The sequence below is a fragment of the Juglans regia genome, chromosome 6, assembly GCF_001411555.2.
Source record: "Juglans regia cultivar Chandler chromosome 6, Walnut 2.0, whole genome shotgun sequence".
In the NCBI taxonomy this organism is placed as follows: Eukaryota; Viridiplantae; Streptophyta; class Magnoliopsida; order Fagales; family Juglandaceae; genus Juglans; species Juglans regia.
The window spans coordinates 28,352,863-28,497,041 of record NC_049906.1 but is presented as its reverse complement, the minus strand read 5'-3'; the positions used below and the strand labels follow the sequence as shown (position 1 = coordinate 28,497,041).

At 36.4% G+C, this 144,179-nt stretch overlaps 9 protein-coding genes across 12 annotated transcripts; 3 read left to right on the top strand and 6 right to left on the bottom strand.

Moving 5' to 3' along the window:
- Positions 1–3,730: 3,730 nt before the first annotated feature.
- LOC109010520 (oleosin-like) lies at positions 3,731–4,535 on the bottom strand. Its single transcript, XM_018991380.2, has one exon. The coding sequence runs from the start codon at positions 4,413–4,415 to the stop codon at positions 3,945–3,947; it is 471 nt and encodes a 156-aa protein (XP_018846925.1). The 5' UTR covers positions 4,416–4,535; the 3' UTR covers positions 3,731–3,944.
- Positions 4,536–6,792: 2,257 nt separating this feature from the next.
- LOC109010519 (protein CHUP1, chloroplastic-like) lies at positions 6,793–9,527 on the bottom strand. The gene is made up of 4 exons (XM_018991379.2): positions 9,242–9,527; positions 9,042–9,118; positions 8,277–8,942; positions 6,793–7,861 (listed from the first exon to the last, which is right to left on the bottom strand). Exons 1-4 carry the CDS (start codon positions 9,348–9,350, stop codon positions 6,926–6,928), a joined length of 1,788 nt encoding a protein of 595 aa, XP_018846924.1. The 5' UTR covers positions 9,351–9,527; the 3' UTR covers positions 6,793–6,925.
- A 9,351-nt stretch (positions 9,528–18,878) lies between these two features.
- LOC109010518 (translation initiation factor eIF-2B subunit delta-like) lies at positions 18,879–37,510 on the top strand. Its single transcript, XM_018991378.2, has 7 exons — positions 18,879–19,645; positions 25,855–25,989; positions 28,987–29,372; positions 35,488–36,232; positions 36,413–36,509; positions 36,600–36,654; positions 37,125–37,510. Exons 1-7 carry the CDS (start codon positions 19,138–19,140, stop codon positions 37,185–37,187), a joined length of 1,989 nt encoding a protein of 662 aa, XP_018846923.1. The 5' UTR covers positions 18,879–19,137; the 3' UTR covers positions 37,188–37,510.
- A 1,012-nt stretch (positions 37,511–38,522) lies between these two features.
- Positions 38,523–48,207, bottom strand: LOC109010516 (zinc finger BED domain-containing protein DAYSLEEPER). 3 transcript variants are annotated; one of them, XM_018991370.2, is made up of 6 exons: positions 47,713–48,207; positions 47,537–47,613; positions 47,375–47,446; positions 45,998–46,219; positions 41,024–41,898; positions 38,523–39,789 (listed from the first exon to the last, which is right to left on the bottom strand). In XM_018991370.2, exons 3-6 carry the CDS (start codon positions 47,412–47,414, stop codon positions 38,875–38,877), a joined length of 2,052 nt encoding a protein of 683 aa, XP_018846915.2. In that variant the 5' UTR covers positions 47,415–47,446; positions 47,537–47,613; positions 47,713–48,207; the 3' UTR covers positions 38,523–38,874. The 3 variants fall into 3 exon arrangements, with proteins under 3 accessions (XP_018846915.2, XP_018846917.2, XP_035547185.1); XM_018991372.2 differs by having other exon boundaries at positions 47,752–48,207; XM_035691292.1 differs by having other exon boundaries at positions 47,955–48,207.
- Positions 48,208–58,044: 9,837 nt separating this feature from the next.
- LOC109010517 lies at positions 58,045–60,932 on the bottom strand. Its single transcript, XM_018991375.2, has 4 exons — positions 60,568–60,932; positions 60,329–60,462; positions 59,127–59,312; positions 58,045–58,143 (listed from the first exon to the last, which is right to left on the bottom strand). The coding sequence occupies exons 1-4, from the start codon at positions 60,811–60,813 to the stop codon at positions 58,047–58,049; spliced, it is 663 nt and encodes a 220-aa protein (XP_018846920.1). The 5' UTR covers positions 60,814–60,932; the 3' UTR covers positions 58,045–58,046.
- Positions 60,933–73,728: 12,796 nt separating this feature from the next.
- Positions 73,729–77,036, top strand: LOC109005592 (single-stranded DNA-binding protein, mitochondrial). The gene is made up of 4 exons (XM_018984603.2): positions 73,729–74,058; positions 74,163–74,389; positions 75,481–75,581; positions 76,608–77,036. The coding sequence occupies exons 1-4, from the start codon at positions 73,792–73,794 to the stop codon at positions 76,685–76,687; spliced, it is 675 nt and encodes a 224-aa protein (XP_018840148.2). The 5' UTR covers positions 73,729–73,791; the 3' UTR covers positions 76,688–77,036.
- Positions 77,037–94,233: 17,197 nt separating this feature from the next.
- Positions 94,234–101,565, bottom strand: LOC109005593. 2 transcript variants are annotated; one of them, XM_018984604.2, is made up of 7 exons: positions 101,348–101,565; positions 100,807–101,002; positions 99,108–99,231; positions 98,657–98,997; positions 96,834–98,028; positions 95,337–95,530; positions 94,234–94,613 (listed from the first exon to the last, which is right to left on the bottom strand). In XM_018984604.2, the coding sequence occupies exons 1-7, from the start codon at positions 101,428–101,430 to the stop codon at positions 94,530–94,532; spliced, it is 2,217 nt and encodes a 738-aa protein (XP_018840149.2). In that variant the 5' UTR covers positions 101,431–101,565; the 3' UTR covers positions 94,234–94,529. The 2 variants fall into 2 exon arrangements, with proteins under 2 accessions (XP_018840149.2, XP_018840150.2); XM_018984605.2 differs by having other exon boundaries at positions 100,807–101,006; positions 101,348–101,552.
- Positions 101,566–114,860: 13,295 nt separating this feature from the next.
- Positions 114,861–115,831, top strand: LOC109003316 (early nodulin-like protein 1). The gene is made up of 2 exons (XM_018981408.2): positions 114,861–115,143; positions 115,437–115,831. Exons 1-2 carry the CDS (start codon positions 114,942–114,944, stop codon positions 115,799–115,801), a joined length of 567 nt encoding a protein of 188 aa, XP_018836953.1. The 5' UTR covers positions 114,861–114,941; the 3' UTR covers positions 115,802–115,831.
- Positions 115,832–117,704: 1,873 nt separating this feature from the next.
- On the bottom strand, positions 117,705–126,743 carry LOC109003315 (DEAD-box ATP-dependent RNA helicase 27-like). The gene is made up of 12 exons (XM_018981407.2): positions 126,155–126,743; positions 125,186–125,371; positions 124,255–124,440; positions 122,548–122,631; positions 122,182–122,223; positions 121,891–121,962; positions 121,159–121,458; positions 120,574–120,612; positions 120,389–120,493; positions 120,024–120,092; positions 119,816–119,941; positions 117,705–118,289 (listed from the first exon to the last, which is right to left on the bottom strand). Exons 1-12 carry the CDS (start codon positions 126,503–126,505, stop codon positions 118,107–118,109), a joined length of 1,743 nt encoding a protein of 580 aa, XP_018836952.2. The 5' UTR covers positions 126,506–126,743; the 3' UTR covers positions 117,705–118,106.
- Between the last annotated feature and the right edge of the window lie 17,436 nt (positions 126,744–144,179).

The following is a 144,179-nucleotide window of genomic DNA, read 5'->3' as shown; positions in this document are numbered from 1 at the left end:
TGCACAAGTACTTGGAGTAGGAAAGGTTGGGCTCAAACTAACGTTTGAAAATATCATTCATGAAGAGAAGTGTTTTACCTGACAGAGGCCAGAGGAGAAAACTAATTAATATATCTTTACATAGTGGGGCAAACTACACATTTTTATTTCAATCTAATAAAGTTAATGTGACTAAATATGGATAATTTATAGGAAAAGATTAGTGAGTGATAGTTTGTTTGTAATAAGTATTCTGAATAATGTAATAAACCCCTAGGGGTTGGCTCAATTAGTAAAGGTCTTGGTCTTGGTAGTATGCTCCCTTCAGGTTCAAGATTTGAATCCTCTTGAGTGCAAACAATTTTTAGGGGTCATTAGACTATGGAAAACTTCATCTTGAATTACTTGATGTGCACTTGCAAAAATCTCTTTGTCGAGAGCTTGTGCGCCCCTAAAATTAGTCAAGACTTTGCTCTCAGACATCCGATACCAATAAAAAAAATAATGTAGTATATCAATTTAGTTCTAATAATAAATTTGTATTTTCTACATGTTCATCTTTAATATGACATGCTAGATTAAGCAATGTTAGTTATCTTAATATTAAAAGAATGATGAATGTAAAGATATTCATAAGTTTTTAGTTGATTTGGATGAAAAATGTTAGATATGTGTTCAATCAAAACATCTTAGTAAAGCATTTAAAGATATTGTAAGAAATTCGTCACTACTTGAATTAATTCATAGTGAAGGTTGCTATTTAAATAGTGTCTCTTCTATAAGTGGTAATAAATACTTCATTACTCTTATAGATGATATATCCAAATTCTATTATGTTTACTTTATAAAAACAAAATATGAACCTTTTAATAAACTTCCCATCTATTAAACTGAAATTGAAAATCAATTGGAGAGAAAGATTAAGATTATCATGTTTGATAGAGGAAGTGAGTACTCTTCTAATCAATTAGGTCAATATTGTGAGAAAAATAGTATTATACATGAGGAAATATGCCCCTTCATATTCTACTTGATCTAATGGTATTGCTGAGAGGAGTAAAATTTTAGTAGATACAGTCAAATGCATGCTCTATAATTTTATTCAAGGGATTTGAGAAGACCTTGTATGACCTTTAAATGGGTAGAATGCCTAACATTAATTTCTTTAAAGTTTTGGGTGGTCTTGCCAAGGTTAATATTCAAAAAATTAAGAAAATGAAATTAGGTCCCAACACAGTAGATGCGGCAATATTCATTGGGTATGCTAGACATAAGGTAGAGTAACTTAAGAATTTATTGTTAGAAATTCCACTAGTTAATAACTCAATGCTTGTTAATTTTGTTGTTTGTAACAATCAGATTGTGATAAGTTTTGTAATAATAAACACTATTCATAAAAGAAGAGATTTGAATATCAAGCGTTCTACTATTAGATACCCAATAAAGAATTCATATTTGAATTTAGAATATGTAAAATCAAAAGATAACCTTGCAAATCCTTTAGCGAATGGATTGGTAAATCAAAGGTTATACGTAAATCAAGGAGATGAGACTGAAGCTCATTAATTAGAACACCAGCAGCGGAAACCCAACCTTCCTTATTAGAGATCCCAAGAAGAAGGTGCAATGGAAGAATAAATTATTTGAGTGACTGGATAACATTATACAATATTACTTGGTCCATCCCTAGGGTGAAATTGAATTGCATGTACCCTATGAGGACTCGCCTGTGAGTGTGAGTGTGGGGCCGTAGTCTATAATAATTGGATTATTCACTAGAATGAATTAAAGATACAATATATGACCTTTATGCACCATCTTGATAAGAACCTGATATATGTCGTACAATGTGACTTATGTAAAGAATCCTGACTAAAAAGATTATAGTTCAAGATGTGGTTTGCCATGGATCCTTTAGATGAAAACATATTAACACTACGTTCAAAACTGCTAACTACCTCTATTGATGCATAGTATTAAGCCCAAACTTTATTTTATTTTTTCTGTTGATGCACAACATCTTAGAGTTATATTGGTTGAACCCAATGGTTCAATGGTTGGACGTCCCTAGGACGTGTGTTGGTCCCTAGCTCAAGTCTCCTGTTTTCCTATTAGCTTGGGATAAAAGCCTTTAACTGCCGGCCTAGTTCGAGCGATTGTATGTGTTACGAATTGAAAATTTATAATTTTTTCATAAGTGTCACTTCATTAAAAAATTTTTTTTTTCTCAGAAGTGGCCCCTACCCTAAATTTATTAAAGAATACTCCCTTATGGTGGAAAAAAACCTCATAACAAATCTCAAGCACCTAAGTTTACTTAGGAGTGGTTTGGATTCAGAGATGATTTGTGAATAGTAAAATAATGTTAAATTCTTTATTATATTTTATATAAAAATTTAAAAAAAATATTTTGAAATTTGAAAAAATTGAATTGTTTATTATATTTTATGTAGGAATTTAAGAAAATTGTAATGATGAGATGAAATGAGTTGAAGTAGGTTGAGATGAGTTACGAATACAAACGAGACCTAATTAAACAATAACGCCCAAAACCAAGGTGTTATACAACCAAACAGAAACAGATGCTAAAATAAATAGACCAAGCTCTCAAAAAAAATCTCAAAAAGACCTCTAAACAAATAAAGCTCATTCCTCTCTAATATAAGGCATACCCAAACTATCCATACGAATCAAACCTCACAAACGGCTTTGTAAAACTTCCGAACCATCAAACTCTAAGGCTTCGTTTGGTTCTTCAAATACTCTTAATTCATCTCAACTCATCATTACAATTTTTTCAAATTTCAACACAAAATATAATAAACAATTTAACTTTTTCAAATCCCAAAATAATAATAATATTAAAAAATAATATTCTAACAATATTTTATCATCTCAACTCAACTCAACTCAACTCAACTCACTTCAACATCCAAACACAACCTAAATTAATTCCATGAGAACCTTCTTTCGCCAAAAAAATCCGCTACCATATTTACTTATAAATAAGGAACCTCATGTGAGGAGTTGTACCCTTTGGTGCATTAGAAACATTTTAAATGTGTTATCTGTGAATTGAAAAGTCACAAGATAGGAACCTTAATTGCTAGGCTATCAAATGTTGATTAGAAACCTTTTATATGTGTTACCTGTGAAAATGTATCATGAAGTGAGAAGTTTGTAACTTTTCACAAGTGTCACTCAATTGTTTATAAATAAGGGACCATGTGCACTAAAAAGGAGATACAAATGAAGGATCACATGCATCGAAAACGAGATACAAATAAGGAACCCCATGCATCGAAAATGAGATTAAACATTGAATTCTCTAAGGGTTTCTTTCTAAACTTTGTTGTCCTATTTTTATTTGAGTTTAGATTATTTCTTCCATGCATTGCATCGCAAGGTATCATCCTCATTGCTAAGTCCTTGTTCGATGACGAATCGAACCTCAACAAGGCACAACATTTCTATATACGTCCTCGTACGTACTAAGGCATGCATGCTCCTTGGCACGGCATTCAGATTTCTGTCCCCATCCGAGGACAAGCTCTCTCCCAACTTCATTAATTGCTGCTCATCAACCAAACCCAGGAAGAAAACACTTTATCCTAAGACTATATAACTGTGTTTATTAATAAATAGTTCTTGTCACGCTCATGATCATGCGGACTTCACAAATCATGAGGCTCCCTTGCTAGCTACATTTTTCCAAAGAGCAGCAGATCTGAACCGTTCAATCTCCTCGTACAAGAATCAAAATTTTTCCAACCAAAGTAACAGAAAGCAAAATATTCAAACAAAATGCCCAGCAAGAAATTTCACTTTTTTAAGAAAACAACACAGACAAAAAAAAAGGAAGAAAGAAAATTCCAGACATGTAAAAAGAGAAAACCCGGGTTAACCCAAGAGTGACCCTATCGGGTCCTGTCTAGCTACATATTCAACCCGGTCCTCTCAGAATCTCAGGCCCCCGGAGCCGCATCCTTGGCATACCCACCGTACTGGCTAGCATAGTCCTTGACATGACTGGCCGTGTCATAGATCCGGCTCCTCGCGTAGTCGAACCTGTCCGAACCGGGTGGGTTCAACCCACGGAAGTATCGGTACATCCACGACAAGGCGGCGACGACGGCCACGCCGAAGCCGCACAGGGACAAGAACCCGGCGATGCAGAAGAAGAGGACGGTGCCGATGGGGAGCCATATGGGGCTGGAGATAAGGATCAGCGGGGCAAAGAAGATGAAACCGAGGGCAGTGACGGTGACGGTGAGACCAGTGAAGATGAGCAAGACGGAGCCGGAGATGAGAAGGGTCAAGAATCCGATGAGCTGGGTGGAGTTTGGCGCATGGTCTTGGAGTTTTCGAAGGAATGTGGAGTTGGGTATTGGGGCTCCTCCCTGGGTTTGGGCTGAGCTGGGCTGACGATCGGCCATGGTTAATTTTGAGAACTGGAGCTGAATCAAGGTGTCTCTTTTAGAGAGAGCAGAGAGATGGAGGTGGTAAAGAAGGGAAGGGGAGGGGGAGGGGAGGGAAGACAGGTGTGTGGAGGGTTCTGTGTGAGTAGACATGCGCGGGCACACGTGGAGAGGAATGGGATTCTGTTGGGACTGGGTAGGACCGACCTTTTCTTTTGCCGTTTTCTAAGATCAAAGGTGGAAACTTTAATCCGTATCTCATGTCCCCTAATTTCGATTTGTTGAAGTTTGAATATCTAAATTTTGACATCTATTTTGTAACGAGTAATATTTTTTTTTATATAAATTATAGATTTACGTTTTTTTTTTAAATAGAATATGCAAGATTTATATATTTTAAAATTATAAATATCATTTCTCTTTTGTAATTTACCCTAGTTTAATTGTTGACAAAAAAGATTGAAATGATATTTATGCTTAATTTAAATAATGAGATAAATGAGATGATCTGTAAATAGTAATGAAATAGTTTGAGTTGAACTGTCTTATGAGGTTTTGGGAAATGAATGAAAAAAAATTAAATAAAAATATTATAAAATTAAAATATTGTTAGAATATAATTTTTTAATATAATTTTTATTTTTAAATTTGAAAACAAATTGAATTATTTTTTATATTTTATTTAAAAGTTTAAAAAAGTCGTAATGATTATATAATAATTAGATAAAAAAATTAAAGATTTTAAATTAAAAAGTGTTTATAATTATAGTTTTTATGGTTTTATTTAATGAGAAGTTTTATATACTATACTCATATCGTATTATGATGAGGTGATATTGTCTATTAATTTTTTATTTATAAAAATTAAGAATTATTCAAGAGGATAAGAGTATCATATATTTATATAGGGAGATAAAAGTAAAGTAAAAGATTACCCTTAATTTAATTGCTATCTCACGTCTATGAATTTGATTGTTTAGATTTGTTTACTAAAAGTTGATTGGAAATTAAAAATGGGCAAATATATAATTTACAAACGGAAGCATTTATCTCAAACAGTAAATTTTAGATCTTTCCTGAATTATTTTTCGATTTCCTTTGCTCCAAATAATTCCTTCCCAATGGTGGAGCGCACTATGAGAGTAAGATCCATATAATACAACGTCTGAATTAAGAATATAATATAAATAATTAAATCTATTTTTTATTATTAATTTAAAATTTTAAGATAAGTGATATTTTCACATAATATCAAAGTAAAAATTCTAAATTCGAATCTTGACTTTATATTTTATTCTATTTAATTAAATATTTCACGTATCACGCTCACACGTGAATGTAAGTATTAAGAATATAATACAATTAATCAAATATACATCTTTCAACCAGTTTATATTTTTGAAACAAATTGTTATTTCACAGAGCTCATTACAAAAGGAGGTAAAAACCATATAAGAAAGGATAGATCATAGGGGACATGCCAACATAGATCTCATATTTAGCGTCTAAAAACATACCACTGACATGAATGATAAGGGGAAGATGAATTTTATGCATCAGCTATTATTCACTTTCATACTTCATACTTATAGTTTTTTTTGTTCATAAGGTGTGGAGGTAATTTTTATAGGGTGTAAAAAGTAGGATAATAAATAGTAACTGATGATAAGAATTTTTCTAAAGAAAATGATAACTCGTAATTGGGTTTATCAAGCCCCAATATGAATAACTTGGCATTCGTCAAGCCTTCAAGTGCCTTGAGAAGGGGAGGGGGAATGCCTACATGGATGTCCCTCCTTAGGGCATTAGTATTGATCTATACATATGCATTTACAAAGTCATATTTGCATAATATGATCTTAAAATCTTTCACATTGGCTTATGCATATCTAAATATTTAGCTACTTATGAACAGTGCTTATCCAAATTTGGATAACCACTATTCATCCTATAAATTATATTTTAATAATTATTTCTCTCTCCCCTAACTCTCTCTTTTACAATCCTTTCATTTTCTCTCTCCTTCAACAACACAACAAACCTTCACTTGCACATTCATTTTATTATTATAATATAATATATATTTTTTTCATTTTATTATATTTTTAATATAATATATAAAAAAAATTATATTTTTTATTATTGCATTTGTATTATTAATGTCAAATGTATGTAGTGGATGCTAATTGTAAAATATATATAAAAAATTGATTTTAGCAAAAAATTAATAATAATAAAATAATATTTTATTATTATTTTGTCTCAAATATACATAAGTCAATGTGGAAATTTTGCTTGAATGACAAAGTGGACATACAAAAGAGGTGATTTTGCATATGCATATGCATAAACCAATGTTAATGCTCTAATTACACTACATGTACCCAACTTTAAAAATACGAAAGGTGCAAAAATTCTATTATATGAATCTGTGAAATTCAATTGAACATAAAAAGTTTAAGCTTAGTAAATCCTTGCAGAAAGATGTAAGAAATAACCAAGCAACATGAAGACAGAGAGGAGAGCAGCTACAAGTTGCAGCAGATGGGTCTTAACCCGGTTATCACTAGGAAGATTCTCACTTTGAACATTCTTGAATGCAGCAGCTCGTCTCCATGAGCAATTTCAGTCCTGTTTCCTTCATGTGTATTGATGCTATTCTTAATGCATTCCCCAGCTGGACTGCTTGAATGGTCATCCATCATAGTTGCTAATGTTGCAGATGAAGATTCATGTTTCTCACCCTCAAATCTACTCCTCAAAACATAGTTTTTCTTTCCATCCGACATCTCTTCATTTGACTTTGGCATGTCTAGATATGTTGAATACTCCATTGATTTAACAGAATCATTAAACGAAACTGGCCTTATGCGCTGAAAAGTCAGTGTTTCCTCAGATTTGTTGGAGTCTTGCAGTTCTTGTTTCTTGGATAAGGTGATGACTGAACCGTCACCTGTTTTCCTTAGCATTGGTTGCTTTGATGGAACCATTGACATGAAAAATCTGTGAATTAGGCCACTCCTGCTCAAAGAATCCCCTCTAGAGGGCCGATCATCCTTGCTTCTCCCCCACCTCTTCATGCTCAAAATTACACCAAGTCTCTTAGCAGTGCTTCTTTGGCTACTTGATGAGCTATCATATGTAGTACTGCTGTAAATTTCGTCACTCTCAGCAGAGGTGTCGGAGGAAATGCTGTCAAATCTGGGATCTGACATTAATGACTTAGTTTTCTCATGAGATTTTTGGCTTGAAGCCTTGCTCGAATCACATTTCGAGGTCTCAATTGATTGGTTTTGATGATTTTGGATTTCAAACCTTAAGCATGTGTGGATCCAGCGTTGGTACACAAGTTCTTCGACCATGTTGAATCTGTTCTTCTGCAATCTTTCAACTTGATCCTGAAGTTCTTCATTGGCATGTTTTAAACTACTTAATTCCTCTTTGGCCTTGGCCATCATTTTATCCTGCAACATAAAAGCATTTAGTATTTCTATGGAGATTTCCCAAAGCTTGAGCGATTTCAAATCTTCTGGGATGAATGGCTTTATAGGAATCCATATTATGGTGGGGAGCAATGTTTGGCTTGAAATCAAGCATAATTCACTGTATTCATTTGTTCTATAATTTGAGTCGAGATAGAGGTTAAGCAGCACCTTTCATTATGAAAAACATACAAAGAATATATAATTCTAATAATTTATTGAAATTCAGATAATTTAAGTGGCACTAAAAAACTTACAAACTTAAACATTGATGCATTGAGTTGTATTCATCGTTCTTTTAAATAATTATCTCTTCATCATTCCCTGCTGTAGTATTAAATGATTAGAAAATTATTTGCTATTTTTTACTTACTAAGAAATTAAGTTTTTTTTATACCTCTGTCATGTTGGAAAGAGCTGCGATTCTGGCTTTAGCAACAATCAACTTAATTGCCAATTCCCTCTTTTCTAACTCAAGCTCTTTGTTCATCCTCTTTATTTCTGCAACTTCCAGCCCAACATTTTCAACAGCTTCGAGCTTTTTCTCGACCATGGTATCTCTAAACGAGATATCATCATTCTTAAAGTTGGAAACTTGTTCTTGGAGCACCATCAATCGCCCCATTACCTGGCTTCCTTTGGCTTCTATCTTCTCTTGCATTCCCTTTAACATCTTCTTTGCCATTTCAAGTTGCTTCTCTGCTATGAAACCCTCTTTGATTTGTTCATGAAGCTTCTTTCTCTCAACCTGCAATGATTTAATGGTGATCTTAAGCATGTCAATCTCCGTGGTTTTGTCCTCTAATTGCCTTCGCAAATGCTCAATGGATAATTGCTGTTCTTTCAGACCATACAATTCAAGCTGTTTCCCTTCAATGGTCACTTTCCTCTGCTCCATTTCCTTCACCAAACTCTGTACAAGCCCCATCTCAGTCACATTGCTCAAATCCTTGTCATGTATCAAAAACTCAAATTCTTCAGACCCTTTTTTCCCAGCTAAACTTGGTTTCAAGTTTTGTTGCCCTCTAATTTTGGTCATTGTATTCTCTTCCTCTTCTTCATCCTGCAATATGTAAAAACTGTAAATTTCTAAAAATTCTTTGTGAACTTTTAACATATTACGCGCGCGCGCGCATGCATGTTTGAGAGAGAGAGAGAGTACAAAAAGCATCGGGTTTTTGAGATTTTCTTCCTCCTTCTCTTGGATCTGTTGCTGCTGGAGATCTGATTCATGGGTTTCTGGGTTCATGAAAGCACCACCAAAATGAGGCACTATTTGTGAAACTGATATTAATAGTACAAAAGCACAAGTAAAACTGTAAAAGCGATTTTCACAGTTGACAAACAGAACTTTAGAAGCACCTGACAGTCTAATTACAGTGTTCTGCTTCCAGGAAGATCCTACGTTTCTCTGTGAAAATGAAAAGGCAGCAACTGAAGCTACAACAAGGCAGCTTACTCTGATTATCATGTAGTAGTTGTTCAGTACAGGTCAGAACAGCTTAGTTCCCCAACTGGGAAATGTCCCAAGAAAAATTCATTACTTTCCTTCTGTGTTTTCACCATCACAATCTTCTTATCAATGTATGTATCGCACAGTTCAGTAGCTCATCACCAAGTAGTGGCTGTTCTTTTATCCGGACAGTGATATTTAATTGCCATTGGAAGAACATGATAGAAAATCCGCACCATAACGACCTTTCACAATGAAAGCAGACAAAGAAGAAAGTTCAGGGACATTTGTATAAAGCCAAAGGACTTGAAAGGGACTTTGTATTTTATATTGCATTTTGGATGCAAAATAGTATGATAATTTTGTTACGAGAAATGTTAAAAAATAACTCATAAATTGACATATTTTGATGTGGTGCGTTAAATTATAAAGTGATTTTTGTTATAAAATAGATCTAACATATAATCATATAAAATCTTATCAGATTGTGAGTTTATTTTTATGATATTTTTTTGTGTTTGTAGTATTTCTTTTTTCTTATTAGATCAAATAAGTCGGTGTATAAAAAATATCATTTATTGTGAAATCTATTATAGTTATATAAAAGTTAAAATAATAATTATTTTCTTATATCAGTTAATATGAAAAACTTCCACATTAATAACATGTCGGTGGCATTGATTTGTAAATAGATTTTTTTATTTATTTATTATAATTTAAGAACAATGTGATGATTATATTTGTATGTCAAATATCCATGCTGGGGAAGGGGTTTGATTAGCAAGTGGACGCCATTACAAGCAAGATAAATCCAAATTCCATAGGGAAGGAATGTATCTCAATCACATTAATGTTGGTGGCCCATGAGACTGATTTTTAAGATATTTTAAGTCAATGATCATACAAACGTGTGTGATATTTATATATTCATGAAAAATAAAGAATGTAATATGATATTGTATTCTCTTGTTTTTTTAATCTCTAGAGAAATGATATTTGCAGTCGTGGAGTGTGCATGCAAGTACTACAATTTTTTTTAAAAAAAAAAAAGTAAATACATGACCCACAGGAAAAAGCTAATTTTAAAATAATGAAGCTCACTCTTTTTCAAAACGATTGCGAGGCGCTTACACACTCCACGACTATATGTAGCATTACTCGATAGTATGATATTGAAAAAGAAACAAATTTGTTAGATACTATAGATTTTGTTAATAAGTATTTTATTTTTATAAGTTTTAATGACTATAATTTTATGGAAAAATGTTAGATACAATAATATTTTGCAAATTACAGTTTGAATATTTGAATTTCACAACTCAATACATATATGCCAATAATCATACTCCTTAGTATCTGAGGGAAAAAAAAAATCATACTCCTTGGAAGTAGAAGTTGTGGATGGGCTGTAACAATCCTGTAAATTAGGACTTTCTTGGTAAAGTTTATTTTTACTTGTTGTTCTTCATTGAATTATTTAGAAGATTCTTTGTGATTTGATGGAATCATTACCAAATAAAATGAAATATGGTAGAAGAGCGGTGCTACTCTGCCGCTCAGAGTGCACTGCTCCATGTTACCACTAGTTCAAACTGTTCTGTTTATTTTCCTTCAATTTTTTTATTTATATTTTTTTTATCATTTTAAAACATTTTTAAAAAATATAAAAAAATATCAATACACTTATAGTCACTTTCTTAACTATTAAGTAAAGAAAAAAATAAAACAAAATTAAAATACATAAGGTGTCAAAATGAGGAGACAAATGAAGTGGGCAAAGTAGCATTTTTATTTCTATAAATGCCAAAGGTACAACCCATGAATAAGGTTCACATCCCGAAGCCCTTCCTCCCATATGCTCACTGTCCCAAAGCCCTTGAACATTGTCGGGACGGATCGAGGATCCCTCCCTCCCTCAGCTGCTCACCGTTAACTGCAAGGCCAACCAACTATTATTTTCAATTTCCTCTTTGGTTTTTTTTTTTTAATTGAGAAAGGTTAGCAGCTAGCTGGTCAGGTGACTTTCGTTATTTTACACCTATCAATAATCACAAGACACATAGGGATTCTAACAAAAATAAGAATAGAATTGCATGTAGTGAATCTACATTAATTTCATGATCTCCTCCCCTTACCTGATCACTGTTCTCCCTCTCTCTCCTCCTCCCCCCACCCCTCGTTGAGTAGGCTCAAGCCTTTCTCTCCCTACTCTATCTCTCTCTCATTCGAACGTTTGCATCGAAGCACCCATTTCTCACTCAGTTGCTCTCCCCTTAAAAAAAAGTTAGATCCATAATGATCTGTGCTTTCTCATGTTATGGTTTTGGTGAGATCTTTATGGCCATGGCTTTGGATACTTATATCAGCATAGATATTGTTGAGGCCATTTTCTTAATTCTCTTGTGGGTGCTATGCCCCTTGAGGTTTGTTGTTCACGTTACGGTGTTTTACTTATTTTTACAAACAACCATTTCTGAGTTACAATTTTAATAGGGAGTGAGAGAGAGAGAGAGGAAAAAGGGAGAGGAGAGAGGAGAGCTCGAGGAGAAGGAAAATTCGAATAAAACTTTGGGTAGCGCTCCCAGCCGATCGGGTAGGTTATTTGCTTTTACACCAGCCAATCAGCAGCTACCACATAGGGGTCTCAGGAAAATCCTATTTACACCTGCATACAAGTTATTTCTCTCCCTCTCCCTTCCCCCCACCCACGTCCTAGTTTCTTTCTCCCGTCTCTCTTTCTATCTCTCTCTCTCTCTCTCTCTTGAACTTTTTCTCCAAACCTCTCTGCATTTTTACTTGTAAGCATTAACTTATCGTGAAGAACTGTTTTGTGGTTAAGAAACCAGAATAAGCAGAGGTTTTAGTAAAATAGATGGGTTCATTCAGTTCTATATTTAGCCTTTCTAATGTCAAAACCAGTTTTATTGTTAAAAAAATTCTTTTCTTTCCTTTTTTTTCAACCAATTTGCCATTGGAATCTATTGTATCAGACGCCACATCTCTCTTTGGGAAAATGATATTCTTCCATAATATAGGACCAGATCTTTGCGTGGATCCAATTTGATCATGCTGTATGACAGTTCATTAACTGAATCACCAGTAAATTAAAAAGAGAAAGGAACATGTTTGTGTTCGTCATCTCATTAATCGGTACATACGAAATTGCAATGAAGAAAGAAGCCTGCATGACAAATTCTTGCTGGTGGAGGCAAGGTCACCTTGGGCAGAGATGGGAAAATCAAACTAGAAAACCCAGAAAACCAGAAAACCTACGACAATGAGAAAATCAAACGATTGCCAAACCATAAATTGCTAACTCATAAATCAAACCCACAACTGTTAACCCATAAATCAAACCCTAAAATCTAAAAGAAAATGGCATGTGAAAAAATTGAAAATTTACCCACGACAGTGAGAAGATCTTCACTGCAATCGGTGCTGCGTGCAAGGGAGATGGTGGGAAGGGAAAAGACGCTGCAATCGGTGAAGTTAGAGGCATAAGGATTGTAATGCCCCATCCCCGTGGGTCCGGAGAGTTAGATCTTGTCACCTAAAATCATCTCCAATAACACATTTAAAATAACACAAGGTCTCCATAAAATATTAACTTATTCATTCAACACAAATATCCATATTCCTCCATAAGGTCACAAAAGAAGTACCTCAATAACATACATAAAATTTCCACAAAAACTTAGAAATCTCCATGACTCAAAATACCAAAGCAATATAAAATATCAACACTACCAAAAAGACTCTCCAAATAGTCCTTGTACCCTAAGGCACTAATCTTCTACGATCATCAAAACTTGCTAGTACTCCATATTCCTGACTTCCAGCTGATGCATCAAAATTATCTGAAAAATAATTGTAGAGATAAATGGTGAGTTATTATTAGCTCAGTAAGCAGAAAACATATATTAGTATATAAACATGAACATTTACTGAGTTCAGAACGTAAAACAAAATATTTTTATTTTAGGAATAGAGAATCAGAACATGTTATCAAAAATACTAGAGCGAAAGTTCAGAAATATTCTTATTCAAAATTTCCTTTGGCATAGCATAACTGAAACATCATATCAGAATAAAATTTCATGTTTAACCCCTGTGGTAGGGTTGTGCAAACCTCGGTGGCCAACTGAGCTGAAACAGAATGTGAATCTTCCCCTTATTATTCTCGGAGTCCCGAGTGTGCACACAGGAAATACTAAGCAGAAAACTACTTTGTTTCCAAAGTGAGTGCACCATAACAGAAAAGTTGGTACCAACCCGAACAGAGGCCACAGTTTTACACCCGTGGTAAGGTCAAAACGAAACAGAAACAGAAATAGAAGTTTCAGAAATCATATCACATCATATCCGAATACAGAACATTTTCATAACATAACATATTTTCCAAAATCGATCTTAAATCATTTTATTTTATGCAAAGTCTAGTATAGGAATCTCACTTACCTGAACTTCTTAACTTTTCATAAATTTTCCTAAATAATGCCGAACAACTAAAGATTGTCACCTATAAAATAGTCACAAAATTATCGTAAATTTTCGATCAAACACGTATATCGATATTTAAACTTGAAATGATAAAAATTAACCTATTTTAATTCCTCAATACCCAAAAATTCTCATAATTCTAAAATACCATAATTTTCCAAATACATCAATATCGACTTAATTTATATTACGTTAATTTCATCATTATCCTAAAATACTAACTTAACAATATAAGCCCACAACATTGTTGAACGAAAGTTGCTTGTCACCTATAAGATTGCGACGTAATTTTTATAAATATCCGAATTTACACATTTTTCAATACTTAAACCTGAAAGCTATGTAACCTCTTTTTTAAAAAAATCTAAATTTCTCGAAACCTTAAAATATTATAAATTCTCAAATATCTCGATATTCACTTAAATAATAAAAAAAATCTCTGACTAGTTAAGCTCTAACTTATTTATTATCGGAATCTAACTATAAAAATTAATACTAAATAATATAATTATAAACCATAATTATTTTATGTTAAACCACTTTTAAGACCAATTTAAAAATGAGTCGAAGTACATTTAAAAATAATAGAGTTCTTCAATAATGAGACCCAAGCCCATCGATAGTAAAAACAATATCAAGTCCACTGAAATATTCCTAAAAACAATTGATAGTTTTATAACTGGAGGGGCAAAAAAATGTAAAAATGCTTAAAAGGCATGAACTGCTTTACGAGTAAACAATAACTAAAGGACTGGAAGGCATTTTCGTAAAATACTTCCAAGATCATGACTAAAGCTAACCAAAGGTTATCACTACATCTACTTGTTTCTGGAGAATAAGAAAAACCAGAGAATGGCATTGGGAGAAAATATTTTTACTAAGAGAGAGCGAGAGGCAAAATGGTGGCTGACCCGACGGCGGCACACTTAGAAAGAGAAAGAGATGAGCGAGAGAGAGAGAATGGAGAGAGAGAGAGAGTGATCACGGCGTGAGGAAGGAGGTGTTACCAAGAGGAGAGAGAGCAGTGGCTTGAAGCGATGGCCGTTGTTGGGAACCCTAAGAGAGATTTGGGGAAGTAAGACAGAATTGAAGAGAGAATCGAGATTTCAATTGAGAAGTGAGGTGAAGACGTGTTAGAATTCGGAACGGCATCGTGCAGGAGTTGATGAAGTGCAACATTTAAGCTGGATGAAGTGCACCGTTCCATCAAAGCTTGGAAGAGGGTCGTAGTGTGTCTTAGTGATCAGACGCTGCGTTTTGGTGAAATATCCGAACGGTGTGTTTTGATTACTGTTATCTCAATATTGAGTCTGTGTGGTGAGTATAGCAAAGTTAGAGTTTCTTATGCAACAAAATGTGGAAAATGTGCTGCGTATATGAGGGAAAAGGTAAGAAGGGGATATCATCTTGAATGTACTAGAATTCTGGTTTGAATTTGGAGGAAGGGCTACCTCGAACTAGCCCAGCATGATTACATGTTTCTTTCACAGAATTTCTATCAAACATCCACTCTACCATTTTCATATTGTTCTTCATTTGTGAGCTTGCTTATTTCTTCTACCTGATTACAACCAACACAAATTCCTCATCATTGAAAAGGGTCTTAATGGTCGTGCAGTACGATGGCGACGTGAAGGTGGGAGCTGGCGGTGTGGTGTAAGGTTGAGGTTTAAGGCAGTGATCCGAGGGTTTCTGTTCTGCGAGGGAGGTCTCGGCACGTTGGGTGGTGGTGCAGTGTAGTGCTATGGTGGTTGAGCAGTGGGTTATGGTGCAAAAGATTTTGTGGAGGAGCTTAGCAAGGAGACCCCGATTTCGCGTGGCGGTGGTTAGCGGCAATGGAAAAATCTCAAACTCACCTAGAGAGGTGATTGCATGCGGAGGAGACATGTGTTGGACGTATGTGAAGGGCTTGGCTTTGGTGAGGTTAACTTAAGGTGGTGCGTGGGTTGCTAGGGTTTATGGGGGAAAAATTTAAAGTGTAGTCTGTTTTCATTTGAGCTGAGTAGCGATGTGAATAATTTGTTTCACAAAAAGAAAAATCCAGGCGGTGGAAAGCTTGCTGCCGTGCTTGCTTCTCGGACACATGGGGACGTGCATGCTGAGTGTTGTGGTGGCCTCGTAGTGCTTAATGGAAATTTACGTAGAAGGTACGGAGTGATTTACGTCCATGGGTCAATATATATATATATATATATATATATATATATTGAAATTGGACACGTTAATGGGCTTGGACTTGATAAATAACTTGGGTCAAAATTCTCATGTCCAAAATAAATCTCTCGTCCAACAATATCTTCGACATTTAGAAAAAAATTTATTGGGCCAAGTTCTAATTATTCCGGCCCCTTGGTCTGCGAATTAGAAATTGGGCCTTTGACCAATCATTGAGCCCAATGAAATTCATATTCAGCCAAAATAAATTTTGGGCTCGTAACATACTCTGAAATTATTCGTTTAAATCTCAAATAAGCTTTTCATACACAAACCCAAAAATATTTACAAAGCAGACTCGGGTTGAGCCCGGGTGTTACAAGGACTCGCTTGAAGAATTTGTGGGAAGGAGGGAGGGGGAAGGAAGGAAGGGGGAAAATAATTCGGGGGAGAGAGGAAGGGAAAAAAGAATGGTCCGCGTGCAGGTGCATATGTGTCTTTCCCACACTTCTATGTGGCGAATTTGTATTGGCTGGTGTAAAAACAAATAATCCACCCGATCGGCCTTAAGTATTTTCCAAAAACTTTCCTCAACGCACACCGTAAGTCACATAAGTCTCTACGTGTTAAAATGTTATTGGAGGGTGTAAAATAGGAAATGACACCCCGACCGGTTTGAACCCTTTCTCTTTTTAATTTCTTTTTATAAATGAGTAATGGTAGATACAATTATAAGATGTGCAAATCGCATGCACTCGCTTTAAAAAATGGGATCTATCACTAAAAAAAATAATTTTTCATGTAAATCTCAAATTTATCCACTTTTATCATAGTGAATGCATGGAATTTGCACATCTTAAAATTGCAAATATAGTTTATCTTAAATTTATATTTTAATTATGTGGGAGTGAATTTATTCACTTATAAAACTGCTGATATAACAATTTTTTTTCAAAGATGTAAAATAAATTTTATACCACATCCTGTTTTAAAATTAATTCTTTTACTAAGGGCTAGTTTGATTACACAAAACTAAACCATCTTATTTCATTTCGTCTCATATAATTATTATAACTTTTTTAAACTCCCACACAAAATATAAATAATTTAACTTTTTTAAATTTCAAAACAAAAATTATATTATAATAATATTTTATTCAACTTTTAATAAAATATCTCATCTAAATTGTGCAATCAAATGATGCCTAAGACCACAATACATATTGAAGTGGCCAATCTAAGGTTCCATTCATAAACTTTTCATCAAATAAAAATGAGATTATGTATAAAACATTGAAATATTCTATTTTCTGTGTGGAGAGTGTCAAATTCATTTGGATCAGATGATACAAGTTATGGTCTCCAAATTGGAAAATTAGATCGAGCCCTCCACTTCTGTCTATAAAAAAAAAAGTCTATATGTAGAGCATATCTAGTAAAATATTTATATGATATAATTTGATTTAGAGCACACCTAGATGATGTGTTATACACATCGACTGAGAATAGTGTAAGGGGATTTTCCCCACCCCACAAAGTCCATTGGGTCTCGGCCCAATACCCAGCTCAAGGGCAACCTGGAAAAGCATCTACCATGGAAATGGGTTAAGTAATTAATAAGACAGATCAGTCTGACATTCCGCAGTTGCGGTCAGAGCCCAAAGATTTGCACAGAGCACAGCGGGAAATGTGGAAGGCCCTCGATCCATCGACATCAAACCATCTACAGCTTGCGAGGGACAAATGCAAGACCAGGAAACTATGTCGCATTAATGACGCCATTATCGAGCTACACGCTATATTTATGATGTCGTCGTTAAGTTACGTCACATTAAATAGTTCTGACATCAGAACCAACAGAGGAGGCACAAATTCTTTGGAGACAAAGACGATTTTCACCTCCCCCAACCCACGGTATAAATAGCAAGTTCTAGGTACGAGAAAACTCTCTGATTCCTAGACTCTTTTACTTATTTATAAATTTCGAAAAATACTTATTAATTTTGATATTGGAGACTCTTCGGCCCTAAGACCGCTCTCTTCTAATTGCATTCTTTCTTAGTTTTTACAAGCCCATTTTAAAAGATTCAAATTGTCAGAATCTAACTCAAATATATTCGAAACAAGACGTTAATAAATAGAATAACTCGTAGAATATCTCATATTTCTACAAAATATTTTCTATCATCTAAGGTGTAAACTAGTTGGAAGGCAATCATTACAATATCAAAAATATCATTGCTCTAACTAATATTTTTTAAAAAATAATATTTAAAGTGTGAAGTACGTAATTATTACATAATTAAAAAAAAAACATAAAAACATAAAGTTATATCAACTGCAGGACACGATAATTATTTTAATAACAAAAACTTCTGATTCAATTATGTTAGATATAAATTTTTAACATGAAAGTTTGGTACTGTCTTTTTAAAGAACAGTAGATTCTATCATAAAATATATGTTAGTTATTATTTACTTAGTTTGGATGAAAAGAAATATTTTATTAAAAATTTAATAAAATTTGATTATGATATAATTTTTTTATATAATTTTTATTTTAAAATTTAAAAAAATGAATTATTTATTATATTTTATATAAAAATTTAAAAAAATTATAATAATTATATGAGATGATATGAGATAGTTTAATTTTGTACAATTAAACCATCCCTTATAATTTTTTATAATAAGATTTATAATTTTATTAAAATAATTGCAGAAAATTTGTATGTCTTAAATCTGCCCAAATCATTTTTATTAGATGAAATCTCACAAAAATTAAAGAAAAAAAAAAAACTAAAAAAATAATTAAGTGAAAGTCGAAATTGATTGTCCAATCACATCCCACCGTAAACCCATCAAGAGTACTCTTCAGGTGACGTAAACATTCCCGCACCCAAAAACTTGACAAAATACAGAAGAAGAAGAAAAGGCTCGATCATTGAAATTTGATAAAGCTTCAAAGTTCAAACCCCTTTCTCACTACGCAACTTCCCAAAACCCTCACGAATATGGAACCCTAAACCTCATTTTTTCTTCCATTTTGATCCTGCTTTATGGCCTTAAATCCTTGTTCTCACCACCACATTAATCAATTGATTCGAACTTCTTCACTGCCAAACTCCTACCGATTGACTACCTTGCTGCCATGGACGCGCGTCGCGCCTCACGCGCCGTCATCGACCCTAAAGTCCGCCATGTCGGGTTCTTCGCCCCCGGCGCCAACCCCCTACCGGCCCGAGCCCAGAACAATCCGCCCTGCTCGAGTTCACCGCCTCTCGCCGAATCCCCCGCCGGCAATTCCCTCTCCCCGGTCATGATTCCCCTGCCACGTCACCCTTCCGACCGTACTCCAGCTGTGCCTGTCCCGGAGACCGGTTTGCGGCGCCAGGGTAACGACCACGTGCCGGTCGGGAGCTATAACCCGTTGGAATCTCTGCTGGGATCGTCTCCTGTCCCTTCTTCGCCTTCGGCTCGAATCGGGATGGCGGATGGAGAATTTTCCGAGGAGTCAGATGGGTGGTACAGGCTGAACGATTCGCGTAAGTACGCTTCGAATCTTCCCGATACCACTCCGGATAAAGCTCCTGATAATTCGGCGAGTACTTCTGCCCCGCCTGGGTTGGAAAAATCGAAAAAGTCTGCCAAAGTGCCAGGTAAATTGTAATTTTAAAATTTTTATGTTACGTGCTTGTGTGTGTGGGATGTTTGATTGTATTTGTTTGAATTGAGATTTTGTATAATTGAATTGGGGTTGAAACCAGATGGTGTAATTTGGATTTGGAATGCTAGGAAAAAAAATAACAACTGAGACATCGGGGTAGTAAGGCAGTACAGGATGATATCTCCTAAGTGTTATTTGGGACCAAGAGGTTTTCCGACAAGCCCACTTTGATTTTGTTGCTCAGTATATAATGCCCGTCTGTAAAGTATTAGGGACCACCAAGTCTTTCTAGCATGTTTGTGAAATAATTAATTTGACTTGTTAAGTTTATTTATTAAAAGAAAAAAAAAAATTGACTTGTAAAGTTTTAACCATTGGCTTAAAGCTATTTTTTGCTGCTGGTTGTTTGGAGTGCCTGGTTTGATAACTTACTCATGCCCGTAGAAGTAACATTTGATTGGGGTGTTTCAAATGGTATTAGAGATCAGGCTTCCTCTCTCCGAAAAATTTTCTCTCCGTACACTTGAACATTTTTCTTCTTCGCGCTGCGTCCTGTAACGTTTCTCCTCATTGATGGTGCTATGATAACTGGATTTTGAGTTATTGTGGTGGTCAAGATGGGTTTTCCTGTAGAGGTGGTGATTAAATCCAAATGTTTCATTTTGTCAAAGGCTGGGGGTGGACTGTTGCGAGTCACCGAGAGAAACTGGAAGACAGAACATGCAGTTCTGCTAGGTCCATCTTCAATGCAGTGGCTTGGGAAGGTGTTAAGAGGAGTGCAAGAGAGGAGGAAGAAAGGAGGTGTATTCAGCAACTAGAGAAGGGTATTGTATTTTTATTGCTTAGCGTTGCTCAAATTGCAGAGGGAGATATCTTGAGGTTGCTGAGTATAACCAGGGGGAGGAGGAATGTCTTATGCATTCTAGAAGGTGAGAATGGGTGGGGGTGGAGGAAGATGTGAGAGGTGCTGTTAGAGCCGAGAAAGGAGGTTCCTAGTGGAGGTCAGTCGAGTTTTGTCAAGGGGGCGATGAGACACCAGACACGGTCGTACAAGGAGGCGCTCTTTATGACGATGCCGAATGTGGTGAGGAAAGGTGATGGTGGTGCGAGGGGCTCTGTCGGGGGACATGGGCGTCGCGAAGCTCTGTCGAAGCTGTACGGTGCGTTGAGCCACTCCCATGGTAGAAGTCCTGCGGCATGTCAGGAGGCATGGGAGGTCCGTAGGATGCTGTTGGAGGTGTAGGGGCAATTACGGCTTCTGTAGAAGGATATGGCTGAAATCCTTGATGTTGTCGGTCTGTTTAAGGTAAGGGATGAAAAGGGGGACTTAAAAGGAAAACAGAAGGGAACGGATGATGGGCCTAGGAAAGCTCAGAGTGAGGCCCAACAGAAAGTTAATATTGGTAAGGGATGGGCTGTATGGTGTAGGATGAGCGGGCCTACTCGGACTAAGGCCAGGCAGAAGGGGTCGACGGATTCGTGCCCTTGTGATGGGGCTGGGCCATCTAAGCCCAGGGCCCATTGTAATGGGCCTGGGATTGGGGCGAGCTCTTCTCAACCCATGGCAGTTTCACGCTGCATTGAGAGCCCTAGCCCAGTGTGTCACGCCTAGTTACACAGTCTCGGCTTCGTGATGGATAGCTTGCCGTCGGCGGAGGATCAGGTGGAGGTTGCACAGACGTTGTCGATGATGTTCTATTGGTGTACTGTGCACAAAAGGTGTTGGTGGAGTTTGGATCGCGTTTCTCTCCCCCGAAGGATGCTCAGACGTCGCCGATGATTGGAGGAGACACGGTTTTGGCCCCAGCGAACCTGTCTGTCAATCTGTATGAGGATTACTAGTTGGCTGAGGAGGATGAAGATTCGGTCGACCTTATGCATTCGGTGGAGGATGAATTTTTTCTCCTTGAGGCTTGTGATCAGGTGGGCTTGGATGAGTTTTCGGTGGGTGAAGAGTTTCAGAATTTTCAGATTAATAGGAGGTCCATTAAACTACTGTTTTCCAAACCAAGCCTCAGATTGGATTATAAATAAGGTGAAAGAGATCCAACATTATGTGGGGATTGATTTTGAGGAGTATGAAGAGCAGTTCATAGTATTGTTAACTGCTATGGAAGCTGGACATCAACAAAAAAGGAAGGGGGACTCGAAGAAAATTCGGGAGCTTAAAAAATTGGCGTGGCCGATGAATTCGGAGGGGTGCTCTAGTAGGACTAGGGTAAAAGGGAAGGGACTAGCTGTTCCCAAATGAAGCCTAAGATTATGTCTTGGAATGTGCGTGGGCTTAACGAGGTATATAAGTGCCACCGGGTTCGGCATTTGCTTCGTGAGTGGTAAGCGGACATTGTTTGTTTATAGGAGACGAAGTTGAAGATGATAAATAGGAAGATTGTGCGAAGTTTATGGAGCGGTATTCATGTGGATTGGATATACTTGGCCTCTATAGGGGCATCGGGAGGAATTGTGGTGATGTGGGATAGGCGGGTGGTGGAGAAAGTGGAGGAATATATAAGGAGATATATGATAGCGTGCTCTTTTAAAAGTGTGTCCGACGATTTCTTATGAGCTTTTGCAGGTGTGTATGGACCAAATTTAGACGTTGATAGAAGATTATTGTGAGATGAACTAGAAGGGAAACATAGTTGGTGGGATCTTCCTTGGTGTATTGGGAGTGATTTCAATGTTATGAGATTCCAAAGTGAAAGCTTCGGAAGAAGAAGATTGAGGCCTGCAAGCGTGGAGTTCTCAGAGTGTATCTTTGACTTGAATTTGATAGACCTTCCTCTCGCAGGGGGCCCAACCACATGGTCAAATAACCAGACCTAGTCTCGCTTGGATCGCTTTTTAATTTCACCTGAGTGAGAAAGCCATTTTCCGAAAGTATGGCAAAAGCGTTTGGTATGCTTAAATTCGTAATGCATGGTCAAATAACCAGCCACATGGTCAAATAACCAGACCTAGTCTCGCTTGGATCACTTTTTAATTTCACCTGAGTGAGAAAGCCATTTTTGGGAAGTATGGCAAACGCGTTTGGTACGCTTAAATTCGGATCATTGGCCTGTTTTGTTGGATTGCAGAGGCATTCATAGTGGTAGACGATACTTTAAGTTTGAGAATATGTGGCTGAAATCAGAAGGTTTTGTGGAGAGGGTTAAACAATGGTGAATTTCTTATCAGTTCAATGGTACACCCAGTTTCATTTTTGCGAACAAACTGAAAGCCCTAAAAGGAGACCTGAAGGAGTGGAATAAACAGTCTTTTGGAAACGTAAGGGAGAACAAAAAGATCAAGTGGATGGAAATTCAGAAATTAGAAAGACTCCAAGAAGGGAGGCCACTTACTGAGGAGGAGCAATCACAAAGAACTGTGTTGGTCGCAAATCTTGAGAAGATTATCTTACAAGAAGAAATGTCATGGCGACAAAAGTCAAGAGCACTATGGTTAAGGGAAGGGGATCGGAGTACGAAGTTCTTCCATCGAATTGCAAACTCACATAGAAGAAACAATAACATTGAGGTACTGAAAATTGAGGGGGTGGAGTGTAGAGAAGATGAGGTTATTGAAGATCATGTTGTTGATTTCTTTAAGAAGCTCCTTACTGAGCAGGTGGGGTGGGGGCCTACTCTTGATGGGTTTGTATTTGACACTTTTGAGACGGGGGATGTAGTTAGGATGGAAAGGGCTTTTGAGGAGGAAGATGTGTATGATGTAGTAAGGAATATGGTAAAAGATAAGGCTCTCGGACCTGATGGTTTCTCGATGGGCTTTTTCCAATAATGTGGGGAGGTGATAAAAGAAGATATTTTGAGAGTGTTTTAAGAGTTGTACTCGGTTGGGAAATTTGAGAGAAGTCTTAACACCACTTTCTTGGCATTAATACCTAAAAAGGTGGCGCCTATTGAGATTATGGATTATCGGCCTATTAGCTTAGTGAATGTAGTCTATAAGATTATTTCTAAAGTGCTTGCTAATCGGTTAAGTGTGGTGTTAGGGAAGATTGTAACTAAGCCTCAAAACACATTTGTAAAGGGTAGACAGATTCTTGATGCGGTTCTAATTGCCAATGAATGTCTGGATAGTAGACTGAAGGCTGGGAGTTCAGGGATTATGTGCAAATTAGATATGGAAAAGGCGTATGATCATGTTAACTAGATAGATGTGGTTTCGGGGAGAGGTGGAGGTCCTGGATCAACTGGTGTATTTCCATGGCAAGATTCTCTGTGTTGATCAATGGCAGCCTAGAGGGTTATTTTCTGAGTTCTCGTGGTTTGAGACAAGGGGATCCGTTATCTCCTCTACTTTTTGTTATTGTTATGGAGGCACTAAATAGGATGATCTCGGCTTTGTTGGCTAATGGTTTTGTAAATGGTTTTCAGATTGGATCCTCGAGTAGGGGTATTACTACTATTTCTCATTTGTTGTTTGCAGATGATACGCTTATTATGTGCGAGGCCAATCAAGATCAGTTGAATGCGGTGAAGCCGTTGCTTTTTTGTTTTGAAGTTGTGTCTGGCTTAAAAGTAAACCATGATAAATCCGAGTTGGTACCTATTGGGGGAGTCTAGAATGTCTGAGAGTTGGCTGGGATATTGGGTTGTAAGATAGCGTCTCTTCCTATGACGTACCTGGGACTCCCGTTGGGTATAAATTTGAGGACGTGCTCGATTTGGGATACGGTGATTGAAAAAATAGAGAAGAGACTGACAGGATGGAAGATAATGTATTTGTTGAAAGGGGGCCGGATTACGTTGATCAAATGTACACTTTCTAATCTACCTACCTATTTCTTATCCTTATTCTCTATAACGGCAAGTGTGGCCGGTCGACTTGAGAAGCTACGAAGAGATTTTCTGTGGGGTCGATTAGGAGAAGAATTTAAATTTCATTTAGTCAAGTGGCGGGTTGGATATTAGGAATTTGAGGTTGTTTAATCGGGCGTTACTTGAAAAATAGTTGTGACGTTATATTAAGGAACCTGAAGCCTTATGGAAAGCTGTGATTGAGAACAAATGTGGTGGTTTATGGGAGGGTTGGTGTACTAGAGAAGTTAGAGGTGCCTATGGAGTGGGGCTATGGAAACATATAAGAAGAGGGTGGGAGACCTTTCATCATCATACTCGGTTTCAGTTGGGTACAGAGTCTAGGATCAGATTTTGGAAAGATGCTTGGTGTGGCAACAGTGCTCTTCAAGATTTGTTTCCTATACTTTTCCTGATCGCAAGTGACAAAGATGCTATAGTGGCGTAGGTTATGGGAATCTCGGGTGGGAGTACACACTGGAATATCAATTTCAATCGGGTGGCACAAGATTGGGAGGTGGGGAGTTTTATAGATTTGTATAGTTTGTTGTATTCTTGTCGTCCGAATATCCAGCATGAAGATGGTTTGTGGTGGACTCCTGCAGGGAGAGGGGTATTCACAGTTCATTCCTTTTATAAGGTTCTCACACAAGAACCTGAGATACAGTTCTCTTGGAGAAGGTTTTGGAAGAACAAGGCTCCACCTAAAGCTTCTTTCTTTGTGTGAACAACTTCCTTAGGCAAGATTCTCACTACGGATAATCTGAGAAAGAGGAGGATAATCATTACAGACTGGTACTGCATGTGTAAAAGTGAGGGTGAGTCGGTGAATCATCTACTTTACATTGTGAGGTTGGGTCTCTCTGGCATGAGGTGTTTAAAAGAATGGATCTAGCGTGGGTGATACTAGAAATCGTGGTGGAAATATTGGCGTGCTGGACCTCCATTCGAGGTGTGCAACAGATCAAAGCGGTTTGGAAAATGATTTCGATTTGTATCATGTGGTGCTTGTGGCAGGAACGCAATGAGCGGATATTTGAAGACAAAGAGAGATTTATGGCGGAGCTTAAACTTTTCTTTTTTAGGACTCTTTGTACTTGGGCAATTGCTGTGGATTTTAATGGCATGAACCTTCATGATTTCTTAGTTTCTAATGCGCCTACGTAGATAGGGCATAATGACTTCTATAATTGGCAGTTGTTGCTCATTCTTGAATTAATAATACTTATAAAAAAAAAAGAAATAACATTTGATCAAGTATATCTTATTAGGCTTGGCTTGTATGCTGGTTCGTTCCTGAGATTGTTTAGTATCTGCTCCTTGTTCTTGATTTGTTCAAATGTGTTGATTGTGTGGATCCTTTGAGTTTTGATCCTTTGTTGAATTTGCAACAAAATTGCAGAAAAGAGTGAAAAAGCTGTTGTGCAAGTGCAAAATGAGACGCAATCTAGCTTGAAGCCACTGAAAGCAAAAACAACCAAAGCTGAAAGGCGTGCCATGCAGGAGGCCCAAAGAGCCGCAAAAGCTTTAACAAAAGGTTTGAATTGAGCTTATATTTATGTTATTCCATTGTTGACTATCTACTTGACTTCTTTGACAGTTTGACTGTTTTCTAGATGCTTTATCTTAATAGTTATTTTGTTAGAGAAATGGGTCTGTTTCATTTGAACTTTTTACTTTATTTTAGGGGGTGGGCATCATGCACCCAGACCCACCTTGCCTGCTCCATCTGTCCATCCTGCTAGGGGATGGACAGGCGGCCTTTAGAGTATTTTTACCACAAGCGGGTGGGGGCGGGTGAGGTATGGCTCCCTACATATATATTAAGATATATAATATATCATATATATTAAAGAGAAAACCTAGATATATACTATATTAGATATGATAAAGAAAAAACCTATCTTTCAAAAACAACACTATTATACATATACTTATATAAACATCTAAATCTGACAGACTAAGTTGAGATGGTTTTAAATGAGTTGAATAAAATATTGTTAGAATATTAATTTTGAATATTATTATTATTTTGGGATTTGAAAAAGTTGAATTGTATATTATATTTTGTGGGGGAATTTGAGAAAGTTGTAATGATGAGATGAGATGAGTTGAGATGAGTTTTCAATCCAAACCGGGGCTAAACCTGCATCTCTTCCAAGCTTCTCTCCTCTTTTCTTTTTTTCTGCTCAAGAGATCGACAAGTCTTGGGCCTCTGGTTTGCCAAGTTTGCGAACCCTGGTTGCAAAGACCCATGGGTCTCTTTCATATTTGTTTTTTTTTAATGTTTTGGAAGATTTAGGTCGAATTTTTATGTTTGGCTGATTGTTGATGGTTTTGGTGGAAGTTTTTGGTTGGATCAGAATTTTTTTTTTTGGGCACGGCAATTTTGAATGCATATTGCCCATGCCACCCTATGCGGGCAGGTAGCCACTCTCCCTGCACCATGCCCATGCCATTTTTTGGGCCTGGCTCTGTGCCCAGGGGCGGAACTACTAAGGGGCTGGGCGGGTCTTTTCAAAATTTGATAAAAATAATTTTGAAAGGTGTTTTTTATAAGGTAGACTATCTGAAAATTAGTATCTGGCCCCCCTTAAATTATTATTTTTTAACTTGGCCCCCCAAGCCAGATTTTCTGGTTCTGCCCCTACCTGCGCCCTCACATTCCCCAAACCCCTGCCCATCCTTGCTGGCTAGGCGGGCAAACACTCACCACCTTGTCTTGCTTTTGTTCTATGGAGCTTGGATTCATGGCAAGGTGTTTTCTCCTTGATCGTCTTTAATTTTCATTTATTTTCTTACCATATAATACCTATGATTGAGTATATAAAAGTGGTGAATGAGATCCACATTTCTTGGGAGGGTGAAATTCTTTACCTATATAATGAATTCTCAAGTATTCTTAGATATTTCATTTCCAAACATCACTCAAACACAATATTTTCAATTTCAAATTTTCAACTTTTTCATCTAATCATTACCTAATCATTACAACTTTCCTAAACTTAAAAAATAAAATAAAATAAAATAAAAAATAAATAAATAATTTTTTTTCAAAATTTAAAATAAATATAATATCAAAAAATGATATTTAAAGATTGTAATATCCTAGTTGAGTATACAAATGTGTGGGCTAGAATATCCTAGTAGTTATTAGAATCTCTAGGCCTAGAATCTCAAGAAAACTCATGCCACACCTTGGGCGGGAAGAAGTTCTTAACCTTTATAATAATTCTAAGGAACTTCAGTTATGACTAGTTCTTTTGGAGTGACGGCCCATATATAGTTTGGGTTTTCCGAGGTTGTTACAAATGATATAAGAGCTTATAAAACCTTGGTTGAATATCGGAAAATGGTAAATGGAATCTCATATTGCTTGGGTGGAAGAAGTTCTCGTCTATGATGATTCTAAGGGACTTCAATTGTCACATTGACTAGTCCTTTTGGAGAATAGGCTTAGATGTGGCTTGGGCTTTCATTGGGATGCTACATGTGATCATCTTGTGGAATAATTTAGTTGTCTTTTCTAGATTGCAGTGAGCTGCATTGTATCTTTAAGAATGGCCATTCCTTTGTCATGACCAGGACTGAGCATTCTTAGATTCATGCAATTGCAGATGATATGGTTAATGAATGGAAATTCCATAAAACATTAATCTTTTGAGATATTGTTTTTTCTGCTCAACTTTTCTTGAGGGTAAAACTTCTTAGAAAGGATCTTTCAAATGTTCTTTGGGAATTGAGCTGTCAAACTTAAATTTTTACTAGCATAAACTGTTCGATTATTGCCTGCACTTTCTGTCATAGTTTATGTTATGGTATATATGAAAGTTGGATTCATGCAATTTCAGATGATATGACTAATAAATGGAAATTTCATAAACCACTAAATCTTTCGAGATATATTTGTTTTCTGCTCAACTTTTCTTTGAGGGTAAAATTTCTTAGCAAATATGTGTTTGGGAATGTAGCTGTCAAACTTAAAAATTTTTACTAACATAAACTGTTCTGATTATTGCCCGTACCCTGTCATGGTTTATGCTATGGTATACATGGCAGTTGGACTCATATCCTATCATATCTAGTCCGGATGATGATTTTCTTGGTATATTTGTAATGGGTTATATCAATGTTATGGGTGTAATTGTTAATCATTTATTTATTTAAGATTGCATTAAAATCTTAACCAAATTCAGTAAGTCTTTAGAGTTCATGTAAACAAACCAACATTTGGTTTTAAACTAATGGTTTCTCAGATGCCAGAAGATTTTTCTACTGTTTGCTTTTGATTAAGCTCCTCCTTGGTAGTATATAGTTTTCCTTCTCAAAAAAAAAAAAGCTGTGAGCTTGAGCATGTTTTCGCTTGTGGTTACCGATCTTTTTTTACAGATGGCAGATGCATGTGTGTGTTCATGCACGTTTGCATAAAAAAGTAGCATGAGAAATGCTTACATAAACCATTTCCATACAAAGATACAAAGTGGTATTGTATATACCTATTCATACATGTAAACACATACATTCATGCATGCAGGTGAAAAACATACATACACGCATACAGCAGAGGGTAATAAATCTGCTGCTGTATCTCGGGGGGCAGTTCCGAGTAAACCTTTGAAGCAGCCTTCACTGAAGAAAGATGCTCCTCCAGTCGCGTCTTCAATTGCAGCTTCTGACAAGAAAGGAGGTGATCGTCCACCCGAGAAAGAAAGGAAGAAAGATGTTCCTCCTCCACGTATGCAGTTTGATGATAAGAGCAGAGTAGAGAAGGCTAAAAGACGTGCGGTGTTCAATCAATTGGAAGCTAGAAACAGAGTTGAACTGTTTCGGCATTTGCCTCAGTACGAACATGGAACACAGCTTCCTGATCTGGAGTCAAGATTTTTCCAACTTGATCCAGTTCATCCTGCTGTATACAAGGTACTCCATTTAAGAATTTACTTTTTTTGATACATTAGTGGTTTTTTTCTTTAGGCTTCAAGCCTCTGAATAGAAAATTGGATATTTCTCTTCTTTATCGAACATATAACCTCTCCCTTCACATGTGGAATAGACAGAACATAATATAGACATAGAAATGGCAAATTGAATGGGGTTTTCAAGATAATCTCTAAGGTGTTAGCTAATTGTATGAGTGTGGTGTTGGGAAACATTTTTTCGATTTCGAAAAATGCCTTTGTAAGAGGGAGGCAAATTCTCGACTCGGTTTTAGTTGCTAACGAATATATGGACAGCAGAATTAAGGGCTCGTTTGGATTTAGAGAGTTTCATCTCATAATTACACAACTTTTCCAAATTTCCACACAAAATATAATAAACAATTCAACTTTTTCAAATCACAATTCAGTTTTTTCAAATCCTTTTTTTTTGTAAGTAAATAAATTATATTAATCAAAGAATAGGCAAAGCCTCGTTCAGAACAAAGAATGCCCTAACTACGTAGGAGCAATAGAAACAAGAAAATCATGAAGGTCTAGGCCATTAAAATTAACGGCGCTGGCCCAAATACAAAGAGTTCTAATAAAGAAAGCTTTAAGTTCCTCCATCGATCTCTCTTTGTCCTCGAATGTCTGTTCATTGCACTCCTGCCATAGACACTACATGATGCAAATGAGGATCATCTTCCATACATCCTTTATCTGTTGATTGCCTCTTAAGTCTGTCCAACTGGCCAATACCGCCACTATTGTCTCCGGCATGACCCAACTTAAGTCTAGTCTGTTGAAAACCTCATTCCATAACCCCTGGGGCTACCACAAAATGTAGAAGAAGATGGTCCACAGATTCTCCCCCAATCCTACACATACAACACCAATTTGTGATGATCATCCTCCGTTTCCTCAAATTATCAGTAGTGAGGATCTTATCCAAGGAAGCGGTCCACACAAAAAATGCTGCTTTGGGAGACGCCTTATGTTTCCAAAGCCTTTTCCATGGAAACTAAACATGAGACTCTTGTGTAAGGGACTTGTAAAACAATCGAACCGAGAACAGACCTTTACCTGTAGGTATCCACCATAATAAGGGTAGGTTTGGGGGGTGAGATGAGAATTTTGTGTTTTGTTTTAGTGTTTAAAATATTATGTTTTAGTATTATTATTGTTTTGAGATTTGAAAAAGTTGAATTGTGTATTATATTTTGTATGGAGATTTGAAAAATGTGTAATGATGAGATGAGATGAGATGAGAATTTTGTGTCTCATCCCACCCCTCAAACCTGCCCTAAATCTTCATGTTGGTTTCTCGGTTTTGTTGAGTACAAAAGTCTGAAAAAGGCTTCGAAACTTTTCATTTCCCAGTCTTGTGCCGCCCTACTAAAAATGATGTTCCACTGAATTTGTTCCCCCACTAGCACTATGACTTCCGCCACTGATGCATCTTTGGCACTTGCAACCTTGAAAAGTGAAGGAAATGACTCCTTTAGAGCACAATTACCACACCAAGTATCATACCAGAATTTGATCTTGGCCCCCTCTCCTAGATAGAGCCTTTTGTGGTGAGAAAAGACCTCCCATCCTCTTCTTATATGTTTCCACAACCCCACTCCATATGCCCCTCTCACTTTATTAGTACACCATCTCCCCCATGAGCTACCATATTTGTTCTCAATCTCCAACTTTCATAGAGCTTCTGGTTCTTTATGATATCTCCACAACCATTTCCCGAGTAGAGCCCGATTGAAAATTCTCAAATTTCTAATTCCCTAACCACCAGTAGAGAGAGGACTACATACATTTTCCCACCTGGCTAGATGAAAAATTTGAACTCCTCGCCTATTCCACCCCATAAAAAGTCTTGTTGAAATTTCTCTATATGGAGCGCCACACTTGTTGGGATAGGGAAGAGGGATAAAAAATAGGTCGGTAGATTTGATAATGTACTCTTTTATCAGGGTAATCCTACCACCTTTTGACAGATACATTCTCTTCCATCCTGCTAATCGACGCTCTACTTTCTCAATCACTGTGTCCCATAATACAGCCGCTCTTGAGGCGGCTCCTAACTGAAGCCCAAGGTATGTCATAGGGAGCACGGCTATCTTGCACCCCAGTATACTAGCCAGTTGTCTTATCCTCTAAACACCTCCAATAGGAACCATTTCTGATTTGTCTATCTTCACTTTCAATCCAGAAGCTACTTCAAAGCAAAGTAGGAGTGCCTTCAATACAAGGACCTATTTATAATCTGCCTCACAGAAGAAAAGAGTGTCATCTGCAAACAACAAATGAGATATATTAATAGGTCCTCTACTCAGGGATCCGATTAGGAAACCCGTCACAAACCCATTAGAAACCAGGGCTGAGATCATTCTACTCAATGCCTCCATCACAATAACAAAGAGAAGTGGGGATAGCGGGTCTCCTTGTCTTAGCTCGCAAGTGCTGTTGAAAAATCTAGTTGGGCTTCCATTTATCAGTACTGAGAATTTTACCGTTGATACACATCAACGGATCCTAAAACAAGAATAATTTAAAAAATAATATTCTAACAATATTTTAGTCAACTTTCAACTTCCATCTAAAATCTTCTCATCTCATCTCATCTCACTATCCAAACCAGAGCTAAATCTAATGAATCTGGTATTTGATTAAATTGGACATGGAAAAGTATATGACCATGTTAGTTGGGATTTTCTCTTGTATTTGCTTGGGAGATATGGTTTTGGGGAGAAATGGTGTATGTGGATCAAACACTGCATGTCGACGTCAAGATTTTCCATTTTGGTGAATGGCACTCTGGTTGGGTTTTTTAATAGTTCATGTGGTTTGAGACAAGGAGATCCGCTATCTCCTTTTCTTTTTGTCTTTGTCATGGATGCGTTGAGTAGAGCATTGGAAGTAGTGGTTGAAGGAAGGCACTTGTCAGGTTTTGAGGTGGGAAATGAGGAAAGGAATAGCATTAAATTATCTCATCTTCTTTTTGCCAATGACACATTGATTTTCAGCGAGCCCAACCAAGAACATATTTGATCTTTGAGAGCATTGTTATGTTTTGAAGCTGTCTCGGGCCTAAGGAGTAACTTAAATAAGTCTGAAATTGTTCATGTGGGTGCTGTGGGCAATACTTCAGATTTGGCTAATATTTTAGCGTGTAAGATTGCTTCACTGCCACTGAAGTATCTTGGTCTTCCATTGGGTTATTCTCACAAATCTGTTTTGATATGGAATGGGGTGATTGAGAAGATTGGAAAAAGGTTGGCTGGATGGAAAAAGATATATTTGTCTAAAGGGGGAAGAATTACCTTGATAAAGAGTACATTGTCTAGTCTTCTCACATATTTTCTTTCATTTTTCCCTTTGCCGGCTGGGGTTGCTAGGAGAATTGAGAATATTTATCGTAATTTCTTATGGGGAGGAAAAGGAGAAAGAAGTTTAATTTGGTTAGTTGGAACAAGGTTTGTCAACCAGTTTTTAGTGGAGGATTGGGGGTTAGAAATTTGAGGTTGTTTAATAGAGCACTCCTTAGGAAATGGCTTTGGAGATATCATGAAGAGAGAGATGCTTTATGGAAGAATGTTGTTGTGTTAAATATGGGAGTGGGTGGGGGAATTGGTGTTCTAAAAAAGTTAGAGGAGAGTATCAGGTGAGTTTATGGAAGTTTATTAGGAAAGGCTGGGGGGAGTTTTCTAAACATATTAAATTTAAGGTGGGAGAAGGGAAGATGATTCTTTTTTGGCATGACATTTGGTGTGGGGAATCAGCTCTTAAATCAGATTTTCTATCTCTCCACAGGTTGGCAAGGGATCAAAATGTTGCTCTGGCAGATTATCTTCAATGTACGGATAATTCTATTTTATGGAATGTTGACTTTATTAGAAATCCAAATGACTGGGAAGTTAATGTTGTTTCAGATTTTTTGGGAAGGATTTATAATTCAAAAGTGATGCAGGGAAGAGAGGCTAGGCTATTGTGGACTATTCTGGAAATTCCAGATTTTCAGTTGGTACTTATTATAAGGTGCTTAATTGTCATTCTGGCTATGTATTTCCATGGAAAAGCATTTGGAGGGTGAAGATACCTACTAAGGTGGCGTTCTTTGGTTGGGTGGTTGCTTTAGGGAAAGTATTGACTTCGGATAATCTTAGAAAACGTGGTTTGTGTATAGCCGATTGGTGTGTCATGTGCAAGAAGGATGGAGAATCTGTAAATCATTTGTCTTTACATTGTGAGGTGGCAAACTCTTTGTGGTATGAGGTTATTGGTCGGACAGGTTTATTTTGGGTGATGCCTACGGAAGTAGTGGAGCTTCTTGCATGTTGGCGTGGTTGAGGTGAGGAAAGATGTTGCTGCCAGGTGGAGAATGATACTTTTGTGTTTAATGTGGTGTCTATGGCTGGAAAGAAATGGGAGATGTTTTGAGGACAAGGATCGCTCTTTTGAAGATCTTCGAAACTTTTTCTTTTCTACTTTTAGTTTGTGGGCTAAGATCTTTGTAAGGAATGATGAGAATGTACTGAATCCGTTTCTGTTTTAGTTTTCCTGTTTTCTAGAGTGCAGCAGGTATTTCCTTTGTATATTTCTTGTGTACTTGGGTTATGCCTATTCGTGATAATAAAATTCTTATTAATTATCAAAAAAAAAAAAAAAAGGCAAATTGAAGAACTAGGCGTGGACATGACATTGATGCAGTAAGTCCACACTTGTGCACACGCTGGCACGTGCCTGCATCTTTTTTCAATGTACGGCTGAAATAGATCACAATCTATAGTTATATTCAACGAGAAAATGTGTTAATGAAGCTGTTTCTTAAAGTGTCCCTTTTACCCGAGTTTCAGTTAAGTGCCCGTCATTGTAGCTTTCAGCTAGTGTTTGTCTAAGACCTGTCCATGACAGTCTTTCTTCTTCGTGTGATTGTTTGTGCAAGAGGATGTACATGCTGTGGCCCTTTTCTTCCCTATGGTTTTTCCCTTTGTTGGTAGACTTCCATCTAGATGCAAGGGACTCGCTTCAGTTCAGCTGAACTTTTATTATGCAACTGAATCTGACCCTATTTCAAATAGCCATTGTTTAGCACATCGATTATGATTCAGCAACCTGACCCCATTTGTGTTAATGTTACTGGACATTAATGGTTTTTTAATTCTATTACTTCTGTTAATTATTGATAGCTTTTTAGTTAAAAGTGCATGGAAAAGGAAAATTGATGATTTAAGTCTAATCTTCTCAAGGCCTGTTTCGTTGAGGTTTTTCTCGTAATAATTTTGATTTATTGATTATGATTTTTCCAGAAAAAATAAAACCAATTGGTTTGATTAGTGATAACAAAGAAATAACTTTTATTGTGTAACTTGAACACAATGCCCATAGTTTTGAAGACCGCGAGAGTACTTTACTGAAGCTAATAACCTTTATGATCAAATCACTGTATGAGTGGTCATCTGTCCACAGCAATATGAGCTTTTTTCCCTTTGCAGATTTTCTCAATTCCTGTTTTCATTCCCTTCCTTAACTAAGCGTTCTCCTATGTATATCCTCAGTGTTCTAGGGTTAATTACCAGAGCTTAAAACCTTTATGTTCAAATCATTGTAGTTAGATTTTCAGAATTCCTGTTGCCACTCCCCTCCTTAACTAGGCGATCTCCTATGTATATCCCCGGTGTTCTTGGGTAGCGCCACTTGTGCTCTTAAATAAAATTCAATGACGTAATCTGTGCTCAGCAATACAGATTGTTCTTCCTTTTATAGATTTTCTGAATTCCTGATCCCATGCCCCTCATTAAGTATTGCGTTTTCTAACGCATATCCCTAGTGTAGTGCTGAATTCAATGATGTGATTTTTTTTTAAAAATATTTAGTGTAAAATGTCTTATCCTGTCTTTTTGTTAACCAATCTTTATCAATCTAAACATTCTTGATCTCATCTTCTCTTTTTGTTTTCCATAGTTGTTTTGCAAATTAAAAGAAAATAAAAATAATGTCGATCAGAGTTTTAGATTTAATAACTGTTTGAGGCCATCAGGCCCTTAATTTCTTTCCATTTTACCTGCAGAAAGAGAAATATAGTTTATTACCTACTTCAAATGAATTATTTTCAGGTTGGATTACAGTATTTAGCCAGAGATATATCCGGGGGTAATGCACGTTGCATTGCAATGCTTCAAGCTTTCAAAGAGGCCATTACTGACTACTCCACACCACTACAAAAAACTCTTGCGAGAGATTTAACTGCAAAAATCAGCAGTTATGTGTCATTCTTCATTGAGTGTAGACCACTTTCTATCAGCATGGGAAATGCAATTAGGTTTGTTAAGAGCCGTATAGCAAAGCTACCTCTAACTCTTTCTGAATCAGAAGCAAAAGCTGCACTTTGTTCAGATATCCAGCGATTCATAAATGAAAAAATAATACTTGCGGGGAAGGTCATAGTTGGGCATGCAGTTACAAAGATTAGGGATGGAGATGTGCTTCTCACTTATGGATCATCAAGTGTGGTTGAGATGATTCTGTTATATGCCCATGAGATGGGGAAACAGTTCCGTGTCGTGGTAGTAGACTCACGTCCAAAGCTTGAAGGTCAATCGCTACTTCGTAGGCTGGTGTCAAAGGGCCTGGGTTGTACATATTGTCATATAAATGCCACTTCTTATATTATGCATGAAGTTACAAGAGTTCTTCTGGGGGCTGCCTCTGTATTGTCTAATGGAACTGTATATTCGAGTGTGGGGACTGCATCTGTTGCAATGGTTGCTCATGCTTTCCATGTTCCAGTTTTAGTCTGCTGTGAAGCCTATAAATTTCATGAAAGAGTACAGCTTGATTCTATCTGCTCTAATGAATTAGGTATGTTATCATATATTAGCTGATGTAAATTTTGCCTTTTGTCCTTCGATTCTATTAGGGTTCTAAACTGGATAATTCCTTCCCCCCAACCCCCACGCCCAAAAAAAATCAGAAAGGGAAAAAAAGGAAAAAGAAAACTGTCTCAACAGAACGAAGCTAAGCACACTAAATTTCTTGCAGGTGATCCAGAGGCAATTGCAAAAGTCCCAGGAAGAACTGATGTGAGTTATTTGAATAATTGGGCCAATAAGGGAAATCTGCAACTTCTAAATTTAATGTAAGGTTTATCCCTGAAAGAAAAATATCTCAGTTGTTCCTCAATGTTCATATTTCAATTTACACTCAACTTGCTGTAACACTGTAACAGGTATGATTGTACTCCTCCGGATTATATCTCCATGATTATCACAGATTATGGAATGGTAAGCCGTGTTCTAATAATTTTGATCTTCTAGTTGTAGTCCTCAATTCTTATTTATTGTCATCACTGGAGTTGTTACTTATAACGCAAACCATACAATTGTTGGCACATACAAAGAAATACATTCTAGAGACGAGTTAAAACTATAAGTGGTGAATGCTTTGGTCTTGAAGTATCACTCCCTTCAAGGTCCAAGGTTCAACACCTCATGGGTGCAAACAATCATTTGTGGCCACACCTCCTGGTGAAAAGCCAGCAATTTAACCAGTTCGTGTAAGGAAACTTCCGAGGGTGTGGTGCACGGGACCGGGGTTTACTCTGCAGGGTGGGTCCAAAGGACTGCCTTGGAGAGGTTTCCCGTCACATAACTACATGTCTAGTCATTTAGAGGTAGAATAAGACATTTCTTCTTGTAGCTTGAGATTTTTCTAAGTTTTAGTATTGCTGATTCCCTTCTTGTTCTTATTGTAGATCCCAACCACTAGTGTGCCGGTCATTGTGCGCGAGTATCTTAGAGACCACTTACTCATATAGACAAATTCTGAATGAGGACTTTTGGATCAATCAAGCTATTCATCGACGACTGTGATTGTCCCTAGAAATGATACTTAGTGGTATCTTTTATCATTTGTTACGCCTTACCAATTTTGATGGTATCTGAATTTTGTTTACTAAACACGACTCAGTGAAGAGAGCACGATTTTGCCTCTCCTGAAAGTTCTCCCATATTTTGAATGTTCCCTTGTATATGGTGGCCTATTGGCTTTCAAGTTTTCAGACACAGATGGGGGTAAGGAATTGGTAAAAACTTGTTTCTACAAATATTTCACATGTTAAATGTCTCTTGCTTGGATTTTCATCGGTTTAACATGGAAGGTAGTTTTATTTTCATTGGATTTTTTTTTTTTTCTAAAAAAAAAAAAACTGTCGGAGTAGAAGAAAGTAAAATGCTGCACTTCTCGATGGTAGCTCCCATTGGATTTTTTTTTTAATTTTACTTAATGATTAAGTGTTTTTTTAATAATGTTGTAATTTTTTTAATATTTAAGTGTAAAAAAAAGAAAAAAGATGAACTAGCGGGAGCATCCGTTGGGAGCTACCAGCGGTGGCTGTAGAGCCACCCTAGAAGAAAACTACCTGCCATAGCAGTCTTTAGAATAGTCGAAAAGTTTTTTAAAGGAATAATGCTTCTAATATGTGGTCCACTCTAACTAGGTGTTATTGTACAATAAACAAAGCCTCTAAAGAATTGTTAATATTAGCATATTTGATCTCGAAAAAATTTACTTGAATAATTTGGTTCTCTCTCCTTATGTTATATTAAAGTGGTGGGAAAGTCAAGGACTAGAATCCTTCATATTGTGAGTTAAAGAAACTGTGCCCATGAAGAGTCATATGGCATATGATCCTTTTAACTTCTCTAATTTAACATCTATAATCCATTGATTTTAAAAGTAAAAAGGTATGAGTTGAGAAAATCAAAGATAACGTTTGAAAAAAAAATAAAAATAGACTTTGTTTGGGAATGTGGACAATGAGAGAAAATGTCATGGACGAGCAAAAGCACAACTTCCTAAAATGTAGATTAGGACTCAATCCATGTACGGAAACAAGATTTAAAAGATAAAACACTAATGTCTCTCTTATAAAGAGTAGCTAGGATTTCAATTTGTACATAACACAATCCATGTATAAAGTATGAATAATGCTATATACAGTTGTAGAGTGTGCAAGCGTCATTCAGTCACTTTAAAAAAGAGTAAAATTGACTACTAAAAATTTAATTTTCTTTTTTATATAGATTCCGTATTTATTTATTTTTGCATTTACGAACTCACGATTGCAAGTATTATTTCTCTTTTCATGTTTTTCAGCTCCAAAAAAGGTAGGCTACAATACCAACAAGATTTTGCTTGGCTGCTTCATTACATTACTTGTATGTTCAAATAATCAGATACACTTATAATCTGTTTCCGTCTCTGGTTAGCGTTTTTCAGTTTTACTGTACATCAGTACATAATGTTCACCTAATAAGTACAGGAAAAGCAAAATGCCAATTGCACACCCATTCCCCTCCTGAGATGGGAAGGTAATTACACGTAGCCATCTCAAGATATGACTCTTTTCTTTCTTTATCTTTCTGGGTTAGAGTTCCATCTCTTTATAATGGAAATGGATGGCAAATATCCATAATACACCAAGCAATGCTGTGTCACTGTCATCACTTTTGTTTCTTCTCAGAACCAGCATTACTATTATCTGCTGAAGCAGCAGCTGCCAATTCCATCAACCTCTCATAGTCTATCTCAGTGGACTTGAACTTCAACTTTATTCCACCTTGAGTCCATGACCTGATACAAAGGAGAGCTTGTGCACTATCATGCGGCATGCAAAATCGTTGCTTCTCTATCTCATCGCCTTTGCTGCAAAACAAATCTTCAGGTGCTACGGAAGTTGCCTGCACTGTCAAGAAATCCCGAGCCATAACAGAAAGTCGGGGGTAGCGTGTACTATTAACCTTCCACCACTCCAGAACATCTGTTGGTATTGGAGCTGGGGGCTCTGACAGGTACTGAGTGAGTTCGTCAGTGGCAGTGCTCATGCTTGCCCTTCTTTTCTTTCGAGCAATTTCCTCTGCAAAAGAGACACTCCCACCATCTTCAACCTCTTGGGCACTGTAACCACTAGTCATGGATGGAAAATGGGTGGTAGAATAGTTTCTCATGAAATGAGTTCTTGCTTCCTCAAGATAATTGTCTGAGCTGAGACTTTCGGGAATTAGCTCTCCTTTGATTCGAGGATCAAGAATTGCTGTCATGTATGTAAATATGTTGCAAACCTGGTTATTGTAATTTCTGGCCTTTATAGCCATGTCTTCAGCAGCATTCTTTAGCCAATCCGGGCTGTGACGGGATTCTCTGCAGACAGCTATTGTCTCGGAGATGTGATCCATGAAGAAGAGAACCAGCCCAATTGTGGGCACCTTGTTTGTGCATATGTTGGTTGTGGTTTTGTAGAAAGGTTCTAAATATTGATGCATGATACTGACCACATTCTTCTCTGTGGAGGTCAGCGCCATCCTATTGCCTAGTGTCTCCTCATACTTCCTGATAACAGCATCCATAGACTTACTAGCCTGTTTCATATGTAAAAGCCTAGTTCATCAATAGCCACCACATCGATGCGGGTTTGGTGCACACACAAAGCAACATACAAACATAACACACACGTGAGCTACATTAGGCAGTTGTTTTACCTGGACCAATAGCAAATATCACGAGATACTGTTTTCAAACCCCCAAAAAACAATTTCTCAAAACTTTCTCAATACACACATATTTGAACTCTGACAAAACAAACTTCAACAGCTAAGGGCCAAAATATAATTTTTCTTTTAAAACCATCATGCACAGAAAATGGAGACTGTCTCAATTAAGGGTGGGCGGCAGGGCTCGGCCACCTATCCACCTGCCCTTGCCTAACTGGGACAGGGCCTGAGCTGGGCGCAGGCCTGCCCGGGGTTTCCCCCATCCGGCTGCTTAAATATATATATATATACACACACACATATATATTAAAAAAAAAAATTCTTTAATAAAACGACGTCATTTTATTATAAGTTTTGGTTATAAAGTCCCGTCCACCCCATCCCCTCCCTTCCTCCTCTCTCTCTCTCTCTCAATCTCTCTTTTTTATGGTGTCCGGTCGCCGTTGCAATCTCTCTCTCTCTCCCTCTCGCCATTGCCCCCAGCCGGTATCTCTCTCTGGTTGGTTTTGGTTGGTGGTTCACTGGTTTTTGTTTGGTTTTTTCGCCTTGGGTGGGGGCAGTGGGCGGGGGTGGGAGGACCCGGCATCCGAACGGGGGCACCCAGTGGGCAGAGTCGGGGGCGGGCCAGGGTGGCCCCCGTCCAGGGGGTGCAGGTAGTACCCCTAATCTCAATGGTGATCACATCAGGCAATTTATTTTACTTAATTAAATTGTGAGTAGTAGAGTGTGGCTGTACAGTGTGCACATCACAAAACACAAATTAAAAACAAATAGAGGGGTTTCACCCTTGTCATGCATCCAAGTTTACAAGTTAGAGTCACATAGAATATTTGCAAACTTCCTTTATCCACTGAACTTCAAGGCAGTCATTAAAAGTACTTCCTTTGGGAAAAAAGAAAGAACTATTTGAAGTGCCAGCATAAAAAGATTCTCTGTTTGGAAAATTATTTGTGCAGGCCTGCAGTCCCTTGCGCACAAGGAGTAATTTTCATGTGCATATTATAAATGTTTCTATTTGCCTTAATATTTAGATAACGAGACTTTTTGTTCGTGAATTTTTCATATCTTAAGGCAGGAGGTTTTAGATGATCAGAGCAAGTACCTTGCGCACAATATCTAGCATCTGGTAATTTCCACTCCACCGTGCCGAAGCATCGAGTGGAGGTTTCCAACTGCCTTCTTGATATGCTGTAGTTAATTGAATAAAATCTTCCGACATCTCTGAGGATGCATTTAACTCGAGCACGAACTCCCGGATCTTAGAGATTACAGATTTTGTGGCCCTCAATCCATCATCTATGATCAAATTTAAAGTTCGTGCAGCACAGGGGATGTAACAAAATGGCCCTACTTTCTGACCATCCAAATGCTCTTTCAAAGTATGGCAGGCATGCATGGCACTTTGACTGTTATCATGGGGGCAGGAGAGGACTCTGTTCTCAATATTGTACATCTTAATAACCTTCACCAGGGAGTGATAAATCTCAGCATCCCCACAAGGGTGAGGAATGTGACATATATCAAGAAGCACTTTTTGGAAGGACCAGTTCTCATCAATCCACTGGCATGTGACACTCATATAATAAATCTGTTCATAGGAAGTCCAGAAGTCAAGTGTGATTGAGAACTTTGAAGAAATGTGCTCCAAAGATGCTCTTACATCTTCCTGCATGCTTCTGAAAACTTCACGAAATACTGCTTTATACTTCTCACCGGGCCATAGTTGTATTGATGCATTCAGAAACTTATAAGAGTTTGCCAACCACTTTTCTTCCAAGGTCGAAGGAGGGAGAGAAGCTACAATGAGCCACTTAATTAGCAACCAATTTAGATGATCATAATCCACCTGAGGTACCTTCCCTTGAGGTTGAGACTTCTTGCTTACAGTAATGGGCTGTGGTGCTGAATTGCTAACTGCATCCCCTCCGGACTTATCATATCCTGGATGCCGATTACTCAGGTGCCTTCCCAAATTACCTTCGAAAAGAAAGGAAAATGAGTGAGATACATACGAATGTGTGATCAGAATGTCATGGTTCAAGCCCAGAGACAGATCTATATAATATACATTGGATTGGATTGGATTGCAACCAGAGTTTTTGTTTTTGTTTTTGTTTTTTTTTTTGGGGGGGGGGGGTAATTTTTGGAGACTTATGTTGCACTTTTTTTTTTTTTTTAGTTCTTTAGGTAAAAATAGGAAAAGTTCCTGGGGCTATGCATTTCCTGTTGTTCGATTGTTCCTTATAAGCTCATGATATGCCAAAGTTCAATGGCTTAAAACATGAAAAATTAAGAGAAAGAAAGAGAAAAAACACAAATCCATCTATCAAATAACCATTTCTGTTGCAATATATCTTACCACATGTTAGATTAGTAAAAATATCTTACAATGTGTTGAGATTGAATCTACATGACCCTTTTTCTTTTTTTTGATAAGTAAGAGATAAACTTTATTGATGTGAATGAAATAGGCATGTACCTAGTACACTGGAAGTATACAATAGAACACCTAAATACATTCTAAGAGCGATGAACTAAGGATAAGAATTCATGAATATTATCCCCATTTAATACAATAGCTGAAAATCAAAGCAATAAAGTATGTAGAAAAAAATTCTTCAGCTCCACCATTGTTCGTTCCTTGTCTTCAAAACAGCGCGTATTCCTTTCCGTCCAAATACACCACATGATACACAACGGAATCATTCTCCAAACTGCTGCCACTTGATGACTGCCCTGCAATTTTCTCCAACCCATCAAATCCACCACCCTCCTAGGCAATTACCCAAGCCACACCAACCCTTCGAAAAATCTCATCCCACAACCCTCTCGCTACGTCACAATGTAGTAAAAGATGATCTACCGATTCTTCATTCTTTTTACACATGTAACATCAATCCAACACAATACATCCTCTCTTCCTCAAGTTGTCCGTGGTCAAGATCTTCCCAAGGGCGGTATTCCAAACAAAGAAGCAACTCTAGAAGGCACTCGAGACCTCCAAATGTTCCTCCAAGGGAATGAGGTGTGATCCTGTGTAATCAAAATTTTGTAATACGCATTTACTGTGGATTTCTTGTGATCCTGAAACCTCCATTTGAAGCTATCATGATGTGCCATAGTAGACCCTAAGGAGTGTAGCAAGCTGAAAAAGTCTAAAACCATAGATAATTCCCAATCATGAATATCCTATTAAACAGAATATTCCACTGATGCGAACCATGAGCAAATAACCGCACATCTGCCACTGAAGCCTCCTTATTAACTGCAATACAATATAAAGCTGGGAACACTCTTTCCAATGCATGATCTCCACACCACACGTCCTGCCAAAAACTGATTCGGTTGCCCTCACCTGCTACAAAACGAATATGATTTACAAAACTTGTCCACCCCTTCCTTATAAACTTTCATAGCCCCACTCCCTGCCCCTCTCTCACTTCTTTGGAACACCAACCAACCACCCCAAGCAACACCATATCTAGCATCTATAGTTTCTTTCAACAAAGATCCCCCTTCCAAATGATATCTCCAAAGCCATTTCCCCAATAACGTTTTATTAAAAGTTCTCAAATTACAAACACCCAACCCCCCCCCATTCACAACTGGAGCACATACTGTCTTTCAATTAACCAAATGAAATTTATTCTCCTCCCCTATGCCTCCCCATATAAAGAGTTTCTCAATCCTATTCACCACCCCTCCAGGAGGAAAGAGAGATAAAAAATAAGTGGGAAGGTTAGTGAGGGTGCTCTTGATAAGAATGAGATGACCCCTTTTCGATAAATACACCCTTTTCCATCTAGCCAATTTTTTCTCTATCTTTTCTATCACCCCATCCCATATTGCTCTACTCTTGAAAGTAGCACCTAGGGAAGGCCCAAATATTTCATTGGGAAAGAAGACACCCTGCAATCCAGAAGACTTGCTAGACTGCGTATATTAGGAACCACACCCACCGGAACCATCTCAGACTTGCTAAGGTTCACCTTAAGCCCTGACACTGCTTCAAAACAAAGTAATAATGCACGTAAAGTTTGGACCTGACTCCTATCAGCTTCACAAAAAAATTGAGTGTCATCTACGAAAAGGAGACGTAAAATGATACAAGGGCCACCAGAGCCATTTCCTACCTGAAAACTAGATAAAAAAACCCCCACCAACAGTAACCTGCACCATCCTACTCAACGCCTCCATAACTATGACAAAAAGAAGAGGAGACAATGGATCACCCTATTGCAAACCCCTCAAGCTATCAAAAAAACCAGCAGGAGTGCCATTAACTAGCACTAAAAAACGGGCCGTTGAAATACAATGACGCATCCAAGAAATCCACCTATCTCCAAAACCACACCTCTTAAACAAATACAAAAGGAAATCCCAGTTCACATGATCATAAGCCTTCTCCATGTCTAGCTTGCAAAGAATACCTGGACTTCCCTCCCGCAATCTAGCATCTAAACTCTCATTTGCAATGAGCACCGAATCAAGTATATGTCTCCCACGAATAAAAGCATTCTGAGGCTTGGAGATAATATTTTCCAACATTGGACTAAGCCGATTAGCAAGAACCTTTGAAATAATCTTATAGACACTGCTAACCAAACTTATTGGGCGAAAATCTTCAATACTCGAAGCCCCATATTTCTTGGGAATGAGTGCAATAAAGGTCGCGTTAAGTGATTTTTCAAACTTTTAAAAAGCATGAAATTCACTAAACACCCGCAAGACATCACCTTTCACCACATCCCAACAAGTTTGGAAGAAACCCATTGAGAAACCATCCGGACCCGGCGCTTTGTCCTTAGCCATACCAGAGATGACCTTGAAAATCTCATCTTCAACAAAAGGTCTCTCCAAGACACTCACAAGTTGTGGATCAATTGCCTCAAGCAGTAAGTCATCAAGCTTCGGCCTCCAAGTTACTGATTCGGTAAGAAGAGTCTCATAATAATGTGTAATATGACTTTCTAGTTCAGCGGGAGAAGATAGCACCTAAGTACCCGAATGTAACGACTCAATCGCATTATTACGTCAATTAGAATTAGCCATTTTGTGAAAAAACTTCGTACACCTATCACCCTCTTTCAACTAAAGGGCTCTGGATTTTTGGCGTCATGATGTCTCCTCTGACAACAAAACCCTTTCCAACTCTGTCACAACCGTGGCTTTCCTCAATAATTCCTCCTCAGAGGCCCCTCCCAATAATTCCTTACCCTCTAACTCCTGCAACTCCTCCAACAAAATGGACTTTTGATTGTCAGTGTGACAAAAAACTTCTAAGTTCCACTTCTTCAGGTCTTGTTTTAGAGCCTTCAGCTTACCTGCAAGAATGAAACTCGAAGTGCCACTAAACTGGTACGAAGTCCACCAAGTACTCACTATCTCTACAAACTCATTCACTTTAAGCCACATATTCTCAAACTTGAAATACCGGCGACCCCCGTGAATGCCCCCACAATCTAAGAGAATGGGAAAATGGTCTGAACTGACTCAAGCTAACCTTTTTTGACTTACTTCTGGATAGTGGGCTTCCCATAACAGCGAAACAAGGAATCTATCCAATTTCGACCAAGCACGGCCATTAGACCATGTGTACTCATCACCCACCAAGGGAAGGTCCATAAGGTCCATATCAAAGATGAACTTAGAGAATTCCGCCATGGCCAGAGTGTGCCGATGATGCCCCGATTGTTCACTAGAAAAACGAGTAATGTTAAATCACCCCCCATACAGCATGGCACATATTAAGGTCCATGACCTTTTTTCTATCAGTAAATAAGGATTTTATTGATGAGAAATATACATAGCCCAAGAAAAGCCCCTTTTTATGATGAATAGATTGAATTTGAAACTAATAATCAATCATACCAGAAGAGCTGAACCCCTTATGGAGCGCCATGCAATATATTAATAGTTTGTTTTCAAATTATTTTGTTTATTGAAACCCTTGAACCTCTGGGGCAATATACTCATTCCAACCAACAGGAGGGAAGGGTTCTAACGGTAATAATAATACCATCAAGAAAAACAACCACAAGAACGACAAGAAAGCAGATGCCGGAAAAAAAGTTACCAGTGGCAGTTGCAATGGAATAGCTCTGTCCACAAAACTTGCACCTCCGACTTTTCCCATCTGGAGCTGTCTCAAAAAACTTGAGATAAACTGATGTCATCGTCTTCTTTCTTGGTTTTGCTGAAGTAATAGAATTTCCCTTTTCTGAAGAACCCAATCCAATATCTATCGGATCAATGCTTGGAATGAGTGGCATATCCATCACGGATTTTGGTTCCATATCTACATCATGAAGCAAGAAATGAAAAAATATTCATAGATTTGCCCGTTATTCATTAATGAGAGTACGATATCAGCTTATCAGAAACTCAAATATAACATCAGGAGATCTACTATGTTATTAGCAATCAATGATCATTCAAAAACAAATCTTGGGTTGCAACCCTTGTGCTCTTAATAAAATTGATTGACTTATTAAAAAAAGCAGCATGTCTGAGATCAGTAGACCCTTGAAAGCAATAGCACTCAAGTTGACTGATAAACACAATAACATGTAAAGGACAGTTACAACCCTAGGTCTCGAATATAAGACCATAAGGAATGTCATTGTAACCCAGTTAAACTGCAAAGAAAAGCACTTTCATAACCCCATAAGTTAGATTTTGTACCAAAGAAAATGGGAATATTTTATCGATTCATCCCTACCTTGCCCAATTCCTATCAAGAATGTCATATATGATTTAACTACAGAACAAGACTGATTATTGAATCTTATATCCATGTACTCCTCACGTCTAATGGCAGAAAATTATAAAACGAACACCCCGAATTTTCTTGTTCTACTCATCAGTAGCAATTACCAAATATAAGAAGCAAAAGAAACTTGGCTTTCACTGAGCAATCCCTGGAAACAGTTGATATTATAATACACAAAGGCATACAATTGATCTAAGAGTAGTTTCTTCACTACTTGCATATAGTAGTAATTCAACATTTAAGTAGTAATTGTCAAGTCGCCATCCACCATATTAAGAGGTAGGAAAGTTGATCGACATCAATATCTTCCTTTATTTGTTTTGATAAGTATCTTCCTTGTTTTTAGTAGTTAAATATATTCCTCCTATCAGGTGTCCCAGGGTTAGAGTGCTAATATGATTACGCCAGCATAAGAGGCACAGCTTCAATCGGCTCCTCCTACCCTTTTTTTTCAGGGCAAAAAAAAGTATCTTAATATGTTTGAGAAGTTAACTTTTTCCTAATTTTGCATAACATTGCAAATCGAACCTATACAGAGTATATACAATTCATCACAAATAAAATGCATCACCAGCATCTCACTTTTACTCTTTAGTATGCAGTGGCACTACCCAAAAGAAAAAGACCTCTCTTTTCACGAGTTACAAAATATAAGCATGATTATATATTGAACTCCAATACCTCTGAAAGGTTTCAATGCATTATTTGAAGTCCAATCCATCCGGTTCCTGCCTTAGCACTGACAGCTCCTGTCTGAAAGATATTTTAAGCACCATTTAAAGCTTTAATTTCTAATGAAGTGGCGAGTCCACAGTAGCTGTATATACTTGTAATCTTTCTTACCTTAAAATTAATTAGAAATGGAAACTCTGCGTACGAAATTCTCCCCAATTCAAACTGTCAGTGCTAAGATACACAATCTGAACAAAAAGAAGAAATTCATAAAAAGGAAAATGCAACGAAATAGAAAATAGCGAACAAAAAGTTTTGGGTTTTCTTTTTCAACGTGAGTAATTCACCATGAAGGACTGAATTGAGGCGTAGATTGGACTTCTTACGATAACAGAGTGAAAAAAAAACACTCGGAGAGAGATGGAAATGGAGGGAAGAACGAAGCCGGAAAAAGTTGGGTCGGCGGCGCAAGATCAGAGCCGGATCTGAGCCCCCGAGCCGAGAGAGAAGCAAAAAAGGATGAGCTTTTTTAGTTTGCTATGCAGAGAAAGAGAAGAGAAGAGGCTAATTTCCAGCCGAGAGGCTTTACAGATCTGTTAGCTCAACTCGCCACACGCTCGGCCTTCAGCGTAGTGTTGCTCGAGCTGGACTGAGACGCCGCCGTTTTAAAGAGTGTTTTGGGGGCTGAGTCGAGAGGCTCGGCTGCTGCCGCCGCTGCTGCTGCTGGGTTTTGTAGTGTGTAGTCTTCTTTTTGTCGAGTTGATGCTGAGTCGAGCTGTGTCGAGTTGAGCCCCAACCGAAGGGCAAAGGCCCAGCTAGCTTCGCTTTTTCGGCTCTATTACCCATCCATCAAAAAGCCTTCCCACAACCCATTTTCAAATCTAACGTTCAACATGCAGATACCCTTTTTATTTTTGAGTTTCGCTACAAAATCTCTACCATATTTTATATTTTAAAATTTTTAATATTTTTTTAAAAATATTTTTTGAATTTATTATTCATATAATAAATATTTGATAAAAGAAAAAAATAATAAAAATTAAAAAAATATAAAGTGTAGAGTGTGAGGTGGTTGTAAAGATTTATACTTTATTTTTTGAGTGGCATTACGGCCACTGAAAAATAAGATGTCTTGAATAGTACATTTTAATTTTTTATTTAATTTTTTATATTTTTTATGTATTTTTTTAATCATCATAAAAATTTTTCAAAAAAATAAAAAAATCATAATATTATTAAAAAATACTTCCTTAATCATTAAGTAAAAAATATAAAAACCTTTCGGAAAAAATGTTCAAGACCTATTTTCGGGAGCCCAAGCATTTCTCTATTTTTTAGTAAATTCTTTCGCAAAATATGAAAGAATCGTTCAATTCATAAGCTAATTGAAAATATATTATTCAAATTATTAATATATCATAATTTGATTTGTGAAATTTTAATTTATAAATTTTTCTTAGAAATCAAACCTACTCACATCAGCAATGTAGAACGTGTATCCTTTACATCAATTTATGAATAGGAATTTTCAATATGAAAAGAAAAAAAAAATTTATTTGCACACTTTGAAATATATCAAAATATTTTCACTTTGATTTTATTTTTAAAACTGTTGAGTCCCACAATCACTACAAAAAAAAAAAGTATTTGTGACAGATTATTTATGACGAGAATGACCACAAATAAGCAGTTTTAGCAGCTTCATTTTAGCAGAATATAATAGGTCACAAATAAGCAAATTTCTTGTAGTGTTAATAAATAGTATATTTACGTACTAAAGTATGTATAAATAACATAACTCAAAAAGTAAGTTGTAACTGGTGCTTAAGTAGTTGTCTTATTAGAATAAAAAGAAGAAAAAATAGATGATGTGGCATGAAGAATTTCTCTCTTTAGGATTGACGAGGATAGTAGGGTTGCATGGTGTTGACAGCCACCGACCCTTCATCCTTAGAGGCAGTGCAGGGTGTTGTGGTAGAGGGGTCGCTTCGTTTTGATGAGCGGAAGAAGAGTGTTTCATTTGGAGGCATGTCTGGTAAATCGTTTGTGTTGGGGTATGCAAATATTGTTGCTGTGCGACCACAAATTCTTCCAAAGGTTTATATTCCTCTGCAAGAACCTCAGTTTAACAATGGAGAAATGTTCTTCTTGTTCTCGAAGGCCGAGATCAACCAATCTGCAGAGCCGTTTCGATTCTCGATGGTTCTTAAATTTTTATGTCGAAGACCTTCACTTGATCATGTTCGTGGTTATATTAAAAATCAGTGGGGGGTCGAAATCGGTGCCTGTGATTGGCCAATTGAAGAATCCACGCAACGTGCTTGTTCGGATGTCGAATGAGGATGATTTCATAAGTGTTATAGCCAAGGGAAATTCAGATGTTCTGGGTGTGTCGTATCGGGTTTTCTAGTGGACACCGGACTTTATTGAGGGAGAGGAATCACCGCGGGTGTAGTTTGGATTTCTTTACCGGGGTTACCTCCGAATTTTTTCCATGAGTCGATCTTGCGTAGTATTGGAGGAGGTTTTGGTCGATTCTTGAAGAGGGACAATGCAACGACGTGTGTGACCCGTCCGGAGGCAGCGCATATTTTTGTTGAAATAGATGTTTCAAAACCTTTGAAGCATTCATTTTGGTTGGGTATTCCGGGTTTAGAGAAGAGCCATTTTCAGGAAGTCATCTTTGACACGATACCATTGTTTTGTTCACTCTGTAAGAAACATGGTCATCTTGATAAAAAAATGTTCACGATGATTACGATCACATAATAAAGAGAAGCATGTGGTCATTTAGAGGAGGGGAAAAAAAGATACCGAAAAAAGTATGGAAGGCAATAGGGTTTCGAGATAAAGAGGACTTGGTGTTAGTTCAAGACATGGAGGGTGAGGTTCTTTCTAACTCGAGAAGGGAGATCATTCCGAGTTGCAAAAAGGAGATGGAAGGGGGGGGGGTGAAAGGGGTGCTTTTTGTGGCACCGAATGGGGAGGGGCATGATCAAGGTCAGGCTGAATGTATGACGGTTGGGCCTAGTGCATCAGGAAGTCAGGGTGCTATTCAGTGCGATAATGCGAAAAGAGTGAATTAGATGGAGTTGTTTGATAATCAGAACGAGAGGGAGAGTTGGTTTGAAATATTTGAGAAGGGTACTGATGATGTGAACAAGGAGGAACTGATAAGGAAATCACCGAGGAGTTTGTTGAGGCTGATTGACGAAGCTCTGGAATTTGAATTGGAGGGTTTACCAGAATGGGAAGCGGTGGGTGTAGAAGAATTTGATGATGAATTTCTGGCTTGTCGAGTAGCTTTAGGTGTGGAGCCTAAGGAAGAATTGAATGATTAGCTGCAAAGTGTTTTGATTCGGATCCTAATATGAACGTACCTCTAAAAAAATTGAAGGGGGTAAGGAAAGAAAAATCCATTGTGGTTCCGGAGCGATGTACTCATTCCAAAAAAATTATTTAATTTATGATGAACATATTTACGTGAAATATTAGGGGAATTCTTTCGTCGAAATGTAGACTTCGACGTATTTTGAATAAAAGCCGCTCGTCTATGGTGGCTCTTTTAAAGCCTTTTCTTAGTGCTAATTGATGTAGTCGTTGGGTAAGATGGATGAAGTTGCAGAATTATTTTAATAATGCTAAGGTTGGCGGAAATTCTGAAGTTTTTGGGACGTTGATTTTGATATTGAGATGATCTCAATATCGGATCAAGCAGTGAGTGGGTGGTTTGTTCATGGAAATAGCTGAGTTCTAGTGACTTTTGTTTATGCAAGTTGTTTCCGTGGCAAAATAGTGGAGCTTTGGGATTGTTTAAAATTACTAGATCCTAGTGGTTTTCCGTGGTTCATTGGGGGGATTTTAATATTATTCGGTATGATAATGAGAAGGTTGGTGGTGTTTTGCAAGCGTCCCGAGCAAAAGCTAAATTTAATGATTGTATTCATGAGTGTGGTTTGATTGATCTCCCTTGGAGGGACAATGTTTATCTTGGTGTAATGGAAGACTAGGAGGAAGATGGATTTTGGCAAGGCTGGATAGAGTGCTGGTTAACACGAATTTTCTGAGTTTATTTGGCGATGTGCATGTAGATTATCTTCCAAGAACATCTTCGGATCATTGCCTGATGATGGTTTCTTTAATCAAGGAGAGGGGCTCGGTGGTTAAGCCTTTTCGATTCCAACGTATGTGGGGATCTCATGAAGGTTTACTTCCGTTGATACAGCAGGTGTGGAATGGTAGAGTAGAGGGCAGTGCTATGCTGCGTATTAGCCGAAAATTAAAACTCTTGAAGAGCATTACGGGAATGGAATGTTGAGCATTTCAGAAGAGTGGAAATAGAGTTAAAAAAGATGGAAGATCGTATCCTTTGTTTGGAACAAGCAGTTAGCGTTAATTATTCATCACAAGTGGAAAGTGAATTATTATTGTGTAAGCAAAATCATTTGAAGTGAATGCATTGTGAGGAAGTATTGGCTTGTCAGAAGTCTCATGTAAAATGGCTAGCTGAAGGGGATTCCAATACTGGTTTTTTTCTTGCGATAATGAAAGTAAAGAAAAAAAATAAAAAGGTAAAACGGTTGGTGCTTGAAGATGGAACTGTGCTGAGTTCCTCGGAGGAGGCTCACGATGTTGTGGTACATTTTTATCAAGATTTGTTAACGGCATCCAGTATTGAATACGAGGCTTCGTCTATGGAGTTATAGCTGCCGTCAGTGTCAATACAGGAAAATGAGGGCCTTTGCGCAATACCATCTATAGAAGAGGTGAAATCAGCCCTTTGGTCTATTCCTTGGATAGTAGTTTGGGTCCGGATGAGTTTACTGCTAGCTTCTTTATAATAGCATGGGATATTGTTAAAGATGACCTTGTAGAAATGGCCAAGGAATTTTTTGAGGGGAAGCCATTAACAACTTTTTTTGGTCCTACAAATTTAGTTCTAATTCCTAAGGTGGATGAGCCATTGGGATTTGGACAGTTTCAACCTATTAGCCTTTGTTCGGTTGTTTATAAAATTATGTTGGAGATTATGGTTTGTCGTTTGGCGTCAATTCTGGATCGAATTATTTCGAATGAGTAGGCTGCATTCATTCGGGGTAGGAGTATTTTTTAGAATATGTCTTTGGTGCAGGAATTGGTTCATGGCATTAATCGGAAGGCAAAGAGAGGAAATGTAATGGTAAAAATTGATATGGTAAACGCTTATGACTGGGTAAATAGACATTTTATTTTAGAGGTTTTACGGAGATTGAGGTTCTCGAAAAAATGGAGAGATCTTGTTTTTAATGCTATATCTTCTCCTTCTTATTCGGTTATGTTGAATGGATGTTCTAGGGGATTTTTTAAGGCTTTTCGAGGACTTTGCTAAGGTGATCCTCTATTGTCTTATTTATTTATTTTATCCCAAGAAGTGTTGTCGCGGATGCTAAATCATAAATTTCAATTGGGACTTATCAAGCCTTTTAATTCAAGTGGGGGGACCTTGATTACACACTTGATGTATGTGGATGATCTTTTGATCTTTGCTAATGGAGGGAAGATATCGATGCGACAACTTATGGAGGTGTTAGGTCGATATGAGGTAATGTCTAGGCAGTTGATTAGTCCTAATAAATCTTTTATGTTTTTTTCTTCTACTATCTTGTATGAAAGAAAGATTGGTTTGAAGAGAATTTCTGGTTTTGAGGAAGGGATATGGTCTTGCACATATTTGGGGATACTGTTATACGTGGGGAGAATGAAAGTTCGGATGTTTGATCCCTTGTTGGCAAAAGTTCAAAAACAATTAGCGGGGTGGAAAAGTAAACTTCTATCCTTTGGAGGTAAGATTATTCTCATTAAGCATGTATTGAATAGTTTGCCGATTTATATGCTTTCAGTCTTGAACTTGCCAAAGGGAGTGCTTTCGGTGCTTAAAAGAATTTTCCCTAATTTTTTATGGGGATCTAGTATGGAGAACAAGAAAAGGAAATGGATATCATGGAAAAAAAAAAATATGTTTACCTGTGGATGAAGGTGGATTTGGAATTCAGGATCTCACTGAGGTTCAAAATTCTTTGCTCATGAAGTTCGCATGGAAATTAATAAAAAGAGATACGCTGTGGGCCAATTTCTTTATCTCTCAATATGTGGGTAATTCGCATTTGTTATTGGTTGCTTCTTTGGGGCAAGGTTCTCAGTGTTGGAGGGGTCGCATGCGACTTTTGCAGACTGTTGTCTGTAATTCTCGATGGCTTGTTCGGCGTGGTATGTGAGTTTCTGGTTTGATAACTGGATGAGAGATAGACCTTTGTCAATGGGAAGTCCAGTGGTTGGGGAGGTTGATTTAAATGTTAGTAAGGTGATTGATGATACTGGACCAAAATACGAGTTATTGAGGGAGCTCGTTCCTTAAGAAGTGGTTGACCACATCAAAAAATTTGGTATTCGGTTGCGGCAAGGGGATGATTTATGTGTATGGAAGCAGTCAGTTAGTGGAGAGTTTACAACAAAATTAGCCTGGGAGATGACTAGACATCGTGGCCCGAATTGTACCTGGAGAAAATGGTTATGGCAAGATTTGGTTCCGAAAAAGATGGCATTCATGTGCTGGAGAGCTAAACAGAAAGCAATACATGTTGATGATATTATTCGGCAACTCGGAATCCCATTGATGTCAAAGTGTAGTTGTTGTGTGAATCTGCAAGTCGAGACTTTGAATCATGTTCTTTGTGAGGGAGACAGAGCTAGAAAAATATGAAATTTTTTTGTAGTTGCCTGTTGAATTCGGTTGCCTCAGATTCGGAATTGGAAAGGAATGATGTCCTTCTGGTAGCAGCGTGCAACGGGTGCTACTCAGGTAGGATGGATTTGTGGAGTACTTCTAGTGATTATTTAGTGGGCACTGTGGAGGGCTTGATGCTCAGCTCGAATGGAGGATAGCACTTTTGAGGTGGGGAATATTATTCGGGCTGTTAAAGTTTCTCTTAGGGACATGACAAGTCAGCTGCGAAAATTTAAAACTATGCCGATCCATTAGTATTGCAAGAGTTTAATTGTCCAAGTGTTCCAGTATGTGAGAAGTTGCCTAGCCTAGCTACGTGGACGCCGCCAATGGTGGGGAGGCTTAAATTAAATGTGGATAGGGGATCTTGCGGAAATCTGGAAGTGTCGGGTGGGGGGGGGGGTATTATTCGGGATGCACAAGGAAGAGTTATAGCTGGGTTTGCACATTCTTATGGCCAAGCAACAAATACAATTGCAAAGTGTAGAGCTCTATTTGATGGACTTCGTTTGTGTCGTTCATTGGGTTTGAGAGATTTTTTGGTGGAATCTGATTCAAGTGTGGTGGTTGGGTGGTTAGCTTCGGGAGTTTGTAAGTATTGGTTTTTATGGAATTTTTGGGTGGAAGTAAAGGAGCTTGCAAGTACTCTTAACGTTCATTTTCGGCATATTTTTAGAGAAGCCAATATAGTGGTGAACTTCTTGGCAAAAGAGGGGACTAAAGGTAAAATAGCATATTTTCGACAAGAGGTAATGCAAGATTGGCTTCGGGGTTTAGTCCGTATGGATAAATGGGGTATTCCTTATATTCGGCATTGATGTATTGGTTATTTGTGTTGGAAGTTGTAAATGTGGTTGTTCCTCCACCTCAGTTGTAAATGTATTTTTGAGTTATGCTTAAAAAAGAAAACATAACTCAAAAAGTATATAATAAGTTTAATTAGGATATGTTAATCTTTTCAAATTGTTATATTTTATGCAATGTACACCCTAAAAGTTAGTGTGAATTATAGTATACACTCTAATCTTATGTGAAGTGTTATAACCTATTATAACAACTTTTGCTCCAAATTCTAAAAGTTGGCAATTAATTGCAACCTAAACTACCCAATATTGATTGAAATATGACCGTTAAAACTATGCTACATTTGCTATTTCACATCGACTTTAATGGTCAATTAATCTTTACTAGTGGTGTAGATGTCAAATTCTTAATTTATGGTGCTAATTATTAATTTTGGTAGTTTAAGATCATGCAACTTGAAAAAAAGTTTAGAATTCAAGGGTATAAAATGTAATTTCTCATATAAAAAAAGATAGTATATTAAGATAACATGTGAAGATTGATAAGTTTTAGGTGCGGCTTAGATAATGAGTTGAGATAAAAGTTGAAAGTTAAATAAAATATTGTTAAAATATTACTTTTTAATATTATTATTATTTTAAAATTTGAAAAAATTGAATTGCTTATTATATTTTGTATGGAAATTTGAAAAATTTATAATGATGAAATGCTTCTTGTATCCAAACGGGGCCTTAGTATCTAGATGATTTTATGACCTTGTATGATAATGATTGAAGTTTGAGAAAAATTCAATTTCTTATTCCAGTCTTGCCCCTTGAAGAGATGAGAAAGAAAGAAAATAATCTCAAATATTAAATTGAATAACAAAAAAATAAAATTTTAATTCTCTGAAGATTATATACATAATAATTAGCAAAAAGGGGTTTTGGATTTGGTTTTGGTCTCAAGAAAATACCTATCAGTGCTTATAACTATCCAGATAGGATCATTTGGAGAGGCTCTAAAAATGGAACGTTCTCAGTCAAGAGTGCATACCACATGCACAAGGAGATGCTAGAAAGGGTGAGAGGACAAGGATCAAGTTCTAATTCTCATAAAGTTGTTTGGTTGAAGATATGGAAGCTGAATGTTCCTAATGCAGCAAAGGTATTTCCATGGTGAGCTTGCTTAGAGTCTTTACCTATAAAGGCCAACTTGTTCAAGAAGAATGTAGTTGAGTCTTCAGCTTGCCCCATTTGTTTGAGAGCAGCATAAACAATTACTCATGCAGTTTGGGAGTCTCCTGCAGCTAAGGATGTCTGGAGTATTTCTTCCAAGCAAATGCAGAAATGTTCTCTGTCTGCATTTTGATTTATGAGCTTGATAGCAGATATGATCGACTTGTTGGAGCAGGAATCTTTGGAGGAGTTTATTATGATAGTTAAGAAGATTTGGCAGAGGAAGAATTCCTTCATTTTCCAAGATAATTTTACACATCCAAATGTGTTATTGCAGCAGGCAAGGCAGATACTTTCAGAGTATCAGGAAGGCCAAGCATCAAAAGTTGCTACCGCAAGTGACTCAAGCAGTAACTACACCAATTGGGAACCTCCTGCTTTAGGCTCTTATAAGGTGAATTGGGATGCAACAGTCAGACATGAGGCTGGTAGATAGGGTTGGCATAGGAATTTTCACAAGGGACTTTGAAGGAAAGGTGGCCGTGGCTTCCAATAGCATGAAGAGATGTATGGCAACTGACTCTTTCACAGCAGATCACACAAGGAGCATTGCAGGCGATTATCCTAGGTAGAGTCTAGAGACATAGGTTTGAGAAGTATTATTTTAGAAGGGGATGCATTGCAAGTTATCCACATCATCAATCTTCAAACATCACAATTCCATAGCTCGAGGGTTCTATTATGGGATGCTATGTCTGTATTGTCTCATTTTGATCATTGGTCTGCAGTGCATGTTAGAAGAAAAGTTAATATGGCAGCACAGGTGTTGGCTAGGTATGCTTTAAAAAGTGAGGAGGATGAAGTTAAGGTCACTCATGTATTCATCTTCCCTTTGTTTCCTGATTATGTTAATAAAGTTCATTACGATTCTTATAAAAAAAGGTTATGGATTTGGGTTGGGGTTGGGGTTAATTTGGTTTCATTGTCATTTGGTTTGGTGAGATTTGATTTATATTATATTCTGATTATTTTATTATATATTGATTAAAAATTATATCCTACCAATTAGTATTTTAAATAAATATTAATACAGTCCGGTTATATGCTACACTCTTATTTTATTTTTATCGTTAATGTAAAATTACCAATTAACCTCATTAACCATTGAATCAATTTTTAATTTTTAAATTAACAAATTCAATAGCTGATCGATAATGCTACGTCAATATAAATGCTTGAGCAAATGCCTTCGAGGATCCAAGCATGCTCACAAGATGAATAAGATCAACAAAGAGGAGTGAAAGTTTCCAAAATCAATGAAATCATCGATAATGTTGCGTCAACACAAAATAATTAGTAGGATAATGATCATTATCCTATCATGATAGCTGAACAACCTAGGAGGGAGGGCAAACATTATGGCTCCGTTTGGATAGTGAGATGATGAGATAAGATAGTTTTAGATGAAAGTTGAAAATTGAATAAAATATTATTTTTAGATTTGAAAAAGTTGAATTGTTTATTATATTTTATGTAAAAATTTAAAAAAATTGTAATAATAAGATAAGTTGAGATGAGATGAGAGATGAATTAACACTTTTACCATCCAAACAGGGCCTATAAAAATAAAATCCTATTTTCATTTAAATTTGAAAACGGAAAAAGAAAATATGATCAGCTTCTTAATTATAAATCAAAAAATGTAAAGCATAAAAAAACAACTACATGATGTACACTTTTCATTTGTAGTTTGTCATGTTTTGTAAGAATATGCAGACAAAAACTCTTATGCGCAAAGAATTTCCTTTAATATATGGGGATCAAAGTGGGGCTGAATCAACTGAACCATATATATATATATATATATATATATATATATATATATATATATATATATATTTATATATATCCTTTTGAGATAATTTGCATTGAGCCAGCTCCAGTACTTCCAGAAACATTATGATCTTGATGATCTCCTTGACCTCCAAATAATTGCTGAAGGGTCTGGGCAAATTCTGTAAGGAATTTTTGGTGGAGAAATATCTGGGACAGTACTGCACTCCATTTACAAACAGCTTGGACTAGTTAATTAATTACATCAAATTAAACATTTTCAATCACTAGCTAAAATCCAACATGTTAATTTATTTGTACAATATCTTAACTAAATATTTATAATAACCTTTTGTTTCTCCAAAGTAAATGCATGGTTGAAATTTACTGCATCAATGATATTCCAATATTTCCAACTAATTGTGGCATTTAAGTAATATATACCCCTCAAGTATTTATTGTGCATTTAATTCTACCTAAAAAATTTATACAAATAGCAATGATTTTTGTGCATTCACTTTATATATCTATTTTTTTTTCTTATTTGAGACCCTTAAATTTCAGGCATGAAGTTGAAATAATCTTTTTCCCAAAAATATAGGCATATGTTTGGATCATTCGGATTAGGAAAATGATTTGTGCAATCCTATGATGTGCAAGCTTAGCGCACTCTTATTAAAAAAATAGGCAAATTTGGATAACCAACAAGTAAAAACATACTTTATAACAGTGGAGCTCATGATTTTTTTCAAAAGGAGTATGTGAGACTTGTATACCCTAAAACTATATCTAGCATTACATGACTGATCTTCGGGTAAAATGTAAAACTTGGTCTGTAGGAAGTCATTAACTTTGTTTGATCTTTGAACTCATTTACAATTGAAAAACATGTTACCTAAAACAAAAGGAAACACAAGTCATGAGTTATGATTTGTTGAAAAAAAATTGAAATGTGTTCGATATATATACAAATATAGATGTTTAAAGAACACATGCATGAAACTTGTTGGATATTGTTCATAAACACCCGGCCCTCATGATCTACAAATCATTAAATCAAAGCCAATTTTAATACTTGTGATAGTACATTTTTCTCATCAGTAGGCCAAATTAGAAACAAACAAACAAAAGTGCTACAATCTCATTGGAAAACATGAGAAATTAGGGTTCTAGATCAGGAATAATATATAATAATAATTCTTACTGTAAGCTGGCAATCTCTATCTGCGAAAAGTCCATATAATTATTAATTAAACTGTCTAGTTTTAGTACTGCACTACTCCTCTTCGTCCTTAACGTCGGTACTGTTGAATTAGCCGTTGATTGTTTGATGGCAAGCACTCTGCAATCCAACCTACTTCCAGTATTATTGCCTTCCGACATTGCCAACCTATACCACAATTTGTTTGAGCTTAATTATATCTGCATTTATGCTGTCTAATTATTCAAAGAGCTAGGGCATGTTATAATTCTGATCCTCAGTTCATCCAAAATGATAAAAAGAGGAGAAATATATAATTTTTCATGATTTTTGAGCCATATTACTTAGTCATTTTTATTCTAGATTTTGTAAATAACCTTAATGTTAATTAAAGTCGTGTTTCGCACACCGGGTACTGGCCTTCCTTTTTATCTCGTGTCCAAGGCCCTAGTATCCCGTATGGGACACCACACTATTGTCTTTAATGCGGCGTGACTTCTCGACAAGTAGTATAAAAGCCAAACGTCATGCTAGAATTTGAGATTTTTATGCTCTTTTGCTTACTAGAATTCTTTCGAAGGAACACAAATCTAACTTAGGTATCGGGGGTGATTCTTCAACCCTGAGTCCTTCATCTTCTTTGTAGTGCAGGTAACTAAGCTAATACTCGGTGTGCGAAACACGTCGTTAACAACCCCCACTTATGTTTGTCGCTGATATAATATATATATTTTTAAGCATCTTAATTACTGCTTAAGTGGTGGAAATATGAAACGGGTAATTAAAATTTGTCGAATTAATTTATGATTAGAGATGATAAAATTTAGAAGCAAGAATAACATTATTCAATGGGAAGCTACTCACACAAAACGAACCAATACAAGTGGATACGTACCAATATGATATGGGCAGTGGCCATAAGTCTTGGAAAGGTGAACTGTCCCGAAAGTGACGCATTACAAAATGGTAAACAATTTTGTGTGAGAAACTACCTAATTAAACAACCCCATCTCAATGTTGACCATTTCCTGCAGAACTTTCCCGGAAAGCCCGCCTTTTCAATTCTAAAAAGCTCATTTTTTTCCAGGAATATTGCTATATGCAGGTGATCATCAAATAATTTAATTAATATAGGTCTTCTAAATAATGAACAGTACAATTATTATTCCAATATCTCTAACAATGAATTCGACATGAAAACTTACTTGTAAAGAAAGCTTTGGTCATGGAGTCCGACCACAAGCGCCGAAGCTCCGATCTCTCTAACCATGGCTGAAATCTTCGCACCCTCTTGGTCACCTTCCGTCACAACAATCTCAATATTTGTCTGTGAAACAACCTACGATTGACGAATGATCAATGATCAATATATATATAGATATATGTGATTAACAATTCATGAATATGAACATCATGATTCATAAGTAAGGAAAAAGGTGGTTACGTTGGGGAAGTTGTTGCAGATGATGTCTTTGAAAGAGAGGGCGAGTTGGAAGCCTTTTAAGCGGAGGAGACGAGATTTGGTCTTGGTTTTGGATGTAGAGGAGGAGGAAGAAGAAGAAGAAGAGGGGAAGATGTGGAGAAGAGTGATTAAATCGCCGCAGCGAATGAGGTTTTGCAGAGCCCACTTGAGGGCTGTTCTTGCTGCCTCCTCTTCTTCCACTAGTACCACTATTTTCCTCACATCCATTCTCTCTCTCTCTCTCTCTCTCTCTCTAGGATTCTATGCTGATTCTCTCCAACTCCATCTTACTTTGCAAGTCATAATACTCTCGAGAGTTTATTCACATATGATGGGGGCTCTGTCAATATTCAACGATGATCGATTGTTTTGAGTAAAAACTCTCTCTCTCTCTCTAGATCTCTCTCTCTCTCTCTCAGCCAAATTAGGATCATTAAAAATTGGGTAGGTTAATATTAATTGTGGTGCAAGATTGTTGAAGAAAAAACTTATAAACTTTGGATGCGTATACTCAAACCTAGACAGCTTAGTTTGAGTAAGAACAGTTTTTTTTTTTTACAACTTGTCCCAAAGTCTTCCAAGCGTTTGGGATCCTTATTGCATTGCTCGTAAAAATTAAAATAAAATGAGCTCATAAAAAACGTAAAAAAGTATTTGGTATATATGGGTGCAAATTAATCCTCTCTTTCGCATAATAAAAAAAAAAAAATTTATAATTATAAATGGTACAATTCTCGTATAATCATTTTAAAAAAAATAAATAAAATATAAAATTCATATAAAAAAAAAAAAATTAAAGAGGATGTTGATGCATTTTTCGATCAATCGAAGCACGGCGATGCGATTGACCGGCCCACGACAGTGGCTTGAGCATCGATATGGTGCCCTCTACGAAATTAAAAAATAAATGAGATGTAAAGGGGAGAGAGAGGCATAGCTTTAGGTTTGGCATAAAGCATACTAGCTGGGTTTGGTCCATTTTGGTAATTCTTTCCTAGTGGACTGGCCTTGGTCCATTATATCCCTAATGGTAGAGATCGTAATAAATACATCACTACTGTGGGTATTGCAAAAGAAAACAACCTAATGGTGAGGAAATAAAAAAGAAATAATATTTGTAATCATAGAGTATTTAAGCTCTTATATAAAAAAATCAAATTTTTAATAGTAGACTTAACTCTTTTTTAAAAGGAGTACACGACGCTTGTAAAATACATAAATGTATCTAGCATTACTCATAAGTCATTATATACGTCTTAAAGTAATTTGAAAATTATTAAAATGACACCGAATATGTTTTGGAAAATGCATCAATTACGTAACTTGTGGAAAATATATAATTTAGTATGTAAGCTTTCTTAGAAATATTTGTCCTTTTTTGTTAAGTGAAAATGACAAGGAAAAAGTAAAAGCTAGTACATTTTTTTTTAAAATTTGTGAATGAGTAATGCTAAATATAATTGTAGAGTGCGTAAGTGTCGTGTAATATTTTTGAAAAGAGTGAGATCTACTATTAAAAAAATTAATTTTTTCATATGAATTTTATATTTACTCATTTTTTTAAAGGATTGCATGACGTTTGTACATTCCATGACGCTTGCGCACTCAACGACTGTAAAGATAAATACTGTTCTTATCTTACTCGATGATTTGCAACCATATTGGTAGAAGATGAGAGACCCCACAAAGACCCATGAAGACGATAAAAACCCATGGAAAAATAAGAAGAGCTCTGAATGCAGTTCTTGCCTTTATATTTTCATCTATTTTCATTTTGTTTTTAACTGATAGGCTAACGTGGTAGGACGACTCCCCTGTGGTTACGCTCCTGACTATACGTAGAAGAACTGTAAAGATTAATGCTAGATATTGATTAAAAATAAACTTAGGATGAATAGGATGAAAAATGAAATTGCTCGAATTAGGGCCGGCTCAAAGATAAAACCCTTAAGCCCGACCTTTTGCGAGGCACCCTATAAAACCTGTGCAAGGACCTAGTAGTAATACTTAATATCATAAATAACTTATATTTTTTAATAATATTTTTTAAGCTTTGCTAAATTGAGGCAAAAGAAAAAATTTAAAATGATGCCTCATTTAAAATTATTATATTAAATATAGAATTTAAAAAAACTTTATTTAAAATCCTAAATGAAGCCTCATTTTATTTAATAATTTAAAAAATATTTAATATAAGAATTTATATTTATTATATTATATAAGTAAAAATGTCACCTTTAAAATTGAATAAAATATTATTAGAATATTATTTTTAAATATTATTATTGTTTTGGGATTTGAAAAAGTTGAATTGTTTATTTTATTTTGTGTGAAAATTTATAAAAGTTGTAATGATAAGATGGGATGAGTTGAGATTAATCCAAACCGAACCTTAGGCTTTATATAATTTTGGACATTCCCTAGATCGAATTAAGATTTTTATATTTAACCGATCTTATTTCAAATTGGGGAATAATAAGATTAAAATTACTTTTTTTTTTCAAAAACTAAAATATAGCTGTTCCTAATTGTAGTTAAACTATTATAATTTTCTTTTTTCTATAATTTTGCACTAAATCAAAATTCCTTTGAGTGTGAATTAGTGGACTAACATCCGGAACTAAAAGCTCCGAGAGACCAAATGACTCGCAATCACACTTTCCTTGCACGCTAATCAGTACTTGTATTAAAATAGGAGGCAAGTTAGGAGCATTGATCAAACATAGAAACAAATGACCAAAATATAGGAAATAGTTTATAATTAGTTTCCTTTTAGTTTATAATTAGTTTCTTTTTGCAATCATTTTGACATCATAGATGATGATAATTGATACGATTGTTACTATAGTATCGTATTGAGAATTTTTTTAATATTGTTATGTGTACTTATAATTTTTTTTAATTCAAATTTTAAATTTTATAATTTTTAACATATCAATAATTGTCAAGTCAACACGTATTATTATGTGAGTAAAAATTATAAATATAAATGGCATTTTCCTTTTCTTTTTTTTAATCATTCTTTCAAATTCGATAATCTATGTTGGACATAAAAAATAACAGGACAAATGTTCATATAAAATTTATACTACTCGAGCTTTGGACAAGCAATATTAAATATTGTAACACCAATATTTTTTATTTTGTCTAAATTGGACCATCCAATAAAATACAAAAAGTTGAGAAGACTTATAATTGCCCACTTTCTTGGTGAGTATATTATATATAACTGTTGTACCCTAATAATTCTTGTGAACCCAACACAAGTAGACCATATGATCTATTCTCTACGAACAAAGAGAGTTTCTTAACATGTGTGTAAACAAAATTGCTTTTCTCATTAGGTTAGAAACTCTACCTCGTTTGGTTACATAGTTCAGATTAGATGAGATGTTTTGTTTAGTTTAAAGTTGAATAAAATATTGTTATAATATTATTTTTTAATATTATTTGTATTTTAAAATTTAAAAAATTTGAATTGTTTATTATATTTTATGTGGGAGTTTGAAAAAATTGTAATGATTATATGAGATGAGATAGATTAGTGGGTTTTGTTCAACATTTGAATGAATAGCTTGATAATTTTGAAAACATTGCCGAAGATTTAACCCTATTGCTAGGAAAATCCACACTAGATTTTCTTTGACGAGTGTGATCGACTTATTTATCTTGCTCTTAATTTTTGCACATCCTCCATTCCATGCATACGGTGCGATAAGATAATTAGCGACTTTCCAACTATGTGACCACGACGATACACAAGAAGTCACTATATACAATAAATCTCTTTTTTTTTTCGAGAAGGATTGAGGTAGGAAAAAGTGTAGACTTCATGGGAAACGATTTGTTTCCCACCAATTTGTGTGGTGGGAGACCCGTGGCATAAAACTGATGGGAAAAAATTCTTTTTCTACCAAACCACGAGTTCATAGGAAAAACTTTCTTTTTCCCATGAACTACCGTGGTGGTTAAAACCTTTTTTCTTCCTGGTAAATAAGGTTTCATCTGGTATGATGTGGTGAGAAATAACATCATTTTCCATGGAAAGAGGTTGTGACAAAAAGCATTTACCCATTACATGTCTTCATGGGAAAAAATTATTTTCCCAGAAAATACATTCTTAGGAAATATATATTTTCCACACAGTATTTCATCAAAAATACTTATTTACGGAGAAATATTATCGCGGGAAATAATCACTTCCGGTGAAAAAATAGTATTTGCCACGAGTTGTATTCATGGCAAATGCTAAGAGATTTTAGAAAAAAAAATTATAAAATACAAAAATGAGACTGAACAAAAAATAATTAAAACAAATAGTCTAATATAAGCTAAAATAAATATATCCAAACCTTAGAAATCCAAATTCACGTTTATAATAATTTAAAAAAAAATATGTAAAATTGTGCTAACATAAAAACTTCTAATTAGAACCCAAGAGAGGAAATTGTCTATACAATTTATACACATACACCACACAACCACAAAACTTTATAAGTTACAATTTATGACTCTACAAAACCACAATCATACAATCCATTAAAGTTTTATAAGATCAACATACAATCCATTCAAAGCACTAATTTGTTTTTGCAAGTTTCATTCATACCCTATACATTTAATATACACAAATTTGTCTATTAAACCGATAACATAAAAACTTCTAATTATAACCCAAGAGAGGAAATTGTCCATACAATTTATACACATACACCACACAACCATAAAACTTTATAAGTTACAATTCATGGCTCTACAAAATCACAATCATACAATCCATTAAAGTTTTATAAGATCAACATACAATCCATTCAAAGCACTCATTTGTTTTTACAAGCTTCATCCATACCCTATTCATTTAATATACACAAATTTGTTTATTAAACCAACATCATCATCATACTTTACAAACTCCCTACAACTCCAAAATACTTCAAAACAATTCATCACTATCAAGTTCAGCCTTTACCAGATTTGAAGCATATTTCAAAATATGCTCGCTTGAGCAAATATACTGTTGTAAAGTCATAGCTCTCGTTCTAACTTGTCAAGGGCACAATAACCTCTAATTAGAGACTACACACTAGTGATAAGTAAATGATTAAGCATGAAAGAATTAGAAAAAATCAACAATGGCAGAGAATACATAAATTGTGAGAAAGAAAATTCACAAGTCAAGCATAAGTTACCTATCCCCCCTTCTCACAGTAACTAGATGACTAAATATAATTTTAATAAGTAAATTCATATATTCGTTGATTCATCTATAATTGAATATATAAATAATAAAAGGTAGCAAAGTAGCAGAGAAATTAGGCAGAATATCTAAAACAACTATGTAGGTTAGCTGTACACTCTGCAGAACTTATATTCACATAAAATTGTAATAATTTTAGCTTTGAACACAACTAGATGCCAGTCAACATTATTTTTAAGAGAAACATGAGTATTTTCCATTTGGGACTTGGGAAAACAATTGAATCTTGGGTAAGCTGCAATCAACCCAACCTCATTACCAGAATCTTTGAGTACTTAGATGTGTTTTCTGCTCATAAAATTGGCTATGCAAGGTTATAGAGTGACACTTCCAACCTAAACTAAGTTGATTGGATGCATATTTTGTTACAAAGCAATATAAATATATGTTTATTAGGCGCGAGAAAAATAAAAAGAAGAGAGGAGAAAGGCGGGACCACTTACATAATTTCTGGTGAAGTAAGGCCTCGACCACTTACCAAAAACATACAACATGCTTGCTGCCCAAAGGAATTTTAATTCATTTATCACTTGAACCCAACCTAAATCCATCACACAATCAATTGTTCATGTATAAATACACTCAACATATTCAAATCTGTTAAATTCTTGTGACACTTTATCCTCCATGGGTTTGGAAAACCCACCCCAGTCCAGATATTCCACATTAGACCCCAATGATGTGATAATAAGTTGCAAGTTATTTAACCAAATAAAACTTTTGTCAAAATTTGATTTAAAAAAAAAAACAAAAAATCTAAGAAACGGCATAGTTAGACACAATAACATTGCACAGTCTATACTAATATTGTACATGATTATTATTATTATTTTTTATATATACGTTCAAAAATAGAGTTTATTCTATTTTCAAGTGTGTGTGTATAACAAACCATCTACATCATTTCAATAGTAAGATTTGATTTATAAAATTAAAATTTTAAAATTTATCTTCTAAATTAGAAATAGAAATTGGGATAAAAATATCACTCGAGACGTGCTCAACAGTGGGCTTGCTCGAGGTGTGCGTGATGTTGGGCTCGAGTGAAGCATTGACCCTAGTGTTCGCTCGAGTGGCTTTCGATAGACAACTTGAGCCAATGTTTGATTGGTTGTTCACTCGAGGTTCGCTTGACCAAAGTTTTGAATTCCGTTCTGGTGATCGTTTTGGTAGGGGCATTGGAACTGAATATTTCTGTACCAGTACATTTCGGTGTACCGTTTCAGGATAGACGTTATATGAATAAATTATATATATATATAATAACTATATTCCAAAATAAAACCAATACAAATCTTAAAAGCACACCAAATCTTCAACCACAGAAGCTTTATGCCCAAACATTTTGAATCACTTTTCCAAATTTTCTTGCCCTTTTCTAATAAAATATATTGAACCAACCGAAGGCCAGAGCTTAATTACATCTATATATATAAGAAGAATTGCTCAAACAAAAAAATATTCAAACATTTACAAGTCTGCAACGCATATGCCCAGTTAGCTCCCATTATTTCCATATATTGTAAAATCTTCAAAGACCATGTCTGATTGAGCATGCAGCAACATATATTGTAAAATTATATATATTGCAATTTCAGAGAATATTTTGTAAAAATATTATATATAATTGTGGGAGAAATTCTTATCTTATGATTTAATCAAAAGCAGATATATTATATATATGCACATCAATCTCAGATTCTCAATACACAGAGCCAAAAGGGTGTAGATCTACAACTAATAATCTAATACCCGCAATGACGTTAAAGGGGATTTACAAGCTATGGTAGAGGAACAACAAACTGGTAGAGGCCAAGAAACAAGCTGCGGCGGTTGAATGGCATTGTCGCGCAGACGATTGAGCGACAAGAGTTGCGACGTTGTAGAGGCCGAGACTCACGAGTCCACGATTCATGACGGGATGGCATCGTCGCTGCAGGCCAAGACTCACGATTCACAACAGTGTAACTAGAGACACGATGGAGCTGCGACGTTGTGGAGGTGGCATCGTTGGAGTGTGGACTGTGGGGATCGATGAAGGGTTTTCACTTGCTGAGATTGAGATGAATTTGTAAGGGGAAGGGGGAGAATCATAAAAGAAATGGGAGAATCATAAAAGAAATAGGGAAATAAGAAAAAGTACGTAAATTTCGGATATTCCATAGGATTCAACATAATTACAAAAAAACCATTATGTTCAATTTTGATTTGAAATAGTCATTTCGGTTGGAAGGGACAGAAACGAGCCGAAACTACCAGAATTGAACCCAGTACAAAATATATAGCTACACAGTTCCGGTTACTGTTTCGAAACGGAAAATTTTGACTTCTCCAGAAGAAACAAGACGATTTTCAAAGCTTTACGCTCGACATCCACTCAAGCGAAGAACTCAATTTTATTGTATTAGGGTTTCCATCGCTATTTCTCTATATATATGTAATGTTTTGTTCTCTTGATAATTTCAATTGATTAGTGAGTGTCAGATTGAACACAGAGAGAGAGAGAGAGGGAAGAGGCGTGAGAGCATATTGTTGGAGAGAGAAAAAGCCTTAGAGAAAGAGAGAGTTAAGATTATGTGAGTAGAGTGGTGCTCTTGTAACTCACTGTGTGATTGTAATTTCTTCTAGAATAAAATTTCATGCATCTTTGTGGACTTAGGCACATTGCCAAATCATGTTAAATACTATGTGTCGTGTGTGTGCTTGATTCCTGTATTCTCATATTTTTCATTGTCTATCTCAATATCGTTGTGTGTGGGAGTGGTTGCTTTGGTGTTTTCCACAACAAAATTCTATTAATTGCATGTCGAATATGGGGAATCAAGCATGTGGTCCATGCTACGGAGCAACCAATACCAAAAGCCTCAGACAATCACCTAAGCAAAAGACATGTATTTGGATATTTTGGAACAACATTGTGGCTATGGAATATAATTAGTCGCTGCAACTTCCAAGTTTTTTAAAATTATATCCAATGGTATATTAACAAACAAAAGAAGTGAAAGCAGTTAGAAATTATGAACAAGTGGAACCTATTGGCATTTATAGCATCTGCATTATCTATGTTTTGGAACACATTAGGCTATACTCATCTCCAACATATTCATTCATTGTTGGAAATGAATGAATATATATGTCCATGCTTCATGATTATTTCTCTCTTTTGGCAATATCAATTTGATAAAAAAAAAAAGGAAAATATTCGGGATATGGACACAACTTCATGGGCTAGCAAACGGATAGACACCTATTTGTCATTGTTCATTTCTTGTTCACGAATGATAAATGAAAAGTAAAAATGAGTTTTGATCAACAGTCAATTCCCAAATATCTTGAATAGTAATTGTTCATTCCAATTTTAGTTAGATTGGCAAGAAATAAGAAAAATGTAACCGATCGGGGTTGGCCACTATGTGGTGGAGGGAAACTTTAATGGTTAAGTTAATTCACTAAAGATCTTTTTTGGTATCCGAGCTTTATAATTTTTATAAAAAGAATCATTTTTTTTTACCTATAATGTTGGAATGGTGGCTTGATTTCCTATTAAAAATATCATTCCAAATATTTAGATTGACTGTGGCTGAACTGTGGCTCGGACAGATTGTTCGCTCGGCAATTCGCTCAAAGAAACTTTAGATAGATTGTTCGCTAGACATCCACTCGATATTCTGCTCGAGTGAATGATAAAAAAACCTAATTCTTGCGCCTTTTTGAAAGTCCCATATTTTCGTAAAGAGAAAAAGTGCGAGTAGTAGCCAGAAAGAGAGAGATCTCATTTTTTGAGATTTGAGAGCTCATCGAGTGTATTGAGACTTTTGGGATTGAGGAGTGATTTGTGATTGCTCTCTTGTACTCCATCTTTGTGTTAGTGAGTTCCTTGAGATCGACAACGCTAGTGGATGTAAGCTATTGTTCAAGTCGAACCACTTAAATTTTGATATTCTTTGCATGATTGTCGAATCTTATTATTTGCTTATGTTAATCTATTTCAAAGTCGTCTCTAGATATTTAGTTAATCCTAACAAACTGGTATCAGAGCGCCAGACTCTGCGAAAGATATTTATTCTTGAGAGATGGCTTCGTTGAATTTGGTGTAGAGAAGTTCGATGGTCAAAACGGTTTCAACTTGTGGCGCATCAAGATGAGGGTCTTGTTACGACAGTAAGGGTTGGCGAAAGTCTTGGAGGAGGTGTTGGATGAACCTTCTACATCAACAAAGGAAGAGGAAGAGAAAGCGCATAGTTCAATTTTGTTATCTCTTTCTGATGGAGTTTTGCACGAAGTTGCTGACGAAGCCGTGAGTCTTTGGAGGAAATTGGAGAGTTTGCATTTGAAGAAGTCACTTACCAACCATTTTTATTTGAAGCAACGGTTGTACACTCTCTGAATGAAGGAAGGTACTCCTATGTCCGATCATATAGATGAATTTGATAAAATCATTATGGATCTAAGGAACATTGATATTAAACTTGACGAGAAATATCAAGTTTTAATTTTATTGTGTTCGTTGCCTATGTCGTTTCATAACTTTGTGAACCCGATGTTATATGGTAGAGATACTATCTCTTTGGCGGATGTAAAATCTGCTTTGAATTCTAAGAAATTGAGAACAAAATTGGGTGTACAAGGCACAGATAATCAAGCTGATAGCTTATTTGTGAAATGTTTATCTGGTAGTAGATCTGGTGGAAAAGGTTCAGATCATGGTGGGAGTATTTCTAGTGGCAGTTATAGATTTAACAAGCAAAATACTAAATGTTACTCTTGTCACAAATTTGGTCATTACAAGAATAAGTGTCCGAGATTGAAGAACAATGAGGCAGGTACAAGGTCCTTTAATGTTGTTGGTGCTATTGAAAATGCTAACAACTCTGATGTTGTCCTAGCAGTCAGCGGCTCTAGCGATCGTTTTGGTGACAAATGGATCATGGACTCAACTTGTACGTTCCATATGTGTCCCAAGAGAGATTGGTTCACTACCTATGAATCAATCAACAGTGATTTTGTTTTGGTTGAGAATGATATGGCTTGTGAAACTGTTGTGATTGGTTCAATCAAGATTAATATGCATAATGGAACCATTAGAACTTTGTCTAACGTTCGGCATATTCCATCTTGAAAGAAAAATCTTATATCTTTGGACACTCTTGACTCCTTTGGTTATCAGTATACAACTGAATGTGAAGTCATTCTAGTCTATAAAGGCTTATCAGTTGTAATGAAAGGAAATAAGATTGATGGTCTTTATTTTCTATTTGGTGAGACAATTGCAACGTTATCTTCAAAAGTTACAGATTTAGATATTACTTGTTTATGGTACATGTGATTAGCACATATGGGTGAAGGAGCATGGTCATTTGAGTATGCAACTTTTTTTTGTTGTGTAATCAGAAGATATGAAAGCTTGATTTTTTTTTTTTTTTTTTGTATCTTTGTGAAGCAGTGCAGAATCAAGTTTACTGCATTTTATTTGTTCTAATCTTTGGGATACATCTTTTGCAAGGTGATGCCCCATTCTTACTCATGTTGTTTGGTGACTACTTTGAGAAAAAACTAGACTTATTTTTCTTAAGCAGTGAGTGACGTGTTTGATGAGTTCAAACACTTGTGAAGGCTTTGAGAATCTAACAGGTAAGAAGGTAGAGCGATTTTAGATATAGTACAGTTGGATCCACTCCACAAAAATGAGGTAGTTGAACAGAATGAATCGAACTCTTGTATGAGAGCCCGTAGTATGCTTCTTGGAATGCCGACTTGTCTAAAGATTGGATGAAGTGGTTAACATAGTCTGCTATTTGATGAACCTTTCTCCTTCCACAGCTTTTGAGTTGCTGTTTCCACAAGAGAGTATAGCAGGGTTATGGCAAGAAGGTGGAGTTGCTGGGAGAGGTTCACAAAAGTAGTGCAGGTGGCACTCTAAATCATGCTATTGGAGTGGAGCAAGATTCTGATTTTAGCATTGGCGCACAATAAGAGCAAGTCTACAGTTTCATCTGGTAGATAGAGGAGGCAGTTTGGCCACCTTCAGGATCTGCTCATGTAGACTTTGTGGTGTACTTATTTTGGCAGAAAATATTGGTTATTAGGTTTCCGTGTGTGTGTATTCAGAAGCTGTTATTCATGTAAGCAGTTTGTATAATAGTGTGTTACTTTTGTGTGAAGAGGTAGAATTCACGTACTACGTATTTATATCTTTCCGAATTGTAGAAAGTATTTAAATCCAAATTGTAGGAAATCTTGGTAATCTCTTGAAGGATAGTGGTCTCATGATATTCCTTGATTATCTTAAGTTATGAGTGCCTGTTATTTTGGCTTGGAGGAGCTGAGGGGCCAAATATTTGCCATGCATATAGTATGGTAATGGACTGTAGTCAATTGAGTAGATGTTCTAATTAATCCAAAGATGATTTGATTTTGTTAATAAAAAGAAAAATTAACTAGAGACTACAGTCACATCCTTCATAAAAAAATAAAAAATACCATGTCAACTCCAACGAGTAAGTTGCAATATGAGATTGATGTGTGCTACTTGACTTTGTGCTTTGGCGCACAATTTCTCCTTTGAGCTTTGTGGATACCATTCCTAACCATTCAAATACAAAGTCTAATAGATCTATAATTCAATTAATAAAATATAACTGTTGTAGCTATAAAGAGATTCGATAAAAGTAAACTCATAAATTGATGTTACGTCATATGATATGTTAGATCTACTTTATAATAAAAGTGACTTTATAATTTAACGTACCGCGTCAAACCACATTAATTTGTGGGTTTACTTTTGTGGAGTCTGTTTGTGGTTAAATCATTTCTCTTAATAAAAATAGAAGTGATATGTTCATGAAAGCAAATTCACAAATTGAAGTGTCTTTATATGATATATTAGATGTATTTTATAATAAAAATAATTTTATAATATAACGTTCCACATCAAGCCATGTTTGCGTGATATTTAAATTTTATAAGATCTCTTTGTATATGATAAAAATGATAACTTGGAATCTCATCATGTTATCATAGATAGGACCTTAAAGAGATGTTTGGATCTTTGAGAATTTTTTTAGTATAGAAAGAAATATTTATGAATAGAGTATTAGAATATAGGGAAATGTTACTAAGTATTGGCATTGGCTTCATTAAAGTTATCTCCAAACTTTGATGAAAAATACATATTTTTCATAAGTCCAAAACCTTCCGAGCCATAACCCCACATTGGATTAGACATTGGATTCATCAAAATAATATTATAATATTATTTTTTTAATAAAAATATTTTAATTTTTTTTTTCATATTTTACAATTACACTAACCATATTTTACAATTTCACTAATAATATGTTAATTATTTGCAAGCTTATCCCCCAGTGAAGACTATAATCATGTACTCAACAATTCTGCTGCCAAACAATGTCTGCAAGCTACGAATTGCAGCTTCCTCTTCTTAAAAGCAACGCATCAAGATTTCAATGACCAGACAAAAAAGTCCGTAGCCAGGGAGTTGTTCTTCCGCATTTTGGAATAAAAAATTCCTTTAACCTGTGAACAATATCACTTCAAATTTGAAGAATGAATTGGATTCATTGTAGCTCAAATCTTGAGTTGAAGAGTTGTAGCCACTCCAATGCAGATGCTTTCAACAATATATATACAAAATTTGCATTTGGCTAGACTTTTGATAAAGTCAATACCAGTACGTGACAAAAGTGATTGAAAAGTAGAGAAATTGTTTCCATGATTTTTTTTATTTATATAAAATCCAAAAAGCGAAAAAAAAAAAAGAAAAAAAAAAGTTTGGGTACACTTTGATCACATTTGTCATTGTAAGAGAATTTTCCTACAATTTATTTTATTTTTTGTTATTTTTGCGAAAAAAGACATTGTCCTTAGGCTCAAACTTGCTTAAGCCCAACTGCCACTAGGGTTTAAGCTCAAAAGTTTTTCAGAAAGAAATGGCGAACTCCATGGGTACGCTCTCACGAAGGTTATGGCGCTCTCTGCTCTCAAACTCTAGGCCTTCTTCCCATTACCTCTCCGCTAAGTCCATGTGCACTACCGGAACCGGTCACCTATCATCCGACGAAGCTTCCTCCGAGTCGGAACCAGACTCAGTCCCCCCATTACCGCAGCAATCTTCCCCATCCCAAGAATCCGACCCACAACAACGCATGGTCTATGACCGACCCCTTGAGAACGGCCTCGACGTCGGCATCTATAAGGTACATTCGCTCACGCCGTTTCACAAAATTTCCCTCGCTGTAAATTTTTGGTATTTGTTTAATTGATGGGATTGGTATTGATTGTGTTTGGGCGATTTCTGTAGGCGATAGTGGTGGGGCAAGTGGGTCAGAGTCCGTTCCAGAAAAAGCTGAGAAGTGGGACGACGGTGACGCTGTTATCGGTGGGGACGGGTGGGATTCGCAACAATCGGAGGCCGTTGGATAATGAGGATCCCAGGGAGTACGCCAATCGGTGCGCAGTTCAGTGGCATCGGGTTTCAGTTTATCCTGAGAAGTTGGGCGCAGTTGTCATGAAGCATGTTGTGCCTGGGTGAGCTTTTTGGTCTATCCATTTTTTCTTAAGTATTAGTTTATGCTGTATACACAAGTTTTTAAGCAATCTCTTTGTTCTACATGATGGTTCTTTTGGTAGGAAGGCTTTGTACATTTGGTGCTTTTAGTGGCTCATAATATGATTTCCTATACCAGCGTGCTGACTAGCTGATTTTATTTTCTATTATATTCGTGGGATTAAAGTATGAAACATTGGAATTCTGAAATTTAAATGTAATCTCTCTAGTGTTGGAGGCATTCGAAATTATAAATAAAAGCATGTAACGAACTTGATAGTATGCCAATAATGCATTGGAACCAAAAGTGTACTGGCCCTTTGCATTTTTAATAAAAAGATTCAATAAGTTATGGCCAATAAAGGAGTTTTCAAGACAGAGTCATTCTTGGAGATTGCTTTGTATTAAAGATTGGGCCATTTATGGTGGTTGATATGGCATCATTTGCATAACATCTTTGAATTGCCTTCTGACTTTTTAAATTGCTCATTTTGTCCTAACCAAACAAAAAATTAGTGGTAGTTAGGCAATGCTGAGGAAATTACGTGTTTGCATTCCACATATTATGTTAAGGCATTCTCATTATTCAGGAGCAGCTTGAATTTTGGGTTGGTCTTGAAGGAGAATTGAGTTTGAGTGGTTGGAAAGAAGGATATTTGAGTGTTATTTTAGCTGTCTATGGATTTCAAGTGTAGTAATGTTACTTAAAGGGTTCAACCTTCACAGAAGTCTATGATTTTGGATTCTGACCCACCATTGTAGACGGAAAAGATTTAACCTCCATTGATGCAAGGCAGTTTTGCTTCTTGTTTTGGATCACTATGTGTGGAGCACTTAACCAAAGTATGTTGGTAACACTTTGCTTGATTTGCTCGTTATAGTTTCCGTGATGGTGTCTAATTAAATTGACTTTGTTCAAAACTATTCATAATCTGCTTGTTCTGGGGTATCTTCTGTCATGGTCTTATGCATGACCTGCTGCCCCTAATCTTGTACTTTTGTTTACCCATGACTTTATTTCAAATCATTTCTATTTCCGATTGCAGTAATATTGATATTTTATTTATTGCAGTACGATTCTGTATTTGGAGGGGAATCTGGAGACCAAAATCTTCACTGATCCGACAACAGGTTTTGTTCGACGTATAAGAGAGATTGCCATTCGTCGAAATGGTATATACATTACTTTATTCACTTTATTGAATCTGCTCAAGGATACAGAGTACATCATGCAGCCTCACATGAGATGCATAATATATGTTTTTGTTTCATATTATATAGTAATTTTGGTTTAAAGACAATTGTGCTTAGTGCAAGATCAATCGAATGAATATTTTTTATTGTAGTGGACTTGCCCCCCATCTCCACAAACCCAATTCTCTGGTTTTTGATTGTCAAAAGTCAATGAGCTATCTCAAAGTGTTAAGCCTTTTGGTCCCTTGGAGAGATATCGAGGCCCATGAGAGTGCCACTAGTATTATTTGGATCATGACTAACCTCAAATACCCTTCTACATTAGTATTATTTGCTTTAACTCTTCGTAGTGGTAAATGTTCCTTTGTCCTTTATATAGGTTTTGAAAACTTGCTATGCTTAGGTAAAGTGATCTCAACCAATCTCAAACTAATCATTGATGGGACCCACTACTTTTTCAACTTCCCATAAAAAGGTTAAACCCATCTCAACCTACTTTATACATTCAAACACATATCTCAACCTATTTACATTCAAATATATCTCAATGGGACCCACAAAACACTACTATTCACTGATAAACTCAAATCATCTGAGATCACCTCAGCATCCAAACGTGGCCAATTTCCAGATATGTACTTGTCTAAAAAAGAAAATATTTTCTGAGGTGTGTAACTAGCTTGGATGCGAGTGAAAATGATGGATTTTAATTCTGCTCACCAGCAATTAACATTCCCTAGAACATATTATTTTCTATTTCATGCACCAATATGATTGACATGCTGAAAAAGCATGCAATATCCTAGTGCTCACCCATGCAGAAGTCATCATGGACAGCTTTGCCTGGATTTGACTTCCTAGAGACCACCATTGCCTACCAGCTTTTGTATTTTCACCAAACATTCATACAAGTCTAGATGGTAGAAACTTCTGCCAAAAGATGAAAAAACAAAAAAGAAGTTTCTCCATTATATATGATGGATGCTTATTTTGTGGATTTTGCAGGTCGCATTGTATTCGTAGGTAATGGTGGTGATGCACAGAAACCTTCGCAGTCGGAATTGAAAAGTGTTGGCTATTACTAGAAACCATCACAATCGGAAATGGATACAAGCGGATGGAGGCAGAAAACTTGTAGGAAATGCTTTGTTGCTATACTGCTCTATCTGGGCTTATGTCCTCACCCAATAGCACGTCTGTTTTGGGAGGCAGTATTGGGAATTAGTTTTGTAATTTTCACTTTCGAATTGTAAGGGTGGATGTAAAACCATGTTGACATGAAGTTGAAGCTGAATCACCACCACTCTTTGTAGGGAATGCACATAAAAAAGACATTCATGCAAACAAAACTTGAATGTTGGTTTGATGTTGGCCTTTCCATTTAGGGTCTTGGAAAAATATAAGTTCACAGATCGTGCAGGATGTTACGATGAATGTATTTGTTTTTGTTTGTTTGTTTTATTTGGTCAATCCCATTAAAATTTTCAACACAATTCTTCAGCTGCACAGTAGGGACTCCTTTCCAAATCAAAGGATGCCCTACTTAAGGTCTGTCTAAACTGATGGTGTGTATTAGCTGCCATAAAATTTTACACGTTCATGAGCATTTTGATTGGCTTTATACCTTTCTTATCCACGAAAACTCTTCTCTGAATATGAGAGAGAGAGAGAGAGGCTCTGTACACCAACAAAACAATCCAGTAGTAGTGAAGATACAAACCTAGAAGAAAGACTCCGGGGAAAACAGGAAAGTTAAGAGACCCCAAATTCTTGCAATGCTCCTCACCTATGATGCCATTTATCACCGCCTCCACAAGTTAAAAACGTAACTCTCACATCTTTTCCCGTTTGAAACAATGTTGCAAATTCTCAAGGAGAGAGCTTGTTGTTGGTAGTACCTCAGTAGGGGTGCAATTCGGTCCACTCCGGTCCGGGGGATGATGGACCCATCATTTTTCCCGGACCGGTAGCTATTCGTCCATTCGGTCCGGTCTGATTATTTTTTTATTCTTTTGTTTTTAAATAAAATAATAAAAGATTTTATTTAAAATACTAAATTAAAATTAAGTAAATTATTAATGTAGATTATGTAACTAAATAAAAAAATATTTTATATGATCAATGATAATAAATTAGATAAAAATTACATTATTAACTTATATAATTACTATATAATTAGTTAATTGATATTATACGTTAGTTAATTGATAGATTTTCTTTTTTTGATAAGTAGTTAATTGATTAAATATTAATTTGTTAATAACATATTTAAAGTTTTATATTTTTAATAGTGATAGGTTAGATGAAAATTATACAATTATTATAAAAATAATATATATATAATAATATATATTTTTTAATTCGGTTCGGTCCGGGGTGGGAAACCCCTAAACCGGGACCGGTCTGGACTAACTTTGATCCTCTATTTCTTGGACCGAGACCGGACTGGACCAACTTCAGTCCGGACCGAAACGATCGATTTGGTCAGTTTCTCCGGTCTGGACTGACCGGCTAACACCCCTAGTAGTAAGGGTGTTGGGTGGGCCCCGTACCCAACCCACTTGGCACATCCACTCGCATTATCATCAGGCTATATAGTGACAAGGCCTAGGCTAGAGCTGCTAGATTCAATAATCTTGTTTTTTTTTTTTATTATTGAAGGGAAGATTCAATAATCTTGTTAGTGGAACTACATGTATAAGCTACAGAAGAAAATAGTTTGTTAAAATTATACTGAATTATGTCCAATATGGTGGGGTGAGAATTTATGGTATAATGGTGTGGTCACCGAACTTGCAAAGAGAAAGCAGTTTGTTGGGTGAAAGTCCCATAGATGAATGGCAAAGGTAGTACGAAAAGTGCCCAAAGAACTTGGCTGGAATTGAGCATCATAGCGAGGGATCCTTCAAAACCATGATCAAAATTGAAGCTCATGGAAAGGGAAGCTAGAGATTGGTCAAGAAAAGGTTGGAACACACCAGAACTGGACCCGCTGGAGTTGCATCAGCTTTAGTTGTGGGAAGAGTATTCGAAGAAATTGTGGTACAGAAAGGATTGAACAGGTGAAGATAGTTAATGAGAGAATACTAGTTCTCCAAATTTTTGGTGAGTTTACTAAACAAACTGTTTTGAGAGTTTCATGTTCATTCTTTACCTCAGTTTGAGTTTTGCCTTGTTAACAGTTTGAAATGCAGAAGTTTTAGATTTGAGAAACTTCAACTTCAGCCTTTAGTAGGGCTTATTGCGTACCATTTGGATTCACAGTAGTCAGTGAGAACATAAGCTAACAACATGTATAAGAAAGTTTATTGGGATCTAAAATTTAACGGTTAACCCAATACACTCACCGTTATGCATGTGGTTGTTTTCTCTCTTTGTTTTCTCTCCGTACAACTTATTGTATCCTGGGTTCCTATGGTGAGATCATTGTTGAGCTTGAGCAATTTTAAGTGGATTTAGAGGGAATATGGGATTCCTGAAACATTTAGAGATAGAATCCAAGGCATTTACATTGTCAAGGGAAGGGAAGTTTTTGTTCATTACTGAGAGGAGTAGGAGGATGGTTAAGGAGATGTGTTTAGGGATCCCCGCGTTGTATTGTTTTGCAAAATCATTGGAGGATTGCCTGAAAGGTGAAAAGAATAATTTTTACTCAACAGCAAGGGAGGGTTCCAGAAACTTCATTTTGCAAAGGTGTTCAAATGCTCGAGGCCGTTACATGGCCCTGGTGGAGTATGGTGGTGGTGGCCTACGAAACTTCATCTTCATACCTGAAGAGTTGGGAGGTAAGGGCTGGAGGAAAATGATGGAGGCATTGTGGGAGGCTATTATGGAGGAAGGACAAGAATTTCACGACAGAGGTGTCGTATCACGGAGGCTAATGGCGGAGTTGAACCACCACCCACAGAGCAGGTTGTATAGAGAGGCTTTGGTGTAGCAGAAGGTTCCAAACCATGGAGCTGGTGCAACAAATTGTGCTGACAGGTGTGGCAAGGCTCCACTCACCTCTGGGAAAGCGGGTGCACAATGGAGAGATGGAGGTGGCAGGCCTATCGTGGGCTTGGTAGAGGAAGACATGCACAGTACATTGCTGGTAATGCAATCGTAGTTGTTGGATTTGTAGGAGAAGGTAGCAGTTCTAATATGATGCGTTGAGGAGGGGCGTAATGGGCCTAATAAGATGGGCTTGGGCAACGAAGGGGGCATCGGAAATGAGGATGGGCCAGGCTCTAAGCAAATCAACCTGGGTCCAAACCAAGCTAATCTGGGTGGAATGAGACTAGGGCTAAACCAACGGAAGGTTGGGCCAAACCCAAATTCAATGGGCCACGCGAAGGGGGTGAAAAATAAGGAAAAGGGTAGGGCCGAATCCCAACCTGTGTGGAGGGTTAGGGTGGGTGGAGAGTCGGGGACCTCTGCCAGCAGGAATTAGCCAACCTCATTGGAGAAGGTGCTAGGGTATCTATTGGACTCGCGTGACACCCATCAGAGCAACTCTTTGACGGTGATGGAGGTTTTGCAAGATGGAGTTGACGCAGTTGAGGTGTCGAGGACCATAGATTAGGAGACACTCAACCCACCGGGACCACTCTACTCATCAACGGTGCCTCAAAGTGTGATCGAGGAGCTGCTGACAGTCAATTCAAAGGGGATCTCAACATTATCTCATCGGCAGACATGGGATTTCCTGCACAACCCACACAGACAATGCCGATGGAGAGCAAGGAGGAGGCTCGGGTGCCATCTTCTCCAGCGAGGGCCTCTGGGCAGTCTCAACACATAGAGACAACGTCGATGGACAGTAGGGAGGAGAATCAGAAGTTCTCTTCTCTGGCGAGGGCTTTTGGGCAGTTTGAACTAGTCCAAGAGACAATTGAGGGGGCAATTAACATGAAGTACATGCTATAGCTGATACACAGGGAGGTTGAGGTGGACCCAGAGCCATTACGCACATTATCTCCCCTGCTTACACTAGGAGGTTCACCATCGGACTAGGTGGTTTGGAAAGTGAAGGATATCTAGGAGTTCGTGGGGAGCTCCTATGATGGGTTTGAGGAGCAATTTAGGGCATTGCTTATCACCATTGAAGAGGGGCGGATCCAATCCCCTAAATCTACTTCTAGGAAAGAAAGGGAACTGAAATGTCTTACTGGTTCAATCAATTATGACGAAAGGGAGGGGAGCACTAGCAAGGGAAGATCCAAGGGCAAGGTTGTTGTTCCCTATGAAGCCTAGAATTCTCTCTTGGAATATTAGGGGTCTTGATGATTCCAACAAGCGGTAGTGGGTGAAGAGTCTCTTACATCATTGGAAGCTGGATATTGTTTGTTTGCAAGAAACGAATATGGAATTCATAGATAGTAACTTTATCACTAACATTTGGGCTTGTCCGTTTGTGATATGGGTGTTTCTTGCCTCGGCAGAAGCATACATGGGCATCCTTATTATGTGGGACTAGATGGTAGTTGAGTCTATTGAGGAGTGTGTTAAAAATTACATAATAACAGTGTACATTTAGAAACGTGGAGGACGACTTTTGTTGGGATTTTGTTGGTGTGTATGGGCCAAACATAGACACGCATAGGAAGGTCTTATGGGAGGAGTTAGTGGGTTTGGGCAGCTAGTGGAACTTACCATGGTGCATTGTTGGTAATTTTAATGTCACTAGATTTCCTTGTGAAAGATCAAGAGAAGTCTGGCCTAGCCAGGCAATGAATGAGTTTTATGAATTTATCTTTGATATGAATCTAGTGGACTTACCACTTGCTGGTGGTGTGCACACTTGGTCTAATAATCGGGCGTGGTCTCGTTTAGACAGATTTTTTGTCTCCTTCATGGGAGGCACATTACTCTACAATGTTACAGAAGAGAATGGATAGAGTTTGCTTGAACCATTTCCCCATTGTGCTAGATTATGGAGGCATTCAAGAGGGTAAACTCTACTTTAAGTTTGAAAATATGTGGCTGAAAGTTTAGGTCTTTGTAGATAAAGTGAGGTCGTGGTGGACCTCGTACTCTTTTGAGGGTTCACCCAGCTTTATATTGGCTGGGAAATTGAAAGCATTGAAGAGGATTAGAAGAGGTGGAATGCTGAAGTATTTGGGCATATTAATAATAAAAAACATGTATCTTATGGAAGATTTAAAGGCTTTGGAGGAAAGGGAGGTGAGTGCTCCTCTTTCCGAAGAAGACTCTTGCAGGAAACTAGCTATCACTTCGAAGTTGGAGAAGGTGTTACTAATGGAAAAAATTCATGGAGACAAAAGTCAAGAGCCCTTTGGTTGAAGGAAGGGGACTGTTGTACAAGATTTTTCCATTGATTGTCTAATTCTCACCGTAGGAATAATGTTATTGAGGTGCTTCAGGTTGAGGGACAGGTATATTCTGATCATAATGTTATTAAGAACCATATTGTTACTTATTATGAAGATTTACTTGCTAGAAAATTCTTGTGGAGGCCCAAATTGGATGGTATGCCTTTTGAGAATCTTGATCAAGTTAACTCTATGTAGCTGGAGAGACATTTTGAAGCAGAGGAGGTTCTTCAGGTGCTTCATGGGATGACCAAGAACAAAGCACAGAGGCCAGATGGGTTTTCAATGGCCTTCTATCATGAGTGTTGGGATTTGGTGGGGGAGGGGCAGGGGGCAGGATTGAAAACCCTTCTCCCGCATGGTGTGGGGCAGGGGGCAGGGAGGGGGTGCCCCCACCCCGCACCATGCGGGTAGCACCCTTAGTACAGGGCGGGGTAGCCTTCTCCCCACCCTCGTAGCCTGGGTACTTGGGTGAGGGGGCATATGACAGATTATAAAAGCTAAAAAAAATACAAGCAAAATAATTAGATACAAAAAATTATATAAATACAAAAAATAATTAAGGAAAAAATTGTACAAAACCAATGACAAATGGCAATGGTGGGTCCAATACACACAAAGTCATACTATAGTGGAGGTAGTTGTAGATGTCATCTCATGTATCGCTACAACAATTAAATTTAAAGTTAATACTGATTAAATGAATATAAATAAATTAAAATAATAAAATGAAATCCACATTTACCAGATCTAGGCTGATCACCACCCTTTTCCTCATTGGCCTCCTAAAAGTTAAGAACATCCGGAACATGAATTGGGGTCTCTTTGATCCAATCTGCATGCAAATCAATGCCTCTACAGTGGTAACAGACAATGAACTTCAAAATGGATCCAATATGCGTCCTCCAATGCTAAAGGCCGACTCTGAGGCTACAGTGCTAATAGGGATGGCCAAAATATTGTGAGTTATCTCTCTAAGAACGAGATACTTCAAGGCATTGGTCTTCTATCAAGCTAATATATCAAAGTCTCATGGAAATGGTTGAAGATCTGCTGCCAAGTATCTGTCTACCTCCGATTGAGCCTCTATAAAATGGCATACTATGGGGTTGTACTCCAACCTCTCACCCCAGTCCAACCTACATCTTTTCTAGACCTCGACTTCTAGAGGAGGTGGATGGTAGGTGTAGGTGTCGGAATATTACCGCCCCTAAACATGGTAAACTCATCAAACAATCTAGCAAGAGTTTCCCTAACCCTTCTCACAATAAGTTTCGCCCATGCATTCCCGTGTGCAATTCTCAATCCATATACCATGCCATCAATCTTAAACTGTGGGTCAAGAGCAACAACCATATATAACAAAATATTAGCCCAACTGAAATCTCCCCAATACTTGCCATACTTCACCCTTATCATCAATGTCATCTTTCGCATCCTAATATCGTCACTCGCACACATAACATTCAATTCTTCTTTTACCCTACATATTTACTTACAGAAATGAGAAGATATAGGATACAAAGAACCAAATAGTTTCATTGTGACCTAGTAGAAAAGCCTAAAAAAATCTACGAAAGTAGCAACAACCTCACAATCATCATTAATAGGCTTATCCAATCCCCTGTACTCTTCAAAATATCAGGCATATTAAATGTCTTCATCACCAAATAATGTAAAGACTGACTTATATTCTTGGGCCACTTCCGACATCAAGAAGGTTGAGTTCCATCTTGTAGGAACATCAGTACAAATGTCCTTCTTGGATGTTATGCTCTCAGACCTCACAGCAACCTTGAATTTCTCCAATCTAGCAGGAGAATATCTCACAATAGTTCTAACCCGGTAATTGCGTCATCAAGATCTTTCAAATCATCAGTGACACTTAGATTCAGAATATGTGCAGCATATATCATATGCAAACACTCATCACCCAAGATTGTCTTATTTGCCTCTCTAAAATAGGTCTTAAGATGTCCCAATGAGACATCATTAGACAATGCATTATCAATTGTAACTGTTAGAACTCGTGCCAACCTTCACTCCTTTATTGCGACATCCAAGGCCTTACCAACCGTCTCACGCTTGTGATCGAAAATTTGACAAATTATTTTTTTAAAAAAAATTGTGTAATGTTTAATCACAATCAATAAAATGTACAGTCAAAGACATCTAATTAAAATTTTGGACAGGTGTCCAAGTATTGATGGTGAGGTAAACTATTTGACCTACCAATTGGCCCCTCAACAACTCTTTTTTTGACATATAATGTTTTTTATATCATTTGCCACCATGTGGCGAGAAGGAAGATTAAACCTAAGTTCCAAGTATTTAGAATATACTTGAAACCCTTTCCCCTCCACAAACTAAAAATGTAACTCATCCATGATAACCATACGAGCTAAATGTCTCATACACTCCTCGGGATCATACTTAGGGCTGGTTTGGGGATCGAGACGAAATCCAGAATTTCCAAACTTGACTCAAATTGAGATGAGATCAAATATCCAAACACACATTTCAGCAAAAACAGAGACAAGATATCTGTGTTTTGGTTTTTATTTTACTGTTCATTGACATGACAATACTGCAGTGGGTTGTAGCTGTTTGCCATTGTTTCGTTGTACTTTATCATACGGTACTTCTTTCTGCCGATGTACAAACTACCCCATCCCGTTTGTAATGAAGTTCCTGTTCATTACAGACGACCCATCTAATGTGAATGACAGTAGCCACCAACGTCTGATGAGTATGAAAACGTTGCCGAGATGTGTTTAAACCCAAACCCTCAGACGCAGGCGATTTCTTTTCATGCCCTAACTGTGAAAATCGGCTTCTCTTACCTTCGAATCGCACCGATGCAACCTCTCTATTGACGATGTTTGTCTTCCCGTTTCCGAAAGCCACTATGCTCCAGCCTTTTCCAACCTCAAATCAAACTGGTAGGAGAATCTCTATCATTACCTGTGCATTGGCAGTGTAAACATCACGGCCACCCAATCGAATCTCTGGCCCTAATGCACATCAATTGTTCTCCATCCTTATCACGAAGAGAAGTGACCTCAATAGCAGTGACCCCTGGCCTCGCGTGGTTTGAAATTGTACGAACGCACTGTCCTCCTTGTTCACTTCGGCTGTCTCATTGCCCCCTCAAAATGGTCTACAAAGGCGCAGGAAGCACTCGAACCGAAGGCACCCCAATGATACGGTGCAAGTCTCGCAACGCCATCCCCAAATGTTGCAATAGATGGCTGGTCGTTCAGCATTCGTCCACGACGGGTCCTAAGACACGCTCCTACCAGGTATATTTGAATCACCATTTCAATTTTCTCAACCGACAACGTGTTTCGCCATAAGAAAAATATGTAAATTATTGTAAAAACGTGATGTTGAGTGGAAAATTATTCCCACGTTGGAGTAGGTAGTTTATAGATTTGGTGTTATTGTCTGGAGTTCACATGATTAGCCTTCTTTTCTACAGGTTATATTCATTAAATTTGGTTTGGTACTTTTTTGTAGTGTTAAGGTCTGTATTGTCAATGGTCAGGATGTTAGATGGCCTTGAAATGGTTTGGCATTTCCAGTGTTGAACCATCTTATATGAATAAAATCTTCGGCCATCTAACATCCTGCGCATTAAAGAATCTGATATTCAAAGTAGGCAATCCTGGTCTTCCCAAATTGCCGCTTCAAGGCCATATATCAGACTGACCCACCAATATTGAGTTAGTGTACATCCACAGCTGTTCCCACCCTTTTTCATTCATATCCATCTTCTATTCAACCCTCTTACCCATTTAATAAGTTAATAATCTTTAAACTCAATTTAACAACTCAGTATGGCAACAGTTCACAAGGGCCATGTCTCTAAACTCAAACATGGTTTTTGACTGAAATGGTTTGGCATTTGTTACAAGCAGAACCATGTCATATAAATAAACCTTAGGGCATGCATAACCACACCATCCCTTCAAGAATTTGGTATGTAAAGTAAGGCAATCTTGTTCTTGCCAAGCTGGTCCTTCAAGGCCATATATCACACTGACCCACCAACCTTGTAATAAACTGGCTCCACTTGATTCCGAAACCCATAAAACATTATGGGTTCTATTCAAATCTGTTTCCCATTTTCCTGTTAATTATCTTTAGACTCAAATATTTGCATGTATGCTAAGTACATTATGGCCATGTCTCTAAACATGTTTATGGTTTCGGACTGAACTTGAGTTGTTATTCCCATACAATCCACAAGTCCTTATGCTTTTTAGAAGCAAACAACTATATAATAATATATACAACAGTGGTCATACATTATCTCTTTATTTATTCATAATAGAGTCTCATCTCACCTAGCTAGTTAAGAGGGTTATGCTGTGTGCACCGAAGTGATGAAGACTATAAACTCAAACTGAATCTGCAATTACATTAGATTCATCTCTTCCATAAACTTTTGTGAATCAGGACTTTCCCAACAAATAGCCGTTTGACATGTTTTAAGGACAAATTTGTAATATATACAAAGATCAAACACTTTTATATCTTCATATGACGTCTCAACAACATGAATTAATTGCACTTGATAAACTTAACTTATAGAAAACCGAATGACAATTTAAATTTATATACCTACACCGTTTCAAGACCTATCTATTTGGTATGTATAGTCTGAAAATCTTTTGTTCGACCCTAAATTCTATATCATCCACTCTTGGAAGCTGCAGAATTTGTCCATTTTTAACATCGGATTGAGGCCTAATTTTTACTATTTCTTCTTGTAGTGTTACTATTTATGCTCAACATTCAGTTTGTCAACTAAAAATGTATGAATGTAGTTTACTTGAGTTTTAAATTTATTGGCTTTCAACTTCTTACCTTCTTCCATCTAATATTTGGTTATCTGGAGTCTTGATGCTAGATTTTTTTTACTCATAATTTTTGTCATTATTTAACAACTTTCTTCTATATTATGTCATTGTGTGATCACAATGGGGATGGTGGTTTCAAATTAACCGAATCCCCAATATCATCTCACTGCATGTGCAAACCATTATTTTCATTTGAGCACATATTATAACCACATGGAGAATGAGTCTATCGATTCGACCCGGGATGGAAGTTTATGGGCAGATGGGTTTGAGGATTTGCTGATAGAGATGTTGTTTGAAGACACTGTCATGGATAGATTGAGGGGAGGGAGGATCACAAACGGTGATCATGTAAGGCTTGCTGAAAAGTTGTCTGCCGTTGGGCCAAGAAATTTTAATTCTGATCAAGTTAAAGGCAAAATTGCTCATCTCAAACGAAGACAACGGAAATTTACCGACCTTATGAAGCAAACTAGTTTAGGGTGGGACGCCGAGAGGAAGGCACCAATTGCTAGTGAGGAACACTGGGTGAATGCACTTCGGGTACTATAATCTATTTTTCACTCTAGTTTTTAAAATCTATTTGTAAATTAGAAGAGATCAACATTCCATGATTCTATATATTTTAATCCATTTTCCGTTAGGTGAGACCATCATGGAAGCATTTCAAGACGATGGCATGCCCAAAGTATGAACAACTTTGCACAATATTTGGTTGTTCAGTTGCAACTGGTACAATGCATCGTGCTTCGACAGATCCAGCCCCTGACAGTGACGATGAGTGCTTGCTTGATGAGATAATGCAAAATCATGGGCGACCAGTTACTAATCATGATGCGGGCCCCTCGGACGATCCACATGTCCCACCGAGACCCTTCTCCGCCTCCTATGCCAGCGGCTCTCGTACACGACAACAGAAAGGGCCCATCCAAGACCCAGCCATTCAACTGCAAATGAGCGAGACCCTTGATGCTATTAAACATAGCGCCGAAGCCAGAGAGAAGGCAGCGAATGAATCGATAGAGTACAGCAGGTCGAGGAAGCGCAGTAAAAGGGACACTAGCATGAAGTCATCTGGAGCGTTTGATCTCCAGATGCATTGTATGAAGTTGCTTGAAGAAGTACAACCTCCCCTACCGCCCGAGCAATTTAACAATGCGTTTGACAGATTGTTGAGCACAAAAGTGCAGAGGTCGTTTGTGTCGATCTTGAATACTCGCAGAAGTCAGTGGGCTTGGAGTTTGCAATGATGGGTCACAAACGGGAAGAGTTTGTGATGGGGATTGTTCCCCACTTTGTTTTTCTTCGATGGTTATCGCATTAGACGGTGAAAGTGTTGGAGGCTCCTCTAGTTTCTCTCGGCTTTTATGCATGTTTTTCATTTCATGATTTTGTTGTGTTTTCATTTCATGGCAAGTAGAACTTATTTTTCATCATGTTTTTGTTTTTCATTAATTGAAGAACCACTTGTTTCGAAGATGTTTCTGTTGTTCGCTGGTTTGCAATTGAGTTTGTGATCACAACATTTTCGTCTATCTAATTTGCAAACTTGGTTACATCATTCACCTTATGCATGTCTATATATGATTATATATTGTGATAATGCTGGTTAAAAGGTTAAAAAATAAAATACAAACAAGACCGAGATGGGTTTATTCGAAAACATTCCCACCTCAATATTGCTTTAAACTTACCTTTTAAATTGAAAAGTAATCTTTCAATTTTTTTATATGTTTGTATATGTTTGTATTTACAAGTATTCCGGTATTCATAATGGACAATGAGAATAGTTCAGAAGAAGCCCCATCAATAGAAACAAACAACGACATTGAGAATACATCCTCAAGTAGGTCTCATACCAGCGAGGCCGACGACCCTATACAAGAATATCATTCGAGTGGAGATGAAGCCGCAACGCAGGAGGCAAACATCATCTACATGATGTGGATGGCATCACAATTGAGTGGAGGTCGAGTTTGAGTGCTCGAACACAATATTGGGCTACAGGGGGATCAATACATTCAAGCAGTCTTGAATGGGAACCCCAGGACTTGCAAAACAATGTTTCGTATGGAAGTTTCGGCCTTCCATTATGTGTGTGACCTTTTACGACAGTCATTAATAATGGACCCTACAGATCGGGTCTCCGTGGAAGAATCAGTGGGAATGTTTTGCCTTCTTGTTAGCCACGCATAAGGTCAACGCATCGTTGGGGACCGATTCCAACATTCAAGCGAAACAATTAACCGCCATGTGAAGACGGTTATGCGTGCGCTACATCAGCTAGGGAGGACTGTCATTAGGCGCACAGACACAGATGGGGTCCATCCTTACATTGCTGGGAACCCCCATAATTATCCATGGTTTGAGGTATGAACTTTCCTATACCTGCACTGTGGTTTTTTAATTTTATCGTGGGTGTGTTTGGTTTTGTTTTTTTTATTTCCCATGTTACGAAAATATTAATACTGTTGGGCTACGTAATATGATAATGGTCTTGTAGACATGTCTTGGTGCGATTGACGGCACCATGATTGACGCTGCTGCACCATCTAGACTGAGTAACGCATATAGAAATCATCGTGGTCGAATCGCACAAAATGTGTTGTGCTTATGTGACTTCGATATGAAGTTCACGTATGTATATACCTGCTGGGAAGGAACAGCTCATGATGCCCGCGTATTCCTGGATGCTTTGAGTCGATCTCGAAATCAATTTCCTTGGCCACCACAAGGTAAATAGTTGTACTCTTTATTTAATTTAAAATGCCTTCGACCAATTTGTGTAACAGTAGGACAATTTTTACCCTAATTTATAACAGTTGTGTCATGTATTTTTTGCAATTGTGACAAGATATTATTATCTTGTCGATTATGCATTTCCATGCATTGAAAAGTTTATGCCTCCCTATCCACGAGAGAGGTATCATCGATCTGATCGTTATAGCGGTCGTCAATTTCGAGGCTATAAAGATTATTTCAACTTCCGTCATTCATCGCTGCGCAACATTATTGAACGTACATTCGCGTTATTGAAAAACCGATTTTAAATATTGAATGCAATGCCTCGATATCGCCCTACCAGGCAAGAGATGCTCGTTACCGCATGTTGTACACTACACAACCTTATTAAAACGGTAACGCCGAATGATGAGTTCATTCAGGCTGCATTGGAGCTTCAGTTTAGTAAAGAAAATATGACTGGGGCCGATAATGATGCGGGCGAGACATCTGAAGTGGTTGACATGTTCCATGAGTCAGCCAGCGCTATGATAGCACAGAGAGATGGGATTACAATCCCTATGTGGGCAGATAGGTTTGGAGAATGAACGTGTGGTGCTTTTGCTAAAACACTTGATGGTTTTGTACTATTTAAATAATTAATAGTATTTGGTATGGCGGGTTTTGTAAGGATTGCGTGGATATTTGGTATATGTACGGACCACTAAAAACATTATGTATATATTTTCATTTATTAGACAAGATTAGTTTGCTGATGAACAGACACGTGTTTCAAACTAAACTACCACATGGTAGATGACTTCATCTTCAATGAAGTCATGCGCATTTGTGTTTTTGGTGGTTTTTGGAAATTGAGTATTTAATAATCTTGTCTGCATTAAAAGGTAACATGTACAAGCATTGCTGAGATGACATTACAATAGCTCACAGCCAGGCCACACGTATGACATGTTTTAAATACAACAGTGATGAACTTCTTCATCTACTTCAAGACAACAATTCACAAGCGATTCTGTTAAAAGCAAAATATTGTGTCAAGCATATAAGATAGCAACAGAACATAGAATACCTTTAAATACAATAGTTCACAACCTGACCCGCACTTATAACAATAGTTCAAAATGATTTTAACCACAACCGTGTCGTTTACATCATCGAAATATCATTTAAGGTAGCATTAAATGATTAACATTATCATTATGTTTAGGAAATTTAACACTAAAAAATAAAGTAATAAATAAAAGTCAAGATGTGATCAATACACATTTGTACTTCATCTTCATTGATTGGAACTTGGCCTCTTCTATTCTTGCACGTTCATGGGCTATCCTTTCATTCCTTCGTTCTGCTAATTCCAACGTGCGTCCACAACAAACTGCTAGCGACATTGCGAGATCAACCCATTGGAAAAATCCACACTGTTTTTCACCTTTATAATATTGACAATTAAAGAAATGCATCCCAAAACTGTTGGGCTTGGCCGACGTCCGCAGTTTGGAGGGGATGCCACAATAACATAGAGGTCTTCGTCCCAATACCAGCTCATCTTCTGGCCTCATGGGATGAGGGCAGCTTATGGACACACCGCTACACGTTGGCATAATTCTTGCAGACAAAGTAAAAACGACAAAGTAAAATGTATGCTACTGTAAAGTTTCTCAAGCCACTGCCAAAGAGAATAAAGGCAAAGAACTCAGTAATAAGCTGGCCCGTGCATATGCCATAGAGAAATTATTGTATTTGGTTGTTATCAAGGGAAATGCGTTGTGATTCAAAAAATATAACAGATGATCAATGGTTGGTTTGCGTTACACAAGGTCAGTATTGTTAACATCGGACACATACATTGGAAACTATAACAATATCACAAATATAATACCTCACTGCAGCATATGCATGGCTTCTCCAGTGCCTTTATTTGCCATTGTTCAGGATATCTCTGTTTATTTATGGTAGTAAGTACGATGTAGTTGGTCTACCATAAACCTCCCTCACCCATTTCCCAACGATTCAAAATGGTCAGGGATGTAACAGAGTCAAGTAAATGGATCGAAAAGGCCATTTACAGAAACCCAGAGATGACATAAACTGATAGAAAGCCAAGTAAACTGATTCAAACCCATATATTCAATATTTGGTTATGTAAAGTTGAAGCAACCACAAGAGATGAGATAAAAACACACGACATCTCAGATATTTAGCATTTGCCAGCATATATTCATATAATTTTTGGTCGAATGTTTTGACCAAACAACAGATACACAGGATGAAGACCTCGTGCAAAAATCCAATAACCCCCAGCATAAATAACCAAATTGACATTCAAAAATCCAGTTCGAATGTAATGCAGTGCCATGTAAAAGTTGATTTCAGAAAGTGGCAAATGGCCCTCGGTTGTTATGTGATAAATGAAATTGAGAGTAGCTGGGGGATAACCCCGAGATAATGCAAATTTGCGCAATGTGTCCCATATCAACCTAAACCCAACACAGAGCACCTTACCCCTGGGATCCTATCATGTAAAAACTTTAATAAATTACGACTGCGGACGTCGCTCAACGGAATGCATCATTCCGCTTCGGATACTTGCGATTGGAAACACATGAAGTAGGAAATGACCAAACGATAAAAGGGACACGTGAAACAAAATATGTAGAATGCCTATTAAAATTTGTCAAAAAGAACTCAGACCCCAACCATTGTCACTCTAAATCGAACACACTGATCTCAAGAAAATGGAGATGCGAAAAGCATGAAGGAAACCCTAATCTCCCTAACTTGGATTTCGTTTAGTAGAGAACAGTAATACGGGAACATACCTTCTTCGCCAGTTCGTAGTTGTTCCAGAAATATCAAAATCCAAACAAGGAAGACAAAACCAGTGCAAACCCTCTTCGATAGAGCTGGAGAGGGATGGGTCTTCAAACGCAGGCGATGCGAGACTTGAAACGCAGCTCACACGACTGTTGAAGAAATCTTCGAACGCAGGAGATGCAGGTCATCAAACGCAGCTCTCACAATCGGCTTCACGAAGTATTGAAACACAAGCCCTTATGAGGAACTGGGTTTTCTGAGAATGTATAACGAATCGGGAGATGAACAAAGTTTCGAGGGGAAAGAGACGAATCGAGGATTGATAATTAAAAAGGATGCGTGCTTTATTTGACATGCCATAAATGCACAGAGCGGGACCCACCAATCTCTCTTCTTTCAAAAATAGAAAATTCTCATCTCAACTTTACTTCCAAACACATCTTACAATGGGACCCACAGAAATTCTATTCTTCAACCCAAAATTTTCACTAATATCATCTATATACTATTCACAAAATTCTCAAAATTCTCATATCGTCTCAACATCCAAACCAGCCCTTAATATACTCATTCAATGTTGCACCCCCACTACTCGCATCCACCATTGTTTTATCTCTAGTCTAGATTGACTCTTTTGTTATAAAAATATTAATATTGACTCTTTTTGCATTGTTTTTCTAAGTGTACCCTTAATTGAGATGTACCATGTCTCCTATAGTGACATCCATACACTTTACCACAATGGTTACAATTAGCTTGGGGGTTATTGAGGTCACCACCCTCTAGTTTGGTAAAGTGAGTCCAAACTCTTGAAACATGTTTCTTGCTTTGTGGGGGCAAGGGGGCAGGGCAAGAGTCTGTAGGGATAGGAGTAGCATCTGTAGGGTTAGGGTCTGAAGGGTTAGTAGGGGTAGATGTGGTAGGGTTAGGTATTGGGGTAGGGGTAGGAGAGCTAGCACTAAAATTTGACTAGACATTCCCCAAAACTGAGAAAAATCTAAAATGAAGCAAACATCACAGTAACAATTAAAACCATGAAACAATCCCCCAAAACAGATCGGAGTTTCGATATCAAAACCCCAGAACAGAACGGGATTTCAATATTCGATATCGAAACCCCAAACAGATCGGGGTTTCAATATCAAAACCCCTAATTTAATTTAGAAGTTTCAATCCGAAACCCTTAATTATGTTAGCGGTTTCAAAATCTTGAAACCCTAAAGAATTTCAAATTCACAATTTAAAAATTACAAACATCAAAACACATGCACAATTCAATCCCTCATAGCACACAATTTACAATCTCATCCTCCATAACTCAAAAAAAAAAAAAAACATAATTGGTGTGCGAGTCTGCGACAGGAACTTACCTTCGACGACAGACTAGGCGTGCGACGAACGGACAACGATGGAGAATGGCCTAAACGCATATGACCGACAAACTACAAAGTAGGAGAGAGCAGCAACTGCAAGGGTTAGAGAGAGAGAGAGAGATTCTGAAAGTGGGGGCCGGAGGAAGGGGATTAACCAACTTATCAAAACGACGTCGTTTTGATATGAGTTGTTTTAAAAATAAAAATATTAAAAAAAAATCATCAAAACGTCGACATCATTTTTTGATGACCAGAGGTTTTTTTTTGAATTATAATATACAGGGCAGGGTTGGGGATCTGGAGGATGGGGGTTCATCTGCCCATGCCCGGGGGGGTGGACTGGGCAGCGGAGTGCGGGGCCCCGCTGCCCACCCCTAAGTGCTGTTGTCACAGAAAGAGGCTTCTACCGCTCTCACTTGAAGTCGGTTGTCATAAACTGTGACTTAATAGAGTAACTATGAATGCTGTTCCCGATCAACCATCTATGTTTTCTCATTTTTTGCTGGAAGAAAGAATATTTCCATGTAAAACAACTTGAGTCACTGTTATCCCTAAAAAAGTCTCAATACACTCTATTTTGACATTGTAAGTTGCCTCCAAAATAAGGTACAAGCAGTAGTTTGGTGATAAACTTTATTTTGACAGACCTATTTAACTGTAAAAATACAACATTTTCAGGTGTTCCCAAAATTGATCGCATGTCAGGAGAAATGCATTATCTCAAGCTCACAAGAGTTCTACCGAATAGAAAGGGCAGAAATCAAACATCACCCAGTCTTTTTTTTTTTTTCCCCATAGACCATTGAGGGCACAGCAAAATCAGCTGGAAGGAGGAGACATCTTTGTTCTTTTTGCAGGCGGAGACATAAAAAGCCTCCTAACTGAAGCGATGGGATCATCCACCTGAAACAAATGTTAAACAGAAAGATAATTATTCCCTTGGGATGACAATTTTAAAAAATTAAATCAAACCCAACCCAACCCAACCAAACACATTATATTATGTTGGCACAGATTTTTTATCATAAATAACAAAGTTTGAACAAGACAGATTATTAAACCCCACTTAGGGTGAAGTGGAGTGATTTGTACTTCAACATAGTCCAAGTCTTGGAGTCGCCAAGAAACATGGCAGAATAAATTCCAATGGACATCTAGAATGGTAGAACTGGTTATCGCAATTCACCATGGGTATGGTTCTGTGATTCTCCACTTCCTCGTTTTGTCTTCTTCTTATTATTATTTGTTGAAGCTATTTGGCAAGACCAAATTTGGATTATGCAATTTCTGTGCAGGTTTTTATGCAGGTTTTTTAGTACATTATTCGGTTTTATGCAGATTTAGTTGGTTTAAATTGATTCATTAAGATTTGAGTTGTGTCTGTTTATATTGAATAACTGTATAGGGTTTGAGTTAGTCTATATATTTTTTTGATGCCTAGGTATGGATTCTAGAATTATATGTAACCCTAGGCATCTGATTGTAACCACGGTATTCCTCCGCCATAAGTGAGGGTTATCAATAAAATTGAGGTACCGTCCTCTTCTATTAAAAAATAATAATAATAATAATAGTTCACCATGGCACTCCCATAGAGTGATCAGAGGATAGACGGTTCGGAAATACCTCAATTGTGAAGGCAGACGGAGAATTCCGAGGTAAAGGAGATAACCCTTTCTGACGTAGTAAAGCAGACAGTGTTTGTTGCCATCCAGGTGCCCCATTGTCAGTTGATGTAATCCAGGGGCAAAAATGTCTGTGCTGCCTGATTGGGTCAAACTCCATTGCTTTGTCTGACCTTACTCGCTTCAGATTTTTTCCTGAAAGTGGAGAAGCATAATTGTTCAAGTCTTCTTTAATAATCAGATGACATAAAAAAATCAACAAGAGAAGCAAAATAGAAGGAGACACTTTGTGACAAATGCATACAGCATATATGCATTTGCAAGAAGAAGCCATCTGCCATACACTCAAAGTTCAGCAGCCATAGAACTTATAACAGATAAATTATGGAGAAGAATGGTTAGTTTCAAAGGATGGTGTCATGGACTACCATGGCATTTTTGCAGGGATTTGAATTGTGAAAAAAACAAATCTTGATGATCATGGTTGCCTTAACATTGTATTTTGGCGTGCAGGCACTAAAAGCAACACAACTTGAATATTTTGAAATTGGTCTTTTCCTCGTATGTTCTGGACACATTGAGATATCATGTAGCTTTCTGCTGTTTTCTATAAAGGGATTATAGGGAAAAAAGCTAACATCAGCATGCAATCCCATGAAAAACCACTATCAAAATGAAATCCCAGGAGAAGTGCAGAGTAGAAAATGCAGTCACCAACACAGATTTTTACTCCATCCCCCTGTTTGTGCAAGGAATTCATATGCATATAGTTGATGTGCTTAAATATGAATGGTTTCAATAACCAACCACCTGGACATGTCCAAAAAATTTCTAGTCCACCACCTCTCCATAGAGGAAAACTTCAGCCTCGAGCCTCAGAGAACTGCCACCAAATTTCCAAATTCACGTCACTTTCCATCATTTCATATGCGTATCATAAGCAACCTAGCAGCTCTTTTTTTCATACAATCTTCTAGATGTACAATGGATATAACCTGTACATTCTCCTAACAACTATATCTGGCCCACTAATTCATTACTGGCAAAACTAGTCTCATAGGTTCCTCTCTTATAGTCAGGTAAAATATGCCTGGGCATGGAAAACAGAGATTACAACAGATTCCAGATCAGTTAATGACATACAAAAGCAACACGTCATGTGAAGTTTATGACTTGATGGTGAGGCAGATTCTGCATCAGTTAATGCCATACAATAGCAATACTTCATATGAAGTTTATTCCTTGATGGATGGGAGAACCAACAGATGGATTCAACCAAGGTGCTGGTTTCAAATGAGGGTATTTGGTATCGACCCAATATCATATGCAGTTGCATAAAAGATTCACTAGCAAAGGTGTGCGAGCAGTTGATAAAAAATATTCCACTACTTGTTGCACATACAATATTCATGTTAGTCAGCAAGTAAAATAAGCAAAAACGCTAAGTATCAAATTTCAGTTAATAATCATGATCAAAGATCGAGGCAAATATGATTACCTGTAGGACAGGTAAAAAATTCATTGTTTTCAGAAGTTTGCATGCAACGGGTAGCTAAAGAACTTTCTTTGTTTTGTATATCTGTTCCTGACAACTGTTGTAAACTGCAGTTGCTGGATGCAACCATCGCTGATGACTCATCCTTGCTATTTTCACCATTTCTACTTGTGACATTGGCTTCTGGTGCCACAACAGAAGGGTCTATAATCTGAGAGCTACTAGGATCCTCTGCAGCTGAAATATCCGGTATAGCATTATCTAAATTTTCAGGACACTTACCATTCTGACAGGAACTCTGTACCACATTCTCTGTGCTCTCAATCAGATTTTCTTTAGTAGAATCCTGCATACCAACTCCAGGTGAAGATCCTTCTTGCCCAGAGAGACTTGTTGCTTCCAATAGCATCTTATTGTTGTTCTCTTTTCCAAGAGCTTCACCTTTTTCACTAATATCATGGCTCAAACAAAGTATCTGGTCATTGCCGATAGAACTACCCAGTCCATCATGATGTTTTTCACTCTCTATCAGCCCCAATTCTTGCCGAACAATTTGTTCACCAGGGGTGTTCTCTGTGTGGTCATTTTTCTCCTGAAACATGTTCTTATTCTGAGAATCAGATTGAATACCTTCTTGCTTAGCACCTATACGATCTCTAAACTCAGAATCATAAGAAAACCGAGCCCTTAAATTCCTGCCAATAACAGGCAAAGAAATTGTCGCTTTAAAATTTTGTCCTGTTGGTAGAGGACCCCCTGCAATAGTCAAATTTAAATTAGCTGGTCTCTCCTTCAATGATATTGCACCATTTGAGGCTACACTCCCTGAATCATGGGTTCCATAATCATTTTCCCTATTGACATCTATGTAACCAACTAATCTGAGTAATTCCATAGGCCGTGAAATTGTAGAGAAAGCCCATAATCCTACACTGGCTCCACAAAGCTTGCAATCTAAGACAACAGAATTGGGATCAGATTGTACTCGTGTAGAAACATTGGCATTTTCGTCTGCCTCCATAATTTCCTTGATACTGGCAGACTCAAGATTGACGCTAGGGTTTTGTCTACTGGTAACAATATGAGATGAAGTTACTTTACTGGATTTTTCAGCAGACTGATAAGCTCCATCCTTGGAGTTGACCACATAAGGAAGTGAACGATATTCCCAGCCACATAAACTTATGAGCTTTTGTGCCTGCAAATCCTTCAAGACATCATTACTTAACCAAGAATGGTAAGAAACTAAAAACTATAAGAATTTATCAAACGAGTATGTCAATGATAAAATCACATTATTAATTTTATGACTAGTATTAAGCACATAATTTGGTATTAAAGTACATAAAACTTGAGAATATCAATACTGAAAAATGTTTATTTGTGAAAGGTTGAAAGTAGGTGGATGTGAATAAGTGATGCAAAAAAGATTAAAGACACAGAAGCTATATCAAAATATACTCCAGAATAAATTCAAGCTTATAAGATTAACATAAACTGAAAGTAAGAAGCACCAGAATAAATATCAGTCCAAGTTAATCACTGGAGACAAGAAACAAAAATCTTCTAATGCTGCAGTGGGTTAATAAGATGCTAACAACCAAATACAGACAGTGGGAGAGTAGACAAGTTTATGGGGACTGTAGAAATGTTAGGTCCATCACCATTAAAATACATGAGAAAACAGCAAAAGCATCATGTGTATTCCATGTGAAAACTACCTATATAAAAAAAAAAGGTATTCCATGTGAACACTAAAAGGAAATCGCATATACATTCATATATAACAATTTAGCATACACCTTTAGAGGAAAACAAGTTCATACCTGATAATACAAATTAGCAGACTCTGCATTACACTCATTGTCAAGATATTCTACTGGATAACTGACGGCAGATCCATCGCCGCATTCCTGCATTGAAGACTGTTCAAGAAACAGCTCCAGCTGAGGGCTTCTCATCCATTCAATGGCTGAAGATGATATTACAGGAAGAGCTGAAATTTCTAAGAGGGCAGAGCAACGTTCTCTGTATTTATCAACTAAAACTGGAGGTGTCATGGGTGGAAACCGTGCCAGTGCTTCATCGCAGGCATTGTCAATCCATGGACAGAGTAATTTATGTCCATTGTCTAGTTTTAAGCTGAATACCAAGGCTGCTTTCTCAACTGAAATAGCAAATAAAACAGTACCGAATGTTATAAACATAACCAAAGGTTGCTGGACCATTCACGGCTTGGCTTGATAGTTCACAATATTGTAAATAACAGTAACATGCCTTGCTGCTGGGTCCAAGATGAAGGAGTGGAAAAGAGGAGGCGTGCCCCACATGCTTCACAAGCTATGATATCCATATCTACATTGACCCAGCCTCTCCTAGCACAATTCACAGCACTGACAACCTGACAACATCAAAAGAAGCTTTATGTGCAACTTCACAGAAAATGATGGGCCATTCATCATGTCTGAAAAGAAATAGTTAAGCAACTCAAGTCTGGAATATCATCAAGAACATAAGCACCCAAAGTGGACAAAAGACATTAATTCTTTAAAACACCCAAAAAAATTAAATGTCTCAATGCTGTTCTACACAGCTTTTGGAATTAGATATGCAACATGTTTTACTTTGATACCTGAAATATATCTTTATTATTACTTATTCTCTTCAAAGCCCACATTCTAAATGATTTTCTTTTCAGTTTCCAAAACGAAAATAGAAACAGAAATCCATCCATCAAGGCAAGGAACTGCCAAAAAAAGTATGTGACCCTATGTACCCATGTCAAAAGAATTTTTTTTATTGGTAATCAAGAATTTTTATTCATAAGAAAAGAAGGCATAGCCAAAGTACACAAGATGTATAGATGAGTAGTACCTACCTAGAGTTTACAACCGAACCAAGTCAAAATAAATACAAAAAATATTGATAAAAACTGCAAAAAGTGCATGCATTGACTAGCTCACAAACCCTATTGCTGAGAGCAAGCCCTTGGCAAAAAGTACATGTTCCACCAGACTAGCTCACAGACCTTTTGAATGTATGCTTTGTCCCATTACTCGTTCCAAATACAATGCTATTGCAATCCCTCCAGATATGATGCAGAAAAAAACTACTTGTTTGGCAATAGCACACCAAGATTGTATCCAAATCTTCCAGCTGCCAATACAAAGATAATATGCCAGTGACATACCTATTTCTAATGGCACCACACCTCATAACCCACTTCTGTATCCCTTCAGTCAAATAATAGATGTGACTACGATTATTGTATGATATTCAACGAAAAAAACAGGATGCCTCCGAAAGCGATGCCTTTTCCGACCAATTCATATTCTGCAGCAATTTTACCTTTCACTCCAACCAGTAAGCAAATGGGGGACAGTAAAAAAACCATAGAACGGAAACCCATTGAACGGGGAATTTTTGAAAGGGGCTCTTTTAAATCCCACGCAGAGTTAATAATGAACCCCTATTTAATGTTAGGCAGCCAGACTCTCTCTCCTGCAAACTTATATTAGATGCAAAAGTTGGAGGGACAGTGCTTGAGAACTGTCTGCACCGTCTGAAGTGGTCACAGTTCCATCGCTACCCGTCACAGCCCTCACTTTCTTGTTGTGGTAAACCATGGGTCACATTAGAGACGTGGGGACATAATTTCCCCATATATTGCTATTTATTTTATCAGAAGGAAGTAGATTCACCAATCCAAGTTCTTTCCTTCCCCTTCCAAAAAAAAACTTTGACCTCAAATTTAATTCCTTTCTTGAAGACCCCGCATAGTCAGCTGATATTCAAACAGAATTATAATATTACCCTCTCGTCAACTACTACTAAACCTCTGAAGCGATTTGTCAAACGTAAAAGAATAATAGAGGTATGAATTACAGACAATGTCTTCACAATCTTATCATAACATAAGTTCTAGCCAGTTTTATAAATTAAAAAGGGGAAAAAAGATGGAATGGTATTACTGAACCTTGGGTTTAGCAAACCATGTCATCGACTTAAAAGTGGCTAATCTTTTCATAAGGTCTCCACGGTCCCACGGCCTGCACAGCGGAGCTTGAGACGTTCCAGCCGAAGCTGATGACTGCTGCTGCGATCCCTCAACTATAACCCCTCTCCGTTTGAGATCCATTAGTGGCAACGCCGATGATGTATTTGGACGCTTTCTGCCTCCCGACATATCAAACCAAACATATCAGAGAAAAAGAATCGAATAAACACTACACTGTCAGGTAACGCTCCATTAAATTTTTCATAAACCCTAGAAAGGAAGAATGAAAACGTTTTAAGCTTCATTAAAGTTACCAAAAATGAAAAATTCAATTATTCAAATTTCAGCTCATAAATTTGAATGAACTGTCCAACTCTTAAAGATATGAGATTAGGATAGAATTGAAACTTCAGTTTTTTTTTCTATTTCCCTCAAATTCTCTCGGGAACCAAACGGAAAATGAAAGGAGAAAATTTGGGAAAAAAAAGGATGAGATTATGAACGAAAAAAAAAAAGTTACCTGGAGGAGCTTGGTACGGATTTGGGAGCGTAGAAGAGCTTGTCCATAATCGAATGGAACCTCTTCTCTGAATCTTCCGCCATGAATTTTATTAAAAGTAGAAATTATGGAAATTAAACAAGCTTGTATCGCGCTTAGCTACGAGACCTCGAACTTCGAAGGCTCTCCTCCTTCACTCTCTCTTTCCACTGGTTCAAATTATTTAATGAATGACGGGCCACAGACAAATTAGCAAAAGTTTTCTTTTATATCTATTCCAAATTCAGTTCTTCACGCCTAATTATTATAATTTTTTTAAAATTTTTACATAAAATAAAATAAATAATTTAATTTTAAAATTTTAAAATAAAAATAATATTAAAAAAATATTTTTTAATAATATTTTATTCAATTTTTAACTATAAAAACCAACGAGATCTTAATAAATAATAGACCAGAAACAAATCAGCAAAAGTTTTATTTAATAAAAAATAATTTATACACAATATTTTTCACAACATATAAGTCAACCCATGAAAACATTATAAATTTAGTTATAACACAGACACATATTCGTTTTTATTTTAAAAAAGCCTTTTACAAATTTATCTTTAGGAGGCAACATATTATTAAAATGTTAAAAAATATTCTTTTATATTTTTATTCACAAGTCTTCCATTTAAAGACTTTTCTTCTTCTTCTTTTTCTAAGCAAGATCTATTGATTAACCAAAGCAACAAAATAATGCAGTCTTGTTAAAAATGGTGGGAGAGTCTTTCCCACTATAGAAAGATTGTAGACAATGGGGAATGCTTATAAGGGGCATGTTGCCATAAAGAAGTTTGGAAGCTGCCCACTGTGCAATATTGTCCATGCATCGATTTTGAGATCGATGTATTTTCTTCATTTACCATTATTCAAATTTGCTAAGCAGATGCTTGGTGTCTCTTATAATGGTATGCATTGTTCAATCAGTTGGTTGTTTTGTTCTGGTTATTGCATGAACAACTTGCTTTGAGTCTCCTTGAATAAAGATCTTGCTCAACCCTATGTTATGTGCCTCTTCAATTGCAAGTAGTGCCGCTGTAGCTTCTCCAATGTTGGGATTTGTGCTGTGCAGAAAGGTGGTGTTTACAAGGACTGGATCTCCCGTTTCAAATCTACAAACTGATGCTGCTACACTACCATGACTTTTGACTGCTACATCAAAGGTTAAAAGGTGGAAGCCTTCGGGTGGGTGTGATCTTAAGTACTCTTCTTGATGGTTTTTTCCTTGCCAGGCTTTGGTATGTTCATTGAAAGCATTGAAGACTTTGAGAACAAATAGCTCAATGGTTGGGATGATTGAGTTATAGATTACTTGATCTCTTGGGAACCAAAGACTGTCCATGGCAAGGGTGGCAAAGAGTTGGAAAGAGTGTGTCTCATCTTCTGACAGGTTCAGTTCAGTGATGGGATTGAGGATGATTTTGATCCAAATTGAGATAGGTTGAGTTGCAAACTGATCTATATTTATGGGCCATTGTGATTGTCTCCATAGAATCCTTGAGAAGGGACAATTTAGAAACAAATGGGTAAGGCTTTCCTCTTCAGTTTTACATAACGGGCAGAGTATTTGGTCATCTCCAAGGGGAAGGACTCTTTTTAAAAGAGATATGGTCTGCAAAATGTTATGATGAATTTTCCAGAGGATGAGCTTTAGCCTGTCTTGCATTTTCATTCTCCATAGTTTCTTCCAATTCTCAGTTGAGTGTTAGGTTGAGCTATTTTGCTGGTTGTTTATCATGTTAGCATAGGCTGATTTGACAGAGAAATTTCCAGTTGAGTGATGTGTCCATTTGATTTTGTCATCCCTTGTTGAATAGTTATAGTTAGAAAGAGAGTTTTTTGGATCTCATTGATAGTATCATTGGAGAAAAGAGCATGTAGGAGTATGGTGTTCCATCTTCTAGGCTGCTCAAGGGTTAATTCCGCAACTTTTAGATTGGACACTCTGGTATGATTGTTCGAGTTTGGTTGGGGTAGGTGGTTTTGCAACATAGGAATCCAAGGGTCAAGCAAAACTCTAACAGTGGTACCATTATTGATTTGGAAACAATAGCTTGACTTAATGAAATCTCTTTGTTTTAGGAGGCCTTTCCATAACCAAAAGTCAGCTGTTAAGGATTTACTTCAAGAAAAAAAAAGTATTCCTTAGATATTTGTTTACCAGAAGATTTTTCCAAAGATTGTTAGTGTTGTTTATGATGTGCTAAGCATACTTAGAGATGAGGGCTTTGTTGAAGAGTGTGTTGTTTTTGAGACCCAGTCCTCCTAAGGATTTAGGTTGGTAGATGGATTTCCAGGATTTGGGCATGAAAGCTTTGGTATTTTGATAATTTTTACCCCACCAAAATCTACGAAAAGAAACGTTCATTTTTTTGTGATGGACTTTGGTAGCCACATGGTAAACATTAGGTAGGAAGGAATTGTGATAGCTACTGTTCTGATTAAAGTAGTTCTACCAGCCTGAGAAATAATTTTTTATTTCCATCCTTGCATTCTGTTTTGAATCTTTTCAAGAATATCTTTAAAAGATTTTCCTTAGAAGCTTTAATGAGGAGGGGTAGACCAAGGTATCTAAGTTTTGGTGGGGAATTTTTAAAGTTGAGAATCTCTCTTATTTCCCTTTTTTTTTTCTAATGTGAGTGTTGTTGCTGAAGTGGACGGAGGATTTCCCAAAGTTGATTTTTTGTCTAGACCAAGAGGAGTAGGTATCAAGGCAATTTGCAAAAGCTTTAGCAGTTTGGGTATTTGTCGATCCAAAGATGATGAGGTCATCTGCAAACAGGAGGTGTGAGAGTGGTGGGCCTCGTCTAGAGATTCTAATCCCTTCCAAGTTTTTGCCAATTTCCTCTCTAAGAATCAATCTCGAGACAATCTCACTACCAAGGATGAAAATGAAAGGGGATAGAGGATCTCCTTGCCTAAGACCTCTAGTGGGATGGAAATAACCAGTAGGTCAGCGATCTATGATGATGGAGTATGATACCGTAGAAATATATTTTTTGACCCAATTGATCAATTTCTGGTTAAACCCAAGAGATTTAAAAACAGAGAAAAGGAATGGTCGTTTCATAAAGTCAAATGTTTTCTTCATATCGATTTTAATGGCCATGTTTCCTTCATTGCCTCTCTTCATTGCCTGGCACAAATGCTGTTTGATAAGGAGAGATGATGTTGCCCAGTAAAGTCTTCAATCTATTTGCCAATATTTTTGCAATAATTTTGTAACAAACATTGGATAGACTTATGGGACGGTAGTGATGGACAGCATTCGGATTTTCAATCTTGGGAACAAGGGCAATATTAGTATGGTTCATTTCTTTAAGGATTTTCTCATGGATGAAAAAACTTTGTATGGCAGCTTGCAAATCATCCTTGATTAGATTCCAGTAATGTAGAAGAGACCAGTGAATCCATTTGGGTTAGGGGCTTTTGAGGGAGGAATTTGTTTGGTTGTGTTTAAGATCTCCTCATCAGAAGGGATTTTGCAAAGGAATTCATTCTCAGACTCCATAATCTTGTTTGGGAATAGAGATTTAATCTCATCGGAAATATTAGGATTAAAAGTGTTATAGATCATTTGGAAGTGTTCCTGGAATTTTTAATAATTGAGGGATCAGAAGTCCATTGCATGTCCTCCAACTTTAAAATGTTAATGCTTTTCTTTCTGCGCCTAATGGTAGAGGAGGTGTGAAAAAAATTTTGTGTTGAGGACCGTGGTTGTTAGCCAAGTGTTTCTTGATTTTTGGCGCCAGATGGATTCTTCTCTTTTAAGCAGATCAATGAGATTTTCTTTGATGTCCTCTTCCAAAATGATTGAGTTTTGTGTTCGCTCTGATTTTTGAAGTTCATTGAGAGTATTGTTGAGGGTTTTTATTTTTTTTTGAATGTGACCAAAACAATTGATATTCCAGAATTTTAAGGCTTGTTTGGTGGCTTTTAGATTTCTTGTGAGGATGTAAGCAGGGGTTCCAACAAAATTTGTATGCCACGCTTTCTTTACTACCTCAAAGGTAGTTTGATCTCTTGTCCAAAAATCCTCAAACTTGAAAGATTTTTTTCCAATTTTGACTTCTTGTGGTTTCCAACAAAATTGTAGAGTGATCAGAGGACGCCCTAGGAAGGGTTTTTGTTGAGGCATCAGGGAACAAATTATTCCAGTTGAGATTTGTTATTCCACGATCAAGTCTTTCTCTAATGTTGTTATGGCCATGTCTATTATTAGTCCAAATGTAGTGAGGGCCAGATTGTCCTAAGTCTATCATGCCAAAATTGTCCATGTATTTTTGTAGATCATTCGGAGAAGAGGTAGATGCAAAAGGCTTCCCAACCATTTTTTCTACTTGCTTAAGAATGGTATTGAAATCACCTATTGAAATCAAAGGGCCAGAGTAGTTTGCAGTGAGTGAATTTAGAAGAATCCAGAAGTGAGGCTTGTGTTTTTTTTGTGCTGGAGAGTATACTAAATTCAGAAGTCAGGGGGTATAAGCTAGATCAGAGTATACTAACATGGCTATTACATTACTAAAAATATAAACAGTCTCAACATCAAGTCCAAGACACCACATAAACAAAAGACCTCCCAATTTCCCAGATGAGGGATTATAAAAAAAAGTGGGAGAAACCTAACCTATTCACAATATTCGTAGTATTTACAGACTGCAAAAGAGTTTCTGAAAGAAAGATAGCATCAGGGTTGGGGTTTCTGATATTGGCCTTGAGATTTCTAATTGCACAGGGTCGACCAATACCCCGGCTATTCCATGTCAATATCCTCATGGATTCTCTGGTGGCAGTTTTGACCTTGCCACTGTGGTCATTGGATTCAAAGGGAATAGGTCCATAACTTGAAAGTTGGAGAAGTTACCATGCTGCTCATCCTTGTCCAGATTGTATGGTGTGAATTTGTGCTTCTTTGTATTGCGCCTTGGGACACGTCATTTCCTGCTTAATGGTAGGTCCTGAGAGGTAGTGAAGACTTCTTCAAGTGTTTCTCTTGATATCTACTCTGCTACCTAGGAAGACTTTGGAATGTTGCTAGTTGTTTCCTCTTCACTGATTAGATCCACTGGGATGATAGAACTTAGGCTGCATCTCTTGGACGGCTGGGGTTGTGCTCAACTTCCCGATGGTTTAGGCTTGTGTTTCACACAGATGTTGGTTTAGTTCGTTGTTAAGTTTTGAAATGGGATGCTTGAGTAATGGGTTTTTTGTGGCTAGGCTGGTAATTTTTGGTTAGGGCGAATAGGTTTCTATCTGTGTGAGGTTTGGTATTATGATGTTGGGGTATAGGCTGGCTTCGGTTAGGCATGGGTTGAGGCTGATACGGATTGGCTGAGGTTGATTTGAATGGGTTAATTTTCGCCTAAAATGGGCTAAATGTTTGGGGCTGGAATGGATTGCTTTCCATTTGTTCTGGGCTGAAGGTTATGCATGCTCGACCCGATGGGCTTACCAATAGAGAAACTTTTTGGTTTTGGGCCAGGTTTACGTTGGGGTTGTGGACTGTTTTAAACTGTGATATTAATTGCTAGAAAACTGATGGCTCTGGATTAATTGTATTATTTTCTTCAATTGTTGTGTTTTGGTTCAGAATTTCAGAGGGGTGATTTAAAGGCAGGGACGAGAGCTGCGATTTTGGCTGCGTTGCAACAGTACAAGGGTAAGTTGTGGGGGTTTTTGGTGAGGCCACGTAATTGAACTGTTTTGTTGTTTTTTCTATAAGAGGCTGAAAGAAATGACCGTCCATGTAGGAGACATGACTGGATGGGGCAAAGGACTGAGATTGTACTCTTTTATGCTGCTGTCATTTAAGCCCTTTGAATGGCTTGTCTGTTGGTCCTAATGAATGCCACGTGTATGGGTTGATTTGCATGGAGTTTCTGTGTCGTTGCATGGCTGAATCCCAAGTAGAAGAAGAACAGTACCGAAGTCCGAAAATGCACTACTTCCACCTTTGAAAAGCATGTTTTGTTGAACCTTGTTAATTTGCCCACTAGATTCTCCTTTCTTTTCTGGTATTATTTTACATTTTCCTTTATACAAAGGCTGATTCTGGAATTGCTTGAGAGGATAGTTTTTAACTGAGATGTTGATGTTGTTCATTGGTTTGTTGATTTGGATTGGAGGTAGCAAAGGTAGTCTCTTGGGATTTGAAAGCTCAGAAAGGGGTGTGTTTACCAGATTTTCTTCCACTCTGTTGGTTCTTTTTTGCTCTTGTCCTTCTACACGCATGCTTTGACCATATTAAGGTTCAACGTCACTTCCATTTACATAAGGGCAAGATTGTTGCACATGGTCAAGTCTCCCACATATGTAGCAAAACTCTGAAAGTTTCTCGTACTTGAATGTGATTTTTGCAGGTTGTCTATTGAGTCGGGGAAGAATGAAACCATTTGGTAGAGGCTTTGAAGTGTCTATTTCAACCCTTATTCTTAGGAATCTTTTGATAGAAACTGCAATGTGGTCAAATCCCAACAAGTTACCCATTACTCTACCGATCTTCTTTGCATTTTCTTGGGTCATCAATTCAAGAGGAAGTCCATGTATTTGTATCCAAAACGTTGAATACCTTAGGTCCACTTCTTGTAAACTCTGTCCTAGGAGCTACTCTTTTAGGATAATGTGATAGCCTTTGAAGTTCCAAGGCCTTTGATTGAAAATTTTGTTTTTGTCTTGTATAGTGGGGAGGGTGAACAGGATTGTGTTTTGGTCCATATCCTCTATAATAAGTCATGTGATGAAGCTCCATATGGCCTTTATGGCAGTGTGGAAAGTGTATTTGTTTAAGGGCTTTGCCGATACAAGCTTTCGAACAAGAGTATGATTCGTGACTATTGTTGTTGCTTCCTTTACTGGCTCAAGGATAAGGTCATCCCAAGTTAAAGCTTCAGTTTGGGAGATGAGATGGTCAATGTCAGGTTGGGTTTCTTTCATGGTTGAATGGTTGGTGTGGGGAGGTTGGTAATAGCGAACTCTGTGATGGAGTTATTGTGGTGGGGTATGGTTGCGTGGTTTTCCTTAAGGACGCTGGTTAGGTCAAAAGGGTTTGGTAGGAAAACTACGAAGAGAGGAAAGAACACTCCTATGAAAAGAGAGTCTGGTCCTGAATTACTTTATAGACATCTTAATAATATATTCGATAATTGTACTTAACAAAAAACAATAATAAAGCATACAATAATATGATAATGATCGTCAAAAATGGCATTTTCTTGATGCGTCGGTTTAAATGGGTAATGATAATTATTTCCGTCTTAGTAAAATTGTGAGAAAGTATAATTATGGTCATATTCTTAAGATATTCTCTCAAGTTAGTAAATCACTTGAAGTTTTAGTTCAGTGCAGCAGAATTCAAGCCCAATTAGCTTCAATAACAAACAAAAAGAATTTATAAATTTATTTATGATTAAAGCATCTTTTTTATAAAAATATTAGAAATGTTTTTTGAATTTCTTTATATTAATCTAAGCATTGTATTGTCAGATACGTGCCCCTAAAACATACCAACTAAACTATAAATCAACCTATGAAAACATTATAAATTTAGTTCTAACATAAACTCATATACATTCTTTTTTTATTTTAAAGAAATATTATTCAAATTTATCTTTAGAAGGCAAATTATTATTAAAATGTTAACAAATATGCTTTTATGTTTTTATTCACAAGTCTTCCTTTTATAGACATCTTAATAATGCATTTGATAATTGCACTTAAGAAAAACAGTTAAAAGGTATACAGTAATATGATAATGGTCATCGAACAATTGCATTTTCTTGATGCGTCGGTTGAAACGGTAATGATAATTATTCCCGTCCTAATAAAATGGTGGGAAAGTATAATCATGATCATATTGTTAAGATATTATCTCAAGTTAGCAAAACACCTAAAGTTAAGGCTCCGTATGGATAGTGAAAATATTTCATCTCATCATTATAATTTTTTTAAATTCTCATATAAAATATAATAAACAATTCAATTTTTTCAAATCTCAAAACAATAATAATATTAAAAAATAATATTCTAATAATATCTTATTTAACTTTCAATTTTCAACTAAAACTATCTCATCTTATCATCTCATTATCCAAACCGCACCTTAGTTTAGTGCAACAGATTTCAAGCCCAATAGACTTCAATAACGAACAAAAAAAATTAAAAAAAAAATAGAAAAAGTCATGTCATAAGTTTCTAATAGTGGTGATAAACACACAATTCTTTTTACAATTATTTACACAACCATTTTTAATATGAAATTTTTTTATAAAGTAAGTTATAAAATTAACATTATTTTATAAAAATATTCTCGTTTTAATATATAATTGCGTAAATATTGCCTGAAAGAGATGCTGCCCAAGCAGTCCGAAGCATTGCAGAACACATACTATAGAGCCAAGGTGATGTAGAGATGCTAAGTTATCTACAGTGAAATGTGATACATGTAAAGAGAGGCAAATGAGGATTCCCACAAGGTGGCAATGAGATATAGCTCTAGGAGAAGTGCTAGAGAGCATCCACTGTAGTGGTGCACACAATGCACACATTACGTGGATGCCTCTCATCCACTTGTTTTTTTTTTTTTTTTTTTCCTTCCTTCAAACGCAGTGGCTTCTCTCTCTCATCTCTCTCTCACCAGCATCTCTCTCCCGTCTCTCTCTCTCATCAACTCTCTCTCATCATCTCCGCTCTCTCTCATCTCTGCTCTCACTCTCTCTCATCTCTGCTCTCTCTCGCATCTCGCTCTCTCTCATCTCCGCTCTCTCTCTCATCTCGCTCTCTCTCATCTCTGCTCGCTCTCTCTCTCATCTCTGCTCTCTCTCTCTCGTTTCCGCTCTATCTCATCATCTCTCTCATCCATCTCTAATTTTAAATTTAACAAACATGTGGTGTAGATTTTGACACATAATGTGTGCAAAAATGGCTGCTATGAATAGTGGCTTCTACCAATAATATTTAATATTTCATAGCTCTAGTGTTGGAGAATAATTTGAATTATATACCATGTGTTCAGCCTATGTACATAAACAGTTCTATTCGACAGGTCGCCCATGATAGGCTGAATTTGGCTCGATTCGTTTGTTAAATGAGCCGCTCGTTAACATAAAATTATCATCGATTATTAAATGATACAACTTGTATAAAAATCAATTTTATTCGTATAAACTCGGAGAACTTAATATTTGTTATTTTTTATAGTATTAACTCTATATTTATACTGAAGAATATCTTAAATATTTATAAATATTAGAGGAAATCATGTTCCTAATTCTCAACATGTTATTTAAATTGTTATATATAATCATTGATATATGTATATATAAACTTTATTAAAATATTAGCAAAAAGTCTATTTTTTGGTCAAAATTTGTAAATAAAATAATAAAATAAAATATAAAAAATATATTTTATTTAAATGAAGCAGATCGTGAACTCGCTCAAATATTAAATAGCCTATACAAGAACATAAAATCTAACTCGATGAAACGATTGAGTTCAACTCGTGTTTGAATAAAAATTAAACGAACAAGACTTGACCACCTACGTACTACTTGCTTGAACTCGACTCGTTTATATCCTTAATTCGGTCATGGTTGAACGTTTTGATTTATGAATATAAGTTGTTGATGTATTTTTTCTATAAGGGTGGATATGTCAACAGTATGATTGTATTGACAGTGTGTTTGGATGGAAGTGCAATGGTTAGACAAGCTCATCTATGACATGAACAATAATAAGTGCAGAAAATAGAAATAAATGAGAAAACACATGGATTTACATGGTTAAATACTAAGGCCTACGTCTACAAGTCTAAATAAGGTAAAGTCCACGGTAAATAATGTTTATTACATGCTCTCATGTCCTTTCTAGCTCTCACTTACCCTGATAATGAAAGAGGGGGAAGAAGCTTCCTCCCCCCTCAAAGTCAAGTCTCCCCGTTCTATCTCTTTGAATCTCTTTTTGGTCTTCTCTTTTAGGCCTCGTTTGTATTCGTAACACATCTCAATTCATCTCATCTCATCATTACAAATTTCTCAAATTCTCACACAAAATATAATAAAAAATTTAACTTTTTCAAATTTCAAAACAACTTTTCCAAATTTCTACATAAAATATAATAAATAATTCAACTTTTATTCTACTATTCACAAACCATCTCAATTCATATCAACTCATCTCTGAATCCAAACCACTCCTTACTCATTTTTTTAAGTATTTTTTTAAAATTAAATGCTATTATCTTGTCCTATAAATTCCTTACATGTATCGTTATCAATTTTTAAGTAATTTATTTATTAAAAATGTTACTCTCATAATAGTTGGGTCACGATTAGGTCTCGATTAGATTCCGACAATTTTTTTTTTTACTTAATGATTAAAAAAGTATTTTTTAATGATATTGTGAGTTTTTTTAAAAATATTTAAGAATATAAAAAATAAAATAAAACTTTTTTACTCTTATCCGACCCATCTCGTAGTGTACAGTATACACTCTCGATAGATGTAGCACTACTCTTTATTTATATCTAAAAGCTTGTCTTCTCCTATCAACCCATCGCAACTTTTCAATAACTTTTTCGACATTTTCTACGGTAGGAGTCGCAGGACTCATTCTTCCAACTCCATCCCCAAGATAAGTACTTATATTTACTATATATATAGATTAGGAGTGGTAATATATGACACGACCCGTTAACCTAATACGAATAAAACACAATAAAAGCGGGTTAGAGTTTAGCCTTAACGGGTTTGGGTCAAAACGGATTAACCTGTTAAGACACGATTGCTTAACGGGTCACTAACGGGTCAAACCATTATAACCCGTTATGACCCGTTAAGAAAATTAAATTTACCTTTATACCCTTAGACCTAAAGGGCAAGGACGCTCCACTTCCTTCTTCAAGTTCTAAATTTGTTTAGATCTTTGTTTTTAATTTTTTATTATTTTTGGAATTGTAACATTAATATATTTACATTGTATGTTTTGTTTATTATATTTAGGTCATAATTTTAATAATGAATATTATTACAAATTATGTGGATCATATTTGTTTGGATTGTAATTTTAGACTTGTAGTTAGTTTTTTTATTTTTTATAGATATTATTTATATTTAAATATTTATATAAAATTAATTAAGTCAAACGGGTCGTGTCGTGTCATGTCTGTTCAACCCATTAATGTAAACGGGTTGAAACGGAACAGAACGGGTCGTGTCGTGTTGTGTCAATTTATTTCTTATTTATTAACGGGTCGTGTCGTGTCAACCCGTTATCTTACCGTGTCATATTCAGGTTTGAAATTTTGACATGAAATCCTTAACAAGTCGTGTTCGTGTTGACCTATTAAGTGTAATGTACATACCTTAACACGACACGAACACGACCCGTTAACACGATTTGACACCCCTAAATTATAGACTATTCAATCAATTTGTTTTTTATAAGCTCATAAAAAACATGATCTTAAACATAACTAAACAAGTACTAGTGATAAACTAGTGACCAAGCTCATACTTTTGGAAAAATAAATAAACAAGCTTGAACATAAAATCCAGCCATTTGAATGTCATCATTCCGAAGATTTGCAATGTCTTTTGTTGGTAAAGACATTGAAGATCTCAACTATATTTCGACTCTTTTTCACCAGTTTTCTTTAGAAATAATATGGTATATATTTCTTTGTTATACGTGTAACTTAGGGTGACCAATTGGGAGTTTAGAAGTGAGTGCTTGTTATAGATAATAAAATAAGTCAATGCTCAAAAGAAGTTTTTTTTTTTTTTCATAAGCTTGATTTTTAAACCATGTTTGGTTTGCTAATTTTTGTGAAAAATTTGTGATATTTTGTGACAAATTTGTTAAAAATATTGTTTGTGAAAGGAGAATTTGAATTTTGAAATAAAATTTTGTTTGAAATAGTTTTGTATTTGGTTTGTGAAAGTGGATGGTAGAGTTGCACTTCTCTAACTTAGGCATCGGAGCTCCCATTAGCACTCAGTGCCGCCCTCTCATTTGTTGCAAGTCATTCGAGCAGTTGGTGGTGTGAAACACATTCTTTAAAAGCAGGCTCTTCCAAATTGCCTAAGGCCATAGTGGAAGAAGGCACCAAAATGATAAAAGAAAAAAAAATATCCAATTAAAAAAAATTAATTAAATCAAGGAGAGAATCTCAAAAGTATTAAGTAGATATTATATCATTATTAGTATTATTAGTATACCACATAATAATTATTTAAGGTACTCTCATTCTAATAATATACTTTTCTTTTGTCATTATTAGTTTAGTATATAATGTGAAAATTATAAATAGAAAATTCTAATTTTTGAGTGTTTATAAAAAAAATTTGTATAATTCTTTAAAAAGGCGAGGGTCCATTTTTTCCCGAATGTGTAGGTTGTTTATAGATTTTTATTGACAATAATAATTATAATTGCTTCTAGAGTTCGTTTGGATACTAAGAATATCTCAGAATATTTATGAATAGTAGTGAAATAATATAATTTAAGTTAAGATATTTTATTGGATTTTGATAAAGTAGAGAGAAAAAATGGAATTTGAAAATAGTTGAGAATAAGTGAGAACAATTGTGTTCTCAAACAGGTCTTAAGAGTCTAAAGCACGTTTTGTAAAATTAGATTTGATAAAATCCTCTTTAAATCGAAAATTTTCTAAGAATTAAGTCGATTATTAGTTAAAAAAATGGTATAAAATCTTAATCAGTAATTTTACTTTTCAAAACAATAGGAGTTATTTTTAAATAAAAATGTAATGTAAAAATTAAAACAAAATTATTTAATTTTACATTTTAAAATAATAGAAGTCTCAATCAAAATTTTAAAAATTTTAGTCGCCCCAAAACCTCTTGAGCAGGCCTAAGCCTATTTTCCTTCTGTTAAATGGCCACATGATTAAGCCTATACATTTGAGAATTGCTACTAATCATCATTTTAATGATCCTATAATGTTGTGACATCAAGTATTTTGAAAATTATTTATTATATATGATTTATTTATCAATCATAGGATGCCACATCAGAATATATATGTTGAACAGATAATGATTAAAAAGAACAATGAAGAATATTTTTAAGTCACATACCCATCAATATAAATATATATATATATATATATATATATATTCCATGCATTGATAATTCATTAATTCTTCCTATTAAAGGGTTAGGGAAGGGATCATGTTTGGCGCATATATGATATATTGCAGATTTCACCCAACAGCAAATCAACATGCATGCATGTTCTCTCTCTCTCTCTCTCTCTCTCTCTCTCTCTCTCTCTCTCTCTCTCTCTCTATATATATATATATATATATATTCTTTACACAATAGTTCATACGTAGTCAAAGATCATAGCCCTACTTCTTCTTAACGGCTACATCCACTTCTCACTCCCAATAACTCTCTCCCTCTCCTTCGGTAACAAACTTCAACTGCAACTCTCTTTTTAAGTCCAACTAGAGAATCATCTAAATCTCTCTCAAACACAGTCGATTTTCCTTCCCACATAAACCAAGTACTTAGCTATCTAGAGCTCCCCAAAAAGGTCCAAAAATGGCTTCTCTCACCTTCACATTTTCCTCCAAACTTCTTCTGTTCATGATTCTTTGTCTCTCATTCAACCAATTCTCTTTCGTTGCACCCGCCGAGTTCGAAGTCGGAGGCGATCATGGCTGGGTTGTTCCCAAGTCTAAGAACGACCAACTGTACAACCAGTGGGCTTCTGAAAACAGGTTCAAAGTTGATGACACTGTCTGTAAGTATCATAATATTTACTTTTCGAAGAATGATTTGTGTAAATCCAGAACATGCAAGCTCTTAAAAAAAAAAAAAAAAGAAGAGCTTGCACGTTCTGGATTGAATTTTCTATGACATGATTTGTTGATATCAGTTGATGTCCATTTTTTCTTCTCCCAAACCTTTCAAATTTCCACCAAAGAGTCATGTTCAAGCATCAGTATCCAACAAAAGAAGAAGATTCTTCAGGATACTTTTTCTGGGATATCTGCTTACTAATTTTGTAGTATCATGCATGTATGAATTACTCAGATTTCAAGTACAAGAAAGACTCAGTTTTGGTGGTGAGTGAGGAAGAGTACGAGAAATGCCACTCGGTTCATCCCCTGTTCTTCTCCAACAATGGTGACAGTGTCTTCAAACTGGACAGACCGGGATTGTTCTATTTCATCAGTGGGGTTTCTGGACACTGCGAGAGAGGGCAGAAGATGATCATCAAAGTTTTGGAGACTGCACATCCTCCCAATCAATCTGCAAACGACAACACGACAACAGATATTCCAACCCAAAACAATGCTGCTGCTGCTGCACTAGTATTTGATCAGAATATGAATCCCATTTCTTCTCCAATAATTTTGCCCTTCATTGTGTCGTTCTTTGGGCTCCTTTTCGTCTGAATGCATACATGCAATGCTGGTTGGTTCTTAGTGGTTGTCTCATTTTTTTCGGTTTTAGAATCGTGAGTAAGATCATGAAGAGACTCGTGAATTTAGTCATTAGGAGATTGTCTTTATCCTAAAATTTAGATTATTACTACTTTCATATGAGGAGTGGATTTGCATATGAATCGTAATTATGATCTCTTATTGGGATGATTTTTGGCTTGTTTGGAAAATATTTCTAATTCAAAATTTTCATTTCATTTCATTCACAAACATCACTCAAACACAAATACTTTCAAACTAATTATTACAACTTTCTCAAATTTTCAAACAAAAAATAAAAACAATTCAACTTCTTCAAATTCTCAAAAGAGAAATGATACTTGTAGTCGTGAGTGTGTACGCCGTGCAGTCGCTTTGAAAAAAGTGAATAAATATGGGATCCACAAAAAAAAATTTAATTTTTTAATAATGAATTCCACTCTTTTTCAAAGCGACTACACAAATCTTGCGCATGCCACGACTGTATGTAGCATTACTCTAAAAATAATATTCTACAATATTTTAAACTTTATAATATTTTTTATTCAACTTTTTCTCTTTTTTTTCAAAACCCCATAAAACATTAGTCTCATTTGTTTTTATAGATATTTTCACAGATGAGATAAGATGAGTTAAAATTAAAGTTAAAAGTTGAATAAAATATTATTAAAATATTTTTTTAATATTATTTTTGTTTTAGGATTTGAAAAAGTTGAGTTGTTTATTTTTTTTTGTAAAAATTTGAGAAAATGATAATGATTAGTAGGGGTGTAAACTCAAACCGGAAAACCGGACCGGACCGAACCGGACCGGTTTTACCGGTTTTGAACCGTTCCAGTTCGGAACCGGTTTTTAAAATGTAAAAACCGGCTGGTTCCGGTCCAGTTCCGGTTCCGGAATTTTTTGGACCGGACCGGTTGATTAAAAAAAATAAAAAATAATATTTTTATATATAAGTTTTATACAAAATATTTTTTATATATATTAAATATTAATATATATAAGTTTTATATATAATGTATAATTATAAATTTTTATATGAAATTTTATATATAACATAAATATTCATATATGAAATAATTTCTTATTATAATTTATAAATTATTACATAAAATGTTAATACTAAATCACTTAAAGTTTATAAATAATACTAATATATAACTTATAACTATACTAATAGTATAATATTAATACTGTTATATAGTCTAATATATTAATAAAAGTATAAAACAGTTTTTTTTAAATCAAATTTTTTTTTTTTATAAACAAATTTTTAATGACAAATTGTGAAATTTACATTTTAAAAAAACCGAAAAACCGGACCGGACCGGACCGAAAACCGGTAAAACCGGAAGTACCGGTTTAAGAGGGTAACCGGTGCGCAATCGATTTTGAAAAATACAAAACCAGTACATACCGGTTCAGTCCTAGATTTTATCCAAAACCGGACCGAACCGGACCGGTTACACCCCTAATGATTAGATGAAATAAAATGAGTTGAGTTATGAAAAGAGACCTAACTTAAACTATCTCACCACTATTCATAAACTATTTTATTACTATTTATTCATAAACTATTTTATTACTTTTATAAAATTTTCATCTTATCTCACTCTCTAAACTTCTCCGTCAAGTTCCTTTTGAGTTTTAAGGGAAACTCAAATTCCCCAATATATGGAAGAAAACAAGAGTAAATTTGTGTTGCAAAAACAGAGGCTGAATTAGGTCGGGCTGAGTGATATTCCTTTTTGTTTTTTTTAAAAATAAAGGTTTTAGTTAGACAGCACAATACATCCAATGCAGTAGAGAAGGTCGTGGAATCAACCCAATACAAACTGACTAATACAAAAAATAATGTATTTTTGTTTTATCATCCTTGTTGTTTCAAAGCATCATTAGCTACACTACAAAAGCTGAAATGAATCCCACTAAAATTACAAAGAAAATTTATAAATAAAACCCTCTACCAAAACTAAAGTAGACTCGGCCGAGTCTTTCTGCATCCATGGCTGAAAGACCCAACAGTTTTAATACAAGTTATCCTCGCCACCAGCATAATGGTCAACCATTAAAGTTAATACAAAGAATAGATCAAAATCTGGTTCACTCAGCTGAGTTGTTTTGTATCGACTTAATAAGATACAAATTGAAATTCATATGCTCGATTCCTGCTGGATGAAAACTTTGAATTTTCAGTTCAATCACAGCTCAAAGAATTTATATTTGGAGCTTGACTTCATAGCTTATGGGGCACATTGGTTTGCCAACCCTGTCCTGGCTAATACCTTACAAATTGTCGTATATCATCTCCACCTCCCTGCCTTCCATAAGGGCTGCTCTCACTGAAACCATGTCGGCCTCCCTCGACTTTCCGCACTTTCCTTCTGAACTTTGAGGCACCACTATCTATGTTCAGAATTACCTTCGGTGGGTTTGAAAAACAGAAAGAACCAGCAACAGCCTGCCCAAATCCCAGAACGCTTGCATTACATTGGAAGTTATATACTATACCGCAATAAATTAAATCCATCAATTTGAAAATAATAATAATAACAATAAATACAAAACCTATGTCATCAAAATTTTTCCCAAAATTTAGATTCACAGGGTCACCTCCAATCCTAATTACTCAAGTGGCATTCTCATGATGCCAACCCAGGTAATTGGCAAAAGCTTTTGATGACTTTGAACTAAATAGAGCTGGTTGTCCCAATCAAAACAACCGCCCCCCCCTCTGCCCTTTTTCTCTATCTATATCTGGCATGGTGAGTGTATTTTTCAAGGACACGAGTTAATGGATATGTTATAATTATTACTTTTTTTGGGTTAGTTAATGGATATGTTATTATGAAACTTGGATTTGATGCTGGAACACCAGGTGTCAAAAACTTTTTATAGCATATGAGACGCCATTTCACAGTATACTCATTAACTCTGTCAAAGGATCAAGTGAACTTCCAAGAAGACACGCTCAAACTACCCAAAACCCCCAATTGAATTGGCTTAGGTGATAGTTTTATGTAAAACCAAATTGCCCCAGAAACCTAAATTCAAGGAAGCCCTCAAACCTTAGATTTCTTGAACATTCTGATCACTACCAAAATTGTTGTCCAATACATATTGACTTTATCTTGTTTAACTAATACCAAAGCAAACTCCTGTGCCTTCCTTTTTAATCCATATTTTGGCACTGCACAACTGTGCAATGATCATTTTTTTTTTTTTTTTACGAGTTAATGGAGTGCATGTTTGGGATTGCGGTGGTTAATATAGCTTTTAGCTTAAGACTTATAGTTTTAGAACTTAAGTAATAAGCTCTACTATTAAAAAGTTACTTACTGTATGATAACCATTTGTCTAAATCACTCTCAAGCATGCTACATTTGTTTGGAAACAACATAAAAAAGTGTTTTTTGAGATAGAAATGACATAAAAGGTCATTTGAAAATTGTAGTATCATGTTGTGATAAGATAAAATGGCAAAGTTGTAATTATATGAAAATTGTATGAATATTTTCACCCATTGATAGTTTTTTTTTTTAATTGATATTACGTTCCGCATCATCCGGAAAAGCACGTTTGAGGAAAAGCATCAAAATGATGCTTCAGCTTTTCCTCAAACATACTTTTTAACTTATTTGAGATTAAAAAGTACTTTAATTTGTGACACCCAAAACAACTTAATTTTATCATTAAAGAGCTTTTAAGGCTATTTAACCACTTTTCAAGGCCCCTAATGCAAATCCCAAACAGGCCCAGGACCTCACCAAGGCAGGGCACTTCAGACCCACTCCTAGGGAATAAACCCCAGATACATGACCCTACCAGAACTATGTATCAGGTAATCCAGGGAAAATCCTAGTGTGAAATTGAACCCAGGATATCTTAGCCTAAACTCATTCCAAGCTGGTCCTTTGACCACTAAGCTGCACCGACATGTAGAATGATAGTTTATAGATATAAATTTCCTTTAACCAAGGAAAATACCTGCAGATCAAGGCGATGAACGTCAAAGATGTCTTTCATAGAGTGAGAATTATATGCCAATAAGTAGGACCGGTATGCATCTTTAGCCGACTTGTTCAAGTAATAGTTGTTGGCCACCAACTTTTCCTGCAATGATACAATTAGTCCAATCTAAATCAGTACATAGAAAAGATGCTAATAATTATTTAATGTCAAAGCAGGAAAGTACCAGGTGAGACTGCACATTAGACAGCTTCTTTTGATCAAATTCATACTCTTTAACAGGGACTTTTGCTGCCTGAAAGTGGACATGGCATCTTAACTTCAATGCAGAACAAGCAACTAACATAGCAAAAATTTAAAATGGAGAGAAAAAAAGGACATTGGCCACCAATTTGTGCCCTGCTCAATTTTCTTCAATGGACATTTCGCCGCAGTAGTCATTGTGATAATACAAGGGCAAATAAAATGGCTTGTTAGCATCCTATTAAAAAGACACGTCCGGATTATAGAAAGCATTGTATAAAGCAGTAGTCTCTAGTTCGTTTCAGATTGGATTATTTTTCCTTTTCTTATTCAGTAAATAAATTATACCTTCAGATAGCGAAGGAACTGCAACTCTTCAGGTATCAAGAAAAGAAGGGCATTTCCTTTTGCACCTTCACCACGAGCAGTTCGACCAACCCTATGAATATATTCCTGAAAGCAGCGACCCCAATCAACATGGATGAACAGAATTGATAACAAAAATATGCTAGATCATGGAGGAAAGTACTAACCTTGGGTTCATCCGGAGGATCATACTGCACAATCCAGTCCTACAGTGGGGGAAAAGTCAAGAAATATTCATTAGGTTCAAATGTTGAAGTTACATAAGTTAAAGAAAACAGAACCGGGGCTGCATCAACAAAGTGAAAGGTCTAATGATGTTAGCTAACTTTCTAACTGTTGTATCAGCTACAACATTTGTTAAATGATGGCACCCTTTTAATTAAATTGGGTCCAAAGGTTTTCGGGCCAGACCATTTTCAACTACAAGAAAAGCTGATGCAGATTTGTAGCAGATTCAAACCCTAGGACGGTAACCAACCAGGGAAGTGCATTAAGCATTCACACATTAGTTTACAATGCAAAAGACACTATGCACGTCTGAAATTAAATTCATAAGGTAAAAATATGAACTATAATAAGCATACCCATTTAAATTAGATATGATTTCTGATATACTCTCACAGTATGTACTGTGTATTTTTTAGTTATATATGGCTAATACAAAATTGAGTAAGTTACAACAACAACAGTACAAAAAAAGAAAAAAAGAAAAATAATAATAATTGAAAAAAATGAGTAAACAAAAAAACTACCACATCAGGAATATCAAGCCCACGTGCAGCAACATCAGTACATAGCAAGATTCCCTTTTCTGCTTTGCAGAAGTTGAAAAATGTAGTTGTTCGTTTCAGCTGCTTCTGCTTTCCATGAATATCGAGGCAATCGAGCTGAATGTATCTCAGAAGTTCAGAATGGAATTTGACTGAATTACATGAAGAGAAGAAGACCATCACTTTTTTTGACAGATTCCTCTTCAAGAATGAATACAAAAGAATAAATCTTTTGGCACTGGACACAACACAGTAGCCTTGCTGCAGCCCTTCATTGGTAACCTATAACCCCAAGGACCTTTGTCAGATTTTAAAGGTGAGGATTGAAGAATAAGTAAAAAATATAAATAAAAATAAATAACTAAAGGGTGGACTTTGGTTACACTAAGGGGTATCTCCATACTAATAGAGTCTCGCACTTTTTTTATTGGGTATCGAACTAATAAGAGTCTCACACTTTAAAGTATGTATCAGTAGTGGCCATATTACTGAAGCCACTAGTCTCTCATGCTCAGATATCCAATAACATTGCCGTTAAAAGGTCTAACAAAAAGATCATGTTAAAAGGTGTAATGGCAGCAATACCATCAGTAGCAATTATTCCTTCTTTATACACCTTTTTCCTTTTAGCTCTATCTCACATAATTAAAGAAGTTATTGGTGTGCACTGTGCAGATCAAGTATTCAGAAACTAAGCGTATACTACATTTTTACCTTAGCCCTCCCATCATCCACATCAATAAACACAGGGGTTGTCTGAAATGACAACCGTGCAAGATCCTCAACCTACATTTTACCAAGTGTAAAACCTATTAGAAGTCAAGACCAAATCAATGATTGATATTAACAGAAACAAGAAGGCCAAATTTACCATCAACGCTCAACTTTTCCATACAGAAGGAATTTTAGTGTATAAAAATGATAAATAGAGTAAATTATTTACAACATGGTAATTGGAAAAAGTAAAAGACTAACGACTATGTGGTTTGGATATGATGCACTAACCTTCTTAGTTTGGGTGGCTGAAAATAAAGCTGTTTGCCTATTCTGCACATTGAGTAGCAACTCACAATCAGTCAAAGAAATTGAATATTAGCATTCATGCTAACATTACCTAAAATGGCCCATGACTGCTCAGCCATGTAAAACAACCTTCTTTCAGAACATGTATATGTATCATTTTCTTTTCCCTCCATTATCCTCAAAAGTACAAAATTGGGGGGCAAAGAAAACAAGCTAAATTGGTTTGAATATGATAGAGAAACAAGGTTATTTTCTCACTATTATCCATTCTTTTCCATTCTTCTTCTGAGAAAATGATTATTTTAGATCTCCCTATCTTTAAAAAGGGACATGATTAATATATTTTACCTTTGGTAGAAGCTTAATAATCTGCTTCATTTCTTCCTCAAAGTTTGCTTCCAGTATCCTGTCAGCTTCATCGATGATTAGGCACTGTAAATTCAAGTTCGAAAAGAAAAGGATAATTAGAATGTATATCTTTCATACATTGTTACTTTGGGATTCAGCTATTGTATTGAATAGGATTTGTTTTAATGACTTTTATGCTGCTTTTCACAGCGCTTATCTTGTAATAGGGTAAAAATCTCTTCAAACAACATTGTACACATAGTTAGCTCTTCCCATACATGTGCAAGTTAGAACGGACTTCTTGGTAAGTAACAAAAACATACAAATATAGTACCAAAGGGCAATCAACTGCTAGCTGCTTTATACTTGTAGTTAAAGTATGATACCCGTGGCAGTATGGAATTACTTGTAGCCATGCTTGTAGGGGAGGTAATCACATTCATCCTATGCATTGCTAAAAAATTATCATTGTGGGTACTAATTGTTTCCTCCTCTCTCTCTGTGGGAGGGGTTTTTTCTTCCATACGTTGTTATTTTGGGCTTTCGCTATTGTATTGGATGGGACTAGTTTTAATGATTTTTATGCTGCTTTTTCCAGATCTTAGCTTGTAATTAGGTTTTTTCTCTTGTATACTTCATGTGTACTTGGGCTGTGCCTGATTTTGTGGATTAATAAATTCTTTTTACTTATAAAAAAAATCATCACAACCCAGCTAAGCATGGGATCGGGCACTGGACTATCAATCATCTATTAAAATACAAATAAATAAGCAAGAAGTTGCCTATCTATGATTAATATGTCGACCATGTGTAACTAGCAATCAAGTTAATAAAGGTTAGGTACTTGAAATAGGAATTGCTCACTAAATGGAGGACAATAGCGCACACTGAAATTCAATGTGTTAAATAGAAACTGAGGAAAACTATGTAAAGGGAAACAATATGGACTAAAGATATATTTTTTTTTTTAAGTAACAATATGGACTAAAGATATTATATTCACTTAGCTCACCAAATAATCAATGTCCTTCATTACAAATAAATGAATCCTGAATTTAGGTTATACAAGTATATAATATGATGAAGAACCTCTATCCCAGCTTTATCTTAGGCAAATGTAATGAAACTCATGAGTGAAACTCACAAACCTAAGCAAGAATCTAGTCAAAATCAACTCATAATCAAGTAGCTCATTGCCGTTACTAGTCAGAAGATAGATAAATTGCAACATCATGTATTAACTAAGTAACGAAATGATTAATATTAATAAGCAGTATCTATCCACATCGAACATCCCAGTAAACTTAATTTTGTGAAATTGATTTTATTTCTCAGTTTCAACCAGTTTAAAAAACTTTTCACTTGACAGTGTATCTAAACAAGACTAATATACAAGTGGCTTCAGATCAGCTCGGTCAAAAAACTATAAGTTTACAACAATGAGAATATCTTATGTAAAAGGATAGAGGAAATTGTGCTACTAATAAAATACATGTTAAAATTATTATGAACATAGCATCAATATAAATACATATAAAAACTATGTAAAGATAGTATGGCATAATACTATCTTAAGAGAGAGACATCAATAAATACCTGTTTATAAAGAGAGTCACTCACCTATAGCACCCTGCTCCAAACCAGCTAGTATGGCATAATATTGGGAACAAAAAGACTGATGAGTATGTATAATTGTGTATGCATTACCTTCAAGTTTTTAAATATGAATCCCTTGGTATTTTGAAGATGGTCAAGAAGTCGACCAGGGGTAGCTACTAATAAATTCACTCCTTTCACAATGCGTTCTGCTTCTCCTCTTCTAGCTGAACCACCAATAACCAAACCGAGAGTCTGCGAGTGGTACTTGAGAAGGTCTTTGGCCACAGCATGGGTCTGAATGATTTAAATGGTGAATTAGTCAGCATCACCCAGTAATCAATGCAAGACTGAAATGCTTAGGAGATAACAACCTAGAAAGTGCGAATGCCATTGCCAAAGAAAATCAAATATTATCTTCACTAGAAGCAAGATTTGTGTGCCTCCAAATATTTATGTGTCATAGGCACAATGTTATCATCAACCTCATAGTTTCATATCTTCTTTGCAATCACTTCATAAGGTATTTTACTAGTCAAATATCTTACCAGATCCAAATAGAATTGGGGCCCATAAGTGCCATGATCAGACTCCAACAGTATGGAAGCAAAACACCAAAGCACAATAAATATCCAGTAAATCAAACACTTTGATCATTATTTTTCTAAATTTACATTTTTCCACCTTACATGGCTTGTGTTGTTGAAAATAAAGTTGACTAGACCAACTGCAAAAAACATAAATGAAAATTATGTTTTCAATTATGTTTTTTGTCACAAACCCATTAACCTTTTGGTATCTTCACTTTGATAATACAAAAGATATGATTGGCATGACAAAAAATGAGACTTCTCAAGTAACTACAGTAAATAATGCCTTCTCCCATCCCATTATTGCAAAAGGAAGCACTTACTAGACTTTGAAAGGAACCAAACTATTTTCACTTGGACAATGCAGTATGGGCATCTTAATTGAGAAAGTAAGACTGCATAGCTATCGAGAGAAAATTGCTCTAACAATCACAGTGACCAAGTATATTTACCTGTATTGCAAGCTCTCTTGTTGGACAAATAACAATAACTCCAGTTCCATTACGAGGAGTAAAATGTATGTGATATAACAACTCGACAGCTGGTATTAGAAAAGCAAGGGTTTTGCCAGAACCTGTCCTTGCAGCTCCAAGAACATCTTTCCCTAGCAAAAGTGGTGGAATTGCTCTGGCTTGAATCTGCATTTTTAAAGACAGGTAAGTTGTGCCAAGCGTAAGGTTATACAAACATGCAACATGAAGTACACAGATAAATATTTCTTATTATTCATTAAAAAATGACCGCATAGAAAATCTGCATGGCATTACCATGGAAATCCCATGTTCTCGCTCTAAATAAAAAGAGAGAATTTTTCCTTGGAAAAACATGACATACAAGAACAACAATGATACCAAAGAGGCACACTGCAGAAAGCAAAAGAAAAAAATTATTAAATGAAGAAACATGAGGTATGCGATGCATAGCTAAAAAACGCCAGTCACTAATCCGTGATCTTTTACTCTTGCGTCTTGGAGTCGGGTCCATAATGTCACTAAAGGTAAAGTTCTTATAAACCCAACAAAGAATCACCAAGTACATCTAAAAAAGAGATATTCTTAGTAAGGTTCAGTCATTTGGAAGATATCGTACCACACCTTGAGTGCTTGAGAAATTCCTCAAGCATTTTCAACTTATTTTGGAAACCAAATTCCTATACAGACTGAGTCAAATTAATATTACATTCTTAATAATCTTCGATCTAAACATAATTAACATTACAATATTTTTTAAATTATCAAAAATCATTTTCGATCGAAACAAGAAAAGGCTTTAAATTTCCCTCTTCCTCAGATTTATTGTTCTTTTCATCTTCCTTCTCTAAGCTACCAAACAAGAAAACAGGCACAAAATAAACCAAAGAAAAAAAAGGAGAGACGAAAAAAGTTCATATATAAACTTTAAGGGGATAGCAGTAGCTATACCTGAGTCATATGCTGAAATCTCATATCCTTAACAGCATTGAAAGTGGGCTCAGACAGTCCCAAAGATTCAAAGGATTCGTCACTCATAATCCCAGACCCTCTACGACTACTGCTCACCTTCTTCTCCTCCTCTTCCTTCAGCTCCTCACCATCTACCCCACCATAATTTATCTGTTCCACGCCATCCTCCTCTTTTTTCAACTCCTCCCTCTTCTCTTGCTTCTTCTTCGTCTTATTCTCCTCAGCTTCTTGAGGTGCCTCTTTCCCTTTCTTAGGCCTCTTTCTCTTGCGCTTCTCTTTCTTCATTTCGTCAAAGGGCTCCGCTTGGTTTTGCTCGGCTTGTTCGGCCATGGCGGCTGATTGTAGAGTTTCTGAGAGAGAGAGAGAGAGAGGACGGTGGAAACTCTGAAGGCTAGGGTTTCCGTATGGGCGAGGGAGAGAACAGAAGATACGGTTTGGGCGAGATAAAGAAAGCAGAAGATACAGACGAGAAAGAGAGCTAGGGTTTCAGTTTGGACTTTGGAATTTGAGGGAGAGAGAGAGATCGCACGGCTGCTGAGTGCGGAAGAATTAAGGGTTTAAGAAGAATGAAGGGTTTTTTTTTTATATATAGATAACCTCGGTACCGGGTTTGGTTTCATAACCGGACCTAGATCGGATTGGTTCGGATTTTGCAATGCGGTTTTCGGTCTGGATTAAATTCGGGCTGGAATCAGGTTATCCGGATTTCGGATCAAGTTAAGAAAAAATTCGGTCAGTCTTATCAATAAATACGTTTCAATTTTTTCTTTTAATAATTATTGAAATTAAAAACAGAAGAAATATTTTAAAAAATCTTATATACTTCAGATAAAATATATAGGGATATTTTAAAGAGATTTTTATATAAATTTTAGAAATAAACCAAACTTAAGATTGTCATGTTACGGGGAATCTTTTCATATTTTCAATTATTTCCAAATGTAAATATAGTCACATTCTTGGGAATATAGAATTCAGATTCTTGAACATGGAAGAACCTGCTTTCTCTCTAAACCCAAACTCAGACCGTAACTTTCTCTCTAAATCTAGCTCATTCAGACTGGCTAGAGGGGGTGGGGGCTTCAGCTCCTTCCCCCTTCACTATTTCTCTCTACTTCTCTGATTTTCCTTTGTATTTTATTTTTTTCTTTTTAGTTTTTCAGGCCAAATAAAGGGAGAATCGCCGTTCGTGGTCTTCGGGGTCCCTATAGCCAACATGCACCCCACCAGGAGGTTGCCCAGCCGCCGATCTACACGTGAATACGGCCCCAACCGGAGTGGAGCGTAGCATGCACACGCGGGACAAAAATTTCGAAGCTCGTCGGTGGGTGGCCCTCACGCGCCACCAAGGAGCTCTCTGCCGTTGCAACGCGCGGCAGCTCTCGAACCGGCGACTCTGGATATCCCAAGACCGACAGTCGGTTTTCCCTTCCAAGGCGTTTTTTGTGCACTGTTTTTCCCTTTTTACAGTATTTTCTCTATGTAATTTATTTATGCATTGTCTTTATTTTCAAGAAAACAAAAAAATCCAAAAACATTTGTCCCTTCGGACTTAGGTCTTAAGGGTGTTGTCCCCCCTCCGCTTAGTCGGTGATGTTGGGGTTTGGTTTCTCCATACTCAATCTAGTTGGGTATGGAGTTTATGTTTGGTTACTGTGAACTCTGTTGGGAATAGTGTGGTGCTATCTCTTAGACTTCAGTCTTTAAAGATAAGCCGTCTGGACTAAACCATGTCAGTCACATTAGTGTACTAAGATTCTACTAACGTTTGTAATTGACTTGTTGTTTGAAGTCAAATATGTATGTCCTCTTAAATGAATGGAATGAGATCCTTTTTATAAAAAAAAAAAAAAAAAAATTCAGATTCTTAAAATATTACATCCTTGAGAATATAGATGCCGAAGTGAATGTTAAATTTTGCAAACCAAACTCCATAAAAAGGTTTCAACATGTGGCATGTGAATTTTAAATTATCAAAAATGATATATTACATCTTTAAATTGTCAAAAAACTAATAATGTCGCGCCATAATGAATAGAACTTGCATAAAAATCCTCAATAAAATGTCTCAAAATTCTGCCAAAGAAAATGAACTAATCGCGTTTAAATATTTTCTCATTAATGTAGTAAATCCATCAGCGTTCATTTGACTCGATCAGATCTGAATACCAATTTCTAAACCAACCCTATTTTGAACATGTAAGAATACTAGTGGCTAAGGGGGGAGGAGGCAACGTAACGGGGGTTGGAGAACTAAGTTGAGAATCGGGATAGTGAGATAGCTAGGGCATATGTGCTATGAATCCTACAATATTTAGAAGTAGGCCTGCAACCCGACCAGCCCGAACTGGATTTGGGCCCAACCGTACATGTTCGTCAGGTCAAGATCCTTTTTTTCCCTCCCTCCTCCTCCGAGTCGTTCCATTTTTGCAAACACCTCAGTACTCATTTGCATCTTGCGATCCTCCCAAGGCAGATCTATCAATATGCCTTCAATTTGTTCTGTTCCCTAATGTGAAAATGCACAAGTGTTCTATAAAAAATGAAAGATAAATCCCCTATAATTAAACATTTGCGCAAGTGTTGAACTATAAGTTTAACATGCTAAGATTTTATTTTTATTTTTTTACAAAAATATGTGTGTACATCACTAACCCATTTTTTTAAGAATGAAACAACAAACATAAGCCACATGTTTCTTCATATGGTGCTTCTATTTTAGATTTCAAAAGGGATAGCCTTATTTTTATCATTTAGATTTCTAGAAATGAGTGTGTACGATCAAATCTCAATGTATACGTCTTTCTTTTAATATGTATTACTCAATTTAAATTACTAAAAGAGGGTAAGATAATCATAGCATTTTACATTTTTAGAAAAATGGGGAAAAGAGGATTGGCTTTGATGATTTTATTTGTACTTCTTCATTAAAAATTATTTATTTACAACATTGAGAAAATATTTCATGTAGAGGGTACGTATGTGTCTACATAATAATTTATATGTATTTCTAGATTCATTTCTTTTAATTTAATAATAGCTTCAATTGAAAAAATAAAAAAAAAAGAACTTAGAAGTAGAATTATATTTCTAGAGAAAAATCTTACCTTATTTTTTTCAAGTACTTAATGAACATCTTTGTGAAAGTATAATCTACTGCGCTTGCCAGGTTGTTCGGGTGATTCTTGTCGAATAATTTCTCTACCCATATCTTGTAGTAAGTCATGCATCCTCCGATATTGGCTACCATCATATTGATCAATAGTTATGAGATATTTATCATTGAGCTTTGTGATACCAGCATAGGCACAAAAACCACAACCGTCCAGTATTTTAGTGACATATTCTTGGTCCTTTGAAGAAACATGCAATGTGAAGAAAAATCTTTTTTGCATCATCATCTAATCCATCATAACTTATTTTGAGTTTTTCTTGAATTTGTTCTTCTGGAATTCTTTTGTACTTTTTCAATTCACTTTTCCAAAAAAGTATATCTCTTCCACTTAGATTTGAGCCTATCACTTGTAAAGCGAGTGGAAGGCCGCCAGCATATTGCAGTGCAAGTTTTGTGAGTTGCTCAAAACCATTATCCGGTTTGTCACTTTGGAAAGCATGCTAGGAAAAGAGCTTAAGAGCCTCATTGTGATCCATTTCCTTCTTATGATATTTGAAATGAACATGATGCTTAGTTAGTAAACCTTCATCCCTTGTTGTTATGATGATTCGACTCCCAGAACCAAACCAATCACATCTTCCACATAATTTTTTTAATTGGTCCAAACTGTCAACATCATCAAGAATTTTTTTACGGCAAAGTCTCTCAATTATCAAACTGATTCCTCGATCGACATTACTAACTTTCAAACTTGAATATTTAAGAATGTCAAAAAGAATTGTCTATTGCAACTTTACAAGACCACCTTGATGTTTTGAAGATTATCTAAAATCTGCAAGAAAACAGTTGCCTTCAAACTGATCACTAATGCAATACCGGTTATACATCTCTTTTGCAATAGTTGTTTTTCTAATTCCACCAACACCGAAAATCCCTATCATGCATTTGTCATTCTCCTTAATACATAATAGCATATTAATATCTTCTACACGAGAGTTTATTCCCACTTGATATTCGGCAACATTCAAATATGTACGATTTAGTACTATTTTTGAGATCTTTTGAACAATTTCTTCTATAAATTTAGATTCGTTCGTGCCAATGCAAAAGAATTAAAAGAAAATTCATGAATTTGACTTCCTTATGTTAAAAGACATGAGAATATGATTTACACATAATTTTATTCTCATGTAATAATCATGATATTGGCGAGGCACAAGCTAATTTTATTCTCATTAGAGTAATGCTAGAATAGTTTTAAGTTGTGCAAACCTCGTATACTCAATTTGAAAAAATGTGAATTCTACCATTAAAAATAATAATTTTTACATGTGGGGTCCAGATTAATTTATTTTTTTTAAAAAAAGTACACGAGATTTACAAACTCTAAGACTATAAATATCAATCCTTTTTGAACTAACAACCGTTAAAAACTTATGAATTTTAAAAGTGTAACAATTCGCATGGCTAGCTGTAGTACTATACCAAGTGGTGATCGAAGAAGGTGTAGAGATGGTTTGTATCAAATTCAAGACTTAGAAAAAGGGAAAATAAATGGGACATTGAAAATAGTGGAGAAGCAAAGCCATGTATGTCGTCATTCTTTGTTCACTGTTTTCTTTCATTGTTGTAGTAATTTGTTTTAGTACCTGACATCTATGTGTTAAAAAAAATACCACCCATATTAAATTTAAACCATGCTTAAGCTTTGTAAAGTATTAATTTGCATTCTAAATTACAGATAAATTTTACTTATCATAAAATATTCATTCAACTTGTGGTACTTTTCTCACCCGAAGCGAAAGCAATTTACGTTCACATCAGTAATATTTATTGGGACCTATCAAGTAGTAGAAAAGTATGGTGGAGGAAATGATAATTTGGAACAAGAAAACATCTATGTTAGTTGCAATTTTATAGTGTTAATTCTTATATTTTTATTAGTTTTGAAATATTTATTTTTCTTACTTAAATTTGAACTTTATCTTAATGAAGGAATTGAAGTTTGGAAATGAATCAAAGTTGAGGAAGGAATCAAAGAAGGGAAATAATTGTAACCATAACAACTTCAACAATAACAAACTTGTAGCTATTTTTACGTTACGAGAGCAGTGTAATTTTTAATTTTCTTTAGTTTTATTTTAAATATGGATTTGATATTTATTTACGTTCATATTTTAGAATTTATTTTCATGAATATGCGTAGCTAAATTTTCAACAATGGTTAAGGATGAAACCTCAATAAAGATTAGTAATATTATTTATGAGATTGATTTTTTTTTCTTCTAATTATTGATGTGTTCAACGATTTATTATTCTTGCTTCATATCAATTGAGAGGGATAAAATTCTTGATATAAATTCAATCATATTTTCATAATCTAGAATAATTTTAATCAGTTGAGAGCCCGATTCATAATTTTGTTAAAAATAAAATTAACCATTAATAGTTTTTTCATTGTTTAGATTAATTTACATATTTAAAATCTATTTTAGTTTTTTATTGTGATTATAGCTTAATAAGTTAATTATTTCTTGCTTTGATTCATTTATTGTTTAGTTCTTAACTTCTTATTTTATTTTAGAACTTAATTTTTTGAACTAGATTAGAATTTATTTTAGTTTATATAGTACTAGTTCCGTGCATACGATACAGATGAAGATTTATCGTGGCTTCCTGTATTTTTTTAACACATAAATGCTAGGTACTGAAGAAAACAGTGAACAAAGAATGACAACATACATGGCTTTGCTTCTCCACTATTTTCAAAGTTCCATTTCTTGTCACTTCTAAAATCTTAAGTATTGAGTGTGATAAAAACTGCTAAAGAAACAGGGAGGCCCCTCATGTTTGAGAGCAAAGACAGGTTTTAGTCCAATCCCTACCACCAATGGAAATTAACAACAACTACTGCCATGCAAATTGTTACATTTTCAAAAGACAAATGCTACTATGCTGTTCTATACCGCTCACTTTGCCCCATTGACATATAAACATAAAAGGAATAGACAGAATCTAGAGTTTCAGTCTCTCTCATTTTGTCTTTTCAAACTCCATTTTGTCCTGATATATTTTTTAATAGATCACATGGCACCTTGGTGCCAAGTCAATAGATCAAAGTGAGCGGTATAACTAAGGCAGCATGGTAGAATTCTCAAGTCAACAAGGATATGATTCTCCTTTCAAAATTCTTAAGTTTTTAACATTTGTTAGTGAAGAAGTAAAGAAAACAGAGCATTACAACCATTCGAAGAAATGACTCAACGAAAGGTAAAGTCTGATTCAAACTCATCCCTTCTTGGTATATATTTTTCACACTTATACAACCACAACAGTGCAGTATTTATAGGCATTATATGTCCTATATTTACATAAAGAAAATGATAAGAAAAGACTAGTATTCGGTTACAAAAGTGTTCGAGAATCTTCCTCCATTCCAGCACGTTCAAGGTGTGAGTTGGTTAGGAATGCAGTGCAGAATATTCCAGTAATGCTGAGTCACTATTTGCTCCTTTATCCCCCCTCGATGCAAACGACATAGGCAATATGGTTAAGTTTGATCGTAATGCAGAGAAGCGAGTAGTGGACAGAGGTTTAGTAAGTATGTCAGCCAGCTGGTCATTACTGGAAATAAAAGTCACATGCAGTGTCTTGGCAGCCACACGGTCCCTCACAAAATGAAAATCAAGGTCCACATGCTTGGTTCTAGAATGCAAAACAGGATTTACAGAAAGATAAGTAGCACCCATATTATCACACAGTAGAGTAGGAGGATCAGCAAGACAAATCCCTAATTCTCGAAGAAGGGATTGTAACCAGAGTAATTCACAAGCCGTGTTAGCGACAGACTTGTATTCAGCTTCAGTTGAAGAGCGAGCAATCGTGGGTTGCTTTTTGGAACCCCATGCAATTAAATGTGAACCAAAAAAGATACAGAAACCACCGGTAGACTTCCGGTCATCAGGGCAACCAGCCCAATCAGCATCAGAGAAAGCTATTAACTTAGGGGTGGAAACTGAAGAAAAACAAAGAGCAAAGGTAGCAGTTGAACGAAGATACCGAATTATTCTTTTGACTGCTTGCCAATGAGACGTGCGTAGACAATGCATAAACTGACAAACTTTTTTAACAGCGAAAGAAATATCAGGACGAGTAAAGGCAAGGTACTGAAGACTTCCAACGACACTACGGTAAAGCTGTGGATCCTCAAAAGTGGATCCATCAAGGGCACTAAGTTTAGTCGAGGTTGCCATGGGGGTAGACACTGGTTTACAGTTATCCATATTATTGCGGGACAGTAAATCAGAGATATATCGGGACTGAGAGAGAAACAACCCAGTGGAGTTACGGGTCACTTGTATTCCTAGAAAGTAATGTAAGGTGCCTAAGTCTTTGACAGGGAAGGTAGTGCGAAGGGCTGTGATGAATTCAGTGATAAGAACAGAATCAGAGGCTGTAACTATGATATCATCTACGTAAATAAGTACATAGACAGTTACAGAACCAGAATTAAAGATGAACAAGGAGGAATCCGAAACAGATGCATGAAAACCCAAAGCAATTAATTTTGAACTTAGTTTAGAAAACCAAGCCCGCGGGGCTTGTTTAAGCCCGTAAATAGATTTTTTGAGTTTACATACATACTGAGGAAAGTCAGAATTGACAAACCCGACAGGTTGCTGCATGAAGACGTCCTCCTCTAAGTCTCCGTGAAGAAAGGCGTTCTGAACATCGAGCTGATGCAAAGGCCAGTGTCGAGAGACAGCAATGGAGAGTAACAAACGGATGGTGACAGGTTTGACTACTGGACTGAAAGTCTCGGAATAGTCAAGACCAGGTTGCTGATGGAACCCTTTAGCAACCAGTCGAGCTTTTCGGCGCTCTAGAGTACCATCAGCAAGCCTCTTGGTCTTGAGTACCCATTTCGAACCAAGAATATTCTGAGAGGGATGAGGGGGAACCAAAATCCACGTTTTATTGTGAAGAAGAGCTTCAAATTCACAAGCCATGGTAGAACGCCAGGCAGGGAATTTCGAGGCCTCAGTGTAAGTGGACGGCTCCTCAGGAATGGGCTTAGCTTCGGTGAGATGAGATGATGGATGAGGAACGGGCCAAGATATAGTGCCATCAGATCTTTGTTTTGGTCGAGTGGTGTTGGTTTTGGATCAGGTGAGCATAGAGTGGGTATTAGGCTGCAGATTTGAAGAAGAAGGCACGGATGGGACCGAAATTGGGATTAATTGGGACCTTGAGTCAGTGGAGGAAGGAAGCGGTGCGATATGTGAAGAGGAGGAAGTAGGATTTGTGGGGATGGGTGTCGACGCTATCGTGGTAGAGATAGAATTAGGGTTTGATGAGGGAGGAGACGATGTGGATGTGGGTATGGGAGAATCACGTGAGAGTATGGGCTCAGCTGGAAGGTGGGATATGTAGGGGTGTAAACTCAAATCGGAAAACCGGAAAACCGGACCGGACCTGACTGAACCGGACCGGTTTTACCGGTTTTGAACCGGTCCGGTCCGGAACCGGTTTTTAAAACGTAAAAACCGGCCGGTTCCGGTTCCGGAATTTTTTGGACCGGACCGAACCGGACCGGACCGGTTGATTAAAAAAAATAAAAAATAATATTTTTATATATAAGTTTTATACAAAATATTTTATATATATTAAATATTAATATATATAAGTTTTATATATAATGTATAATTATAAATTTTTATGTGAAATTTTATATATAACATATATATTCATATATGAAATAATTTCTTATTATAATTTATAAATTATTACATAAAATGTTAATACTAAATCACTAAAAGTTTATAACTAATACTAATATATAACTTATAACTATACCAATAGTCTAATATTAATATTATTATATAGTCTAATATATTAATAAAAGTATAAAACAGTTTTTTTTAAATCAATTTTTTTTTTTTATAAACAAATTTTTAATGACAAATTGTGAAATTTATATTTTTAAAAAACCGGAAAACCGGACCGGACCGGACCGGAAACCGGTAAAACCGGAAGTACCGGTTTAGGAGGGTAACCGGTGCGTAATCGGTTTTGAAAAATATAAAACCGGTACACACCGGTTCGGTCCTAGATTTTATCCAAAACCGGACCGGACCGGACCGGTTACACCCCTAGGGATATGGGACGGTCGGTTTGATGGGCTTGAGTTGGGCCGGATGATGCGGATGGAAGATCTGGTGAGTGGGAAGAGATTTCGGGCCCAACGGGTAGAGAATCAGAGGCTGTTTGGTCTAAGGGATGAATCGGGGGCATAGATGTGGGGGGACCAGTATTGTGGGAAAAGGGAAAATTGTTTTCGTCAAAACACACATCCCGTGAGATGTACATTCTACCAGTGGGAATATGAAGACAATTATACCCTTTATGATCAGATGTATAACCAAGAAAGACACAAAGTTGAGAGCGCATGTCCATTTTGTGTTTATTAAAGGGACGTAAATTAGGCCAACAAGCTGAGCCAAAAACACGTAGAAATGAATAGTCAGGGATTTGGTTAAACAGAATTTGAAAAGGGGATTGATTTTGTAGTATTGGGGTGGGCATGCGATTAATAAGAAAAACAACAGTTTGAAAAGCGTCAATCCAAAATTTAGTAGGTACAGAGGATTGAGCAAGTAAGGACAGTCCAGTTTCAACAATATGACGATGACGCCTTTCCACACTACCATTTTGAGGATGAGAATATGGACATGTTATTCGATGGGAAATACCAAAATGTTGTAAAATTTTTGGAAGTGGGCGGAATTCACCTCCCCAATCTGTTTGTATTGCAATGATTTTAGAAGAAAAGGTATTAGTTATATATTGAATAAATGCCAAGAAAATAGTAGTTACATCAGATTTAGCATTTAGAGGAAAAAACCAGATGTATTTACTAAAGTCATCGACAATAGACAAATAATAACGAAAACCATTGGAGGAGAGCACAGGCGCTGGTCCCCAAACATCTAAAAATAAAAGTTGAAAAGGTTGGGAGGATTGAGATGGTGAGGAAGGATGGGGAAGAGCATGAGCCTTGGCTTGGAAACAAGCAGCACATGGTGTCAGATTATTTCTTGTAGTAGTAACAGGAAGATGAAATTGCTGTATGGTAAAGGCAGTGATACGTGAAGACGGATGACCAAGACGAGAATGCCAAATTTGAGGGGAAGTGCGTTCACCAATAAGAGCTTGTTTGGACATGGCCTGAGCATCAGCAGGAAGCACATATAAGCCATCCTTAATGGTTCCTTGAAGAAGAACCGTCTGTGTGCGCAAATCCTTCACAAGAAAACCAGATGAATTAAACTCAAAGAAGACATTATTATCATGACAAAACTGACGAACAGATAATAAATTTCGTGAAATAGAGGGAACATGTAATAAATGACGAAGAAGAAATTTGCCATTTGGAGTGGGAAGGAGTCCAGAGCCAGAGTGCTGAATTGGGAGTGAAGAACCATCCCCGATGTAGACTTGATCAGTGCCTTGATACTGACGGGAGTCAAGATTCAAGTTAGAGAAATCGGCTGTAAAATGATTTGTAGCCGCTGTATCAGGGAACCAACTGTTTGGATAAGTGGGATTTTGAGTGTAGGTAGTGGTATTAGCCGAGAAGGATTGTGGAGGTGGTAACTGATGGGCATGATCAAAACGATGGTGACAGACCATGGCAGTATGACCGATTTTGTAACAAACCTGACAGACAGGACGATTTGAGGAGACATTAGAGAAATAGTTTGGAGATGAGGGAGCTCGACCTCCTCCACGTCCACGCCGAAAACCACGACCACGGCCTCGGTTTGGTGAGGAAGGAGAGAAAGGTGGACGAACGGAAGTGGAATGGGCAGAAAGCGGAGTACCAGAGAGCAGAGACTGGGTCTGATGAGTGAGACGTGACTCATGGTTAAGTAGATAACTGAATATTTGAGAAGAAGATAGTGAATCAGGCCTGGTGGAAATGGACGTGACCAATGATTCGTAGTCCGAGCCAAGACCAGCCAAGAGATAGACATTAAATTCTCTAGAAGAAATAGGGCAACCAGCAGCGGAGAGGGAAGAGGAGAGAGCTTTGACCTTATTAAAATACTCGGTAATGGAGTCACTTCCCTTTTTAAGAGTTGCTAATTGGAGATGTGTTTGCATAAGATGAGCATCAGAATGAGCAGAGTAGAGGCCTTGAAGAGTTGTCCAAACCTCATGCGAGGAGGAACAATCCGTGACCTGGGCAAGAATGCCATTGGTAAGAGTAGCGGAGAGAGCAGAAATAAGTAATTGATCATGAAGAATCCACTTATCATACTCAGGATTAGGAATATCATTAATGGTGGGAGAGGGTTTACGGCAAGAACCATCGGCAAAGGTAAATAATTGGTTGCCTTTGAGAAATGGTATAACCTGGGATTTCCAGAGAATAAAATTTGTGGTAGAGAGTTTTATTGTGATGGTGTGGGCAGCAGAGGCAGTGAGATTGGGGTTGGGAGGAGGGAGTTTAGCCATGGAGGATCGTGAAATGGGACGGAGGTCCTAAGGGCTCTGAGATACCATGAAGAAGTAAAGAAAACAGAGCATTACAACCATTCGAAGAAATGACTCAACGAAAGGTAAAGTCTGATTCAAACTCATCCCTTCTTGGTATATATTTTTCACACTTATACAATCACAACAGTGCAGTATTTATAGGCATTATATGTCCTATATTTACATAAAGAAAATGATAAGAAAAGACTAGTATTCGGTTACAAAAGTGTTCGAGAATCTTCCTCCATTCCAGCACGTTCAAGGTGTGAGTTGGTTAGGAATGCAGTACAGAATATTCCAGTAATGCTGAGTCACTATTTGCTCCTTTAGTTAGTGATCATTTTCCTTATTTAATACTTAACTTATGGCCAACCTGTCCCATAGGAGGATTGGGATTCGACATGGATATGGATGTAACTTCTTCCTACCTGACCAATAATATCTTTTATTACAAGAGGAGAATTCTAATTCATGATTTTTCTTTGCAATGATAAAATCGAATCTAAATTTATTCAAGAGATTGTTCCAGAGGTCTCAAAAATATCAATCTTTCCGATTTATCGATATTTTCATTGATGTTCCAAGATCGTTATTTATTCATAATTTATTTTTCTAAACCCACTTAGATCGATCTTCAACCTTGAGCATTGTGGACTTGGATGAGGCTGATGATGATTTAAAATGAAGATTTGGATTTAGAACTTGGACTTCGGTGTGAAAGTGATATATGTTTCGAATTGGCAGGGACATCTAAATTACATTCTTCAGTTGCAGCAGCAGCTAAAGACACTTTCTCTTGGAGCTTGTTTAGGGCAGCTTGGTAGGCATTGTGCTTTGTCTACAAATGAATATGTAACTTCGCTCATTGTCACATTTGAATGAAAATCAGGTCTCCTTAAGTAAAAGTAAAAAAAATCTCATAATTTATAAACTAATGCGAGGATAAGTTAAAATTTTTTGAAATAAAAGTAAAGAAAAAGGAACTATAATATACAACAAAAAAAACCATATTAATGAATTTGTAAACTTTCTTATTATATTAATTTTTATTTTTATTCAATTAAAAAACAAAAAAATTTATTTTACTTTATGTGCATGGTATGTATTTTGCGGTAGGATCGAAAAGCGATATGAAAATAATTTAATTCTGATCTTGTCATTTTATATCAATATACATGTCATTTTATATAAGTGATTATTAATTTAATTAAACAATATATATGATTATAAAAGATGATGTCGTTTGGATTCAAAAATGAGTTTAGATGAGTTGAGATTGTTTGTGAATAGTAAAATAAAATATTTTTAAAAAATTATTTTTTAATATTATTATTGTTTTGAAATTTGAAAAAATTGAATTATTTATTATATTTTGTGTAAGAATTTAAAAAAATTGTTTTAAGATTTGAAAAAGTTGAATTGTTTATTATATTTTATGTAAAAATTTAAAAAATTTATAATAATAAAAATGAGATGAATTAAAATAAATTTTAAATTCAAATGGGATGAAAAAGTTAAAAGGAAGAACAATAGTTTTCTTAGATTGAAAATGTCGTAATTTACAGCATTAAATAATTAAAAAGTCATAAGAAATGATTGAGCTGAGGCTCAACCCACCGATTGGACTGTCAGCTAATGATACATCCATTGGTTGGATCAAAAGCTGGCATCTCATCTTTCGATATGATGCAACGCGGAAGTTGCCAAGAAGTAAGTTCCTCTTGCAACGCGGTATCCACTTCTCTAAACTTATACAAGCAGCCCAATCGTCATCCACGATATATCCATCTCCAACTAATTACACTTTACATCCAAAATGTCTTCTTCCATCGCATTACCGGGAGTCCTTTCCTCTCCTTCCTCCTCCTACTCCTCTTCTTTAACCTCTCAACATTACGATGTATTCTTAAGCTTTCGCGGTGAGGATACCCGCAATGGTTTTACTAGTCATCTTTACCATGCTTTGGATCAAAATACACTTATAAAGATGATGTGGAGTTGAGAGGAGGTGAAGAAATTTCACCGGCACTTTTAAAGGCCATTGAAGAGTCAAAGATTTCGATTGTTATATTTTTTGAAAACTATGCGTCATCTACTTGGTGTTTAGATGAGCTTTTGAAGATTCTAGAGCGTAAAGAATCAAAGCAACAAAAGGTTCTACCGGTGTATTACAAAGTCAACCCATCGATAGTTCGACACCAAAGAAATAGTTTTAAAAAAGCATTGGCTAAACATGAAGACAAGTTCAAGGATGATGCTAAAGTTCAGAGGTGGAAGACTGCCTTAAAACAAACTGCCAATATATCTGGTTTCCATTTGAAGATCAACGAGTAATTCCAACAAGATCAACGAGTAATTCCAACAACTCTTATCCCTCCATCGATTTATATATAATTTAGTTTTGATCAAAAACACCATAAGACATAATTTCATGAGGGACCGAACCTACTCATTATTCCACACACACATATCACATATATATATATTTTAATTTCTTGTTATTCTTATAAAAAATTTCTTGTTATTCAAATAATCCATACACCAGATAATTGTTTGGAAAAAAGAAAAAAAATAAAAGAAAAATAGTATGCGTAATGTGTGGGATTGATAAGTAAAATTATTCGAAATTCACATATATCAATTCACAATTTACCTCAACAATTATTTTCAAAATTAGTCCAAGAGCCACTGACACACGAAGGGGAGAATCTCTGGATGATCACTGCTGTCCCGAGCTCTGCTGCTTCCTGTGGTCATTCCCGTCAGCTTAAGGCGCAGTGGTCTCTTGAATGGGTGTGGTGGGTCTCAGGTAGAAAGAAACAGATGATGTGTGTGTTGCGGAGCTAGAGAGAGAGAGAGAGAGAGAGAGAGAGAGAGGAGAGACAGAGAGGGTGAGACAGAGAGTGAGGGAGGGGAAACTAGGCTGCATTTGGATATTGAAGTGAGTTGAGTTGAGATGATAATTTATTGTTAGAATATTATTTTTTAATATTATTATTATTTTGAGATTTGAAAAAATTGAATTGTTTATTATATTTTGTATTGGAATTTGAAAAAATTATAATAATGAATTGAGATGAATTGATGATCCAAATGAAGCCAGAGGGAAGGCGGAGGTGGGTAGTCGTTCGCCTGAGAGAGAGTGTGATAGAGACAGAGAATGAGAGGGACAGAGAGTGACGGAGACAAAGGCGGAAACAGGGAAAGTGAGAGAGTGGGTGAGTGAGTGTGACGAACACAGAGACTAAGGGCTCACCATGGCGGCATCTAGCGGGGTGGCGGCAGCTAGGGTTTTTGAACCTAAAATAGGTATGGGTTTCTTGTTCTAGAGAGAGAGAGATAGAGACAGAGAGAGCGACGGTCGAGAGAGATGGAGCGAGATGATTACTGGAGATGTGGTGTCGAGGCATGGAGGATGGTGACAACAGATGGCACAAAACAGAGAGAGAAGAGAGATCTGAGGGAGGGAGAGTGAGACCGAGAGATGAGAGGGAGATAGAAAGACAACGAGAAGCCGAGGCAGGGAAGAGAGAGGCGGTCGAAGGGGGAGATGGCTAACGCTATTTATAGATCGAGAAACCACTTCACCAGCAACATAGTTCGCGTTTGTGATTGATGGAGGTGGGTAGCTAGGGGTGGTAGAGAAGGGCTGACACTCAGCTACGTGTGTGTTTGTGGGTGTGGTTGGTGGGCAGAGCGGTGCACAGAGGTCACAAGAGGGGGAGGAAGGCGACGGCGGATGAGAGAGAAGGAGATCAGAGAGAACAAAACGAGGCCGTTTTGGGGGGATTGGCTGGCCGTCTCATAAGGTTTTGGAGTTTTAGTTGTGTTCATATTGATGTTTTTAAGCAGTAGCATTTTTCACACTCGAACTACGGTCTTTTTTTTTATTAACCATAATTTGATTGCATACATTTATGATTTACCAATTAAATCGGTCAAGTCTGCACATTCTCGATATATATTGTCAAACTAAATTGGAATGTACAAAGTAAAACTTATCCGTACTTCATAATGCAAATTAATACTTTACCAAACTTATGGTATAAATTGAATATGTGTGGCACTTTTTTTTTTAACATTACTGCAACGATTAAAGAAAACAGTGAACAAAGAATGACAACATACATGGCTTTGCTTCTCCATTATTTTCAAAATTCCATTTCTTTTACCTTTTTTTAAGTCTTCAATTTGATAAAGACCATCTCTGCACCTTCTTCGATCAGCACTTATGATGATAGTTTTGGTATAGCATTTATACAGCTAGCCATGCGACTTGTTACACTTTTAAAAATATTCATATGTTTATAACGGTTGTTAGTTCAAAACATGTGAACTCATTTTAAAAAAAAAATTGGATAAATTTAGAATTTATATAAAAAGAAAAATTATTTTTTTAATAGTAGATTTTACTTTTTCAAATAAAATGCACGAAACTAGCACTACCTAAAATTGTATCTTGTATGTATGGTAGGAGGGATCATTTTCCTGCATATAGTACTTAACTTGTGCCTTGCCAATAAACGTCACTTATAACATGAGAATAAAATTGTGACTAAATCATGTTCTCATGTCTTTTAACGTGAGGAAGTCAAATTTATGAATTTTCTTTAAATATTTTTGCGTTGGTAGGGATGAATATGAGTTTATCCAGAAGATTGTTCAAGATGTGTCAACAAGCTTACCAAATCGTTTTGACTTGCATGTTGCCGAGAATCCGGTGGGAATACAGTCTCATGTAAATTATGTTATTAAGACGCTTTTATGTATTGAGGAGAACGACACACGCATGATAGGGATCTTCGGCAGTGGTGGAATTGGTAAAACAACTATTGCAAAAGAAATGTATAACCTCATTGCTAAGAAGTTTAAAGGCCGTTGTTTTCTTGCTGATGTTAGAGAATCTTCAAAACAAAATCAAGGCAGTCTCGGACAGTTGCAAGAGAAAATTCTTTCTAACATTCTAAGAAAGCCACCAAGGGTTGATGATGATCATCAAGGAATGGAATTGATAAGGAATAGACTTTGTCTTAAAAAAATTATTTTGGTTCTTGATGATGTTGATTATTTGGACCAATTTAAAAAATTATGTGGAAAATGTGATTGGTTTGGTTCTGGAAGTTGAATCATCATAACAACAAGGGATAAGAGTTTGCTAACTAAGCATAGTGTTAGTTTGAATTATCCTATGACGGAAATGGATCACGATGAAGCCCTTCAGCTCTTTACCCAACATGCCTTCAAAAGTGACAAACCTATTGATGGTTTTGAGGATCTCATAGAGGATGCACTACATTATGCTGGTGGCCTTCCACTCGCCTTAAAAGTGGTAGGCTCAAATCTATATGGAGAAGATAGAAATTATTGGCAAAGCGAATTGGAAAAGTACAAAACAATTCCAGATAAAAATATTGATGATATACTCAAAATAAGTTATGATGGATTATATTATTTTGCACGAAAGATTTTCCTTGACATTGCATGTTTCTTCAAAGGAGACAAGAAAGCATATGTCACTAAAATATTGGAAAGTTGTGGTTTCTATCCGGATGCTAGTATCAAAAGGCTCAATGATAAATGTCTCATAACTGTTGATGAAGATGACCAATTGGGGATGCATGACTTACTACAAGATATGAGAAGAGAAATTGTCCGACAAGAATCACCCGAAGAACCTGGCGAGCGGAGTAGATTATGGTTTCCTAAGAGCATTGGCAATGGACTAGCCAAATGCCAATGCAAGTCTAAACTTTAGCTAGATGTGAGAAAAAGCCTTTACATTGGACTAGCCAATGGTCCAAAGCTTAAGACTTGATGAATAGTAAATCTTAAGTCTTCTCCAAATATGGCTAGCTACTATTCACAATGGAAATCAATATTTAATTATTTCATCACTTCCCTCTCTCTTTGAATGGTAAAACATGCATGGCATGCACATTATTTCTACTGATTGATAGAGTAGACACATTATTTCTACAAAATATGAAAATCTAAGAAATATATAAATTGTATTTGTAAAAAAAAATAAAAAAAAATAATATAATATTATATTATTATTTTAACTTTGTAATGGCTAGTCTAATGTAGACTCACCTTGTCAAAAATTAATATTATAGCTAAAAATTAAGATTCTAGCCAAATTTTAGACTTGGCAATCAAGTGCTCTAAAGATGTTCGTAAAGTACTTGAAAAAAATAAGGTAAGATTTACCCTAGAAATATAATTTTACTTCCGAGTTCTCTTTTTATTTTTTTTCAATTGAAGCTACTTTTAAATTAAAAGGAATGTATCCATAAATACATATAAATTATTATATAGATACGTACTTACCCTCCACATGAAATTTTT

Bases quoted from the DNA above. Each gene is read 5' to 3' on its own strand.
- LOC109010520 (XM_018991380.2), bottom strand. From the start codon at position 4,415: ATGGCCGATCGTCAGCCCAGCTCAGCCCAAACCCAGGGAGGAGCCCCA.
- LOC109010517 (XM_018991375.2), bottom strand. From the start codon at position 60,813: ATGGATGTGAGGAAAATAGTGGTACTAGTGGAAGAAGAGGAGGCAGCA. The intron at 59,313-60,328 runs GTAAGTTTTCAT...ATTGTGGTATAG, and splicing joins GACCAAAGCTTTCTTTACAA to GTTGGCAATGTCGGAAGGCA. The intron at 58,144-59,126 runs GTAAGAATTATT...AATGGAGTGCAG, and splicing joins ATAGAGATTGCCAGCTTACA to TACTGTCCCAGATATTTCTC.
- LOC109005593 (XM_018984604.2), bottom strand. From the start codon at position 101,430: ATGGCGGAAGATTCAGAGAAGAGGTTCCATTCGATTATGGACAAGCTC. The intron at 99,232-100,806 runs GTTCAGTAATAC...TGATGTTGTCAG, and splicing joins CATGGTTTGCTAAACCCAAG to GTTGTCAGTGCTGTGAATTG. The intron at 94,614-95,336 runs GTATTTCCGAAC...CATTTGTTTCAG, and splicing joins CGTCTGCCTTCACAATTGAG to GTGGATGATCCCATCGCTTC.
- LOC109005592 (XM_018984603.2), top strand. From the start codon at position 73,792: ATGGCGAACTCCATGGGTACGCTCTCACGAAGGTTATGGCGCTCTCTG. The intron at 74,059-74,162 runs GTACATTCGCTC...CGATTTCTGTAG, and splicing joins TCGACGTCGGCATCTATAAG to GCGATAGTGGTGGGGCAAGT. The intron at 74,390-75,480 runs GTGAGCTTTTTG...TATTTATTGCAG, and splicing joins ATGAAGCATGTTGTGCCTGG to TACGATTCTGTATTTGGAGG.
- LOC109010516 (XM_018991370.2), bottom strand. From the start codon at position 47,414: ATGGATTGGACTTCAAATAATGCATTGAAACCTTTCAGAG. The intron at 46,220-47,374 runs GTATTGGAGTTC...TTCATGATGTAG, and splicing joins TGCATTGAAACCTTTCAGAG to ATATGGAACCAAAATCCGTG. The intron at 39,790-41,023 runs GTACTTGCTCTG...CATATGAAACAG, and splicing joins TGCTAGATATTGTGCGCAAG to GCTAGTAAGTCTATGGATGC.
- LOC109010518 (XM_018991378.2), top strand. From the start codon at position 19,138: ATGGACGCGCGTCGCGCCTCACGCGCCGTCATCGACCCTAAAGTCCGC. The intron at 29,373-35,487 runs GTACTCCATTTA...AATTATTTTCAG, and splicing joins TTCATCCTGCTGTATACAAG to GTTGGATTACAGTATTTAGC. The intron at 36,655-37,124 runs GTAAGCCGTGTT...TTCTTATTGTAG, and splicing joins TTATCACAGATTATGGAATG to ATCCCAACCACTAGTGTGCC.
- LOC109003315 (XM_018981407.2), bottom strand. From the start codon at position 126,505: ATGGCCGAACAAGCCGAGCAAAACCAAGCGGAGCCCTTTGACGAAATG. The intron at 122,632-124,254 runs GTAATGCATACA...TTGAATTTACAG, and splicing joins TCATATTTAAAAACTTGAAG to TGCCTAATCATCGATGAAGC. The intron at 120,613-121,158 runs GTAGTTTTTTTG...CCCCCACTGTAG, and splicing joins GGCTTGATATTCCTGATGTG to GACTGGATTGTGCAGTATGA.
- LOC109003316 (XM_018981408.2), top strand. From the start codon at position 114,942: ATGGCTTCTCTCACCTTCACATTTTCCTCCAAACTTCTTCTGTTCATG. The intron at 115,144-115,436 runs GTAAGTATCATA...TGAATTACTCAG, and splicing joins CAAAGTTGATGACACTGTCT to ATTTCAAGTACAAGAAAGAC.
- LOC109010519 (XM_018991379.2), bottom strand. From the start codon at position 9,350: ATGATAATCAGAGTAAGCTGCCTTGTTGTAGCTTCAGTTGCTGCCTTT. The intron at 9,119-9,241 runs GTGCTTCTAAAG...TCATGAACCCAG, and splicing joins CACTGTAATTAGACTGTCAG to AAACCCATGAATCAGATCTC. The intron at 8,943-9,041 runs GTACTCTCTCTC...TACATATTGCAG, and splicing joins TCAAAAACCCGATGCTTTTT to GATGAAGAAGAGGAAGAGAA.